The 110132-nt window shown below is 37.1% G+C and overlaps 2 protein-coding genes across 3 annotated transcripts; one reads left to right on the forward strand and one right to left on the reverse strand.

The window, feature by feature from the left end:
• Positions 1–30752: 30752 nt before the first annotated feature.
• Positions 30753–48032, reverse strand: LOC100888336. Its single transcript, XM_003726242.3, has 10 exons — positions 47842–48032; positions 43035–43076; positions 42256–42445; positions 38960–39192; positions 38041–38205; positions 37050–37213; positions 36466–36539; positions 35716–35870; positions 34905–34991; positions 30753–34465 (listed from the first exon to the last, which is right to left on the reverse strand). Exons 1-10 carry the CDS (start codon positions 47917–47919, stop codon positions 34355–34357), a joined length of 1299 nt encoding a protein of 432 aa, XP_003726290.3. The 5' UTR covers positions 47920–48032; the 3' UTR covers positions 30753–34354.
• Positions 48033–48242: 210 nt separating this feature from the next.
• On the forward strand, positions 48243–105127 carry LOC586843 (palmitoyltransferase ZDHHC5). Of its 2 annotated transcripts, none has more exons than XM_030991495.1 (8): positions 48243–48460; positions 62102–62229; positions 63762–63922; positions 71079–71251; positions 94246–94348; positions 95598–95689; positions 96305–96506; positions 98973–105127. In XM_030991495.1, exons 1-8 carry the CDS (start codon positions 48357–48359, stop codon positions 99783–99785), a joined length of 1776 nt encoding a protein of 591 aa, XP_030847355.1. In that variant the 5' UTR covers positions 48243–48356; the 3' UTR covers positions 99786–105127. The 2 variants fall into 2 exon arrangements, with proteins under 2 accessions (XP_030847355.1, XP_030847356.1); XM_030991496.1 differs by having other exon boundaries at positions 63768–63922.
• Positions 105128–110132: the final 5005 nt, after the last annotated feature.

Genomic DNA, 110132 nt, shown 5'->3' on the forward strand with positions numbered 1-110132 from the left:
TGAGTTTTGACTCCTGAAGTCATAGTTAATTAAAACGATGTATGAATGTAGCCAAGGCATGATCAAAGTTTCATAATGCAATTTTGTTCTCAAAATACAAAGTGGCCGCGTATCCATTTATCAGTAGGTAAAGAGTTGCACAATAGTAATAACAGTACAAGTCTGACCAACGTTAAGGTAATTCATGCCCAATCACGGTCGCCTTTTTTTAAAAACAGAATATTATTTTGTTAAAGATCACAGGAGTTGTGCATTTGCTTAAACATGGGCGGAAACATAACTACCCTCAAGTAGGGATTTTTACCCAATGCTTGCGCTCTTCTGCTTGCCACATGACTCCATCTTTTAACAAAATAGCCACTATGGTGTCGTCAAACCACAAAAAATAGTGCATAATGGAATTAGAAAAAACAAATGTAATCTTCACTTGTTTAACACATTTGAAATAAAAAAAAAATAAAAAAATTATTTTTATCAACGTCTACTTTTTGAATGTTTGATTGTTGCAAGTGAATGTTTGACTCGTAACATTATTAGCGTTTTTTTTATAGTTTGAGTTGGGCCTACATTCCCAGTTTACTCCAGAAATGTAACGCCTTCCCGTCAAAAATCGGATAAAATTGAAACTGATCCCTTTTCCAAAGGTATCTAGGTCGGGATTTACCAGGAAATGACGGGCGTTTTCTTCTTATGTAAAGTTCAAAATGATCCCAACCAACATGAACATGACAAGGAATATTCAATAAATTGCCTGCTAATTATTATACTCGTATCTCTGAACTTAGCTATATTTAGATACGGGGTTCCAAACGAGACTTTGTAGGAATTTAACTTCATTAGAAATTTAACTGAATAACCCCCTAAAGCCTGACATGATTATAAGAGCGCTAATATGTTGGCTTCAATACAACCATTCCATTCGTGTGCGCGTAGAGCCAATAATTTTATTGTTGGACCGTTAGTTTGGAATTAATCTCAACAACGGTTTTTACAAAGATTGAACTTTAGGTTTTAATGTATTTGCAATCGAGTTATTAGAACTTTTCCTTGTCCCTACACTGTTCCAGTGACGATCCGTTATGAGTGGTGTACAGAAAACCTGAGATATCATCTTTTCATCATAATCGATTGAAAGTAATCGTCTATTCCTCTATTTTCATAATATAGATAGACTTTTATGAAGGTAGGCTTGTAATCATTTTATGTATCTTTTTTTAAAGAACATTGGTTTAGGCGCCTCAAGACTCAAGACAAGGCGGTGTCGTGAAGAGGTGCGCAATAGAAGTTTGATTTGTAGATAAAAACGAGATAAAACGAAATCAAGATTTAAAGACAAAGGTTTCAAATCCCGCAATTATTCGCAAAAAAAATCATAGGAGTCCATTACCTGTGAACCCCTAGCAAAATGCCCCCAAGTGTTTTATTAGGATTTTCACTTCAACGAAGTGTCAAAGAAATATATAGAATCTACTGACAAGAAGTAAAGGCCCTCCGAGAAGGATGTAAGTCTAGTGCATCAGAGTTGTCACGCGCAAACAGCGTTGACGGAAAAGTGGTAAACACTGTTCTTCTTCGCTTTTCCAAAAATAGCATTTTCCCCGATCTTTCCCCAGCTTCTCCAAGTGAATTCCCTTTTAAATACTTGGCTATCCGCCACGTTACTCACACTCTGTCGTCTCAAAAAACGACTGCGGCTTCTATCTCTTATATCAATTGCTTTTAACTTGGAAGTCTTTCCATTATTCAACCTTTAAACGATGAAGAAGAGACATCAGAATCAACGTTTATTAACTGTACCAGTCTATTCTTACTCGGTGGTTTCCTGTGATAAATAGGACAACTCTTTCTGGGAGCATTGAGCAAACAAGGATGTTTTATTCACACCTCATGGAAACATTTCTTTTACTTTGAGTATGACTTTTAAACCTGAAATACAGTTGGAGAAAAGGGATTTGATTACCTCATCGCTTCTAAGATTTAGAAGTCTGAAGTCTGTATTACTCATTTTGTAATTCTATCAACAGACAATATCTACTGCTGAGTTCATTTATATGAAACAATCCGAAATATTACAAATGTTGACAATGTTCATAGCTTCTTATGAATGAGGAAGGGTGTCATTAGAGGGGGTTGAGGGGCACCCTCGTTCAAAATTCTATTAGCACAGTTTTACTTGTTTTCAATAATAATGATAATATGTATATATTCTAAACATGGATTACAACGCCATGAACCTCTGGTGGACCCTTTTATTCATCTTAGATTTCAGTCAAACAGAACTAAACAATCGAATTGCTACAAGCATAATCCATCTGACTTAGTAAGATATATCCTGCAGGCCTCCTTACAAATCACATTGTTTGAACTTAATAACAATCGAAGGAATTTAGTCTTCTTACACAAGAGAAGGTCCACTCGGGTGCCCAAGGATTTAAACAATCTTGTGATTAATAATAATTTTTCACAGAATGAAACAGAACTTACACTGAATGAATGATTATCTGCAAAATGACCATGATCGCACAGACGTTCACGAAATCAACTTAAGGCAATATAAATAGCATTGTGATTCATTTATTGATAATTATGATTGAGGAAACATTACAATGAGTCTTGTAATCCCACAGTATCTCTACAGGCAACATCATTTTGAAATATCGCTTGAGTTGATTTTTTTTTTGTGGTGGGGGGATGAAAGCTAGCTGAGTAACGTGCAGCAAATGCTATAAAAAAATCAAGCAAATAGTCGTGATCCAATTATTATGTTTAACACTTGGAATGTTATCCTTTTCAGTGAATGTGATTTACAGCAAGTTTTAGTTAGTATTATTACTGGTCCAAACAACACACAAACAATTCACACTATTAATCAGGCCAGTTTCTAAATGCAATTCGATTACCAGAACACAGGATAATCTATAAGATTTACCCGTGAATGTAAATGTAATCTAAACGTATTAAATCGAATAATCTTTAAAAGATGTGCACAGGGCCTGTGGATATTGTGTCTTTGCGAGAATAGGCTGTGATATAAGACCTTGCTTATGGAACAGTTTTAGGCTAAGGGGAAGAGATGGCTTCCTGTTGAATCATCATTGAGAAAGGAGGGCGAATGCATCGAAATCCTTACACACCCACCAGGGGCGTCGATCCCGAGGGCACGGGGGGACACGTCCCCCTCAATTTTGTTTAGGGGGATCGCCCCCCTCCCCCAAAAATGTGAAAAAGTGCACACAAAAAATGTTTAGCAAATACTGACTGAAGACTGCAACACACGTTTAGGCTCTGGAGAGTCCAAGAGTGCAGCGTTTAGATTAATACATATGCAAAAATCTTCTCGCTCGGTCACTACGTTCCCTCGCATAATATCTTCGGTCATCTTCGCCCCTCTCGTTCACTATACCCCCTCGTCCCTCTTATTTCGTCTCCTTCGGTCATGAAAAGACATCGCCACCCCTGACGCCCACATCAAAAACACTAGAAAGTGTTGTTCAGTGCATTTTCTACGAAAGTACGAAAAATATTCAAAGGTATTTTCTTTCAAAAACATTTCTTCAAAAGGCACATTTAATAGTTTGCCCGGTAAAGGTAATCATGAATCATTTATATGATTCTTTGAAAGTTGATGTTCGAGCCTAAATTTATATTTTCCAACAACCTTGATATAATCTTTAATTTCTATGGTTTCATGTATAGTTCCTTTTTAAAAACATTAAATAAAGATTAATCGGTGTTTTTCAGATTTGCGTAATCCGTGAAAGGAAAAAAGTATCAATTTCCAGGGATTTTGGAACAACCATACATGCGTTCACATTTTTATGGAGTGAATAAATAGGGCCCTTCGCGGTAAACCTATCCCATCCCAAATCAAAAGTTTCCTCTGATGTGCTAGATGTGAACAACACATCACCACCCCATGAAAGAAACCTGGCAAACAGCTTCCAAGTGTTGACTATTTCTAATCTTTATTACCACAATCGGGCTTTAAAATCTCAATTCCTCTCACCTCACTCGCACTTTCGGAATAGTAATATAATATACCGGCGTCGCGCAGTTCCAGCGCATACGATGGTAATAGATTTGATTTGCGTGGATTGTGGAGTGACGATTAATTGGGTAGGAGGGGATGAAGGAAATTAGTTAATGAAGAAAAATTGTCACCTCTAATGCTTACTCCATGAGATGCTCTTTGGCGATGATACACGGTCATGTGCAAAATACTATATGCACGTATGTGTTATTATTAATTGATTGACACGATTTTTGTTATTGTAAAACAGAAAGGATTACATCCATCTGTTTCTAAATTTCAAGGAGAAAAAGCTGACGGGTCACGTCGAGTAAATTGAACGATGTTTACTACAATGGATATAAAAATAGATCCATGTTTTGTGAATGTTGCTTGTAGGATTATGAGTGCGAAGTGATACACAGGGCCGCATAAACAGGGGCTTCTGGGGTTCCCGCGACCTACCCCCCCCCCCTCACCGCTATCCCAACAATGTATGCACAGAAAAATAGTACGTTTGGCAGATAATAATTGGAGTGGTACAGTACCCAATAAATGTAATGGTTTTAAAATAATTCTCATTCATTTGCACGTAGGACAATTTTGCAGTCAAAAAGTCAATGCTAAGTGTCTGGGGAACCCCCTCCCCTTAAAAATTTCATGTTACCCATAATTTTCAAGCATAAGCTACAAGTAATGATATAAATTGAGGCACTAAGTTTTTGTCCCGTAGTAAACTTCCAACAGGAAGGTCGTATTAAAGGAAGATAAATCTAGTGGTCATTAGGAATCAAACTGTATACCAAGGCATGGAATGATCGCATAATTTAAGATCATAGAATTTCCAATGGAATTTCCTACAGGCGTTGAATAATCTATAAATTTGAGTATTTCCTCCTAATTTCTCTTTCAAAACGAGGAACTTCGATCTTGTTGGAATTTTTAAAAGATAAAAATCGCAAATCCATCAAGCCTCGCTTCCGATAGGAGATTCGTTTCATGTCAACATCAGAAATTGGGTTTAACTGTCCTGAAATTGCTTACAAAAATAAGGAAATTGAAACATCTTCCTTATCATGTTCATCCGTATATGGTGATTGCCAAGTTTATATATAGACTCAATCCATGGCTAATGAGCCGTATTGAAAGATGTAGTAATATTAAGAGCTTTTATTCGAGATAATATTACATTTTGGTGAGGAAACTGCGTTTTGAAAGAAGCTGTCAAAAGTCATTCTCAATAATCATGACATCATAGTACAGTAAATAATTTGTATAGACTAACTAGAATAGGTGTAAACAGTCAACAACTCAACCATTGATAAAGTCCCTCACACTGAAACCGCGATCATAATTATATACGCATGTAGACCTGTAACTTTTGGTTTATGAAAACTGTTATTTGATTTTGTATTCTTTAATTTCATATTGTTTGAAAAATAAACTTTTCATCTTCATCACAACTCAAAATGAATATGGCCTTTAAAATGGTGCTATTTATAAATGAGAGCGGGATAGAAAATGGCGGAAACAAAAGCAATACTAATTAGCTAGGTCGGCCATTTTGTTGATTAGGATTGTCAGTTCATTATGGTATAACGGTAGACATTAATTTGTGCAAGGCCGTGGGCTTTCCACGTCATCCATATACTTTTCACTTCACACTTTGGAGAAAGCTCCTAAGATAAGACAAAAGTTTGCATAAAATGGTATCTCTGCCACTTTCCATTTTCATTAAATGAGATAGCGAAGAAAACAAGCACCAAGTTGTGTATTTCTGTTATACAATATTATTTGCAATAATATGTCATTTCGCGTTTTTCGTATCACAGGCGCTAAATCTGAGAAAAGGATGTATCTATAAACTTATATTTGAACATGACGTGTCTTAGTAATATAGTATTAGACATCATAATGATCTGAATGTGATAATTATTCACATTTGCATCGAGTTTAAAAGTTATTTATACTGCGTGGGAAGTTGGGAAGTCTTTTTTCCATCCTTGTCATGTAGTTATTTCCTATATACATTACTAATAGGACTAGCAAAGTACAAAGCTCTCTATTATCAGCGTATATTCGTTGGTCTACTTATTTTAAGTTATATGACGCATGTTTATCACCTCCCCTAAAGTTACCAGTGTTATCTCATAATAAATCAGATTACCTAACCAGTCACTCATTAATGCAATCAATCAATCAACTTACTAGTTCTGACCAGATATGATTAAGTAACGTGGAAACATGCTATACCTTGTATTAAGGTCCAACCTTCATAATTCCATAACATTTTTATTCTTTATTCTCACCTCTCTTCCTCCTCCTTCTTTTTCTTCTTCTTCTTCTTCTTCTTCTTCTTCTTTTTTGTTCGTCTTCTTCTTTTTCCTTCTTTTGTCATCTTCTTCTGCTTTTTCAACTACTTCTTCTTCGTTTTCTTCTTCCTCTTCAATCTTTTTTCTTTCTTCTTCTTCTTTAGTTTTCTCTTGTTTTATGCCGTCCGGAAAAATATTAAAATATTATTACACAACTTAAAACTTAACGAGCCTCTGTAATTAGGTACCAAATGATTACATTGACATGACAAAAAGATAACACCTATATTGCTGAGAGGGGAAGTGAGGGGATGGTTAATTAATCCCTTTTTGATACGCTGGGTCAATGCTGATGCTCAATAATATTAATGAGGTCAGAAATATGACCTCGGACTCATCATAAGGTGTCCTTCAAGTCCTTCAAAGTGACCCAACATTCAAGCCCAACTCAATCCCGCCTATGTTATTTACCCTTCAATCAAAATAATGGAAATACAAGTGATTAATCCTGTTTCGCGAGCATAATATTGTGTTTAAAGTTTGACAAAGAAATTCATATGGGAGGGGCGGGAGGGGGGCATCTTGGGGTGGAATGCTACTTGGATTTGAAAATGCAACATCATATGGTTTCATCAGTACGTCCACCTCCTTTTCATTTGACGATCTTTCTTCTATTTGTTAAGCGAAAATTTAAAGAAACAATAGCCCTCTACCCTAGATTACACATGGCATTGTCTTCTATAAGGCATGTCTGAAGGCGTCACGAGACCCATTACCTTAATCCTTTGGAGAGCTATCAGTCTGATGACGAAACCTCTGCTTCGTCTCGATGACTCCCCTTAATCGGGGAGGGGGAGGGGGTGAATACAAGGTAAACAGGGGGCGATTAAGAAAAGGAAACTGACAATAAGAGATGGGTAATTGGATACAGATAGGATGAAATGAGACAAATGAAATGATTCAGAGAAGTTTAGGGGTAATAAAAGTGAGATGAAAGTAATATCAAAATGATAGCCGATGGAACAGAAATAAAAGGACGCATCAATATTAAGAGATAGAGAGAGAGAGAGAGAGAGCTAGCGGACGGGGGTGTTGAAAAAAGAAGTTGGATTTTATCTTATGATAATAATACAAGAAATGTGAATGTGGGTAAACAGGAGAGGATGAAAAGCTGGAGAGGGATGTCACTTGATAGATACACAACGGATAACGGACAGAGAAAAGATAAGACAAAAGGAAAGACATTTAGCAACAGAAAGACAAAGACACATAAAAGGCAGAAGTAGACATACAGTCTGCAAAATTGAGAGCCATACAGACAGACGGATGATGGGAGGGATATAAAGTGCAGTCAATCTTTTTTTCGAACCCCCTCAAAATAGTAGGGACGAAGAGATCGAAGGAAATCACGCTACCTGACATATTTTCTAGGATAACCTTAATAACCAGTTTGATATAAACAGAATTTCTTGATGGCCACTTTGGTCAAATTTAGGGTGTTACGTCCACACCCCTTTCCGATCCAAGTACGTCTTAGCCTTGACCGTCGGAAAAAGTATACAGAGTTCCATCATTAGATTAATAATTTGACGTGTAGACATGCTGCTCTTCCGATCGGAGATATTTTGAAAACAAAAATGATGATTGAAATATTTTCCTTCTTGGTGATCGGTTGATAAAAAAAAAAATGAAAATACGATTGATTTTGATTGATGACTTCCGTAATTAGATGAATCCTAGATAAGATAAAGCAAAGAAACTTAATTTGTAGAGTCAAATTTGAAGATACTGTAATGTACGGAAGAATATTTACGTTAGGCAGCGTAAACTGAACAAGAGTATAAAATAGAAAAATGCCTCGCTCTTTAGGCAGCATTCCCTTCTTGTTGACAACAAAGAAGAACAAAAATACTTTCGAAAAATCCAATTTAAATCCCAGTCAGTAATAATTATAGCCCCTAATATAGGTAAGAATATGACCCCTCATTTTCTAGTGATCACGTGATTAAGATGAATCTAGACAGATTGTCTGTACCCTCGGGTATGTAAGCAGACGACATCGACATGTCATTGTTTTAATCCCACCATAGCTTAGGGTGGAAAAAGGGCGGACCCATCGAATTAACGTGATTAGGGTCATAGGGAGCTAGTTAAATATTATAATCTGTTTTTATGATCAAGAAATTAAACACAATCTTTCCTAATGTCATTTTTCTTTCTGACAAGTGACAACCTCGGTCGATTTTCGTAAATGATTAGCTACATATAATGCTCTATGTACATGTATAGGCCTACTCGGTCGCATAATATATCACTTGTATATAGGCCTTCGTTTATCATATCTATCGAAGATATTTTGTGGAAAAAATATAAAGAAACTTAGTACCAAAGATAGGTCACTGAATAAAAACAATGATCAAACACGGACTCAAACATCAACAGCCTCTGTTTAAACTCTAATTACAATGATTACATGACATCATTCTATTAAAACCCTTCAACTTTCATTAACAGTTTGCCAACAGTAGTATTGGCACAAATTAATCAATTAACTATCGTATTACGCAATTTGCTCAACTTCTACCGCCACACCCTAAAACAGTTTTGTGAAAATCTAAAATTAGCAAGAATGCAATATGAATCTCGGTTTTCGGATTTGCTATATCTGCCTGAGTTAACATGGACATGACGGCCTCCTTTGCTTATCACTATCAGTGACTGTAAAGAATTCGTTTTGTTAAAAGTTACTGATTGCCATGATATTATGCTCAAACGTTTTGGAAACGGTAACTGATCATTAATGCCATCTATTTTCCATGCATGCATTTACGAGTTAGATAGGGACAGATAACTTGAACCCAAAGCTTAAAAACTTTGAAATTATAGTAATTTGATTACACAAAACCTCCAATGTCAACTTCTCTCTCTCTCTCTCTCTCTCTCTCTCTCTCTCTCTCTTTCTTTCTTTTTTTCTCGCCCCCCCCCTTTTTTTTTTCTCTCTCTCTTTCTCTTTCTCACCCTCTCCGCCCATTCTCTGTTTCTTCGCAGAGAGATATAACTACGAAATGGAGGTCGATGTCATTGCCTTTGAAGAGTTGCTTAATTATTTTTTGTGTACCGCTCCAGAAAAGCTTACGTTCAATGACAATGTTCTTAGCTTGGTGGACGTTTGAACAAAAACAAATCCTGCGCTATTACCTTGAATGGGCGACTGTCGTACAAAAGGATCTTGGAGGTCTAAAAACAGCTTTAAAGCCGATTACTCTCTCAAGGGGAAAGCTAACGCAACAAAGACATGCATTTTGAATATCAATAATTATATAATTCATTTTTTTTCTTCCAGATTCATCCTTTCCCCAGGTCTACAGGTCACTCAAAGAGAAGAAGGACGGCGAAATTAAAAATCTTTCGCTGTCCCCGAATAAGATTACAGACATACACGGCCTTGCAGTTGGAAGACACGTAAACATAATAGTCATTATGACTAAATAATGTGATTTTTTTAAAATTATTCACATTCAGTTACGGATTAAAAGAATGTCTCTTGACCTTGCTAGGGTTTCTTTTTTAATTTGTATTGCTGTGTGCAGTGTGCAACTGTCACGATGATGAGTGTGCGACCTACACAGTAGCTAAACGGCACACATGGGTCACAACTGAGCAAGGAAATTTGATTACGAATATGAAGGCTTTGTCATTAATATGTCATCGCAAATTGACGGCTGCCATTTATTCCATGGTTTATATGTATCTAAAGTAGATGATATTTGATTTGATTTGATTTGATTTTGATTTATTGGTTTCTGCATCTTTTTTTCTTTTTTTCATCATACATTTTCATGAACAAAATATGGCTTGATACAATATTTCAAGTGTATATAATTTTATACAGATAATAAACGATATTAAACAAATATATTGAATTTAAACAAATATATTGAATGCATAATTAACATACATAAGTTGCATTATATTGCATGTACGAGAGGGTCTTGTGGTCGACTCTATTGTCTTACATTACAACGACCCGTTGTTCGAGTCCCGAGTCACGTCTTTCGACTGAACATGACGTCCAAGGTCTTTTTTTTCCCAATATTTTTTTTATTGATTCCAAACAATACAAATTAACTTTTGAAATAAAATACAGTTGTTTTTCCTTGACATGAATTCAAAACATTTTCATTACATAGATTGTACAATTAATGAAAACAAAAATGAAATCGATGTACGTCTGTATATAACAAAAAGAGAAAACTTTTCTCTCAGGACAACAGTATAAAAAGAAGTATAAGTTGCTACATTGTTAAAACAAAATTTTTGGATTATACAACTGCATATGTTTTCTTTGAAAATATGAATTTTTGTTTCAAATATGATGTATAGCAACTAACTATGTAAGTTTCTTTTGAAGCCGTTTGTAAGACAAAAATTTATACTGATTTATAATGTCATCACATTTGCAGTGAGAGTTACATATGATGATTGTAATTTGTACTATGATTATAATTTGTTTCAAGAGAGAAAAGAATAAAAACTGACCATAAAAAAAAAAATATAACCATCACACACACACACACGCACCACCAAACACGCGCTCGCGCACACGTTTGATGTCGTGAAGACTGACGTGTCTAAACCATGATGTGTCCTCAAATATAAGTACATAACATGACTTTAACCTATTTACAAATCATCATTGGATGACTTTATAATATAAGTACAGGCCTACTCTGTGAAAATAAAAATATTACTACTACGTTGAAAGGGGGTTATAAGTTCAGTATCTCACTAGATGAGATAGTAAAAACGTAGTGATTGAGATATTAAATTTGTTAAAAGAAAGCAAAACTGATAATGCGGTCGCGAAATTCTGAAACTCATATCTGTGCCAAAATATGAATGAGAACAGGAAAGGGGCCTGAACACCAAACTGATAGTGAAAGCCTAATTAAATAATGATCAGGTCTAAAACAATTCAAGTTATTCTGCAAGAACCAAACACATAAGCACCATGAATGAAGCTAATTATGCTTTAGAATTTCGGCTGCGAAAGTTATTGAGGAAGTCACGTGCTTTTGATTATTCTATCAAAACAATTTCAATTATGCAGACTATTTTGTTTTATCAATGCATTTGGCAAATTCAAGAAAAAATCTGTTGCCAATTTCCATTGGTTTATGACATTCTTATTTGTTCATGAATCATGGAAAGAACAGAAAATAGTCTGCGCTACTATTATGAGAACAAATAGTAAAGCTAAATAGAAACTCGAGAATGAATTCTTTTTCAAGGTGGAGAGACTGGAGGGTGGCAGAAGAAAGGTTGGAAAGAGACAGAGGCAGAGACAGTGATGATCATGATGACATGTCCAGGAGGGGAGAGTGAGAGGGGTATGGGCTCTGCATGCTGATCGTGCAGATTATGTAGAGAGGAAAGAAAGGGGAAAGAGCTCCATCAAAAGGGGGAATAATAATAAGAGGGAAAGGAACATCACATCAATGCCAAGAAGAAGAAAAAGAAGAAAAAGAAGAAGATGACGAAGAAAAAGAAAAAGAAGAAGAGGCAGAAGAAGAAGACGACGTAGAAAAAGAAGGGAAAAAAGAAAGTGGAGGAGGGGCAGAAGAAGGAGAAGACGAAGTATAACAAGAAGGAGGAGAGGGACAAATTCGACCTCTGTACTTATTTAACATGATTCCAGGAGGGTCACTATTATTCAATAATGTCAAAGAATAAGACATCAAGACATGGTCATAAGACTGTAACAGTCGGAAACTATGCAGGTCATATGAAAGAGTCGAAAACACGCGCGAGTTTTTCCGCAAAGGGGATATAATTAGAATCCACGAGTTCCTCAACCCCCCTGCGGAAATTTCGACTAATAAAATGCAGGAAATGATCGCTTATCCTCCATAAATCATAGAATTCACCTGATCTTAATCATCCAGAGATGAGTTTGATAATACCATGGAGATAGAAACTATAAAGTAGCTTGTGTGAAGTAGTGAAGGATGGAACAGTCCATTCCCTGGAAAGGGTGGGGGTCACATACATTGGATTATAGACCAAGCAGAAAAATTGAATTATAATTATATTATAGCAACTATTTTGTTCATATCGTCTTTCAATTAATTACTCATGAACTGATTACAGTACGTGAGAGTGTGTAATTACCCCCGTTCATGATATTCAATTGAAATTCTACACGATCAGTTCTCAATATTTTTTAACTATGATGCGAATCAATGCATCCAGAATCGAGTACATCTATTTAGCCTTTATCACACTAAACGATGAGCATTTAATTATCCATCTGTGGCTTATATGGCATAGGTTGGACTTGCCTTTAGGATAAATGAAAGGTCAGTCAGACTAGGAGTAGCATTTCAAATTATATCCATTGGTATCGTGGTTATTTCGATTCTTAAACTTTAGCCTCTTGGATAACTTATGCAGGAAATCTTGCTTAAACTCGCTTAGATTATCTTATCGTTTTAGTTCTTGATTGGTTCTTATTTACACACGATGTTTAAAAGATTAATTCATTGGGAAATATGTTTGTTTTTCCTGTTCAGAACAGCTTTATATATATTTTGGCATCGTTATAATCAAATTTCATGAAAACAAAAAGACAGGTATACTATCTCCATTTTCAAGACCTTTTAAACTTTCGTCCTCTTCTACCTTTTTTCCTTCTTTTTCTTCTTCTTCATCTTCTTCATCTTCTTCATCTTCTTCATCTTCTTATTCTTTTCCCCTTCTTCATCCTCTTCCTCTTCGTCTTTTTACTCTTCATTTTATTTAGTGTTTCCGTTCATGGATATTGGACAGTTCCGACCTCTTCCCGGTGGTCGAGGGCCTGAAAGATACATCCTTTCAACTCACTGTCACACCGTTCCTGAGGGGTCATTAACAGCAAGACCTGACCGAAATTTTTGCTTGTTTTTTCCGCGCCTATTTTTAGATCGTCTGCTCAAAATTAATATCATGACATATGGCTGTAGGTCAGTGATCGACATTTTGTTTTAAAATTTTTCCATCTTCATGAATATTGTCTAATTTCATCTTCTTTTTTTCTATAGTAATGATCTTATTCCTGGATTGGAGTTTATAAGTAGAACCCCAACACTTGAAGTGGCATTCGATCGATAATACTTTTTTTGGGCAGGGAAAACAATTTTTCACTTATATCTTATGGAGGCATACACGGAAGCGAAGTAGATCAATTTTATGAAGATTAAAGCTTTGTATACAATTTGAATGTAACATTAAAGCTAAACTTTAGTACTGGTAATGCGATTGCATTGTGAAAGAAAAGGTGTGAAAGGATCAGAAACAGTCGATCATGTAGCATGTAAGTATTGGTGTGCACTGCAAGGTTCTGGAGTCATCAAAATCATAATAAATTTGACCGAGTCTTGGTAAAGTAACAAACACTCACATAGAAAGCTATATATGGGACAACACACATCGTGTCGGGGATGGTACTACCTTGGTTTCCTTGTCTTTCTATGCTCATTACTCAGCCAGTATACATTTTCTTGCAAAATTGTTTGGCACATGTCATTTATTTGTAATCTTGAACATTCAGTGTAAGTTTCGTTTGATTCTGTGAGAATTAATTTTTTTTTTTTACCAGTACTGGAGTTTATCTTTAATTTACGATCACCCCACACCTAAAACAGGATTTCCAATCCCCATCGCCAACACCCCCCCCCCCCTACATCTAGACGAAGTTTTTGATATGCTTATCTGTAATGTGGTTCCCATGGGATTGTTATGTATCAATCACGCCCTTGAATCACACACAAGCTGCTGGATATCTTTCCATTGTCATTATATTTTTTATTTATCCTTTAATAATTTAGTAATATACTTGCTCAAGGAAAAAAGGCGCCTCGTCTTTTCAGATATGACCTTAATAGCGTTTCTCTTTCTGATAATACAATAGTATTAAAGTGGTCTGATGAACACAGCAGTACACTGAATTCTCAGCGATCACTGTTGCTATTTGAGTTGACAACTTGGCAACAATCTAAGTTGTAGACAATGACAGTTAAACTTCCAGATAAAAAAAAACAAGTCTGATGCACACTGTAGATGATATTAGAGTGAGAAAGAGGCATCGTGCGTTTTCTGAACCTCCTTGATTTGACAAAAATAGATGTTGCCTCTTTGAAATGTTTACACAGGGGCGTTTCTATTGGGCGTTCCATCGTAGCATCTTCCTGAAGCAATGTCACAGTACTTAATGGTAGAGGGCGCGGGGGTACCTAAAAGCATGACATTTTTGTTTTCCTGCAAAGTAACGTTGCGACGGGTTACATCCTCCTGACATAACATGAGCACTTATGGCTTCAGAGAAATATGCTTAGATATCGCAGCATTGAGTTGAAGTAAGTTTCAAGTAACCATGCATGGTCTCATCAATGTTGTACTTACAAAGGAAAAGATATTAAACACGACCGCCGTACGAAATTGACATATGAGAATATAAGCTCAATGTTTTAAATAAACTATGCTGTGAACTTGAACGAAATTGACAAAAAACGTTTGAAGCTAATGGTATGAATCTAAATCTGTTTTTCTTTTTACGTTCGTAGATATCTACAAAAATTCTCGAATTAAGAACCTCATATTTATGATGTACAATACATGTTTTTATAACTCTCACTCTAGTACGTGCGTTGAAGTAAGTTAGAATAGATAGAGTGGGGGAAGCAAGCGCAAATCTATAACATATTTTGACCGAAAGTAAAGCAATATGAAGGGGAAACCTCGAGAGAGAAGATGACGAAAATATAGGCCTTGCAACCGGAATGACCTCGGCCCAGTCCCTATAAATATCTTCGTTTTTGATAACCAGCCAATGATTGCAAAACAAGAAATTCGATCCAGATTTCATTGAAAATAATCACCAAGAGACTAAACTCAGGGATGTATTTGATACGATTGCTTTTGTTTTTATAACCTCTTTAACAGGTAGCTGATGATGGCTTGTAAAATAATGGTCACGAAAAATCGGTTACAGCAGTCCCCGATTAAAAATCTTGCCTGCATATAGGACAAACTATGAAATGTAACCGAAAGGGTAAATTTATTGATGTAATGTATATAATGATTAATGTTTCTTTTCGAACGATGATAATCTTTGTTAATCGGCGATAAAACAAAATATCGGAATAAAATCTTCTTTATTCATGAACGATTCCGACATTTTGGTGACGATTGTATTTTATGTGATTATCCTGTACCTGCGAGTTTTTGTTAGTATGTATCTAGGATTTCTATTTTTTTTTAAAAACACAGAAAATCATGCTCAACATAATAATAATAATAGTATAGAGTATTTATAATGCGCCAACTCCACATGACTAATGCGTTCGAGGCGCAATGGAGAAGAAAAACTACAAGTACACGAAAATACACCAAAATAAATGAACATCAACAACGGGTACATTGATTATTTTGTCCCCATCCTGAAACATTATTATAGCTGGATTGCAGGGGCCTACTGGCGATGAAGAGAAATGTTTTGTTTCCTAAACTAGATCCTAATTATTAGCAATTAAATTTACCCAGAATAACCATGGTATTAAAGGGTCGGTGAGTAAATTTTGTAATTGAATTGAAGAGCAGGGCCTATACAGCGCCTAAATTCATTTTGTTTCGTGTGGTTACTTTTGTTTTCTGTGTTAGTGAGTGCACCTGACAGAGGATAGGAGACGTGTACATACCTCTTGTACCCCAATATTACGTCCAGCACACATCTTGGGACAAGTTCATTTCATGAATGATTACAACATCTTTCATCTACATACCGGAAAGAAAGGGGCTAAAAGTTCTTTCTGGCAATGGTCCAGTCTGAGAAGTGTACATACATAGCCGACCGGGGGCACTTTACCTCCGGGGTGGGGCCTTTGTTGAGGTTCAGTGAGGGGGTAATCTTAACGATATATTGTACACAGTTTATGGGGTTTCCATCGTAAGAGAGTAGAGGCGCTGTAAATATTTCGTAGAGGGCGATAAAACCGTTTGGGGACGGGGAGGATACAGAGAGCGCATGAAGGGGAGGGGGGGGGGGGGTAGTGACGAGAGAGAAAATTGGAGAAGGGAGAGATAAACAGGGAGAGGGAAAGGGTAGAAAAGGGGGAGAAAGGGCAAACAGAATAGGGAAGGGGAGAGAGAATCATAAATATTCATAAGGACTGCGAGACAACCATATATAAAAATAATTATAAATTCAATAATTAGATTAATTCATATAATGCAGCTACTATATTAATATACATGTAGGTCTACTCTACTTCGATGTGATGAACACAAAACAAAAGGAAAAGATAGTGGGAGACAGTGAGAAACACTAGAGACAGCGATAGATAGCGAGAAAGGGAGAGAGAATCATTTCAAAGAGCAAATGAAGGGATATCCAAAGGGAAATGTACAGATGCCCAGGGCAAAACGGGGATTAAAAAAAAAAGGAAAGATAGAAAAACGAGGAAGAGACACGATTATCTTTGTGTTTTTTGTGTCGGGGGAGGGGGAAGTGACATAAACCCCTCAGGCTAGGGTGTCGTTCCAATTTCCAAATGGGGGCGAGAAGGGGAGGCTTAAAGGGCGCTAATGCAATACTCGTTATGACTCAGTCTGACTTTCTCCATTTGGCATGTCCATTTTGGCATGTTATTTTAAAAGCATTAATAATGACAGGGGGACCTAGAACATGACGTATATTACCCTGGAAGGGACTGGACACACTCCAAGTTGACGTCAATAAACAGTCAGCATCTCTTAAAATAGAATCTCCCCTTATATAGAATCAATTTGAAAGGGAACTGCTTCATAAAATAAAAAACATAAAAATGGTCTGGACATTGGAAATCAGAAACATACTAGTCAACATTAGGCTCGACATGAAAAATTAGAGCATTACATTTGTATAACTTGAGATCACTAATACCATCCCAATATATATTCAGTCATGATTCATGAAGTACATGTACAATCGTGTACTCTCATTAGTTCTGTACACTATTCAACAAATCATCATTTTTGTGAAGGAACTAACATAATCTTATTGGATTGATTACAATGGCAGGTAATGTATTTTCACATACTCTTAATTGTGAATGAGTATGTCTATTATGTTTCATGAGAACGAAAGTACATGTAATTGAGAAATAACCTACCCAGATTTCAACCAGCAATCTCTCAATACCTTTAAAAATATCCCAAAACTCACCTCTCCTGTTAATGACATAACTGCAAAGCGCATTTTAACATGTATGGCCTATATGGAAAATGCGCTTTATATAAATACATTATTATTATTATTTGGCATCCAATTTTGTATGGAAGAATGCATTTCCAAAGGGAGATTCCCATAGTGGTGATCCCTGCTTTAAAAATGTACCTTAATAATAAAGCCTTGGTGGATTTTCTTAAACATTCATGAATTGTGTGCTTGCCAACATTATTGGCGCTCTCGGGAATATGTTTTCTTATATCGAATGAAGAGCTAGCATGACTGTTGTCTTTTTTTTAAAAAACACGAACACTGCCTTATTTTAGGTTAACTATTCATTCTGTTTGTCATTGAAATTAATTCCCCATCGCAAGTGAGAGCAAAATGTCAATAGATAGGGTTTTGTTTGAAAGAAAGGAATGGCAATTTTAATGGGAATTTTAATTTGCTTGATCCATTCTCACTAGGCACCCCCTAAAACTATCTTGTTTTAATCCAAAGATGGCGCTCTTTCTTAAATACACTACCCTGGTTGTCTAATTCTACACTTCCTAGTAAACTTGGACCTGACATGCATACACACAGGCAAGAATGTTATTGTCTCAACTTCAGAATAATGTGCTCCCACCCCCTCTGGCAAGAAAGTAAGAGTCATGAAGAGATAATTTTACCCTGGAGTTGTCCCTTCCTGGAGATCCCTTAATAAAATAGCCTTGCTCCTCCACATGTTACCCCACCCCCCCCCCCCCCTTCCCCATGACTGTCTGGACCCTTGTTGGGCTCCTGTATGACATCACAATGATCATATTCATCCTTCCTCCCCACACCTATATCCCCTTCCTCCTCCCCTTCCCTCATTCATACTCATCTCATAACTCACTGAATGTACTTTAAATCCACTGTTTCTCCCATCTCGAACTCACACCTCTTTTCCACACATTACAAATATAGCTTCATAGTTCATAATAACACAAGTATAAATATATAACCCAATTCTATCACATCTGTTGATGGACAAATTTGTAAACACCCAATTTTAGAAATACTGGTAGAAAATAATAAAACCTCTCTTTGGAGCTACACAGGCATTAATTCAAATACTTTAACATAGAGTTAATTCCTTATAGGTCCAAACAGGTTAATTAATCCACTTGAGCAATTTGAGTTTCACATGATATATGAAGTTTGAAATTTCATTCCCAATAAAAATTGTTTTTAACAATTTCCTCAAAAGAAGTCCTGTAAGAAGAACACACACCCATACATGTACACAAAATAACAAATCAATGCTAAGGAAATTCTGTATGAGATACTGTTTAATCATAAATTGCACATTATAAGATATCTGAGTTGTCCAACAAACCTTTATTTCTTCAAACTGTATACTTTGACATAAAAGGAAATCATAAGTGTGACATAAAGGAAATCACAAGTGTAACATATAATCACTTAATAGTACCAACAAAAAGAAGAAACCAAAAGAAAGTTTAGACATCATCATGGATAAATTCTGTTTCAATAAAGTTGTTTTCATTATCATATATAAAGAGATGTCAGCTTACAATTTTTTGAGATAAAAACAAATATATTAGTGGGATCATATATACTTTATAGTTTATACATGCATGTACAAATACAGAGTACAAATACATACTGAACATATTGTAATACTGCATGAAGCCAAAATTTCTACTCTCAGTGTGGTCAGGAATTCTAGATGTGATGTATTTACAACATAGAATATAAAATACAAAAAATCCATTAATTTTGTTGATTTTTTTCTTCAAGAGCCAACAAGAAGTAAAACACATACCCATCATGAGATTATTGTGTCCGTATTGTCACAAAAAATATGCCACTGGTTTATCATTTTACCGATCAAAATTATTTTAAAAAAAAAGATAATTAACTGTAATTGCAGGTAAACAAGTGAAACAGACTCATGTTATGCATTCATTGCACCATAACTGTATCATTGATTTGTCTTTACAGGAATAGCTGTACAGCACTGAAGAAATAAATCTCCACGTAGCATGAAAAATAAAATCACAGACATTTTCACTGGATTGTGTTTCTTACAATCTCCCAAGGATTTCTTGTCTCTTGTTCAGAATAAATAACAGATAACAAACTTTCTAGGAATATATAACAAGACAACAACAAAAAAGCTAAACAAATATTTATACAATACCTCTACTCCACAAAGCAAGAAACACAATAATATATAAAAGGCACTTGGAATGTTGTCCTAGAGTACAAATCATACAATGATATACACTTTGAAGGCATACATATATATATATATATACATATGCATTATCATACCTAGTAACAGAGTAAATGCAAAGACTTTTTATTTCAGGTAATAAAGGAAAGGAATGTGGAATTAAAGTGTACCGAAACACCTAAAAAAACTTCCTTGGTATTGAATAAGTTCACAATTAAGTATGTAGAAAATAAAAGAAAGAGACATTTTGTATCTTGTAGTTGGTGACCGTGCAGATGCACTCATAGGTACAAAACCATGGGATAACCACGGGCAGTGGGGAGTCCTCACTCAAAGTTTGATGATTAGCGGAAGCAAATTAACTTTAAGTCATGCCTGCTTGAAGATATGATAGACCACTACAAACACATTGATTTTCCAGGGGGGGGGGGGGGGGGGCTTCACAAAACTTGTCATCAGTGACAAATGACCATGTGTTATAAGCTACTGAAATCCTTGCTTCTGATTGGTTATCAGCAGATTTGTCACTGATTTTTGTTATTTGTCATTAAAAAAAGGCTTTGTAAAACACCCCCTAGATTCAATTTTGTTTGAATGCATGTATGTTTGCGTTTGTTTGCAATTGTGCAAACAGCGCATGCTACTTCTTGATCTTGTCTTCATACGTAACGACTACCGATAATTCTTTTAACAAAATAAGTGTGCTATAACAACCACGGCTACCATGTCAAACACCGTGAGCAAAAGAGGCAGGCCCGTCAGGGTTGGACAAATGGAGAGGCAGGGGCCCTCATTTCTATATGGGCTTATCCTAAAAATAATAATAGTAAATTACGAGACAGAAGGTCTTATTCACTGAGGAACTGAAAGTCTCAAGTCTTCTCACAGCATTTCACAGCACAGAACCCAGGTAGGACTTGGGTTCCGTGAGGGCCCTATTGTATGCAAGGGCATACTGTCAACTAAGCTACACATAAGTCGCTTTTAAGTGTTTATTAAAAGTGTATATAGTTTGATATTTCTGTACAATTTTTTTTTATTAAAGCATCTTGGTAGTATTGTAAAGAAGTCAGTTTCTTCTCGCCTGATGAAGACGTTCGATCGTTCACAGAAGCATATAATGACAAACAGAAACAAAATAAGGAGTGCAGTCAATTTCAGGCTGGTCACCTAGGGTGCGTTTATCAAAACTTGCCACTCAGAATCAGCGTTTCTATATTGAACCACACTATACGAACGTAATTTGCGGGATGTCGCGTTTATCGTCTCTTTACGATTCAAAAAGGTCTCTGCACAGCTGCTATGTGCCGTTTGACCCGAAAAGCAGACAGTTTCTCGGAGGTCAACTAGAGCGAGCGCTTTTTTATTTTTGATCCAACTAGTACTAGGCTACTTCTACTTCTAGTAATATTGTCACTTTTAAAATTCAAGTTTAAAAAGCATGGCTTGTTTTTAATTCCGCTGTTGTCTGTGTGTGTTTGTAAACATGCCAGGAGTAAATGTTCGTGTTTGACACAGGTCTCTGGCGGTGATATGTGCTCAACGATGGGTACTTTTAAAACTGTTTGGAAAAATCTAAATTTAAGAAATAAGTTTTGCTCTGATCTGTAATGGAATATGCTTTGGATGGGGGGGGGGGGGGTGTTTATGCTTCTCTTATATGTTTTAGGTTTTATATGTATTCAAATTATATTATTTTATGTTGTATTGTATTGTAAGAGTTTAAATTAGACTAATTCCCTACTTGTATTTGTCACAATTACTATTTGTTTCTCTAGTCTCTTCTTTCTATACATATTCATTTCAAATCATTTGCTTATTCACTTACATTCACTTTAATCCAATTCCTTCCTCCATTCATCTTCTCTACATACCAAGTTGTCCATTTCACCTGGTATGTTCCTTTTGTTCTCTTCTCATTCTTTATTCATGAATCTTGTGTGTATGCTTTGCATATTTCCACTTCTTGCTTATCATTGGTTCTCTTCTCCTTTTCCTTAGGAATATTCAGTTTTATATTTAAATCCATTTTACTATTGGTTGATAATGTATTTCATTTGAATATACTTTGCATGATGCACATGGACAGCATGATGTAATAAAACACTTTCACTGAGTGAGTTGTGTTAATTTAGGACTCTGTTTTTATTATAAGTTGGAGACTTAGGAGAGAGGATTTGTGAGTTTGGCAGCGGTTTGCACGATTGGTGTTATTTGGTGAGAATTGGCGAGAGGTTATTAATTATTAAGTACGTTGCATAATAACTGTTAATATCTTAATTCCTGGACCCCAGGGAAGTACAGTGTTGTTATACTAACAAAGCTGAATGGGTTATCTAGCCATTCACTATACCATTGATTTTACTATTAACATGTATTTTCTTTGTATTGTTTTTAATATTGTGATATGGAAAATAAATACCAATACCTATACCAATAGATACTCATGCTGCTGCTAAATTACTGCACAAGAAATGACAAGAGCGCTAGCATGGACAGACGTAGACTGGGGAATACCCCGATGTCGCGGCGTACAAAGCTGCAAAGACATGCTGCTTGTACTCGACTACGCAAGAATCTGCTGCAGTTTTGCAGCAAAGTGAATGGAATGATCATCCTGATCCATTTAAATATTTCACTTGAGCGGGCTTAATATAGGACCTACTCGGCTCTTGTTTTCATGGGTTAAAGGAGAATGAAACGTCAGAATTTTATGAACGTTTACAGGAGCAGAAAAATCTTAGAAGCATATTAGTGAGTGTTTGAGGAAAAATAGACAACGAATAAAAAATAAAAAATTAGAAGATTTTAACCTAAAATCACTATATGTATATAAATCTAAAATTGGCAACATATTCATTGTGCTAAGGAGATGCTGTGATGTTTCTGAGCTGTACATTTATAGGTTAGAATAAAAATAATTTCAACTTTTAAACAAAACCAAAAAAATGGGATGCTCTCCCCAGTGTTCCGTCTTTTATAGGGTCAAAGATCATATTTTAGTGGATATCTTGTGTGCACTCTGCAGGTCACATTTCTTGACAGATTTCTTTCAAATTGTCTAGAGATGCATTATACTCTTATCAATGTTGTCAATAGTCTGGGCCACTGGTGGTGATGTCTATGTCATCCTTTTGTTTGAGGGAGGGGAGGTTCTTTGTCACTCTTTTGAACACAAGGATGACACAAAAATCGCTGCCACTTCCAGGGTATACATTCACATTGTGTGGCAATGCAGATTTCTAGTTATTATTATTGTTATCATTATTATTATTATTATTTATTATGTGCAAAATATGTATGCTATTCCTGTTTTTGTGTTTGCATTTTAGGAAGAGAAAGATGTAACTGATACAGAGACTGAGACAGAGGATAAGAATCCAGTGTACCCTCACATCACACTATCCAGTAATGGTCATTACAGGATCATGTGTGAAGGGATTCAAGTTGCTAAAGCAACAACCAGAAGCATGGTGTTTCCTTGTAATCGTTTATTTTGTGTACGATATGTTGTATCCGAAGGAGGCTAGAAATACCTTAACTTTTGTTGAGGTAAAGTTCTTTTCCCTGGACAGAAAGGTGAAAATGACACGACCAACCATGCGCCTACTTAACGAACTTACATAAGCAACACAAAATAATGGGCAAAATAATGGACACCAACCTTTGCAAGAAGTTGAGTGAAAGCAGAAAAATAAGAATAAGAATGTAATGATCATCCTGATCCATTCCACTATTTCACTTGAGCATGAACGGCGATCAATGATCGAGAGACAAGGAATCTGGTGGGAGCATGCCTACAGAACCTTCAGTGACTCACAGTGGAAGGAGAATTTTAGATTGAGAAGGCATTCATTCATGTTCCTAGACAAGGAACTACCGGATGATCTGGAGAGGCTGGACAAACCCAGGGCCGTTTCTGTGGAGAAGCGAGTTGCTTTGGCGATTGGCCGCTCAAAACGCTTACCTGTGCATCAGTCAACTATTCGGCGTTGGTAAGACAACTGCCGGGAAGATAACCCACCATGTTTGTGAAGCCATCGTGAAGCGACTACTACATCGCTTCATGGAATTCCCGCATGATAACTACTTACAACGAGTTAAAGAAGGATTCGAAGACATGGGGATGCCCCAGGCCATAGGGGCCATCGATGGCACCCACATCCCAATCAAGGCTCTGAAAAACAACCGAGGGGATTATTATAACCGTAAAGGTTTTTATTCCGTGGTACTCCAAGCCGTTGTTGATCATAAATGCAGGTGGTTTACCAAATACCTTCAATCTTCTTAACAATCTAACTTAGACATTTTTTATGGATATTTCAACATTATTCATGAGCAAAATGACAGAAAAAAAAAGAGAAATAAAAATTGCTGCATAAACACCTGCAGAACACTGGTCAGTGTTGTATTGTATGTTTGGTATAGTTGCATTGAAAATGTATTTTGTTAAGTAATTGTGTGCTTATTCTATGGCTTTGTATTTTTTCTCTCTTTGTCTATCAATGTTATTTTGTATACATGTAGTTTGGTGTGGTGAGAACAGTGTCGGGGGGAAAGAGGATTAGAACCCTTGAAAAGTCAGAGGGAGAATGGTCAGTAGAAATTTCTCTGTGGGAACAGTTTACGGAAGTACCGGTCGAAGTAAACAAGGGTGTGGAGGTGAATGGCCTTCAGGTTACCGAATGGAACAACAAGAAGTGTTTGGAGTCTACAATGTCCATGGAGGTCAAGTATATTATATTTGGTTGTGTGAATTATCTGTGAAAGTATATTTCTTGCATTGGCCTTATCCACCTTTCTGATAGGCAAATTTAAAGGTGGAACATAATATCTAATTACTGTTGTCTGTTGATTTTTTTTTTATAAAGGATCTTGTGTAGTAGTATTGTAAAGAAGCCGGTTTCTTCTCGCCTGATGAAGATGTTCGATCGTTCACAGAAGCATACAATGACAAACAGCAACACAACAAGGAGTGCAGTCCATTTCAGGCTGGTCACCTATTGAGGTCCAAAAAGAAAAAATGCAGCTTTGGATGTCAAGGGTGTATTTGCAGCTGTTTGCAAACATGGTTTTCCATTGGCAGCCATGAACATGTTCCATGGAGAAAGACTTGGCTATCCAGTTCGATTGATAACCCATCTCCTGGACCAATGAATAGGACCAGATGTCACAACAGACATCCATGTCATTTACAACATTATGCATAAACACTTGTAAAACACTGGTCAGTCAGATGTTTTATCAAATGCTTCAGCACCTCAATCAAGCTTAGATTCCTTCATTACTAACAATTTTTTTGTTTTGTTTTCTTCATCTTTTAGATTAAAAACTTGATTACTTCAATTTCTAATTAAAGTACAAGTCTGTACGATATGTATCTCTTGTCTATTTCTTGTGAAGATGTATACATATATATTATCAAGAGGAAATAAAGAAAACCAGAAATGGATATTTTACAACAACAATGTCATCACACACACACCACCCATTCCATAACAATGTATTCTGAAATGAGTATCACTAATATGCTTGTGGTACAGTTTTTCAGTCTATTTTTTCCATGGGTGATATATCTGATGATATTATTGTTGCTGTGTAGACAAATAAAAAATAATTGGTGACTAAACATTTTGAACTTGGGCAAGCCAGCAAGGATGACTTCCTAAGAGTCAAAATACGAAGAAGTGCCAAGATATTGGACAGATTCGAAAAGAAACACCACATCACAAGCAAGTGGGCAGTGGCCGACGTTCTCTATCAGACAAATCAGCTGCTGCAAAGAGGAAGCAAACTGAGGCTCTGGAGATCCTAAGAAGCTCTGTGGCCGAGCGTAGCTACGTAAAAGAGCTGCTCAAAATATACAGTGTCGACCAGGCATTTGCCACCAGACTTTCCAAGGAGATGTAGTCACGAACGAAAGCTGTGTATAAGGCGTTAAATGCCTACAATGCAATAGCCTCACCGATGCTCGAGTTTGAAGAAGCTGCAAACCCAGAGGCTGCAGTATACTCTTCAATTGTCCCTACCGCGCATACTGACATGCGAGTGCCCCATGGTGTGAGGCATTCAGCTGTAATGGTGCAGGTAAAGAGGAAACGAGCGATAGAAGTGGTGGACATCACAAGAAAGGAAATGAGGAGAGTGCTTGAGTGGAAGGAGTACCAGATAGATCTCCACAAGAAAGAGATAACCAGCATTTCGGCAAATGAACAGCAGTGAAGTTCAAGCATTTGTAGAGGATGACGGCGCTAAGCCGCTAACTGTCACCTACATCACGATACACCCACAATACCAGAACCAGCAACAGAAGGATAAACTCCTGGACCAGCTGGCCAAGGAACTCCACACAACCAGTAAGTACCCTCATTTTCCATGTGTTGCTGTGTACATTTTATTTGATAAACATAAGCCAATGTAGTAAGTGTGAAATGAAACAGTGTATTAAATGATGATATATCAGAATGTTGCATGGATTATCGGTGGATTACTAATGGCTTCTAAGAAGCCTGAGATCCATGTGAATGCAATTGCATTGTCTGCTGACAAGGTTAATTGATGTCATATGTATGTCGGTGCAATGACCCTAATTTTTGTATGCCTCTGCCACCGGAAGTGGTACCAGAGGCAATTTTTTATTTATGTATTTATTTATTTTTGTTTTGTTTTTTTGTTTGGGGGGGGGGGGGGGGGGGTTGTCCGTCCGCTTTTTAACCCGGCTTTCTGTCATATATTTCCTGTTGTAATTTCTATGTCCATTTCATACAGATCTCTGTGCAAGGGCCTAAAAGAAATGTTGGCAGATGAGGAGGTGTTTGGTGAGGACGAAGAGGGAGAGGAGATGGAGGTCACCTGCTCAGGACTGCACCATAAGATTACCTCGCCAGATACTGCGGCCAACACCAAGCTCTACATTGTAACCGGGAGCATGCTGCAGTATCTGGCTTAGCTGGCCATTCCAAAATGCAAGAAGTGCCACTTGAAGAACTCAGTATGTGTCACTGAAAGTGGCTCCTAGGCACATATTGTCTGGGTAATTATGTTTCATTGTTCATTTGATGCATGAACTGATGATTATCAGTGTGAAGCTGTTCAACGATTGATTTTTCATTCATTATTATCCCTTTCAGTTTCATGAGCTACTTCTTAAATTAGTAATTTTTTTAAATTTCAGTTATTATATTCATTCAGAAAATATTGTTTTGAGTACATCAGTCATGACATTACTAATAGCCATTGAATTACAAACACTAAATTTTACCAAGGCACTAACATTTAAAATTACTTATGCCTGTTATTTCCCCCTAATGATATAATGTCAGTGAAACATCATATGGGGTTGTCAGTTTAGGTGTTTTTTTCTATACTGCAATTCGATAAATTCAGTTCTAAGCAGCATCAAATTCAGTTCTGTTTTTTTCCTATTGCAGACCTGTGAAGGAGGGCATACAGTTCGCGTTTGCATGCAGGAAACACATAATGGCTCTCATGTTGGCAACATGAAAAGTGACTACGTTAATTCTCCTGTTGGGAAATAATTTCCTAAAGCTGAAGCGGGTAGCTGATTTTATGAAACTCCACATGTTTTCTTCCAGGTTGTTTAATGCTGTTCAGAACAACTATGTGTGCCCCGTCATCGAACGACAGTTCAAAAAGATGATGACAGAAAACGGAGACAGGCACCAAGAACAGGACAATGTTGTATGTGGTAAGTGGCAAATAGCCTGGGCATTGCATCAATAGGACAACACATTTTGAGATTCCATGATAATCCATAATTGCATGTCGTGGCAAAATCAAATCAAATTAAATCAAATATTTTGTGTGCATCTGTTTACAACACTTCACCATTCCCTAACATTCTGAATCTGCAGTCCATCAGGCTATGGGCTGGATCCTGCATATGTCTAATTCTATTGAAATATATTTTTGGACACTTAAAAGTAATAGTTGAATGAAAAAGTAGATGAGTGTTAATGTAAATGATATTTCCAAATGACTAATTATCTTATATCTTCCACAATCCTTCTGTCTCCCAGGCGATGCTTGTAATGACTCACCAGGCTTCAATGCACAATACTGCACGTATACCTCGATGGACCATAAATCAAAAGGTTTGTATGTGTGTGTGTGTGTGTGTGTGTGTATGTGTGGGTTTGGTGACTGAATTATATTTATAAGCAAATTTGCTTCTTTGTGGTCCTGATCATATATTTGCTTAGTATTTTGAATGTTTTATGTATTCTATTTTCTATTGTATGTTTTGCTTCTACATGTATACATATGTTTAATAAAATTCAATTCCATTCTATTCAAGATATTGTTGCAGCGGAATTTGTCGACAAGCGTGAGGTCGGGATAAGAGTGGCGCCATGGAGCCAGCTGCCGTACTCAATGCCCTCAACGCTCTGAAGAGCAACAAAATTAAGGTGGCAGAGTTGGTGACAGACGCCCACCCCACTATCTCATTCATCCTCAGTAAGTATATATTTCTTAGTTTTGGGGTTTTTGGAGACAGTGTATTTTCATTCATCTGACCATGGAATGTGTTTACATGTTATTTCTTATTTAATTCCTTAAACTTGAATTTTTATAAAATGTTTGAATGGTTCTAGATGCTTCTAAATTTCCCATAACTGTAACTGCAAGATAGTGAATGTAATGCTTGTCACAAGTCTTAACTTTGGTTTTTGTTGTACTTTACAGAGAGAGACTACCCAGAGGTGACCCACAGCTAGGATGTGTGGCACGGGACCAAGAATATTGGGAAAAAAATCTCAAAGGTGAGTTAACTGATCATAATTTGCTCTATTTTATTAATAATAGTAATATGACTGCCATCATGACCCATGACATGACCCATCGCAATCGTGTTTTGTCAGCATTCAAAGACAACTTTTTGCGTACACGCAGAGAAGCGGGTAAAGTATTAATTGGATTTTACATTTTATATTTCAAGACCTTAATTGGTTCTGTTCGTCTTCCCTATTGATTTTTTAATCCAGCCATGCATGCTCCGGAGTTTCCCATAACTGTAACTGCAAGATAGTGAATGTAATGCTTGTCACAAGTCTTAACTTTGGTTTTTGTTGTACTTTACAGAGAGAGACTACCCAGAGGTGACCCACAGCTAGGATGTGTGGCACGGGACCAAGAATATTGGGAAAAAAATCTCAAAGGTGAGTTAACTGATCATAATTTGCTCTATTTTATTAATAATAGTAATATGACTGCCATCATGACCCATGACATGACCCATCGCAATCGTGTTTTGTCAGCATTCAAAGACAACTTTTTGCGTACACGCAGAGAAGCGGGTAAAGTATTAATTGGATTTTACATTTTATATTTCAAGACCTTAATTGGTTCTGTTCGTCTTCCCTATTGATTTTTTAATCCAGCCATGCATGCTCCGGAGTTTCCCATAACTGTAACTGCAAGATAGTGAATGTAATGCTTGTCACAAGTCTTAACTTTGGTTTTTGTTGTACTTTACAGAGAGAGACTACCCAGAGGTGACCCACAGCTAGGATGTGTGGCACGGGACCAAGAATATTGGGAAAAAAATCTCAAAGGTGAGTTAACTGATCATAATTTGCTCTATTTTATTAATAATAGTAATATGACTGCCATCATGACCCATGACATGACCCATCGCAATCGTGTTTTGTCAGCATTCAAAGACAACTTTTTGCGTACACGCAGAGAAGCGGGTAAAGTATTAATTGGATTTTACATTTTATATTTCAAGACCTTAATTGGTTCTGTTCGTCTTCCCTATTGATTTTTTAATCCAGCCATGCATGCTCCGGAGTTTCGTCGACTGTCCCAACAACGACCCCATCCTGAAGCCATCAGATCCTGCCAGAGCCTTGGATAAAGCCAACCAGAGAAGCGGGACACCATGAGTTACGATACTACCTGAAGTAGTCCACACACAGGCTGTGGCGGCGGTCAAGCGGAAGAGAGGAAATGACCAGCACAAGGTCTGATGTTAGAGATATTGCTTCAAAATGCTAATAGGACAGGTGTCCTACAAACCATGACAGTAGGGGATGTATCGGGGGAATACTTTTGAATGGTTGATGGAGAATGCTCTTGGATACTGTGGTTACTTTGTAGCAGAACTTGACACTGAGCAACCGTCCCAGTCGCCCCTGTCCTGCAACAAGTACAGCTTCAAGAGGTACGTGGAGGCTTTCAAGGAGTGACTTGCAGCTGTTAGTGACAAGCGGAAGACGATGCAGGAGAAGAACAAGGACAAGACACCAGGCACAACTGCTCCAAGACCACGAGCCGTGCGGAACAAGAGTCCAACGGCCAGCCTGCCTGCAATTGCTAAACTACAACAAACTGTTAAATTGGAATAGTTTGCCAGATGACATAAAACAGTGCAATACATTGAAACGCTTCAAATAAATGTATAAGGGTTATCTAAGCAGAACAAAATTAAATTGTCATTTATTATGTAGAATGTAAAATTCAAGTTGTAACTTCCTTCTTCTTATCTTCCTGTAACTGTCTTTACCTTATGTTATCTTTATCTTTCCTCTGTTGTTGTAAATGTATGTACTATGTTTTTTTTATATAAAATAAGTTTGTATCTGGTTTATGCTAAGTATTTATTTAGGGATCATTCTCATCAAGCCAATTTTAGCTTTCATGATTCCCCAATTCCTTTTATTATTTGTTGATAATGAACAAACATGTATTATTTTGATGTTTTTTTAAAAAGAGAGTGAAAATAAATAAATGAAATAAATGAAATAAATGAAAATAAAGGTAGATGTGGTATTAAACTGAACTAATAACTTCCTTTCATTTTGTTTCAATTTGAATGATTCATTTTTAGAAATTATATAATTTCCACATGTCTCAAGCATACATGATAAGTCCAGACAAAACTAGTAAGACTATTCTTTCAGACAGTTGTACTGCATTTACTTTTTTCTTTCTTTTTCCTTTTTATTTTGGTACTTACATTTAATATTGTTTGTAGAAATGATATATGTAATGATGCCATTTAAAAAAAAAATATTGACAGCCACACCTCGTAAGGAATGGACTGCTGAGATCACTGATGATCAACTGCTTGCAACAATGGAAGATTTGGAATCTCGTAAGTTAAAGTGTACTTGCACACACCTATATATCTAAGTGGCACTTCACTAAAGCCAACATCAATTCTCTTGAAAAATAAGTTTGACGATTGCTTCTTTTTTGGTAACTAACAGAATGATTTGTCTCAAGAATTCTTTCCTTCAGCCAATAATTTACAAACTCAGCACACCATGAGGTGTAAAGAGTTTAGGAATGTTTGAGACAATGTTCCAGGCCCCGATGATCATCAGTCTCAGCCTCAGCTTCGGTGTACTCAATCTAATCAGTCGCGTGAAATTGTAACACAGAGACCTGCATGGATCAGGCAATTACAAATCCAAGAGGAGTTGCTGAGAATACAACAGGCTAAATTAATAATAGTTGAACAGAAACAAGTTCATATAAGCGAATCAATTTTGGAAGAGCTAAGGAGTATCAACAATATGCTAGCAAATAAACCCACAGCCATAGATTTCCTTAATTCAACTCAACAAGGGCGCTATTAATCATTTTCATAATTCCTGGTGAGTGACCTGCTATGTGATTGGCGAAGACAAAGAGAGCCTTTGTCTACATATTGTATGGAATCAGAGAAACAATGTGATGAGGGAGTTCCGTTGTTGTTGTTTGCTGTGCGAGATGCTGTACAAGAGTCACTTGGGTTCAGTTCTTTTGAGTTGGTGTACGGTCACTCAGTACTTGAACCATTGAAGTTGCTGAAAGAGAGAATGTTGTGTGATGATGCACAAGCAAATGTATGTGAGTACTTTCCATGAGAGAATGCATAAGGCGTGGGAGGTTGCCAGACAAAATTTGTTCGATTCTCAGGAGAGGATGAAGTCGTGGTATGACGGGAAGTCCAAAGAGAGAAATTTCGAGGTATTTGACACTACCCAACACTTCAGATTGCTCCTTGTATCTAATGTATTTATCAAATCCATATTTATTAGGAAGGATGTTCTTAACAGCTGTGTCTCAGACTGTTTAAAGTAATTGCGTGTACATGTGTTATACTTATTCCAAGATTTACAGTTTTATGAGGAAATGCATACTTTTTATTACTGTAAATATGTCCTTGTTTTTTTAAAGATGGACAACTTTAAATAAAAATTGAAGTGAGCTGAACTGAACTAAACTGAACTGAAGAGTCGTAGTCTACTCTACAGGAGCTTCAACATAATAATATAATTAATGCCAATTTGAGGAGGGAATAATGATTCATTTAGACCTTTGGGAAATGCTGTACTGCTATGGGTTAAAAATAATTTGTAATACTTATGCTTAATCATAATTAAATACTTAACTCATTTTATGATAGTTAATGTTAGTCAATAACTCTCTCTGAGATGGTGTGTGTGTGTGTGTGTACTGGTTCTATTTTTTTTTTTTAAATATATATCGTTATTTTTTTGTATACAATGTGTTTTCATCTGACATGTACACACAATGTAATAATCTGGAGGCTTCCTATTTTCAAGTGTATACTTTTTGTTGTCCTCCTTTTCGTGTTCAAACGTAATTATTTATGAATGTACAATCTGATGTTTTATCTGATGTTCAAGAATAAAATGAATTTGAATTGAATTGAATTGAAAGCAAGAGACTTGTTGATCTTTCAATTTCAAGTCACATATAGGGCCGTTCCTCAAGGCAACTTATTTATGGGATTCATGTGTACTAATCCCATGCTCACACTTTCCTTTTGACAGCTAGGAGTCTCTGTAGTTCTTCTGCAGACTCTGCTAGTAATACTGTGTCATCAGCAGATCTAATGTTTGTTATGTTGTCCCTACTAGATGTTAAATTTGTCAATTCTCTCATTTTTATCCTTTTTTTTCCTCATCATCCATGTATGTAAATTTGAATTTTTTTTCGTATGATGTGCAATACTTTGAAATTTCCATTATTATTATTTTTAATTTGTTCCTTGAACTAATTTTTGATTGTTTTCCATGTTGATGTATTTGTAATTTTTCTTTATATCTTTGAACTTTGTAATCTATGTTTGTATCAGCCTCCCGACTGTTTTAAAATGGAATTTTGACTCAATAAACCGAAATGAATCAATGAACGAATGAATTCCATTTAATTTTCTTCTAGTTATGGCAATGACCTATTCTACTGGGTGCCATGTACAAAACAACAAAGTATGCCCTGCCTCTCTTCTTCTTAGCTGTGAAGACCAATGTTGGATACAGTGTAGTGGCAGAGTTTGTGGTCCAATATGAGACGAAGGCTACTATTAAGCAAGGACTGGAGACAATACAAGATTGGATGAAGAGGGAGCAAATGAACTGGAAACCAAAACATTTCATGACTGATTTCCGTGAAAGAGAAATTGGAGCCATCAAAGAAACCTTCCCTGGTGAACGTTTTAATATTTTAGGCATTTTAGATCGTATACCCTTGTATTGTAATGTATAGTATTATCTCTTAATTTTCGGTATTCAGTTTTCATGTGCGTTTTCATGTTCAGTGGACTTGTGAGTAAATGCGTGCGACATGCAGCGACATACAGAGCTGTGTACGGAGGCTATGTGTAGATAGGCAGCATACGCTATAATGTACTTATTTATTGTTTCCCCTAACTTTTGGGTTGTTTACTGTAACGCCGTAACAAGCGCAATAAATCCAGAACAAATACGGCAAAACCATAACGGTTGGCATCTCTGAAGATGTAGCAACACATAAGGTCTCTTTTCATGGACAAGTTGTTTTGAGGACTTTACCTCTTCAAGGAAGAATAATAACTGATTCCTCGTCTTCACCCTCTCAAACAGTTTACAGTACCGGGGTAGTCCTTCTCAGGACAAAACAAGAAAGAATACCTCCCTCCCTCTCTCTACTTATCTATCCTCTTAACGACCTGAAAAGTCCTTCTGAGGTCATCGCATGCTTAACTGAAAACCTGACCAGTGCATGAACATCATCATGCAAACCCCTACCTTCAAAGTACATTTAATCTATTAATCTAGTAGTCACTATTGGCAAGTTCAATGCAGTATATAACTTTCAGATCAGAAAAAATAACGTACGGTACTGAAATTCCCCAGCTAAAAAATGAAAACAAATGAAAAAATCATTCTACAAGTTTCGCTTTAAGTACATTTATATCATTAAAGTAATGATTGATTGCTATCTGATCTACAAACATGTATAGTACTATAAAAACTTACTATAAAAAAGGCATACTAATGTATAAACTATCAGTACTAAATTACTAACACATGATAAAGAGCTCTGATAAATTAAACATAACTATAAAGGTGCAATATAAAAATAGTTTTACTTGACATCATAGTAGTCTTCATCCTCCGTAAAATACTTATCACTTGCACATTATCAGACGAAGATGAGTTGTAAACCTCTCATTGTACTGGCTGGCAGCTTCTAATACTGAAAGTACTTGGAACATCTGACCTCTGACCTTTGACCTGGGGTGTGACCTGGGGTCGTGACCTGCATCATGGTTGCTTCGTATCCTCCCTGTATGCTTCAGCGTAATCAGACCTGGTGGTGCCCCAATCCAGAAGAAGCCTGTCGGGATTGTCCTCCCACTGGCCAGGCAACTTGACCTGGGGGGGGGGGGGGGGGGGCAAAAGGACAGGAAAACAGATAAATTACAAACAGTTTCTATGCAAAACAACATTAAAATTGACATTGCGTCAACATTTTATTGATCTCAACAAAGGAAAATTTAATGTATCTTCGGCTATGATTTGTTGTAATGAGGGCAAACGACAATATTTTTTTTATGGCGACAAAGACGAATCTTTACGAGCCTTCAATGTTCTCTGTCGGAAGGAAAAGGTAAGCTCCACTTACAGTCACTGCTGGATGTTTGTATACCTTGGCTAGATGACAATGAATGATTCTAACTCTTACCTAAAGGGGGACTCAAGCTACTATCTGAGGGTAATGATGTTGTGGCTAAAAGAGGAATGGTTCAATATATACATTTTTTCTACATGAAATTAATCCCTTTTTTACTTCATGCGTAATAATAATAAATACCTTGGCATTTCTTTCGGTATCTTTGCGCTCAGTCTTCTTCTGTTTGGCTTGTTCTCGTTTCACATCTGAGCTGGCACAGCCCCATACCTTCAATCAAAAGTAATGTTTTGAGCATGATTAAAAAACAGTTCAGTTTCACTGACATTTCCACTTTTTGCCAAAGCAATTTTCCATATTTGCCATTGTTTTCAAATGCACTGATTAGTCTGAGAGATATATTGCAATTTGGTTGCTTTGCAAATTTTCTATGATTATTATCTACTCTTTAAAAACCCACATAATCACTCACAAATCACCTATTTGAATTGTATGTACACAACATCTATTTCCTTAGTCTGCCATGCTCTGTAGATATGTATCTTACAGGTGTGCAGGTCAACTGTAAGTTTTAATCATCTAGATGTATTTATTCTATCATCATTATGTCTGTGATAACTCTACGGCTTATTTTACAACAATGAATATCCATGTGTAGCTTGAACCTGCAGGTCACCTTTCAATACATGAACCTTGTGTATGTTGCTGTTCTTTGTTTTCTTTTGCAATACTGCTTACATTTTGTATTTCTATTAATAAAAAAAAAAAATGTGTTACGGGACTTGCGGGACGACACTGCTATGATCTTATATAAATTAACAATTCAGTTCAAGGTAAATAGCTGGGCATCATTAATTGAAACCGTCGCAGCTTCAAGTTCAACGACATCCCACTGAAGCACATGGTAAATTGAAAACATGTGTTTTATAAATGGGTTGTCTGCAAACTTGTACTTGGAATCAATGCTAATGGCAACATATGTTTTCTGACTGACCTCTGCATTGGTGATGTTGGCGGTCAATCCTTTATGGGTCATGGACTGAAGACCTTCTGTTATAGATAGTAGCCTCCTCTTGGGGTCTCGACCAATGAACAGTCCTTTTGGCAGGTTGCGGGATTTCTCGTTGAACAGAACCATGTACTCCCCCTCTAAAAAATGACAAGATATTATAATATGGACCAACATCCATCTGATTATTGCCAGCTGCAGTGTGCTATGAATTTCAATTTTCAATCCTTGCATATGCAATGTGTTAAACTCAAAATTATTAATTGATTGGCCAACTTGTACAAGCCCATTTCTCCATTCTAAAATATGTTTTTAAAACTGTATATCTTAAAGGCCGTCTGTACTAGCTCAGCCAGAAGGGATTAGACCACCCAGAGAGGTCACTGACAGGTTGCAATCTCATCAACTCAGCTCTCAATTAACATAAGAAAAAGAAGATCATGGGGGGACCAACAGGCACCAATTGGGGAAGTTTTCTATATAGAGGGAGCAAGTAGCTATAAGTAGTACAGTGGGGCTTAAAAACTCATTACTCTGATTTCATTTCAAATAAAGATACCGGTAGATATAATACGTTGCTAATTTGAAGATGTAAAGCTAATGCATTAAACTTTACTGCTGCTGAGAGCCAGAGAGTCACTAACTTCCATACTGGAATAAAACAGCAGGTGCATGTAAATTGAAGGAATTCTTTATCTTTTAAAACTAGAGGTGAAATGTACTTGGAGGATGTACCTTCAACAATACTGTAATCTGGAGCCAGTCGTATAGCAACACAGCTAGAACCTCCCCATGGTACTGTACCCTCTCTATGGCACAGGAAAAAATAGACACAAAAATACAGATATCAATTATTTTGGGGAATATTGCATTTACATTTATAAGCTGAAATCATCATGGACAATTCTTAGAGTGCCTGCTATATCATGGAGAAAACAAGATTTATGTGCCAGGATCACCGTTTCCCACATCCCACATCGCCTCCCCCCCCCCCCTCCCTACACCATCGACATTCAAAGTAAACATGGATATACAATTTCGCAAAACCTACACCATTTATTCTAAGCCTGTAGGTCTAAATGACATCAGTGAAACGGGACCACCACATGAACACAAAGGCGATCTATCTTTTGTCATATATATTATTGTTTTTGGAAATCACTCAAGCGCAAACTTGTGTAAAGAGTCTATGGGATGGGAAAGAAGATACTAATTCGTGTGACGAAATGAAGTGCTACTTCGCCGATCGAATGGTGGTTTCCTATATCACGATAATGCCATTTTGGCTTTTAATATCATGTACACAATCCCTCACTCACCTCCATTCAGTGTCCAAGCCCACAGCATACATGAACCCTCCTTCAAAGCTGATAACGAGTACTGTAGGTCCCTTGTAACCAAACACATGGTGCTGTAGTCTGTTCACACTCAGGCCATGTTCTCTACTGCTGTATAGCAGAGTCCAGGGCTGTTTGCCTGAAACCTGAAGGAGACCAATCGAAATAAGAGTATATTCTGAATTTATTCAAATCTTGTGTACACAATGAGCTGTATTTAATAGGTTATTTGAGGATGTTGCTAAATCTGATGAACTTTTTTCAGTGAATTGTATTGTAATTGTAATTATATTGTATCTACTTTAATATTCAAGTACTCATACTGTAAGTCTCTTGTTCATAAAATGTATGATGTTGAAGTCTGTTGACACTCAAGCCATGTTCTCTATTGCAGTACAGCAGAGTCCAGGGCATTTTGCCTGTAACCTTCATAGTAACAAGCAGATCAATCAAAATAGGGTATTTCAGTAACTGATTCAAATCTTGTTTACAGCGCTGTATAAGTAATAATAACAATAATTATTATATAATATTGGATGGCTTTGAGAGTGATACAAAAATATATTGCTCTCGCTGTGACAATAATTATAAAGTATCACACAAAAACAAAGCCATACAATATTATTATTATTATCTATATCAGGCTGACTAACAAAAAATAAAAAATATGACTCGATAATCAAGCAATATTGTATCGACAGTTGAAGTTCCTGGATGACTGAGCAATACGAAAACAATATTGATCTGTTATCCAGGTACTGCGCCAAAGATATCAAGTACACTGATTTATTGTACCACTTGGAAGCCTTATATACATAATAATAAGTTGTATTGGATAGATAAATTGGTGGTGTTGCTAGGTCTGATGAACCTCTCTCAGTGAATTGCATTGTAAGTGTAATTATATTGTATTTATCTACTTCAATACTAATAATATAAGTCTCTTGTACATAAATGTGTACATATTAATTACCTGACTTTTAGATGTTTCACTTGATGGTGTAGCTGAAGAGTTGGACTTGGGTTGGGTGTAGATGGACGGCAAACTACTGGACAGTGCCCACCACATACCGATAGAGAGTAGGGCGCCCTCATGGTCTGGTAAGGTGTATTCTGTTGCCGCTGCCGTTGCCTTTGCCTTGAATGAAGAATCAGAGACAATAAACCATGTAGATGCTATTCCCAGATTACATTTCATTTTTAACCTCTCGCCCAATTATGCAGGTTAAATTTCACACCAAAACCAATTACTATCTTTCTATAGTTTATCTATAAAAGCTGTTTTAAAGGCCGGCTGTACTAGTTTTGCTATGGTCACATTACCCAAAAGTTGCCTGCTCGGCGGCCGAGCGGCGAGTTTTTAACCAATTCTGCCCGGCGGCTGCTCGGCCACCGAGCGGCGGCCGCCCAGGCATCGCTCGTTTTTAGGGCATCGATCGGTCGCCGCTGAAGTTTTAGCGCGGAGTTAAAATTTGGGCGGCGCCTGCTCACTTTTCACTCGCCGCCCAAAATACGCTCGGTGCCTGGGCGGTCGCCGGTCGGCACCGACCTAATTGCTGGGCGATGCCTAAATTCCAGCAGCGACCGAGCAGGCTACTGATCGGTCGGTCGCTGCTCAGATTTGTGACCATAGCTTTAGGCTAGGAGGGATTAGACCAACCAGCAAGGTCATTTAAAGGTAGCTTCTCGCCAATTAATTTAAGAAACAGAAGATCATGGGGAACAATGTTCACCGATTAGGAATTGTTTTCTATATGGAGGGAGCAAGAAGCTACAAGAAGTACAGTGTGGCTTTAAAACTTAGTAGAACATGAGTGGGCAACATTGGATGCATATGCAACAATTTAAATACATGTCAACTATTCACTTGAAATGTCAGTAGTGATACTTACTGAATCTACATCATCAGAGGGGTTGACCTGGGCCACAAACCACTGGTGCATCCCCACCAGAAGCTCCTGACAATGACTCTCCATCCACTCTAGCCCTGCCCCACTGGTTTCCTTGGATACGATGGTTTGGACCAGGAGCCTCTGGGTCTCCTGGTCCAGGGGTGAAGCCTCCAGGGAAACCTCGCAGGAGACAAGGAAGAGGCTGAAGGCAGTAGACACAAGGAGCTCAACATCTGTAGATTTTTTTTTGAAGGGGAGGGGGGGGGGGGATGGAAAATGATGATACATGAAGATGGATAGTATTGTGCTATTACACTGATACAAACACAATTCACTTGAGTTCATGCATGTATAAAAATCACTCACAACTGTAACTAATAGCATTTTCAATCTTTGCTATAATTTACATATAACATTTACACATGAACCTGAATTACCTATGATGATGCCCAGTTAGTCTTAAGTCTTGTAGAGGGCCAAGGGCCATTCAACAGGCCTGTTCACGACTTCCTGATCATATAAAGCTCATCAAATTAAATTCTCACACAGGGTAAAAATTAATTCAAACTTATTACACTTCTGTTTCCAGTGGTCATTGAGTTTGGATTTTTCTTGAGAATAATGCACATCTGCAGCCATAGACAGTAAACTTGTCTTTTTAACAGTAAAGCACAGAAAGCAGCCAACGTATGTCAGTGCATGGTCAATAAAAGTAACGTGGCGTTTCACCTCATCATAGCAACCATTTGTAGAAATTAATAAACTTGTATATGATCCATCTTCAGTTGGATCTCATTGTCCCATTAAAAGTATTTTAACAATGGTGACATTGCATTAATAGGACCATACTGCAACAAACAGTCACACAATATGTACATGTATATACAGGAGGTTCAGGCCATGACATCCTTCTCCCACCACTGCCAAGATGGAAAAGAGTACTCTTTGCAGCAAATAAACCCAACCAACCCCCACCTGTTTATTACGGAGGTCATTTCAACACCCAGGGGATAAACAAGGATTCCTTTGTCCTTCACTGGACATTCCTAAAGCTACTTTTACGATGGGTTTGTTCACACTAAAATATTGAAGATTAAAGTTATTCTCGAAATTAAGTCCATAAATTTAATCAAAAACTCAAGCTTTAATATACATCTACATGTACATGTAAGCATTCATGTAGCTGTTTAGTCTACTTCCTGGACTGTTTCCATGTTGCGCACCCAATCAGCTGAGAAACTAACACACCCTCAAAGCTAAAATGGAAACAGTCCTTTCATTCTTACCCTTCCGACGGCTGGTGTATTTTCGGGGGTCATGCGCTATGTATGGGTTGCGAGTAAGGGAGGAGGATTGAATAAAAAAACAAATATACAAAAATGGACAGAATCTGGACTAGTAACTGTTTGGTTTCATGAGTTTTCTGCTTCCAACTTTTAAAGGTGCAAATCCACTCCTTTCTTCTTCAACAAATGATTCCACACATTAAAGGTAATACAAAGTTTTGGGAAATTTTAAAAATTGGGTGGATGGTGATTCTTTACAATTTTGATATATTTGGCTGCCCCTGTGGATGTATTATAAGCCCTAGAAATTTAGCCCCTAAAACATTTCTGCTTTCGAGAAATATTGAATATACAAATTTACCGGTGCTCCCGGTAAATCTTGATGAATTTCAAATAGCGCCTACGGCCGCACAATAGTAGCTGCGACCATGAAAATCTCAGAATGTGTAGTTGTGATATATATCTTCGAAATGGGAATAGCTAGTTGGTCGATTTTAGTCAAGAAACATTGTTTTATAGCTTAATTGATATCTTGACCTTGAGAGGGAGCTATACAACATAAATAGTTTATCATTTACAATTTCATAACTTTAGACCCGATTTCAATCCCGGCAACGATCACTGATGGTGGTAGGATCGCATTTGCTTCCAATATGTTCATTTGAACCAAATTCATGACCCATACCGAAAAACATTGTATTACCTTTAAGTAGGATTGTTGGCCAATATGTTCATTTGAACCAAATTCATGACCCATACTGAAAAACATTGTATTACCTTTAAGTAGGATTGTTGGCCAATATGTTCATTTGAACCAAATTCATGACCCATACCGAAAAACATTGTATTACCTTTAAGTAGGATTGTTGGTAACCCTGTAAACGATCATCGGATCGGCCGCCGATACCGATCCGATCAGGGGTGATCGGGGAAAAATTTCCGATCGCCGATCAATTAAAATGATCGGAAAAAAAATCGGCAATTTTTTTTTTTTTTTTTTTTTAATGACGAAAATTTTCAAGTTTTTGGCTGTCAAATGCTCAAAAAAAAGTTCATGGCTGGGATTATTTTGTCATTTGGAGTTGTTGTAGACAATGATTGTTGAGTGCCTTTTCATGACTTTGAAATTAATAATATTGGTCTAAAAGCAGAGGCAAAACATGCGGGCCGCCATCTTGGTCCTTGGATTATAATGCATACCTACATTATAATTCAAGATGGCGGCCTGCATGTTTTGCCTCGGCTCTTAGACCAATATTATTAATTTCAAAGTCATGAAAAGGCACTAAATATCAACAAACATGGTCTACAAGTTCAACTCCAAATGACAAAATAATCCTAGCCATGAACTTTTTTGGAGCATTTGATAGCCAAAAACTTGAAAGTTTTCGTCATTAAAAAAAAAAAAAAATACCTACATTATAATCCAAGATGGCGGCCCGCATGTTTTGCCTCTGCTCTTAGACCAATATTATTCATTTCAAAGTCATGAAAAGGCACAAAATATCAACAAACATGGTCTACAACAACTCCAAATGACAAAATAATTCCAGCCATGAACTTTTTTTGAGCATTTGATAGCCAAAAACTTGAAAATTTTCGTCATTAAAAAAAAAAAAAAAAAAAAAAAAAAAAAAAAATCAGCCGATTTTTTTTTGTCGCTCTTCCGATCCGATACCGATCAAAGGTGCGAGGGTGTCGCTCCGATCTTCCGATCTGATCAGAGCCCCAACTTACAGGGTTAATTGTTGGCCAATATGTTCATTAGAACCAAATTCATGACCCATACCAAAAAACATTGTATTACCTTTAAGTAGGATTGTTGGCCAATATGTTCATTTGAACCAAATTCATGACCCATACCGAAAAACATTGTATTACCTTTAAGTAGGATTGTTGGCCATGGTCCTAAAATTGTTTTTTTTTATACAGGGAGGGTACAGTGATAAATTCATCATCGGCACTTGTGTTGTAAAATCATGAGCAATGCTTTGAAATTGAGATACTAACCCTTCTCTTGTAAGGTGTCAGACCCACAGAATGATTCATAGTAAAACTTGGACAGAGAAACTGCTGATCTTGGTGCCAGAATCTTATCAACAACTTCCACAAACTGATCTTCAGATACTATTCCACAGGGTTCTTGGGACAAGCCAAAGATGCGTTCAATCAGGGGGCGACTGTATTCTGGAAAATAGTCCTAGATGAGAGAAGAGAATGATTAAGACGGAGCCTGGAGATGATGATTTGTATTCTTATCACAGTGCTTTAAATATATGTCTCAGTTACTTTGATAACATATAAACTAACTTTACATTTTGAAAATAAAATAAAATTTTCAAAAGTTAAAGTGATGAAATGCATCCCTGGAATTGGCTGGAAAGCAGTATAATCATGTTTGACTCTTTTTGTTCCTATACGATATAAACGCAATTGAATAATTATATCACCTGCAAATATGATATTATCAGAGGCCTACAATTTAGACTAAATAAGATAAGTTTTCATTATTTTGAATTTGATTACATGGGAACGTGCTACAAATTCCAAGGGCAATCAAAAGCTATTCAAAACATCCATCATCCAATTTTGTCATGCTTCATCCCCTCTGTTCCTCTAATCACTTTTCTTCCCATCAAAAAATAATTTGAATATTCCATGGTAAATTATAATATTCCATGATATCAAGACCGCATGTCTGATCAAAAATAGATTCTGTTCTATCGGAGAAGTGAAAGAACAAAAGACATTACCAAAGGAAAATAAAACAAATGCTTAAAAATACTCACCAGCAGCAGACCTGTAGTTAGTACTTGGCTGTTGCTTATTTTCTGAGCAAATGAGAGGGAGAAATTGAAAGTGTTTAAATCAAACTGAAAATAAAGTCACTGCTTCCCAGTAAAGAGTATTCTGCACATGTGAAACAGGCACAATGACAAAAAGATTGTTTGTCCTACAATGTACAGGTGTACATGTATGTCAATTAGAGGAGGCATGATAGCTCAGTTGGTAGAGCAGTGGTCTCGTAATCTGGTGACCCGGGTTTGAAACCAAGGCAATGCGCCAGTGCCCTTTGGTAAGGCATTAATCCTCATTACCAGGTCCCTCGGAGAGGACCTAAACCGTCGGTCCTCTGGTTGCTAACTTACAAGCATTTATGCTTTCTTAGCAGTCAGGTAAATCAACAACCACCACCACCAAATGTATTGAACAATAATAATAAGTTTTCCTTTTTTGCATGAAAGAGAAGAATTCAATTTTCTTTGAAATAACCTCAGCTTGACTAGAAGGGGAGAGAGACATAATTTATGGATACAAAATAACAAACACACAAAAACAAAAACCATTAAAAGGTTTTATTCATTACTATTCATATTTTCAAATGTTTTATTTCAGAACATCCTGTGGATTTGTGGTTGTAGTGTGGGTCTCGAGATTCCCTTCATCCAATACCCTAATCACCATTTGTTTAATTTTTTTTCGATCTTCCACCTTAGAGTCTGAGATAATGTGTAAAAGGCATTTGAAAATGCATCTGATTTTCTAAATAGGTTTCCCCTTGTGCTGTAGCCGAACCGCCGAACCGAACGCAAAGGCCTGGTTCAGATGTTCGGCAGAAAAATGAAAAATTCTTCACAAGCCAATTAACTTGTCACTTTGTACCTAATTTTCATGTCATACTCATTCTATATTTACGTTTTTCCCATTTTCCTTCTTTGTGATTTATGCCTCTCAACAGTGGTGGGTGCCACTTCACTGACGCCATTTAAATCCCAAATCATGACCTCTGCAATGGCGAGATCGAAAGCTATAAACAAGAATACATGTGTCTACTGTACTAGGCGCTGATCAAAACAAGTTGGCTTAGACCCAATCAATAAAAAAAATAATGTTCTTATAGTAACAATATCGCGCAAATTTTACAATATAAATAATGAAATAAATATATATTACGGTATTCTAATTCATTTATTCAGAAAAAATTAGGAATTTTTTATTTATCCTATTAGAAATAAACATTTATAAGAACAGTAATCAACGAGCCTGGGCTGCTTACTCTGTACATTGGTAAATTCAATATGGCAGCTTCCATGAATCGTTACATTAGACAACAACTGTCTCTGCATTGTCGGCAAATATTTCAAAAATATAATTTATTGCCAAATTGAAAACATGATTCTTGTAAAATTGCAAATAAAACATGATTAAAGACGGAAATATGAATGCAAGTACTACTTTTCTTCACAAATAGTAACCTTTAAAGCAGTTTTTATGTGAAATTCGTTGGAAGCAGTGATTTTCATCAGGAATGGTGGGCAGTAGTCCGCCGTGCTGGTCGGGCCCGCCCAGTGCCGACCTCCGTAGCTTTAACGCTGCTTGCTGTTATATTATTGAGCCCCGAACCGAACCGAACCAACTTCGTGTAAAAAATTGCCAAACTCTGCCGGACCGAACCAAACCCGAACATGGCGCCTGACTTACAGCACTAGTTTCCCCTTCTTCCTTCAGAAAAATTATAAGCTTCATCACAAATGAAGATTTTGATAATTTACATGAATACTATAAATGCTAGCGATCTTGAAAGACAATCAGGCCAAATTTCAAAAAAATATGTTTAGCGTCCTGCCTTTTAAAAAATAGAAAGGAGGAGGCCTTTTTTTTTTTTTCTTCTTCTTCAAAATGGCCATTCAAAATGGCCACTTGGTACATTTTTCCTGACAGTCGGGCTATTTTTCAAGATGGCCACCGGTATTTTATTTTATTTAAAAAAAAAAAAATCAGAAATAGATCATTTTAGCAGTGTTGTTTTTTTCTTTTGGACGAAAAACACCATTAACTCCACATCAACCAGCACATTCAGGAAGGCCATTGAGTATTGACAGAGCCTTCTATGTACAGTACATGTACTCCCGCGCCCTCTCTCTCTTCCGATGCGTTTATGCCCAGTAGGGCCCTGCATCGTACACATCCAGATCCAGAACTATTAAACAACACTAGTCCATGCAAAATTCACCAGAATGCACTCAAAATCAGCACTTTCGAATTGATGACATCTACATTTTGTATTAATTTATGTAAATATTGTTAAAATTCAATCGATTCAACTAATACTGGGGTTGCGACAACAACACAAAATCAATCAGAAATCAAAATGTACCGTCTCCTGTCTACTCTATGTGCCACTTTGATTTATTGGTCACAGCACTTTGGCACGTGCAAGCGCTCAAATCTCCCAGGTAACTCAACCGAGAAAAAAATTTGGCGACCTAAAAATTGGTACCTAGATCTAGAGCTACATGTATTTTGTACAAAAAAATGTCCAGACTTTATGTAAGCGTAATCCAGACCAATTTTGTTATTATTAGCGGAGTTTCCCGAAATTATTGTTGGCAAAAATATTAGCAGGATTTCTTCATACAATCATAGACTTCTAAATCTATTTGGACATGATTTTGACCTTGTAATATTATCAAAAGAAAATATCAGAAGTTCGTTCCTCCGCATTGGGCATGGTCACTCCAGCAAAGCATAGAGAGTCAATGCTAATGCGTATTGGGCTCTAGCACTGCATGCTTGCTGTGAGGCAGGTATCATTATACCCATTCACAAATGTACACACCACACAATATCGCATAGACTCTACACAATCATGCCGATGCAGCTGTAAGCAAAGTTTGACACTAGACTTACAATTCGAATTTTTTAATTATTCTTTTTAACATCAGTAAGTTAAAAAAAATGTATTTTACTGCACTTTAGGTGTCATCAATTGTCACTAAACCTAAAGTACCGATTTTGAGTGAAATCAGTTGAGTTTTGTACAGTGGTGTTTGAAATGTTGAGAATCAAAAGCACAGCTTTTACTACACAGCCAGTGATGCTCCTATGTGTGGGCAGCTGCAGCTGGCGCGTGCATAACTCCGGGAAGCTCCAACACCGGCGCCGCAGGCGTCGGAGCTTCGGGTGGTTTCGTTGTTTTCTCATGAGGGCTAGTAAAACAGCCGATTGGGTGATATTATTGTTAAATCTACAAAGGGAGTACTTACAATTTTTACATCATTGTGTGCAAGACTCCTCAGGGCTCAACTCCAATCACTTGAATGTATAATTTGATGAAGTCTTTGATGGGAAAAAAAAGGTTAATTCGGGGTACTACACCAACGATTCTTCCATGTCGCAGCGTTGATTCAAAATAGCGATGAGAAGGTACGCATGCGCGGCAGTGGCGAAGAAAATATGAATATTCATGCTATCGAGCGCCGATCGCTGGAAATCGCTGAATATGCACGACTCGAACAAACAGAGCTCTACACGTTCGTAATGGCGTTATCACAGTTTTTCCTTCATAATCATTTTTGCCTTCGGCGTAGACTAGAAGGGATGAGATTGACGGCAGCGAGAGTTTAACACGGCTTGCAAGATTTTCAACATGGATGTCCATTTTGACCCATAATTTCCTTAAAAGGGACCATTAAACGGATTATTTCAATCAAGTTAGTAAGTGGAACCGATGTATTATAGCCTAGGCCTAATGTAAAATTGGATATGCAAGAGGTAAAATGACATTTTGGGGGATTTTGGGGGCATAACAATACGGCCGTGGCAAGTTTGTTCATGTTTGTGGGAGGGGCCTAACGGCTAAAATCTAGCCGTGATATCTTCAACATAGGCTGGCATAGGCGATCGTTCAGTCTCTATAACCGGAGGTCTAGTGGAGCCAGACGTAGTCTCAGTGGAACAACCGACGGTATAGAGACTGAAGCTTTCGGTCTACTGCCGCGCATGCGTACCTTCTCATCGCTATTTTGAATCAACGCTGCGACATGGAAGAGTCGTTGGTGTAGTACCCCGAATTAACCTTTTTTTCCCATCAAAGACTTCTTCAAATTATACATTCAAGTGATTGGAGTTGAGCCCTGAGGAGTCTTGCACACAATGATGTAAAAATTGTAAGTACTCCCTTTGTAGATTTAACGATAATATCACCCAATCGGCTGTTTTACTAGCCCTCACGAGGAAACAACGAAACCACCCAAAGCTCCGACGCCCGCGGCGCCGGTGTTGGAGCTTCCCGGAGTTAGCGCGTGCACTTTGTTTTATTGTGAAGCGGTTTGCAGTGAAAGTTTTTTTTATGCAACAGATTAGATCTATATCATGCTTTGTGTGGTTTTGTATAAAATGAACTGAACTGAACTGAACTGAACTTAACTGTGTGAGTGTGAGAAAGCGTAAAGATTTAATGTCTTTTTAAGCGTAAAGATTTAATGTCTTCTTTGTTTTCAGGAAAAATGCTTGAAAGAAGATAAGAAAATCGCCACAAAACTGAAAAAAAGAAAGAATTTGAAATTATAGAATCTATGATCATTATTTCAACAATTGTTGAAGATTTAGTTAATTTTTGGTCCGTTATAATAGGGTGCTCTCAGGTCTCAACGCCCGAGTCACGGGTCCAAAGTATGGGCGCACTTGTGAAAAAGCGCCACATGGCCTCGGCCTGGGACTCCATTTTACTACACAAATACACACGAGTCGGACTGGTCTATTTTGGGTAAAAATAAAATCATTGGGGGTATGGACGTGGACAATAGTACTGACCTGATAAAAGCTTATAATTCTAATATCTTTGCTTTTACTTCCGCCAATCTGATCATCTTTACTGCTTTGTGCTCCCATTTTCCATGAGAAATCGGTAACAGGAACGTAAAAAGTATAATATTCCGGATCAATTATTCACGAAAATTGTGCAATGGGCGGCGCCATCTTTTCATGTCCCAGAATGCATCACGTTTCTCTTTTGCCCTTTCACAGTTAACAAAGTTTATATCCATGCCCGCTTTCAATAAACACCCATTATTATAAATGTTATTTTCATAAATGGTTTGTTCTTATTGAGTGATCATTATTTACAGAATTTATGTCGAAAAAATGACTAAATATTATTTGATCTTAATTTTATGCTGGAGTAAAGAACTATATGCATTCGCGTAGTGATCCCACTATGTGTGGTGATAAAACTACCATCAACAAGATGGGCGATCTATTCGATCTTGGCGATTGAGAAAATCTGAGGTCAATTTCCACCGCTAAATGTCTTGTGTATATCTATCAACATGGGTTGCTGTAAAGGAAAATGTAAACTTTCGACAAGATATATCCCTGTGACGATTGCTTACATCCTTGTCATTGGTACCTCTGGTCTATTTTTCGCGTTTCCGTGAGTATTTTACAATCTGATTATAAAATAATCGGCGACTGATTCGAGCCACTTCACTTTCAGCTGTTTGTTTTTCAATGTCAGTGTCACTGCCAAGTCTGATGTGTATTTACATGTAAACTGTGTCTGTTTGTGACTGAACCATTTCTAAATGTATGAATAGAGAAGATGTAAATCTTAGTGGGAGTAAGAGAATTGCAAAAACCATCTAATGTCTATGATCTGATACCTGAGTTGCAGACATATGAATGATGATGTAATCAGTGGGGGCGCTGGTCCGAGAATTAGGATTGTCTTAATAAACGAGGATATCCTCATAAACGGGCACAAATTATGTCCTCAAAAGTAACATTTGTCTGCAGACTTTTTTTTCATTGGGGCTCTGCAGGTTTCGGGTTGGTGATGCGAAAAACGGATCCTGCGTAAGAAAATAACTCCAGTTCACTGTGTTGTCCGTCTTATCGCTCATAATGTGGAAGTCTCTGTTCAAAGTCAATGGAAAATGCATCAAGAAAATCATCGCGGAATCCATTTTTCGCATCGCCAATGCGTGGATCGGAAATCTGAAATGTCTGCGAATATGCAGACGATCCTCACTTTGAGGACACATCTGTCCGCGTTTACGAAGTCGATCCTTAATCTCAGACGAGCGCCCGTATAATGTACCCTGAGGCCAGAACACAGAGGCAGTGGATTGAGAGTTCTCAAACTTCAAATTTTACTTTCACTTGTCAAAAGACAACAAATTTTTCACAAAGACTCACAGGGTAGGGTCTATGCGTACTTCATATTTGATTGTATAGACCTACACTGTGAATTTTTTTTTAAATCAGGATTTTCAACCAAATATTGAATTGAAATTTATAAGAATGGCTTTTAAAAGGGCTTTTACAAAAATATAAAAAATGTAAAAATTATCCAAATATAAGCTTTTAGAGATAAAATTACTTGTTTTAATTGTACAGTTTCCTTCCAAATTTGGTATTAGGACAAAAATCTGGATTATGATGGGTGTTGAGACATAAACAAAAGTAGATGATCATAAGATACTGTGAGAAAAAAAAGTGATCTAAAAAAGAACTTGGAAAAATATTTTACAGTGAAGGTTTATCTGGTTGACAAATGAATTCAGAACAGGGTTTGGGGTTCCAAGCTACAATTTTAAAGTAGTAATCTTCAGGCCAGGGTAAAATGATACCCTACAAAGTAACTGATAATGCATGTTCAAGTCTCTTTTGCTTCAAAGAATTCTTTTTTAAAAACTGTTCACTGTATGTTAAAGGTACTATGTCCCTTTTGCAGCCAACCTCAAATTCTGTAGAACTTTGCAGGAATTATGAATATGTCATGTATGTCCTATCTGTGAAATTTAAACGTTAGCAGTGTCCTAATATTCAAATTATGCAAGGAAACCCGTTTACTTGCTAGATTTAACTGTCAGACACTATTGAGTGACTGACTGGCTTTTTTTCTTCTTCGGTAATAACATACATAAAATGGGCTGTAAAGGGTACATGAGCATTTGTGTACATCAATAACCCTCTTCTTGTGATGGCCAAAATTAAACTGATTAAAGCTTTGCGCAGCATAAAACGTATGACCATTCGGTACAATGTTCTGAAAATCAAGACTACTACTTATTGGCTCTATAGCTCCTAAGTCGATTTGACAACTAATAGTCGTTATTTTCTCACTCGAAGACACTTTCAAGCCCCACCTTTTTAGGGAAGTTCTAAATTAGTATTATCTTTCAAATGCCATTGGAATTTAACCTTAATTTCATTTTTTTGGCCTGCAAACGGGACACAGTACCTTTAATGATGCATTCCTTCTCTATTTCTAAGCAAAGGGTTTGGTTTTGCTTTCTTTGTAAACCTTTATGCTGGTTGAGCATACAATGAATTCCAGGCTAGTCAGCAAGGTTTTCACATGGATACTGTAGTGGTGGTTAAAAGTCATTCACTGTGATAACATTTTACAAATGTACAATCTACACAAAATGAATGTGAAGTGATTGAAGGAAGATAAGATTGATACAAAATTCAACTTGGAAAGGGAGAGAACAGGTGTGCATAGGAACAATTATCTCTTATCAACTTTTATTCCGCAATGAATTCAAAAGCTCCACATTAGCTGAATTTGCACTGAATGCAAAAATAATTGAATTTAAAAAGAAATAAATTCTGTTGTTTCGTCCAAATTTGCTAAGCATCTACCGACTGCTTGTAATCACAAATTTATAAAAACCCAAATCGAAAAGAAAAAAACCTTGCCTCTTGATCTCTTGACTGTTGTTTTTTGAAACACCAGCAGGAATTTCACTGTTTTTTGTATTATAAATGCTCGCTCTCAAAACATTGATGAATGATTCTGGTTTGTGGTCATGTGACTCTTCTTGCTTCCTTGCTAATGCATACAGGGCATAACTCAGCCACAAAAAGCAATTATCAAACACCAACAGTTTTTCATGGGTTTTTCCAGTAGTGTAAATGACATTAGAAAAAAATCTATGGTTTTTCAAAATGTTTTTTGGTTGTGTTAATGGGCCTACTGTACATTTATTTACCATTTTGATATACACCGCGTATGTACATGTACATGTAGTCTTACTTCTTGCCATCTTTTGACCATATTTGCGACAAAAGTTTAAAACAGTATCTTTAAATATAATCATTATTACATTGTAAAGTGAAATGTTGATAATGTAAATGTATATGTCGGGTCTGATTTTAATTATTTTTTTTGGAATCACCAAGATATTTGAGGAGTGGTGCAAAGGCCCTTTGGGACTATCAATAAAATTGATCTTTAAAAAAAAAAGCCTTTTTTAAAATATAGAATACAAGTATGATAAGAGGGAATTACCATTTCTTCAGATCACCCTTGGCCATTGCATCTGTCAGCTGATTTGGGGCCTCAAATACAATTCCCTTCTTACCAATACATTTTCTTTTACCTGCAAGCTTTACACGTATGGTTGCTGCTTCTCTCATGATGTACAAAAACATCTGTTAAAGGGAGTGTAGCATGAGGAGACTGTGTGTCTTTCCTGTGGCCTGACTCGGGCCGATCAGGGATAATACGACTACAGACGACGCAACCGCAGCAGTCACGTGCGTGCAACATACCCAAAACCGAAGCGAAGCTTTGATCTGTTGCGCAAACGCTAGCGCGCGCTGACCATGTAAAGATTAAGTCGCTGACTACCGTTAATCAAGTCCATTTGTTTACGTGCAGTTGTCCAAAAAAAGGCCTAAATGGTGTTATCATTATTTGCTAAGCTACTCTCCCTATAAAGGGGCTGTAGCATGGGAAATACTGGTTGATGCCATCTAGGACTTCTTTTTTGACAACTGCATGTAAACTAATGGACTTGATTAACTGGGTCAGCATGCGCTAGCTTTTGCAAAACAGACCAAAGTTCTCCTCACGCTTCGGTTTCGCGTATGTTGCACACACGTGAATAAGTAGGCCTACTGCGGTCGCGTCGCGTACATATACACAAACACATTGATTATCCTGTACCAAATGTTGCTCATTTCCCTGAACATTTCAGGCATGTAGTATTGTTGTATCTTACATGTTTAACCATGACCAATTCAAGTACTCTCATGACTTGATCATAATATTTAATACTTCCTTTAACTTCTGAGCGTACATCTGGAAGAAAAGACAAAAATTGTAGCGCCTGGCTTTCTCATTAGTTTGCTATTTCCATAAAGTATAAGTAATGGCCCACATGCACTATGTTCGCACACAAGACCCAGCTCAGTGACAGTGACCCTACATGTAAACTCATCATTTGTAAATGTATCGACAGGAAAAGTAGCATACCACTCATGGTGCGTAATAGATTAAACGCATTAGCACTTGGTTCAGGAACAATGTAACTTATTCACACATTTGACATGGTACAACTGTATACATGTATGTGTGGGTCGTGACATGTCAACTTCGGCAATAAATTTTATAATATCATCATCAAAATGCATCAAGATGAGTTAACACCTTGCCTGTATGACATATTTTCACAATTCCACCATCATTGTTTTCACTCATATGTACATGTACATTATATCTCTTACTTGCCTTTCATAGACTCTTTTTGTTTTGCTGGTTAATCAATCATAAAGCCAATTTAATATAAGAGCCAAAAGGCATTCTCCATTGAACTGTGACATTTTCATACAGTAGCTGCATAATGTAGCTGTTTTGCTAGAACATTCTGGTTTAATATCTCGGTATACACAGTATCCAGGCCATGAATATTGTTTCCCAGATGTATCAGGCGTCGATCCAGGATTTTGTTGTGAAAGTAATAATGAAAATGGGTGAGGGGGAGGGGAGGTCTCAATTCAGGAAAAAGAAACTATCAACTCTTTTGTTGTGTACTGTACTTACATGTATGTACCGGTATTGCTTATTGGTTTCCAAAAGGGATAAAAGACTGACAGAGGTCAGTCAAAACCCCACTGTCCTACTTGTAGCTACTTGCTCCCTCTTTATAGAAAACTTCCCCAATTGGTGCCTGTAGGTCTCCCATGATCCTCTTTTTCTTATGTTAATTGAGAGCTGAGTTGATGAGATAGCCACTTGTCGGTGACCTCGCTGGGTGGTCTAATCCTTCTGGCCGAACTAATACAGACAGCCTTTAAATGCCCTGCCCTACTGTACATGTAGATCAGCCACCGGCTTACATGTAATGTACTACATGTACATGTACTTAGAATGTAATGCACAGTGTTGGTACAATGTTGTAAAAACAAAGAATCAAAAATAGATATCCTTATTTAAAAGAAGAAGAAATAAACAAATTGTTAGTATTAATGAGGGTACATGTAGAACACAACCCACCCCACACACTCTTCTACATCATACAGTGTAAATGGATTTACGAGAAAAAAATACATATATATAACTTTGCATTTTGGCTGATAAAGTAAGTTATGCTACATACATGTACATGTAAGCTGGTGCATATGCTTGATATGTTGATGTACGTACAACTAAAAGGCTATATGCACTTAAAGAGTCACTAATGAAATTGTGGCAATTAGTTGATAATAATAATGGGGGCTTTTTTAAAGCGCACCAGGCCCGTCAAGCATGACGCTCATGGTGCTATACATGCAAATATGAATACAAAAGAAGGTACAATATAAATGTACATGTACATGTATCTACACGTATGTAACATATTAAACCTACACACATGTATAGCATTAAACTAAGAGCATATCAAATACAAAATTATGAATATAACTATAATATTTAATGCACATGTAAATGTGATCCTTTTGTAACATCTGAGGATGGAATGGAGGATAGATCCAAAAATAAATGAACTTTTAAATATAAATGTGTACCGGTATATTATTTCTAACATGACTTTTTCATCATTTGGGGGAAATAAACGAGGTAATTTTTATATAGGAATTATATTTCAAATATATAATCAGAGATAAAAATATGATATGAAATAAAAGGGAAAATGTAAATATTTCCCCACATCCATAAACTCTCATTAAAAAGAAAAGAAAGAAAGGGGGGGGGGGGGAGATCGTTAAAAAGGAAATACTTTCGTTACTTAGAGAGACAGGAGAGGTTGTTTCCTGAGCTTGAAAGACAATAGTCCCATCATGCTCATGTTGCTTTAAGAATCCAAAGCTCTGTTCTTATGTATTGTACATCATAGAGCAAACACATAGTTCAGTTGTCCCCCTCCCCCCCCCCCCCCTTTTTTGTTACTGGCTCTAATTTTGAACAGCTTCTGTTCCCCAAACAGGCCTACATGTATGTATACACATGAAGAGATGATATATAAAGTGAAAAATATGAAAACAAAATGAGAAAGAAGTGGAGGGGTAAGATATTTTATAGAGAATAAAAGAGAGAAAGAGAGAGCAGGAGGTAGGGGGGGGGGTGATAAAGAGAGAAATGCTACAAAACTAACAGTGTATGTTGCGTAGACACGTTTTGTGTATGAACTGTATGTTCTGTTTTCCCATGACCTTGCAATGCTGTTATCCATCCGCTTTGAGGGAAGAGTGCTGTGTGGCGACTTTATTCCATCAACGTATCTCTAATGAAATGCAACTTGTGCATCGCTCCCAGCAACTTGCGTGGCGTCCCACCATAATTCATATATTCATGTCGAACCGTGGCAGCACAGAACGTGAGAGTGAGAGAGAGCGCCAGAGCTCCCAGTGATATATTGCATGTCTGGAGAGAGGGGGTGAGAGAGAGGGGGTGAGAGTGAGGGGTTAGGAAGAGAGTGGGGGAACAGAAAGAGGGGGAGGGGGAGAAAGAAGGAGAGGTAGGAACACTACATGTAGGTTGCATGTATGTAAGAGACTAAGATTTTGACGGACAGGGAGGGAGAGTGAGATGGAAGAGAGAGAGAGAGATAGAAAGTACAAGTTTTCTTTACAGGGAGGATATATAGAGAGGGACAAATAGAAAGGAGACTAGGGGCAGAGAAAGAGAATGAGGGGTACACTGAGAGATGAGACAGAGAGATTGAGACTGACAGAATAGGAAGATAAATGTACATGTACGGGGACATACAGAGAGAGAGAGGGGGGGGGGGGGGGGGAGTGAGTGAACGAGAGTGAAGGGCATACAGTGTGGAACATGGAGAGTAAGGGAGTGGTACTTTCGTGAGGGATAAAGAGAGAGAAGGAGAGAAAGAGAAAGAGAACAGACAGACAGAGATGCAGACAGAGACATATATGAATGGATGGACAGTTAGAGTAAGGATGGGGCGAGTGAGGGATACAGAGAGTGTGAGGGCCCTTGGCATCTAGAGTAGTTCCATTAAATCATTTTTTTTTATGCCATTCCTATGCATAGCAGCAGTGTGCGGTTAGCCTGATAAGCATTTAATTATGTAATATGAATCTCTGCTGGGAGAGCTGTGTGGTGTGCATGGCGGTGCGTGACAGTGGATGTGGGTGAATTATCTTCCTGTTTAATGGGCCTAGAGCTCTGCCCAGACTTCAGTCGGGTTAACACAATTTGGGTTCATAGGAAATGCTGTTAACAAAATCTTTTATTTTCAATATCTGTGAAGAATTTAGATTGCATCTAGTCTTTCCTCACTTTGAATGTTCTAAATAACACTCAAATTCCTACATTTCTACATGAGCATGTCTGGTGTAGGCCTACAGTGCATGTACATGCACACAAATAACCAGCACGTATTTTGGATGTTCAACGGGATAAGACTCCAAGCCCTTCTTCCAGCACATGTGTGTACTGCATTATCTTGTAGACAATGGTTATAATAGAATATTAATTAATTACCGGTAGAATACCTATGGCAATCCTATGCCCTATTCATGAATGTGTATACATGTACATGTAGCTTGATCTTGGGAGGAATCTGATAATTTTTTGTGGATGAAAAAATAATACTAGTTAAATATCCTCCTGTATGTTAACCAAATGAACCAAACAAACAAGGTAAATAACATAGTTTGATGGGCCTCATTTACAAACAAGTGCAAATGTACATCCTTTTTTCTTAGTTTACATCTCAATAAAACGGTGAAGAGCTAGTCTGAGTGATAAATCATCTGTTGCAGGCCAGATGATTATCTTGAGCTCTGGTATGGGCATTGTTTGTCAAGAGAACATGGCTATAATTCATTCTGGATTCTTTATCCTGCAGTAGATTGATTGTTTGAACCAGTCAAATAAAAACAACCTTGTAAAAACTTGCTGGAAATCATCTTCAATTAAAAACCACAACTCTCATTTGCACATAGTGACCTGTGTTTTAAATCACATGGTGTTGGGCCTACTTATATTGATTTCCATATCTATTTATGCTCATTACTCAGCCCCTATACATTTTCTACCAAAAATCGTTTGGCACATCTCATTAAGTTGTAATTAATTTTCTATCAATACCAGAACTCAAGCTTATCTTTTACACAGAGATAAGTGTATATTGCACCAATTGGCTAGTTGAGATGAACAAAAGATAATTTCTGATCAAATCTTTTGGCAGCAGTGAAACCCAACTCCAGTCAATCAATACCATCAATTTCGACAGTTAATTACTTTTTGGGGCACTATATCCTGCTGTGATTCCTCTCTATAAACCTGTCAAAGTTGTGAATTAGGTGGCCAATGGTTGTTTACAAAGTATTTTGGACACCCATCAATTGAATTGCAATTGGGTGAATGAGAAGTAAAAAATGATTTATGTACCAGTAGTTTAACATCAGATGAAGATAGCTGAGTGACTGTTATTATATGCAGATGGCTTATAGATAATATAAGTATGGGGTGTACATGTATATCTAGTATTTTAATATCTTCTGTAGATAAAAATGTACATATATAGTCCACATGTTTGTAGTGTGTGTGTGTATGTAAAATTACAGTACTAGATATAAGATTTGATTTTTGTTTTTACATTTACTGCTTAAAAATTTAATATCATTTTTTTTTAACAGAATGGAATTATTCCAGTGTTGTGATAGCAATATACACTAGATAACAAATGTGATGTAAAGAAATGTCTAACTTCTATTAAATGTAGCTAGAAATGCCAAAAAACAAACACAACAGCAGAAGAAAAAGAAAAAATCATCTTTTAAGCAGTTTTTTTTCTATTTGAAATTTTTGAACCTTCATCATATTTGCGTTACCTATATCATACATATAAATTCATGTGGAATGTGCATAAAGCATTACACAATATTCACCATGAAATCATCATATATTTATTAATATGTTTGTTTGTCTCATTTCTTTTCCTCTGTCTATTTTTAGCAACCTGTAGTAAAGTATAGACAAATTCTCATCATGGATGAGTTGAGTGCTCTCATACATACATGTACATACAATCCATTTTGCCTAAATTTTCTTTTGTTTAACTTTAAATCACAAATATGCCTTAATTTCCCAACAGGGGATTTATATCAGATTAAGTCTAAGAAAATTGACAACCATGTATTGACGGATGAAATGGTGAGAGAAAGATGGGTTAGGAAAGGGACAGACAGAAGAGATACATGCAGAGACAGTGGGAGAGAGAGTGAAGTTGAGAGAGATATAGAAGTAGTGTTTCAGGGTTGTGTAGTGTATCCAAGCCATCTAAAGATGCATATTGACGTCAGAGTTGCAGAGTCAGAAATATTTCACAATAGTAGATGTTTTTCCCTCTCATTACCTCCAGAGAATCTTGTGATTTTTTATCCTCCAGACTATTTTCCCATACTCTTTTGTATTGCGCAAGATTTGTTTAGTATTTACACATACTGTAAGTGAGGGAAAGAGTTGGATATTGAAGTATGAACCCCTTTCCCTCTATGTTCAACTAATGGAGCAAACAGCGGAACGCTACATACAGCTTTTAGCACACGTACAATATACAATTTCTCTGGTTTCAATTTGTACTGAATAGAGTTAAAGTCTTAGGTTTCATGGGATGTGAGATAATTTGCTACTTGTAGCCTTCTAAATTTGCTCATCTTTTTAAGCACTCTGCATGTACATGTAGATGAGCTTGGTGGTTTTGAGAAAAAAGAGATATATACATGTACATGTACATGCATGGACGATTTTTAATGGGAAATGGAAGCAGATAAAATCAGGACCCTCTTGATTGTTTCCATGTACATCCATCGCCATGACAACAAATGTGCATCGTCTTCCTACGCAAAGAGTCACTATTGAAAGAAAGAGAAGGAGTTGATGAAGAAGAGAGTGAGAAACTGAGAATAGAAAAATGTATTGATTTATTGTAGTACTTATACATTGTACATGTATGCTAAAAATACTGATAATGGGTGTGGTAAAGAGACGAGATGGATGAAAGATTATCCACTTCTTGTCTGCCAAAGGTTTACTTCATGTGTACATGTACATTAGGCCTGTCTTCATCAGCTCGAGTTTGCCAAATAACCCGCTATTTTCAGACTCCGGATGTTATCCCGCAGCTCGAAATTGTGTCTTCACCAGACCGATACGCTCATCACAAACTAGCTAGGACGGGCGCAAATTAAGTACAATGTCTTCAAATGATGTTGAATTTGTAAAATAAGGAAATGAGAGTTTAACCCTTTCCGAGACAAGATCAAGATTTTGGAGATATTTTCTCAACAAATTATCCTGCTAATTGCAACTGTGGGCTGATGAAGAGGCAAGTCAATTTGCGATCGGGATAGTTAAAATAGCGAGTTATTTGGCAAACTCCAGCTGATGAGGACAGGCCTAGAGTGTATAGGTGTCAAAAGCACACCTGGGACATGACATTTGTCTGTTGATGCATTCAGCAGTAGCTCCTTGTTCTGCTAGAGCCATTCATTGTCGTACAAAATTATATTTAAAGGTGCGTGAATGTTATTATTTGATGGACATTGTCACCTTCCTCTGTCTACATGTATGTAACATGGTCAGGCTAAGGCTGCGACGGGTAGTCGAATGCTCGAGTACCCGCACGGTTGAGAACTACTCAGGTACGATTTCTCGTTCCGGAATATTCGGCAAAAAAAAAAAAAAAAAAAAAACTGTCCGCGCGCCATGTGTGAGAGCCATTTTCAGACCCTCGAAATGCGTGATGTCACGCCTAATGCGTGACACTTGGTAGCTCTGTAAAAAAAAATTTGAATATGAAGACATTTACAACAAAGCCCTCTTGATAGGCTCGAAAGTAAAAGATACAATGTCAAATGTGGCAGTTAAACCCTCCTATATCTCTGAAAGGGTTAAACTATCGTTTCATTATTTTACAAATTGAACATCTTTTGAAGACATTATATGCTTCATATCACATATAGTGCCCATGATTGATTTTGATATCAGAATTCTAATAGGTGCATGAATGAACTAGATCATGCTATACAAGGAATGACATTCTAGAAAATTAATGATATCCCAATTATTTAAAAAGTTCAATTAAGATGCATGTTTGTCTGCTCGTCTATATGTAAACAGGAAATTGAATTAAGAATCGACTGCTTAAAATGGTGAATACTAAATTTTATGAAATGTCAAACAAACCACATGTATTTCTTTGATTACATACCGTACATGTAGATGCGCCTATTTTACGTGACTTGTATACACATGTTCTTGTGTGTGAAGATCAATCTGGTAATGTACTTGTATATTACAATTTGTAAGGTTTTTTTCACAATGTAATATCACAGATAAACTACTTCAGTTATTTTATTTTCATAGAACAGAAATTGTGAAAATGCTACGAATTTTTTTTGAAAAATTGAATTCAATGTAAGACAGTTTGCTTGTTGAGGACTCTGGGATGAGAATAGAGAGATTGACATGACTAAAGCAGCCAACTTGCGATAGGATTCATGAAATTGAGCTATTATTTGGTAACAACAAAATGGTTATACTGTATGTGAGCAGAACATGCATGCAGTTAAAGAGAAGGTCGAGTTCTGGGAAGAGGTGAAAAATAATTTGTGAGCGTTACTCATTCTTATTATGCAATTGTGGAAGAACATCAGATAAGACATGTCCCCTAAAAGCATGGCTCTTCAAATGCCTTCATATTCTAAATATGCATGTAACATCGTAAAAATCGGGTGGCCGGCTTTTTACGCCACATGTTCGTGTAGTCTTAAACATCTTTCTGTGTATAGTGTTTGTAACTTTACCAAGACTTGGCCAAATTTCGTATCATTTTGATGATTCCAGAACCTTGCAATACACACAAATTCTTATATGTTAGATGATCAACCTTTTCTGGTCGGTTCCACACCGTTTCTTTCACAATGCAATTGCATGACCAGAACTCAACTTCATCTTTAAAACTTCTCATTTCGAACATGTCCTATTGGGGATACATGTATATTTACATCTTGATATATCGTCTGCAATCTGAAAATACGACACGTGCAGCGCATCATGAACACTCGTGTAATTCCACCTCCTCACAATCTAAATGGCTTTGGAAGTGGTTTGATGAAACAAGACTGGATACAGTTGAAATAACGTCAGGTGTCAGTGACACTTGCGTGAGCTAGCGTGTCCTCTCTAAAATTAACCTTCCAAGAAAAGCAGGATACTGTTTGCGTGGGACGAGGGTTTTACCACCGGTCAAGAAGTATTGATTTGCCTTCGTTCCATCAAAAGGGGCAATTATGCTTTGGTCTGAAAGACTGCATGTACATGTACTGTACAATTCAGATGCTTATTGTAAATGTACATGCACCGGTACCTGAAGTAGGCCTACATGTACATACATGTATGATCAAGAGCCAATATGTTGACCTACAAAGTTTGCATTCAGAAATATGTACATACACTGTAGAGGAAGTTTAGAGAGGGATGGGAAAATGGCAGAGGATTCTTATACTTGAAAATTTAGTTCTGAGAGATGTCCATTATAAATCTTTTTCTCTCTCTAATATTTGCAGCATATGGCTAGGTAGGCCTATTGTTGATTGGTGAAAACATAAACATGAACATGTGCATAGTGTATGTTTCTACATTTATGATCTGAATTACTAATACACACATGAACAATTAGAACAGAATGCAAGTCACACATATTATATGTAGAAAATGCATAGTTAAATGTACATGTACTGTACATACTTCCTACAAGTGTTTACATACACGTACAGTACATGTATTTATGTAACCTCTACACTTTTAACTGCGCCCATTTAGCACACACACGCTCGCTCGTAATAATGTTCAATATTGAAGGACACAGGACTACCAGAAAAAGAAGATAAAGAATGTCTATTCCGTTGATGCACTTACACTGTACATCATTATGTCTGTCTTATACTTTTGCCCTCTTGACCCAGCTGCCATTCTGTTCGGTCAGTGGTGCTTGGGCAAGGAAATACACAGGGATAAGTGTATTTCCCCATTGCAGATTAGTGACAAATAATCACTTAAATAGAATTTGTGGTTTAGCACCCAATGGAATGGAAACGATGAGTTAACTGAGTATGGGAAGGAAGGTATTAGCCTGGCAAGACACAGGCGTGAACGGATAGCTGTATCGGATAAAAGTACCTAGAGTAGACAGACCAAGGACAGACACAACAAGAATGCACATGTATTTATCAATTTTTTGTTTGTAATTCACAAACATGTGTAAGCACAGATATAGGATGCAGTTTGTGCAATTAAGAGTAAACTAAGTATAGATGTCTACTACTCTATGTTTTCTTCATAGAGTTACCTCTAGATCTCCTTTCTACAATTCCATGATTATTGTCATAAATGTTAACAATTAAAGTACCTACACGTACATATATTTGTATAAATAAACAAAACATCTCTATTCAAACGTATGTTGTGTTCTGAATTGAATGTACTGTTTGAGATACATTTTGTTAAGATCCGTAATTCACATTATGGTAGTATGCATTTGTACTTTAAAAACAATTTTTTTTAAAGGTCTCTCTTTCTTTATGTGTATTTTACAGACTTTTTAAAATAATTTATATTCATGTTTTATTAATAGTGTTTTATCAGGGTTTTTTGTAGAGAAACCCTGTGGTCATGCAATTTCTGTATCTAAAGAAAACACCAAATGAATGAATAATTGAAAGTAAACGCCTTCAAAACTCTGATATTCCCTGAATATTTAAACAAATATGTATTGTATTTCTAACATTTCATTTCTTCTTTTGATTTCAGGTTAAGAGATCTGATTGTTAAATGTGAGTACCACCCGTCAATAGCTGCCTTTGATGGACTCCTATTCCTGGTTGCCCTCATCAACTTCCTACTAGCAACGTTTGTTGATCCTGGAGTATTCCCAAGAAGTAAGCATAGGCTTTCAGCCGGCCTCTTGATGGTTGTACGATGGTGTTCCCACATTTTCTCTGTTGACGCTTGCTCAGGGGCTTTTTTTCATCAAATTTTGTAGGGTTAGGGATAAGGTTTATATAGTGGGGCTTTAGGTTAGGGTTTGAGGTAGGAGTATTGTGTGTGGTATTGGGTTGAGTAAGGAATTTGGTAAGTATAGGACATTGACCGCAGAGCAATTATTAGCAGGGTATGCATGGTGGAACTATATGTATTGTATGATAGTACTCTGACATATCCTACCGCAACAATTGCTTTGAGCTTTATGTAGTGAGAGATATACAGGTGTAGGGTTACAGGTTGATGTTTTTGAGGCTAGGATTAGGGTAAGGGGGGGGGGGGTATGGTATAGTGGTGAAGTTGGGAATCAAGTTTATACTGTGATATCTTGATCTTGGAGCAATAGACCAGTTCACGGTTAGCACATGTACCAAATCAATGACCCCGAATATCCACAGATCTTCAAAATATGAAATAATCACTCCTACAGCGTTGGAGGTGCTACATTAAATAGCCTTTGTTTCTCCTTTTCAAAGAATACTTCCACCTGTGTGTCACGGAGTGCACTGCTTTTGCATAAATGAATAATGATTACATTACTTTCGTGAGCTCATATCCAGTATTTTGTCTCTGTGTATTTTGTGCAATGACCTTTATCTGCTCATGCTCAGACTGCAACCGTGAACTGGCTTATTGCAAACTGCAAGAACACGTGATCCAGCCATAATTCCTCTGTTGCCATTATCATACACTGGTCAAGCTTCTTACTTCAACCCCAGATTCACCTCTATGTCTTACCTTTACCCTAATTTCAAACCTGCATCTTTTTGCCATTTTTTTGCCCAAAGTAAATGTTTCTGGAGCAATTGTCATTTATCATTCATTCACCTGTTCATAGGTGATAAGGTCTTGAAGCCCCATTTACTTGCCCTTATTCAACTGAACACAATTTAATATTTCAGTTTCTTAATTTTAGAGCTTGAAATGTTAGCTAGTCCATGTTATTTCAGTGAAATTAGAGAATAATTATTTACCAACAAATGGAATGGCAATACCTTTTTAAGCATCTCTGAATGATGTTAAGATCAACATGGTGCCATATAAATGCTATGAAACATAATCATACTTATTTAAACTGTTGAATTTGATTTCCTTCTGTTATGCCTCAGTCACACCTTTGCATATATGGCTTGCGTATTTATGTAAATCCGTTTTAACATGTAATCCTATTTCTTGATATCAAGAAATGATTTTCTGTTGTAAAGCAATGGTAATTCTTGAAATCAAGAAATAGGAATAAATGTTAAAACGGATTTACATAAATACGCAGCAATGCGCAAGCCAAATACGCAAAGGTGTGACTGAGGCATTATAACTCACATTTTTCTAAAGACTCCAGTCTGAATTATCGCAGGCTTAATATAGCACCCAGCGGATGTACACTGTATGCTTGCCGCATGATGTTTATTCAAATTCTTATTTTTCATAGCTGCAGTTGGAGACGAAGACAGAGACGATGACTTGAGGGCACCCTTGTACAAAACAGTTCAAATCAGAGGTATCCAAGTCCGTATGAAATGGTGTTCAACGTGTCGCTTTTACAGACCACCAAGATGTTCACATTGTAGTGTCTGCAACAATTGTATTGAGGTAATTATATCTCTTTGTCTGACAGTTGTTCATTGGTGTTGTTTATGTTATTGTTGTTGTTTTGGTGAGGGAGGGGGTCGCGTGTGTCTCTGTTTGTTTTGTGTTTTGTTTGTTATTTTAACATGATAGGATCATAGGACATGTACTCAAATGATTTATTTGCATTATGAAAGATTCTGTATAATAAGTCAATTTCTGTAAAATTATTTTATGTTTCTCAATTTCTTCTACATTCTGTTGTTTTTAAAATAAGTTGCATTTTGAACAATAGATGAGATACATAGCACTTAGCATTTAACAACAATTTAAATATTTATGATACACAAGTGACCTGAAATAGTCACAGCATACACATTACTGTCAAGGTACCTCGTAGGGTTTTGTGACAACTTCCAAGACTTAGAAGTATGGAGTCTGCCTTCATGTTGACCAGCTCCTTTAATTAAATGCATTAAAAGTACACTTGTAATTCCATAAGCGGCATTAATATTGATATCTACATGTAGCGTGCAAAACAGTTGGACTTGTCACAAAAGCGTTAATCCGTCTTACCCCTCCCTGAAAGTTACTCAGCACCAACACGTCACCTCTTTGATTACGTGCTCCATTATCTCTGCCGATCTACTACTAGGTTGTGGCGTGTATGTGGAAAATGATAATTGATGTCCACATTTCCCATTGATTATGCACAGGAAGTTATCACACTACGCTATATCCTGTCTGAATGTTCCCTGAAGATTAGCCCATTCCCCTTCCCCCTCTCATCCCCCTTCACCCTTCTTTTCCCCTTCCTCCCCCTTCTTTCTCCCTTCCTCCCCCTTCTTTCTCCCTTCTTCCCCCTTCCTTCCCCCTTACCCATTCATTCCCCCTTACCCATTCCTTCCCCCCTCCCCTTCCCCCTTACCCCTTCCCCTTTACCCCTTCCCCTTTACCCTTTACCCCTTCCCCCCCCTCCCTCCTTCCCTCTTCCTTCCTTCCCCCACTCTTCCTTCCCCCACTCTTCCCACTTCCTTCTCCCGGCCTCCCCTTCCTTCCCCCTTCCTTCCCCCTTCCTTCCCCCTCCTCTCCATTCCCATTACTTTACCTCATTTTGTCGTCCCTAATTGCCCTCCGGCTTGTGTTAGCCATGCGCTTATAAGAATAGATGAACATTCAGAAATTAAATGTCATTGTTTGCATGCATTAAAAACAGGTCTTTATTTTTGTCCAAGGTTGATTTTTTTTTTCAACAATATTTCGTAATTCAATTTTTGAAAAACATATTATTTGCCTTTGTCCCGAAGGCAATATGACTGCTAATTTCTTTCTTCTAATTTCTAATACATGTACCGGTATTTGATTACTTTTCAGTTGTTGATGTAAAATGTTAATGATCAACTCGGCCTCTAAGCAATAGATCTATTAAAAAGTTTAATGATATTATTGTTTTTAAGCAATTGTCAAGTATGTCTTCATTTAGAATTTAAGTTTATATATAAATTCTAAATGAGTTGAAAGTAATACTGAGCAATGACTCAAAGGTATTACATTTCAGTTTTGTTATCAGTAATTTTTTGAGAATCAGAGGAGTGTGATACATGAAAGTACATTTAGTACCCTCAACCATGGAGGGATGCAGTATTTAGAAAGACGTTAGGAAATAAATGTATGCAACTGTTCATAAAGGCCTTGCTATGAAATGCACTTCAATTTACTGCCAAATAAATTTTAAGGGGCTAAAACCTGATTAATAATATCTTCAACATTCAATGAGTGATTTCAAGTGAGGGGTTTAAGGCTGGTGTTAGTGTTTAATAAACACTAACACAGCTCTAAACACCGAAATGGAAATCAGCTGGTGTTAAGGCTTTGACCTCTGAATATCGTCAACTTCCGGTAGCTACATTGTAGTGTTATCAATTTTGCAAAATTGTCGTCTGCTGAACCGACCTTTGTGGCTGGTGTTAATATTTTACGTACAAATGTCCTATTCAGTAACACTAGCCCGTGGGGATTAAGCAAATGTTGATTTCCAGTTCGGTGTTAGTGTTGTACCCGCACAACAGGCAACGCACGAACGACGCTATATATTGTCTAATGATCAAATACAAACATGTGAAACAGGTCCTTTACTATGTGATTCATATATTCTTTTGTATAGAATGAGTTATTTTATAAGACCAGAGAAATGAGTGTAAATTGATTCTGTGCTTCTCATGATATCTTTAGTTTTAATGTACCATTTTAAAATCATCGTCGTGTATCAAGTCTGTGTGGTGACGTCACAGTGGTGTTAAGCTATCGATATTGGTATCGTTATCGGGCTCTTAATTTTACCAGCAATTATTTAGCTCGATTTAAGAGCTCTCGACTGCTCTTAACACTAACACTAACACCCAACTTGAAATCACTCAGTGTGTGTACTATTAGATGAATTCATAGAGGGCTTGGGGATTAGGGTACGGGTAGGGGGGGGGGGGTGGTTGTCAGAATTGTATGTGACGTAAATGTACCAGTAGACATGCATAACACACATGAGCAAAACATTGGCCCTGCCTACAGACATTTATCAAGAGAGATTTTATGTCGGCTTTGACGTCACAAATATTGTTTTGACTTTAACTGCATTTAGGTCATTTACCGGTTGGCAACCTTTGCTTAAACTCTTGATTCTGCCATTTCTTATAATGCACCTCTGCCGATTCATACCCTCACCTCCCTCCCCCCCCCCCCCCCCCCCCCCCCCCCCCCCTCCCTCCCCTCATGATTGATATACAAAGTAGGAGTTTTATTGTAAATAGCAAAGGTATTATTTGTATTCATTACACCATACATGTCATCTACAGCCTTCTTAACAAACCTCAAAAGTCAGCTAATAAAAGTATTGATCTTATACATGTACATGTACATTTGCATGTATCTGTTTCTCTCAAATTATTTCTTTACTTGCACTCAAAGGCAAATTGCTCTGATAGTTGGATCGCCTTTTGATATTCAAACATGAACAGTCAAAATGAACTGCGGTTACAATTACTGGCAGCATTACCATTTGAAGAAAAAAATCAATCTCCTCCCTGTTTTATAGTGGATTTACATACACATTTACATTTTTATCTAATATCTATAGTCTTTTATTCCACATACCATCTGGTATTCTGTTGTTGTTGTTTTTTGCAATACCGGGATATGAATGTCTTGTTTATCCCATTGCAAAGTATGTCTCTTGCTTTCAGGCAGAGTACTGAAGTGGAAATTTGCCCTGCAATTCCCTTCAATTATAGCTCAATATTACTCTCAAAAGGTGATTACATTGTAGTACCATACAAAAGCACTGTAAAATGTAGCTATAGACCTTGTACCTGTACATGTATATGATGTGTGTTCTTGTGGTACATGTACACACATTTCTTTTGCAAAGAATTTAAAGTAAATACCGTATTTGCCGGCGCATAGGCCACAGTATTTTTGGAAGAGAAAATATCAAAAAGTCGGGGTGCGGCCTATGCGGCGAAAGAGTAAAAAAAGTTTGTTTTTTTGTTTTTGTTTTTTTTTAGTTTCGATTTATGGCGCTATGCCTGGCAATGTCTCCCAGCTCAGTAATCAGTGTGTTGACTCACCACTCGGAAACTACAACAACACTAAAATTTGACTGTCATCTTGGTTTGAAAGTAATCTTTCTAATAGATCTCAATATGTAGTTTATAATAATAGTTCCTCAAATTTTTCTCTATAACAAATGGTGTACCACAAGGTACACCACTGGTACCATAGGTACTTTATTGTTTTTAATTCACATTAATGATCTTACACATTCTTCTAAAAACGACATTGTTACTATTATTTGTGACAAGTTTACAAGCACAAATCAGCGCCTTTAACTGCACCTCGATGTTAAATGAAGGTCCTTCCACGCGTGGGTTTTCGGCAGCAAAACAACAAAACAAACAAGATTTTTTTTTTTTTTTTTTTTTTTTTTTTTTTTAAATGTCAAAATCGGGGGTGCGGCCTATACGGCGCTGCGGCCTTATCGCCGGCAAATACGGTACTGCAAATTACATATAAATCAATGAATACTCTAATATATTTAATTGTTACAGGCATTAGAACCATCTAAATTCCATGATGACTTTCAGATCGGTTTATTAAAAACTATTCAGATTGGGAATTAATCATCTGGACAATTCAATCTGAATTGTATTTTTCGCCTTCTGCAGATCTTATACATCTAGCACATACATTCTGTGATAGTCTTTTGAGTGCATGTTAATTAGGCTCTGAAAAATAAAATTGACAATGTTCATTAGAAAATAATATGCCACTTTGACTTGAAGGTTTAAATTTCCTTTATTCTAAATTTTCCTTTTAAGGATTCTAATTTTGGGTAGTAAAAAACAAAGGGAAATGTGTGTGTCCCCCATCCCCTCCCCTTTCCTCTCTCTCTCTCTCTCTCTCTCTCTCTCTCTCTCTCTCTCTTCAGAAGTAGTTTTGCTTTTAAATAAAATTGGAAGAACAAAATTGGTTAACTACAGTGTAACAAAACTCAAAATACCTCTTCTCGATGAGTACTTATCTCACCGCCCTTTCCTGAATTCAGAATCAAAGGCCAAATTAATTTTCAATAAAAAATCTTTTACTGAAACTTAATCATCCATTTTGGAGCCTCCTTAGGCCACCTCAGGTGTTCTGTTAGTATAAACTTACATGGTCGTCTTAGTAGCTATGTTCACATGGCACCATCGTAGTTGAATCTTTAAAGGGATTGTTGAGTTTTGTTGCAGAGGGCGCTACACAAAATATTTGTTTGTGAGATAATGAAAAACTGAGTGTCAAATTTGAAAGAACATACAATATAAATGACAAAATCATCTTTGTTTGATCAAAATCGGTTCAGAGACGGCTGAAATATCCATAAATAAAACTATTTCTAATATTTGTGTACCACCACAAATATTTGATAATTTGAAAAAACCATGCACTTCGAAGGCAATTGCTGTCTGAAAACAGAACTCAACTATCCCTTTAAGTTTTAAAACGACCAAGTAGCAACTACAAGGGTCCATACACATGTATGGGTCATTCCATCAAGTGCGTAGCCAGGATTTCCATTTAGGGGGGGGCGGTAGTGAGCACGCGAAGTGTACAAATCACTTACAGAGCAGGCATAGCACGCTCCCTAGGGGGGTGGGTGCAGGGAGGGGGGAAGCGCGGAAGCTTTGACGTTTCATTGCATTATTAGAAAAAGAAGACTATTCGTTGGACCGTTCTCGACTCTTAATCCTTATCTAAATTCAGTTTCTTTTGACGTTTTTAGAGAAAGAAGACGATTCGTTGTACCGTCCTCGACTCTTAATCCTTGTTTGAAACAAGTTCCCCTTCCTCCGCGCATAGCGCGGAAGCTCTGACGTTTCATTAGATTATTAATGAACGAAGACGATTCGTTGTACCATTCTCAGACGACTCTTAATCCTTGTCTGAATTCAGTTTCCCCACTCCTGCGCGAAGCGCGGAAGCTTTGACGTTTCATAAATTATTAGAGAAAGAAGACGATTCGTTGTACCGTTCTCGACTCTTAATCCTTTTTCTTCCTACGTCCTCTTCCTTTCTTCTTTTTTTTTTCTCTCTTTTTTGTTTTGGCCGGCGTTTTTTGGGGGGTGACCACCCCCACCGCCCCCCCCCCCCCCCCCTGGCTATGCGCCAGCATTCCATGAGGTTGGGGAAAAAAAAACATGAACATGTCCATGTCCATGTAACATTGGTATGAGATCTTATACTTACAGGAAGATGTCATTATCTGTTGATGATTTGTATGCAATGAATGAACATATAGTGCCCTGTCAGAATCTTTTCTGTTTCAGTTGCTTCTCTTCAAATATTTTCTAAATAACCATTTCTCTTTTCGCCAGCATTACATTGACATAACATTACATAAACTTTGGGATACAAATAACGATTCACCATGAAGCTCGAGTACCTTTTTACATAGTTGGCTATGCTTTTAATGCTAAACTGAATTTGAGCAAACATTGTTACAGTTGATAGGAGACATAATGTAGCTTCTCACTTCTGGTATGTCACAAAAATGCACCACACCCAATGGATTAACTGCATGGTATTAAAAGTACTACTTGAGGTTTTCAACCACAAGCCGGGTAAGCAATCGTTGTAGCGACAAGTTTATGAAACCTCAAAATTCCTTCCACCACACAGCACATGTATAGCTTTGAGTGAAGAACCCAATCTGCTCATAGTTTTTAAAACAATTTTTTGGGGGGGGAATAATTCTTTTTATAATGTACGATTTAAAAATGTGTACATTTGATTGTGTTGAAATTCAAAGGCAAATGTGAAACCATACACAACATCTCCTCAGTCATCATAAACATTCTCCTTAGGTATATTAAATATATGCACCCATTGTTCTGGTTTCTATAGATTATGAATATGCATTGCACACTGCAACTCAATTTGTATGTTCTCCAGGGCAGCGTTTCTCGAAACCGTCATAAGTACAAGTTCACCGACATCCCATTGACACGCGTGTATTAAGTTTAACACATGTTTCAATGGGATTGTGGTAAACTTTTAGTTATGACGGTTTCGAGAAATGCTACCCTGGCTGACTGTTATTTGATTCTGGACAAATGTCAGCTTCTGTTTTCATCACCGTATATTTCATGTACATTTGGGTATTTCAATTTGGAACCAGTTTGGTCTTTTCAATTGCTTAGAAGTATAGCATGAGCATACAAGTATTGTGGTAGACAGATGTGTAGATTGCCAAGTTTGAACAGAAACAAAATGTATAGTACATGTATGTACCTCCTTCCTTTTGTCTTGTTCTCCGTTTCTTTCCACTCTGTCTGTTGTTTTGTTTGTTTGTCTCTCCCTCCCTCCCTCCCTCCCTCCCTCCCTCCCTCCCTCCCTCCCTCCCTCCCTCCCTCCCTCCCTCCCTCCCTCCCTCCCTCCCTCCCTCCCTTCCTCCCTCCCTCCCTCCCTCCCTCCCTCCCTCCCTCCCTCCCTCCCTCCCTTTCTCAATGATAAACTAGGACACCATTAATTTTTTTTTTTTAACTTTTGATATTTCTTATTTAATGTCATCCTTTGTTAACTTTAATTATACTACCTTTTTTCAGTGATTAATAATCTTATTTCTGTTTTTTCTTTGCTTTTTATACAGAGGTTTGACCATCACTGTCCGTGGGTGAATAACTGTGTCGGGAGGAGAAACTACCGCTACTTCTTTCTCTTTCTGCTCTCGTTAACGATGCACATGGTGTCCGTCTTCGTACTCAGTCTAATCTACGTGCTGCAGGCCAAAGCTTCAATCTCAGACTACCAAAAAATTATTTCGTATCCTTTTCAGCAAAGAGAAAAAATTTGCCCAAGACAAGTTTACATAATAGTCTTGTACTAGTACCCTAAATGGTTAATATGATATGATTGTTATATATTCTATCATGACATAGATATATGTCATTACTTATTCCATGCCCATGGCACATGTTTACCATGACTAGTAGTGCTACATGTATGCATCACTATATGCATCACTATATGCATCATGTTTTTGTCAGTGGCACCACAGTCACACCAACAAGACCGACACCAGACCGACAAGAGACCAAACAAAATTATGCATTACCCTGAAGAAAGGGGCAAGGATTATTCGGTTTAGAGTCGGTTTGGAGGCGGTGTGAAGTGTGACTGAGGTATTACTTAACTACTTCTTGTTCCGCATTTCTCCCAATCCTCAAGGCTGTGAATTATGTACACCATTCAATGAATGAAGAGAAAAATATAATAAACATTCACATTCACTATTCAGGGGATAGTCAATTGTGGGCGTTGTACGAGAACCACAAGTATCGATGTAGACTGGGTGAGAATTTGCATTAGCATATTTTGCACATTATAATGCCAGTGGTTGTTTAATGTTGTGATTATCCCGGCATCCACACACATTTACTGACACGAGCCAGATACATTAGTGGTTTATCAAGCAGATAGACATCAATTCTCTGGTTATTTCAGCTCAGAAGAAACAGAGTTTTCATTCTATTTGCGGAGCACCACACAATACTTTTAAAAAAAGAATGGTTTATTGGAGTATAAACAACAGTTCCAACAAGAAAAAAGCATTCACATCAGCAGTCAAAAGACTGAATTAGTGAGAATTATCATACATTTATATTTGATGTATAATTCAATCATCCCATATATCAACTGTGCAGATGAATTGCGCAGCCAATAGACTCATGTATGGTTACAAAGCTGTACATATTCCATCTATCTTTCCCTTTTAATAGAATTAGTTCAAAAATGTTGATGACATCCATTTTACATTGTAATTAACAGAGATGAGGTGACTACAGATTAATTAGCTTTTTTTTTTGTCTATTTGTCCTTGCACCCTATGTGGGCTGCAAGCCTGCAAGAATTCAATGCATAAGGTCATGAAGTAATTAGCTGAATTTTTCAAATACCATTAACTTGAATTCACTCTCTATATTTATTTTTATTTTATTTTTTCATTTTGTTACTTAATTAGATATTTCCAACTTGTCCATCTCCTCTTTCAGTGTTTATCTATTTCTCTTATATCTTTATCTTCCTCTTTTTCTACCTTTTGTGGGATTTTTTTCCTCATTTTTTTTTTGTAGTGTTTCTTTGCCTAAAAATAGTAAGATTTTTTTTTTTTAATCTAATTTGCCCCTTTGACATTGATTTGTTTTGCAAGAAGTTACAAAAAAAGTTTTAAAGTTATAAAACAGTCCAATATCCTTTTTATTTTAAATCCACATGTTTTTCTCTATCTACTTGGTATTTGTATAGAAAATATGACCAGCCATTGGTCATTTCCAAAATAACTAAGTTGTCTTTTAAAATGTGAAGCCATTTTGCACTATTAATATTGTGTTCATATTAAACTGGACAGGTAGACAGACACATACATTGTACAAAGGTACTATACTTTGCATCTGGCCTTGGTTATAAAAGGCCTCATATTGTTCTAAACATACACACATTACATGCATCCGTCTATTAAAATCTAAACCTTTCTTAGAAATTAGTTCTTAGCCTCAGCATTGATGGTAAAGGAGACTGCAAATTAGACATCCATCTTCACTAAATCTTTAATTTGGCGAGTATGCCTTATTATCTTCAGTATACATGCTGCTTTCTTACTTTTATCTTCCCTTTTATTCTCCCTTGCTTTGGGTCGTGTGGTGAATGGTAAGGAAGAATGGCAATTTGGGGAATTTCCCCATGGACTAGGCAATGCCTCTTGATATGAAGATTTTTCTCCTGGAAAAGGGAATGCCTCTCAATGGGCATTTTGTGGTTCCGGGGAATATTAAGTGTTTGTTCTTGTTTTCTTGGTTGTATGTGGTGTTAAGAGAATTGAAGTATGATTACGTTTTCATGAAGATCGTTAGGTACCAGGGTTCGTACGGGTCAGGGAATTTCTGGAAAGTCAGGGAATTTAAAAATGTTTTTTCCAGAAGCAAAAAGTCAGGGAAAGTCCGGGAATTCGTCCATTTCTTCTGGAAAGTCAGAGAAAATCTTTTTTTCTCAAGATGTTTGTTAAATGGCATTTAATTTGTCCGGGGTTTTACCACAGAATATTCATAAAACAATAATTTAAATGTAAATAACTGTGCATCATGAGCCACTCGTGTTTTCTTAAGAACCCCTTTAAAAATCGTGTTGCTCTTTACTCGAATATCGCAACCCTGAATCGCATTTGATTCCACATTTGGCGTCCATTGTGCGAGCGCAAGCATACAGCCAGTTAGCAAGCCTAGCCTCGTGGTTGCTGCTTTCCCCAAGGTCCGCAATTAAGGCACACTTTTTTCCGTCAGCAAAATATCGAAAGTCGGGGTGCGCCTTATATAGTCAGGTACAGGATATTTGAGTCCTCAAATGCTACTTTTTGGTGGTTTTCAAAAATCTCTGTGTCTCAACATGAATTGCATAATGCAAATAAAGAATAGGATCTACTATTTGAAGTTAAACTACGTTCCTAATTTGAAAGGAAGAGAGTTTTTTTTCTTTCAGTCTCGATAAATTATGCCCTGTCACAAGGCACTTTGCCGGCCGAAGCTCTCCCGTGTCTTAAGCTCACTCACCTGTATGATGCAGCTCACTTACACAGGGGATAACGAATCATCACGCGAAAACTAGCTTGTCCACATTTCTGTTTGGACTCGGAGGAAACAAATTCTGTCATCTTTAGTATTAAAAACAACATTGTTACTGGGTCTAACTTAATTCACAAGCACTTCAACTGTGCCTCGTAATAAAATGAAAGTATTTTCGAACACTGTCACTGAAATAAGAGCTGATCTGATGTTAACAAAAAGACCAATGTTGGCTTTTTTTGGGGTGGCTTTTTGTTTAAACCAGATCAGATCGCGTCTTATTTCAGTGTTCGAAAAATACTTTCACTTTCATTATACGAGGCATAGTTGAAGGTGACACGACATTTGCTCCTGCGACAATTGCTCCGGGCTTTATTTCGTCTAAGATGTAGGGTTAGGGTTAGGGTTTCAATAGGGTTTTATGTTAGGTTTAGGGTTAGGTTTAGGGTAGGGTATAGTGTTGAATCCAGGGTTGAAGTTAGCCATTCGATTAGTGTATGAAATTTACAGCGGAGCAATTGTCGCCGGAGCAAATGTCATGGAATCTAGTTGAAGTGCTTGTGAACTAAGTTAGACCTAGGTCTAGTAACAATGTTGTTTTCAAACTAAAGATGACAGATTTTCTTTTTCCAGATTTTTTTTCAGATTTTTTTTTTTTTTTTTTTTTGGGGGGGGGGGGCTATCTTCGAAATAGGGGTGCGCCTTATAGTTTTGTGATTAGCTTCCAAGTATTGCGATGATGTATAGTAGTACGCTTTAAATTAGGACATGTTCATCATTGAAAATGGTCATGGAAATTTACATTATCCTGCTCTGGAAAGTCATGGAAAGTCATGGAATTTTAAAAATGTGTAAGTGTACGAACCCTGAAGTACATTCTTTGGTTTTCTTTGAGGCCTGTTGTTTACCTGTCACACTGATAATATATCTAGTGCTGCCTGTCTTTGCCTCTATATTCCTCTCCCCACTTCTACCCCCTTATTTCCTCTCTGTCTGTCTGTCTCTTTCTCTTTTTTCTCTCTTTCTCTCTCTCTCTCTCTCTCTCTCTCTTTCTTTTTTTCTCTCTCTTTTCTTCTTTCTTTCTGTTTCCCCTCTCTTCGTGTTTTCTTTCTCTTTGATCCCACTCTCTTCGTCCATAATTATCCTCTTGTGTACCTGCTTCCTCTTCTCCTGTCTCATGTATGATAGGAGACCTTCTTGTCATTCATCTCTCCATTGAAATATCAGTAGTTCATGGGGCTCAGGCAAGGGATCAGAAACCATGTGATAGATAGCTAGCTCGAAGTGAAGACACTCAACATCAATGTTATGATTTCTATTGATGCATAGTGAATGTGTTCCGGGTGTAACAACTTGGCATCCATTGTAGCTTGGGAGAAATGTTGTTGCAGACTGGTATCTCAACCCTAATGTATCCAGAATCATTTGAAAGGTCACAATGGGGTTCTGTTATTGGGTACGCTAGGTACATCACTATGCTTCTCTCTCTCTCTCTCTCTCTCTCTCTCTCTCTCTCTCCTCATGTCATGTCATTTTGTCTAGATATATATATGTGTTTGTCTGTCTGTCTGTCTAACTCTCTCTCTCTCTCTCTCGCTCTCTCTCTATCTGTTTTCCTCTCCCTCCACTCTCTGTCTCTCCCTCTCTCTTCCTCATTCCCTCCTTCCCAATTTTCGTCTCCATTCCTCATACTTTCCAACTTTCCATTTCTCTCTCCCTTTTCTGTCCCTCTCTTTCTTTCTTTTTTCCTCTTCCCTCTTCCCTTTCTCTATCCCACCCTCTTTTTCCCTCCCCCTAGCTCTCTGGCTTTCTGTCATTTGTTTTTAATATTAACTCTCGATACACATGTAAATCTCTTTATCTCCCCTTTAATATACTTTCACAAACTTTCTATATTTTTTATTTTACTGTTTCCCCCATTTTTTTCAGTCAATTTACGCTACCTTGTTCTGTATTATTTGAATCAAATTCTGTATCAAATTTTTACTGAAAATTATTTTGAAGTGCATTTTCTGTGCACTGACGTTGTGTGAAGGAAGTCTGATGCATTTGAGAAATGATGAACGAGCGAGAGTGGTTGCCGATAGATGCTCCCATGCTCCAAGGGCAACAAGTGTCTGGTGCTGATGGGTAATACTCATCATCATAGCTCAGCTTGGGTATCTTTCCCTGCATTTTGGGAAGCATTAAAAAGCTGAGTACATACATACACACAGCATTCTGTGTGTCATGTCATGTCTACATGTATGTCTGTGTCAATACATGTAGTAGAACATGAGTACAGCCATATTGCATGTGGTGATTGTACAGTCGTATGTGCGTTCATTCATGACTTATGAAAGGGTTTCATCTATATCTTCCTATGTATACATGATAATCTCACTTAGCTTTATTCTTGATATAGATTTACAAGAAAGAATTTGTCCTGTATCTATAGTCATGAAGATTTTTTTTTTAAATAGCAACATTTCTATTCTGCATTATAGGCCTATATACAGTACATGTATGTGTATATCCAGTTGTATATTGACTCTTTTTTTTTTAAACTTTTTTTATACTTGTATAGACTATAGGCATTCTCAATTATAAAGGAAAGATAGAAACTTTGCTAATAAAGTATTTTGTTAACTGTTGACAAATTGATAATGAGTAGATGCAAGATTAGCAGGGAGGATAAGGGCTCCTCTTTATATTTGTGACTTGGTTCATTTTTATTGTGAGATCGGAAGTTCTCTTTGACAATACATTTAGGCTACCAGAATTCATTTGTATTGCTATATGATAACTGTTTAGCTACACAATAAGTAATAATTGTTTGTACTTGTTTAACAAAACATCATATACATGTAGGGGAACACATGCTAGGACATCATTTTAGAGGAAAACTTGATAAAGAATATGGGTGCCACTCTTGTCTGAACGTTGTATGGTACGAAAACTGGCAAGGCTTACAATGAGCGCGTACTGATGATCGACCAGCTATCACATCAACTGAGCTCTTTAAAACTTTACATAATGTTTCTTTATACCCTTTTTCAAGCATGTACATGTATCCCCTTCTGCGATATAGTGGTTCTTTACGGCATATCTTTAAACAGAATTTCGTATAAATTTCCCCCGGTCTGATCAGGCGCTATGACAGTAGGTAGGGCTCAGGATATGAAGAGGATATGGGGGGAATTAGAGGAGCTTGGGTTTCAACTTGCCTATCATCTTGCAGGAATTTGAGTCACGTATGCCTCATAGTGTCTCAGCTCCCGTCACCAATGTCCGACGACAAGCGAGACGATTCCTTACCAGAAAGTAAGGAAATGGTCTGAGAGACTGGTAAATATAAAGGAGGGGATAGACAGTGGAGAGGGGGGGGGGAGGGGGTTGAGAGGAGAGGGAAAGGAGGGAGGAGAGAGAGAGAGATAGAGAAGGTCAGAGACAAGCGAAGAGAGCGAGAAGGAGGGAGAGTAGGTAGTCAAGTGATGGAGAAGGGGGACATGGGGGAGAGAGAGAGAGATATAGATAGACAGGTGAGACATGGCAGGGAAAGTGAGAGACCCCAACCCCCTGTGTGATTAACCTACAGTCTATATATAATTCTCAGACAAACATTTGGCAAGGGCAAGGATGATGTAGAGGGAGAGAGAGAGAGAGAGAGAGAGAGAGGAGAAGAGTGAAAGAGGGAGAGCACGAGCGCCCGTCCCCCTCCTCGATCATGAGAAGGATGCAAAGCTACATCCAATCAACCCCTTACAGAAGGGAACTTTACCTACTTGCAGTCCTCCAGCAAACTTAATCTATTCAGTTCCTCTTCCCCCAATAGATATAGACAGTTCCGCAGGAGAAGGGGAAAGTTTGTTAGTTTCTTTGTTTTACCTGACTGCTAAGAAAAACAAGTGTATGCTTGTAGGAAGCAACTAGGGGACTGATTGCTCAAAGTCCTCTCCAAGGGACTTGATAATGAGGATCAATGCCTTCCCAAAGGGCACCAGCACATCGACTTGGTTTCAAACCTGGTATCCTCCGGTTACGAGACTGCTCTACCACTGAGCCTTTGTAATGCTAATGAATTCTCAAAGTGTGATGTTCACATTTGCAACTTGATCAGTCTAGTTTTCCAACAAATACTTTTGGGTTCATACTCTTTCATACGTAGTGGAAGCTACTGGTTCATCCTTGTGGTGTTGGTTATTTTACCTGACTGCTAAGAAAGCATTGTAAAGCTTGTAAGTACGCAACCAGATGGCCGACGACTTTAGGTCGTCTCTGAGGGACCTGGTAATGAGGATTAATGCCTTACCAAAGGGCACTAGCGCATTGCCTTGGTTTTGATCCCGGGTCACCGGATTACGAGACCACTGCTCTACCGACTGAGCTATCGCGCCTCCTACTTGACAGGCATTACTAGATGGGGTTCAACAACTTCCACTTAAACTTTCCATTGGTAAATTTTGAAATTTAGGTGTTTGTTGGCAAGTCATAAATCTACAATGATTGATATATTTATATATTATTCATTCATTTATTCATTCATTGCTTGATTGATGGATAGAGTTTTAGATTTGTTACTATTTGTCAGCAAATTTGGTCTTCCCACCTCTTATACAATGTATTTAGCAACACCCCTGTCTGCAGCATACGGTATCTGCTCTGTTCTTTTGATGGAGAGAGAAAGAGATGAGGATCTTCCAAAGGGGGTTACGCCTTGGCAGTTGAAGCACGTCCGACCTTTCCGCTGTGCATATTCCCCTGTAGGCTTAGCTGCCCTGCATAGGGACCCCTCTAACCTCGCTGCAAAATAATACATCTGATTGATTCTCACTTGTCTTGTTTTTCAAGAATTAATCTGGACAGTAAGCTTCAATCACAGCATCCACTATTCTACACTCCAAGGCACCTTATTCATGTCATGGGAGATGTGCTATAAACACTATTAATATTGTTACTATATATAAAATTGAATAAAATGGGGGGGGGGATTTTTAGATATTTTTTTGTAGGTATTTATATTGTACTAGATGTTTTGCATATATTGACAAATAAATATTGGTAATTGTATTACAAGTCACACACAACAAATCTTTGTAGGAGAGGGGGACTATACCTACAACCCGATAACAAAACATCCCTCATTGCCCCTATACAAATTTCAGTACGCTAACACGCGAGCTCGTCAGCGTGCTCGCCCACGAGTTCGTCGACGAACTCGCAGACGAACTCGCCAGCGAGCTCGTTTCGTTCCAAATATGCAAATTAGCTACGAGCATGCATGCGAGCTCGTTGGCGAGCTCGTTGGCGTGCTCCAAATATGCAGCTCATCACTGGCCGATAAGCTCGTTGGCGAGCTCGTTGGCGTGCTCGTTGGCGAGTTCATACGAGCTCGTACGAGTTCGTCGACAAGCTCGTCAACGAGTTCGTACGAGTTCGTCAACGAGTTCGTCAACGAGTTCGTACGAGTTCGTCGACAAGCTCGTCAACGAGTTCGTCGACAATCTTGTGGAGAAAAAAATGGCTGCGAGCTTAATGGCGTGCTCAACAGCATGTTGGCATTAGGGACTTTTAGATTTGCGTGGACTGAAACCTGTGACGTCCATTGAAGGCAGTGCATAAAAAGGACGTCGACCGTAGCAATCCACATTGTCTTCGTGCAAATCTAAAAGTCCCTATTGAGAACTAATTTGTGTCTACATATAGAGGTGAACTTGATGATCCTGTTGAGCTATTGGTATGCATATATATTTATCTAACTTATCAACCTTCCAATATCCTGTTAACATCTGCAGGCTGGCTGTGCAGGGACAATTCAGTTGGCAAGCTGGTGAAGAATACAGTGATCCTCTTTAGAATAAGGGAAAGTTAAAAGCTCATTACTTCTGGGATATCAATCAATGAAAACACTAATATATCAAAGTACAGAAAGAAAAGATATAACATAAAATATAACTTAAAACAAGTATCTTTTTATTAGAGTCAATACAAACCCTGTAAAATACATGTTACCTGTATGCAGTGTTCACAACTTCACACAACGATATGAATGAATCAATGATTTCCAAATTATATAATTACATTGTATAATGAAATTAAATATGTGAGTAATTACACTGTATAATACTCTGCCTTTGAAGAAATATTATTATCCATTTTGGTAATTATTCCATCATTCTAATCACTCATAATATTACAAAGATCCAAATTAATAAAGCGGTATTCATACAATAACTATATAGCATCCCCCTTCTTGTCAGTGTATTCACCAACCCAGGGTACCAAGTAATGATACATGTACATATACTATAGGATCTCTAGAACAATCCCTTCTTTATATCCGCTAGCAAACTAGTTTTCAGTATTCAGACAAAATGCATTAATGTGCTCTCATGTTGCCTAAATGATAGGGTTTGTCAGTCAAGATACAGGAATATTTACATGAATATAACCTTATCACATAGATTATATCTAATGTTACTTTAATGAAGTGAATATACTATGTGCTATATAGATAGAGAAACAAACTTCCCAATATATGAAAAGATATCTCACTAGAAAGAGAATAAATACTTTATCTCATTAATCATTACTCTACACTTCTCTTTCATAAATGTATAAGAGAGGAAGGCCTAACTGTTGGCCTATAAATACACAAGTAGAACATTTAGTTATAAGGTGTGAGGAATTAGTTTTTCTCTTACCTAAAACAAAGGAGCTGCAATACCATTCAAAACCCATGTCTGCTCTCTACAAAAGCAAGATGGAGAAAGACTTGCCCAAAGTGGCCTATAACTATTAACACATCAATTCATTCTTATCAGGAATGCTACCAGTGGTAATTCCACAAGAGAGAGTAAACAAGAAAGTGAGAGTGGGGAAAAGAGAGGAATAGGGATTTGTGTCTTAGCAGTGGGGAATCCTATGTACATAAGGAGAGAGCAAGTTAGAAACAGGGAGTTGACCTCGAATCAAGGTCTGGGTGTGTGCTCTTATGTAATACCTGATAGTGACATTTCAAGGTGTTAAATATATGATACAGTCAGAATAAATGGCAACCCCCCCCCCCCCCCCCTTCCCAATCTGGTATGCTGCAAATAAATGTTTCAAAGTTTCAAAAGAATTTAATTAAATTTACAAGTAATTTGACAGGTTACTTCAGCATGAAAAAGCTATTGTTTCAATTTCAACACAAATTTTCTGAACTTTCAATGTAATTGCATATACAATTTACGTTCTAACAAAGAGGCTCAAAAATGTATCAAAATAATAAAGTATGCATTTGTTTACCTTAATTATTTCAGGTGAGAGATATCTTCAGATCAATATTTTTTATTTTAAAAAAAATTACATAAAAAGGATGCTGATGGAGACAAGAAACTAGGAAGTAGGAACTCATTTTCCTTGGCCCAAGACATTTTAAAAATACATGTACATATATTAATAGAATAAATAAAAGAAATTGGCCAGGGAATAATTTTCCTGGTATCGCATCGCAATTTGCTATGCATTTTTGCATGACTGCTATACAAAATATCTTTTGTGTAGCAGTTTTCTTCCATAGAAATGTACAGAATTTAATTTGAAATATTTATCCATCGGCTGAAATTGCTAATCAAAAAATTTGAGGAAAATTATTCCCTGTTGGCATCCTGAAGGGAACTTCAAAATACATATACATGTATACTGTGTGAGTCAAAAAAAAGTTTACAACTAGAAAAATGCTAATTATTCTAAAAATCATCTATGAACAGTAAATTATTATACATCTTATGAAAGAGTGTTTTATTCCAAATCGTTTGGTATCACTTTTGTGTGGTATGTGTTCACGCTTGGATGAACAGGAGGCATTGTTTGTGAAAGTGCAAAAATTGACTTGCGCCAAAGTGATGCCTACAGTATGTATTATGTTGGGATCAGCGGAGTGAGAGAATGAATTGAATGTATCAAATGAAATGCATTGCATATGTTTTTTGCAGAAGCAAAGTCACAAGCAAACACACGAACAATGTTCGTTGATATTTTATATTCAATTTTTGATATGTGTGGCATGATTAATTTTGTTTGGGATGTTATGTTGATCTGTAATGACTGAAATAATACCCATATCGCAATTGTTTTATTCAAACATCACATTAGCAACTTTGGCGCAAGTCGATTTTTGCACTCTCGCATACAATGCCTCCTCTTCATCCAAACATACCACACAAAAATGATACTAAATGATTCAAGATAAAACACTCTTTCATAGAATGTAAAATAATTTACTGTTCACAGATAATTTTTAAAATGATTAGCAATTTTCTAGGTGTAAATTTTTTTGGGACTCACACTGTATACCTAACTGTTTTCCTGGGAGCTGTTTAACCTCAGTTTAACCCCGAGCTCACCACGAACTCCACCTTTTACCCACGAGCTCGCCACGAGCTCCCCCTTTTACCCACGAGCTCCCCACGAGCTCCCGAGTTTACCCCCGAGCTCGCCACGAGCTCCCCAGTTTAACCCCGAGCTCGCCACGAACTCCCCCTTTTACCCACGAGCTCCCCACGAGCTCCCGAGTTTACCCCTGAGCTCGCCACGAGCTCCCCAGTTTAACCCCGAGCTCGCCACGAACTCCCCCTTTTACCCACGAGCTCGCCACGAGCTCCCCAGTTTACCCCCGAGCTCGCCCACGAGCTCCCAAGTTTACGCCCGAGCTCGCCACGAGCTCCCCCTTTTACCCACGAGCTCGCCACGAGCTCCCCCTTTTACCAACGAGCTCGCCATGAGCTCCCTCTTTTATCCACGAGCTCGCCATGAGCTCCCCAGTTTACCCGCGAGTTCGCCACGAGCTCGTGGCGAACTCGTGCACGAGCTCGCCAAGATTTTGTAAGATCGTTACAAGCGTCCTGGGAGCGTGTTACGAGCTTAAAGCCTAAAAAACGATCTTATTAAGCTTACCACGAGCATAATACGAGTTCGTGACGAACTTAAATTTGTATAGGGGTGATACCCAAGTCATGCCAGCTGACCATCACCAGGCCAAATAGATCAAACCAAAAATTACATCACGCCGAATCGTCTAGACATTATCAATTTTTAATCAAGTTTGGAGTAGGTTTGGTCTTTTGTATAAGGATGGTTCATTGGAGTGTTATGAGGAGATATGCTAATGATGGAGACTAGGTTGTTTGGATAAGAGGTAGACTCCCTGACGTCATGCACTGGAGGGGTGTCTATACAAATCAGCTCAGGGTATTCCCCCGATAAGGCTGTCATCTGTGATCACGACCGATCAAAGCATGCAAGATGGGAGCATTCTTCTTCTTTTTTAAGAGTATCAAGTCTGTCTTGATGCTTCTATAATTTAAGCAGTTGTTTGACCTTTGCACTTCTAAGTTTTTTTTGATAAATATGCAAATAGTGGAAGCCATCGCAGGAGCGGAGATTTGTTCTCATGAAGTTTCTCTTGTTTTTTCAATTACCGTAATTAACGTTGTATAAACCGCCCTCGTGTATTAACCGCACCCCTATTTTTCACCCTTAAAACGACTTAAAAAACAGTAGAGGACCTAGGATTGAACCTTGTGGTACGCCGTGTAATAGAAGAAAAATTGGAGGAATTTTTATTATCAACTACATATTGAAATCTATCAGAAAGATTACTTTCAAACCAAGATGACAGACAAAATTTGAGTGTTGTTCTAGTTTCCGAGTGGTGAGTCAACACACCGATTACTGAGCTGGGAGACATTGCCAGGCATAGCGCCAGGTGGAGGGGAATAAATCGAAACTGTATTTTTTTTTTCATTTATTTTTTTTTTTTAATTTAAAAAAAAAAAAATTTTGTGAACCGTGTATACACCGCACCCCTGACTTTGAATTTTTTTCGGCGGCAAAAAGGTGCGGTTAATACACCTTTAATTAAGGTAAAGGAAAATCAGTCAGATTTCACCAACTTTCTATTTGGATGATTTGATGCCTGAATTAATTTTTACTCACTTCCAATAGGGGATTTGTTAAAAGTTTATATTGTAAACAAAATAAAAATGATTACCATTTCATACTTTTCGTCCAATTTGAAATATTTGTTACATTCTTTGATAGATGTGAAGAAGGCATATGTACAGGTATTATTTATTCCACTAAAAACACATTTATGGTGAAATGATTTGAAAGAAACATAGAACATTTTAGCTGAATAGTTTAAATTGAACAAACAAAGGCAATAAAGTGACTCAATACATATTATTACATGGCAATAAATGAATGGTGCACTATACTATACAATGAAACAATTAAACCCCCATTGGAATAAATCGGCCATACAGTGTTTCCTTGTCAAACTGTCATACATATGGATAATAGCAGATTTAAGGATGATCTTGTTTGATATTCAGAGGATTTGTTGGGAAGTCCACAGTAATGCCCCTTTAGGAAACAACGGACTATTGTATTAACCCTGCCACTCCCATAGGCGGAGGTTCCATGAGTATAGTCAGTGGCTACTGTGGACTAACGATTTGTAGAGGGTTAATGCCTGTAATCTCTAAAGAGGAACATGAATAATGTCGGATTTGATGCCAAAATGCAGGGATCATTTCCATTGCCCTATACTATTGTAAGTGTCTGTGAGATGTTTTTTCTTGTTCAGTGAATGGTGGACAACGTACATGTACGTACGGGGGGAAACCTCAATAACACATTGTCCTGGCAATGAGAAAGTACCACTTTAAGACAGTAGTTCAACAGTACCACGGTTCCACCCTGAATAGTATTCTGGGAAATTTTACTTTACAAATTTTTGTAGTACACTGCACATTTTGTAGTTGAAATTGTACAGAGTCACTGTGAAACACAGACTGGTTGCCAACTGATTCATGAAATGGCAGAAAATTTCATTTTCAATGTCAAGGTTATCGAGTCGACACAGTGATTTGTGTTTTTCGAAATCAGACCAAATAAAATACATGTATTTTGTACTTGAACAAAGCGTTTAAAAAAACAAAGTAAACAAAATAATTGTAATTAATGATTAATTAATAATTATACATCATGTGAATATACAGTAGTGCTGTAGCCTGAAAACTTTTCATTTTCCCCCACCCACCCCCTGCACAAATAATAGAATAGAAATAGAAGAAAAATACAGTGTACACTTAACTTTATTGTGCTAAATGTCTGTTGTATGATAGTTACACTGAAATTTTTGGAAGTATCAGGTGTTTTCATTTCCTGCTAGTGGTCAGTCACCTTTAATTTTTACACAATGATCACAATAGATACAATCAGTGTAATCTAGTCAGCCTGTATTTAAAAAATTTAGGAAACTTCAATCATTTGTTTCTATATAACAATGAATATTTTTTGTTTAAATCATGTAAGAAAATAGTAAGGAAACACAGTTGCCTAGAAATAAATAACATGTTGAGATACTCAGGAATGAATAATTTTAGATTTGCAATGTAGTATCTCTTTACAATTTTATCTTTTTCTTTCTTTAAGATTATACCTAATCTGAACACCTACAGTGTAGTTACTTTTTATTGTTTCAAAATAGTTATGGATTGTCATATATAGGCCAATTGTTTCAGTGTAATTTTTTTTCGGAAGCATTAGATGTCAGTATTTCCTGTTGTTTTTATGCCTCCGCCACCGAAGGTGGTGCCGGAGGCATCATGTTTTCGGGTCGTCCGTCCGTACGTCCGTACGTCCGTCCGTCCGTACGTCCGTACGTCCGTCCGTACGTCCGTCCGTCCGTCCCGTTTGACCGTTATCACAATATCTCAAGAACCATTTAAGATTTAAACTTAAGACTCGGGAATAATATTTATCACCATAGGAAGACGATCTGATTAGATTTTGGAGTACGTAGGTCAAAGGTCACAGGTCACAGAGGTCAACTTATGAAATTCCTTGTATTGAGTTTGTTAGCGCGATATCTCAAGAACCATTTGAGATTTAAACTTCAAACTTGAGGATAGTATGTATCACCATAGGAAGACGATCTGATTAGATTTTGGAGCACGTATGTCAAAGGTCAAGGGTCACAGAGGTCAACTTATGAAATTCCATACATTGAGATTGTTATCATGATATCTCAAGAACCACTGGAGATTTAAACTTCAAACTTAGTGATAGTGTGTATCACTATAGGAAAACAATCTGATTAGATTTTGGAGCACGTATGTCAAAGGTCAAGGGTCACAGAGGTCAACTTATGAAATTCCATACATTGAGATTGTTATCATGATATCTCAAGAACCACTGGAGATTTAAACTTCAAACTTAGTGATAGTGCGTATCACCATAGGAAAACAATCTGATTAGATTTTGGAGCACGTAGGTCAAAGGTCAAGGGTCACAGAGCTCATTATGTATGCAAAAACAGCTTGTGATCGCGTTATCTGAACAACCGATTGATGGATTCCTGCCAAACTTTGGTCATGTATGTATCTTGCAGAGCTGATGAACTGATTAGATTTTGGGGTCACGAGGACAAAGGTCAAAGGTCACAGGGCTCATTATGTATGCAAAAACAGCTTGTGATCGCGTTATCTGAAGAACCGATCGATGGATTCCTGCCAAACTTTGGTCATGTATGTATCTTGCAAAGCCAATGAACTGATTAGATTTTGGGGTCACGAGGTCAAAGGTCACAGCGCACATTGTGTATGCAAAAACAGCTCGTGATCGCCTTATCTCAAGAACCGATTGATGGATTCCTGCCAAACTTAGGTCATGTATGTTACTTGCAGAGCTGATGAACTGTTAAGATTTTGGGGTCATGAGGTAAAGGTCAAGGTCATGCGGCTCATTATGTATGCAAAAATAGCTTGTGATCGTATTATCATTAGAACAGATTGATGGATTCCTGCCAAACTTAGATCATTTATGTATCTTGCAGAGCCAATGAATGGTTCATAAGATCAAAGGTCATTGGCTCATTATGTATGCAAAAATAGCTTGTGGACGCATTCTCATTAGAACTGACAGATGGATTACTATTTAACTCAGGAAATCTTGCAGAGCCAATGAACTGAGTAGATTTTAGGGTCATGAGGTCAAAGATCAAAGGGTCATATATGTATATGAGAAATTGCTTGTAATCACGATATTCTGAGAACATGTTAATGGATTACAATTGAACTTGAATTTGAAAAATTTCTTCCGTTTCGGTTTGTAAAATTGCTCTATGACGGAGGCATCATTTTCGACTGCGCGCAGTCGAATTCCATCTAGTTTATCATGTCTAGATCTCTCTAATGGAATGACAACAACATTGAAAAACAATTATGCCATTTCACACTAACCTAGAGACCTTTCCACTCGGTTGAGTTTATAAAGAGAACGAACTGCAACTTCATCGTCATGAATGAGAATCCATGTTGTCATAAGCCTATGGTGTCAGTAGGCCTGTCCTCATCAGCTTGAGTTTGCCAAATAACCTGCTATTTCAACTATCCTGATCGCAAATTAACCACTTAATTTGCGTCTTCATCAGCCTGCATTTGTAATTAGCGGGATATTTGGTCGAGAAAATATCCAGAGAAATCTTGGTCTTGTTACCAAAATATCCTGCTATTTAGGAACAAGCGGGCTAAGTTGCGACCGTCCGAGCTAGTTTGTGATGAGCGTATCGCTCTGGTGAAGATGCAATTTTGAGCTTCAGGATAATATCCTGAGTCTGAAAATAGCTGGTCATTTGGCAAACTAGAGCTGATGAATACAGGCCTAGTAATGTTTAGACTTGTACTAGGCTTTCCCTCTCCAGTGACTCATCCATTCTGGTTTTGCCTTCCATACGTGCAGTATGTAAGCCCCTGTGTGACCTAATGTCATATTACCTTGTGTATCCAATGCTACGATTAATTTGGAAATGCGTGACAGAAAGATTTTCCCTTTAATAATGAAGGAATGATGTGCTCCGTGTAAGTTTGTAAGAGGAATGCTTATTTTGCATCAGTACCCAAAAGCTGACCCTCAATCTTAGAGTTGTCAGGGACATTATGTTTGGGTACCTCAACAAATTGTGGTAATGGAGCCAAGTATTTTTATACCTTAGTATGGCAATGGCTGTTGGCCATACAAACATTATTCTTGAAGGCCTACACTTTGAATTCAAGTGTAGTTTATGTTATTCTGGGTCATATGTATACACCGTGCTTAGTAACTGATAGTGATTTGGGTTTATGGCTCTAAATGACATAGCCACTTTTGTTACCTCTCTCCAAAAAAGGAAAGTGTGTATACAATGTCGAACCTATCTAGAAAGGTCACTTTCGATTATGTTCTAGGGATCACAAGGTTTATGGACAGTAACGTATTTAGACAATAGAGAGGCTTATATTTTTGAGCGGAAGCTATTCAAAATGTGTAATGTTTTTGTCTATTTGCAGCATGTGAGAATAGTCTGATTGTATAAGAGATATACAAATGTTTTTGTTTGTTTTTACATGTATTCCCTCTCCCTTTCTCCCTTTTCATTTATATACACAGCCACATGTAGCTCTGTGATAAAGATCATAGGCCCATTTACTTACACAGCCCAAACACTTTTTTGAAAAATCATCAATTTTTTGGGCTACCACTTACACTACTGGAAGAAAAAAAACATCATACTGATTTCATTGTAGTTAGTGTGCAGGCGCCACTCAGAAGCGAGGAGAGTCACAAGAGCAAAAATCTGTATCTTTAATTAGCGAAGTTTGCATTAACACTGCAAAAACCTGTAAAACATGGCTTTTTCTATAACGATTATTTCTGGCAAAACACTGGAATGTGAGAAAATTCGCTGATTTTAAGTTGCAGCGTAAATGCAGCTCATGAGTGAGTATTCAACACTCAGAAAAATAAAGGTGTGTATTTCGGTGCAGCTAGATAAATGTATCATTTGAGACCACAAATGAGGGTTGGGTTACAGCAATGAAAAGTGACACCTCTGTCAATCATACTGAACAGAATCAGTAATAGTAATCTTTCCATCAGTAATTGGATTAGACGATATTCGTGACAGAATGAAGCAAATTTTGCAGTTGGACCTGTAAAGAGGATATCTCTGGTTGTCGTTGACTTCTGTGTAATTCAGTTTTGTTTGGTAGGATGTACTAAGTCTTACTCATGCCTGCTGTGTTACTAGTTCAATTGCGAGGCAATTAGACCTGCCGCTTGTAGTGTTGCTCCAACTCATAGCAAGTGTCATTTAGGCAGTTTCCTGTGATGTCATATTTTGATTACCGGCTTCACCCTACTTTCCAAATTTTTTGTTTAAGTGCAGAGCTTTCAGTAATATATTTGTACACCAATGCTGAAATAGCATGATAGACTGTCGACATCTCTAAGGAGTTTAGAAAATTTGTGATAATTTTTTAGGAAAGACCCCTTCAATTTTTAGACAATTATCTTTTGAATGCAGCAAGGTGGTACATGTATGCACTCACGGGCTCATCTTGACAAAGACGTAGAGTTATGGTTGGGATTAAGTTTTGGGTAAAGGTTAGGGTTAGTTCAATTCATGTTGAAGATTTATGTATCTTTTGTAGACTCAGTAATTTTGGAATAACGAAAACCATCAACCATCTTCATATTAATGTAAGTACGATAATTTCATGGCAGTAGTGAATTTCTCATCATAGTATTCAACCATTCTTGCAAAATTCACATCCCTTCTGTGATTGTAAAATTCAAATTCTTCCGTTCATGAAGCGCATATCACCCAAGTGACCCGACATGTTATTCAGTCATGTAATGAATATGGGACTGACAAAATGTTGACACATTTCTAATTTTGGTTTCCTACTCAATCCTCATAATTATGCAACATGAAACTTCACGCACGTAATGTTTGTAGGATAACCTACTTGCTGTATATAACTTCAATTAGCAGCCTACGTGTGTACACACTACAGTGCCGATTTAAATCCATTGAATGATATTATCGTCATACTGTGCCCACATCTAACTGTAAATTGTAGAAGGGTAATGCATACATGAATGCGTCACTCTGTGTTGATTTTCAACTACTCAATTACCTTTTGACTAAGCGATCGTGACCTACATGTATGCACAGTTTTCCAATAAGTCACCAGAATTTCTTTTCTTTTCGTGATATTTTTCTTTTTTTGTACTTTTGATATTTATAATTCCAAGCTTTCCAGTGATTTAATTAACCATTACTCCATTAAAAATCCCATCTTGTTAAACTAAGAGCAGTCTATAAAATATGTATTCTGAAAAATCACCCCCCCCCCCCTCCCCCGCCCTTGCTTTGTACTGTGTTGGACTTGTGTCTTGTTGGTGGTTTTGAGACATAACTCCTATCCTCTTGGTTCCTCATACAGATGTGTATTCCTTTGCCATTGATTTTCACTGTTGCAATACATGTGCTCGAGGGCAAGCCGTTCTGCATTTTAATACGATCATCGTCTGCTGACTAATTTTGAATGCAATCCTCCAAATGTCGTCACTTAGTGACTTCATGAGCGCTGTCTAAGCCCGTAAGCCTAGACGATGTACTTGGACAAGTTTATTTCTTCACTCTGACTTCATCGCTGTATATAGAGAGAGAGAGAGAGACCAGCGTGTATTCTTCTTCACGTATTTGTACATAAAGCATTAAAGATGAAGTTGAGTTCTGGTCATGCGATTGCATTGTGAAAGAAACGGTGTGGAACCGACCAGAAAAGGTTGATCATCTAGCATATAAGAGTTTGTGTGTATTGCAAGGTTCTGGAATCATCAAAATGATAAGAAATGTGGCCAAGTCTTGGTAAAGTTACAAACACTTGCACAGAAAGATGTATATGGGACTACACGAACACGTGGCGTAAAAAGCCGCCCCCCCCCCCCCCCCGATTTTTACGATGTTACATGCATATTTAGAATATGAAGGCATTTGAAGAGCCATGCTTTTCAGGGAACATGTCTTAACAATTTATTTTTCACCTCTTCCCAGAACTCAACCTTCTCTTTAACTTAACTTTGCAAATTGAAAATGTAAACATATGCTATTACTATCTCTTTTTTTTCTCTCTTCTTTTTACTTCAATTTGCAAAAGTTTGAATGAATCTTGGTATATCATCCTCATTCATCCATCATATCACAAAACAATTACTTGTAGCAAAGAAACAGCTCTTTAAGAATACTTATCATCTCTTTCATTTTCAAATTATTGCTGTTCATGCCCATATTTTTTATGTATAATCCATTTGTATTTATTTCATTCCATTTAATGGTATCATGGCAATATGTAAATGTATCAGTCATTTAAATGACATGTTTCAAATACAGTTCCTGCACAATTTTTGTAGAGTATCAAATACTTATCATGCTCTACATATCTATGTTCCAGCGGTAGCTCCAGGCTTGATTTTGTCTACAGTCTTGGGTAGGGTTATGGTTGCAATTAGATTTTAGGTTAGTGTTAGGGTCAGAGAGTACATATTTGGTTCAGAGTTGAAGTTGAGCATTCGGATCGTGTAGGTTATTGAACTTGGAGCAATAATTGCCTTGGCATATGTCGTACAACCTACTTATCAAGAAGTGTTAAAGCCATACTGTACTAGAGGCACTACATCAAAAACCCCTCTAGCGCCATCTCAGGTCAGCTGTAGCAGTTTGGTCCCGTAACTCGCTGCTTCCCTAGATGCACTGATGGTTCTCTCATCAAGTGCTCTGTTTGCGAAGTGGAAATTAGGTATTGGGTGACACACTGTTGGCAAGTTGACCATGAGATGGCGCTGTGCAATAAACTACGCTAGAGCAGAAAGTTCATCAGTTCATTATCGCTTTAAATTGTATGGAATATGTTTTTTTTAAAGATTTTAACATCCATGTTGGTGGAGGTAAATGCTCAGTTCATATTAACTCATCCATTGCTTGTTTTCATCCTAACAAACTGTGTGCAAACATGACTTAACTCATACCCTCAGTGTTGTCATCATGTGTATAGTAGGAATCACCTTCCTGCCTGTGTTTGGTCTAACAGGCTTCCACGTCTCGCTCTCCTCCAGAGGAAGAACCACTTACGAGCAGGTACCATGGCAACTAAACAACCCCGCCCTGCCCCACCCTGCACCCTCCCCCCTCATCCGTTGATGTATTAAGATCTGCCAATTTTCATGCTTTATTTGCACTTGTCTCCTGTTGATTGCAATGCAAAATTCATGTGTTTTATGGAGCTGTGAAGATGTTCTCTAAAATTCAGTGCTCTCAGTCACCATTTTTTGAAAGTTGTTTAGATTTGTGTTTATTCATCTTTTTCATCATTTGTTATGACAAAGATTAAGCTACACATGCCATCTACAGTTGTATGCATCCCACCTCATGCTGATCTGTGAATTATTTATTTGCAATTTCTTCTTATGAGAACAGAGGGCAATCTTCGTAGTGATCATTCTTTCCCTTGTTTGCAATTAGCCTGTAGATACTTTTGATGTTGTCAGTGTCATTTTATTGAATGATCTATTTTGCTATTGTTGCAAGATGACTTAGTTAGATCCCTATTACTGCCACTACCTGACATTATAATAAGTACCACATTGTTATCCTCATCATCACCATCACCATCACCACCTTCAACACCATCCCAACCACCACCACCACCACCCACCACCACCACCACCACCACCACCACCCACCACCACCACCATATCTCCACTATTTTCTTCTTCTTCTCAATCATTACCCGTACTTCAATTCTGTATCCAAAGTACATTGGAGCACCAGATTTTGTTTTTTCTCCCAGGAGCTTTGAAATAGCCTCCATTACCCTCTAAGCAGCCCCTGTATTTATACATGTTTTTCATCGCCAAAAAGAGGGGCTCCAGAAGAGATTTATTACCATAATCATCTTTGTAATATCAAGCTTCATACCTTCATATCCATACCATTCCTCCCCCAACATTATCATCTCGGTCAGATGTCACATCAACATCAGCATCCTCATCCTAATCTCAATCAATGGCACCTTTATCATCTAGGTTATCATTTTATCAATATCGTACCGGTAATCTTCAACATCAACACCATCCACCATCACCACCATTACTGCCACCATCTCAGCAATATCAATACCATTATCATCATCATCATCTATCATCGTCATCATCATCATCATCATCATCATCATCATCATCATCATCATCAATATCATCATAATCACCATCATTATCATTATTATTATTATCATCATTATCCTCACCATCATCATCATAATCACCATCATTATCATCAACATCATAATCACCATCATTATCATCATCATGATAACCACCACCATCATCATCATCATCATCATCAACATCATCATCTTCAAATTCATGTCGCTGACACCAATATTCTCATCAACTTCTCCATTCATAATTGCTTCACTCCACCATTAATTTCTGAGTCGGCTCATCTCATCAACATAAAAAATCCCCTCGTTCACTATCTCTGCCATTATCATTATCTCATCAACCTCGAGATCCGCATCCCCATCACCATAACTACATGCACTTTCACTATCATCAGCAATGTCCTCTTTCTCTCAACGGCACTATCACATACTACTCCTTAATAAGTAAGGGTAAATAACACAGGAAGTCGGCACATCACTTTTGCATGAAGCCAGCCGACAAATTTGCAAAGACAGTAACCCGACGAGAGCTGTATTTCCTTTCATTGTCGGCAACATTGGAAATGAACCTACTCAATTCTTTGTAGCTCTTTCCCCAGTTATTGACTGTCTCATCCTCAAGTTTCTTTTATTTCTTTACAATTGTCACTTTATAATGTGTAAGTAGTGCTCAATGGAATATCAGTGACAAATGCCTTCTTCTGTTTGATATGATTTCTTGAATGTTCTTCTCTTCTGTTCAGTCTGGTAACAACATTACATGTACATTGTGAAAATACTTTTTGTAATCATTGTTCTTATTTTCTTCTTTTTTTCTTCTTTCTATTTGATGAATTTGTTCATCTTTATATGAAATCCTACAGATTTTCCATGTGTAATTGATGTATGGAAATTTAGAGAATTGCTTCTCAATGAACAAATACCATTCTGCATGTTTGTGTTCGTCTTCAATTTATTCAATTTTATCATATTTTTTTCACGAAAACAATTCTGCAAATCTGCACCCAAGTGATAAATGTCTGTGGCATTTAAATGAAGCTTATAATGTCGTTGTTTTGTTGTAAGAAAAACAGTATGATTCCTTGACCTGCTACCCACCAATGTGCCCACCATGTCAATCTATCAGTATTGTAGTGATGAGCGTAGATGCCTTGTGCTTCATACCAGTAATAGTGCTTACCGTGTTCCATATGTCCCTCATCTGTAAGGGCCGCACCACCAACGAGCAGGTAAGTTCAATCCTTTCCCCAGCAGCAAGCACGCAGGATCAGGGAAGTCATGATTTCCTTGTATTTTTGTTGCACTTATCCAGCCTTTCCCTTTCGGTGCCTTTTCTTTACCCTTTATACAGGGTGGAAGTTTTCTACAGCTGCATGACGAAACTGTGAACACCCCTTTCCCATCTTTCTCTATCTTCTATTTCTGTCGTTTATCCCTTATTTTATCTCCTGACCTTCCTTGTCCCCTTTTTTTTTCTTTTGTATTTAATCAGATTCTATTTCTTTCCATTTTCTATTCCACTATGATTACTTCCTTCCCATTTGACCTTTTTTTCCATTTTTTCCTCGAAAATGTGATTGTTTTACTTTCTCATCTACCTCTCTGACGTGTATTCTTTGCACCCTTTCCTGTTGTCTCTGTGTGCTTAATTAGGGTTGACACTTTTTGTAGCATCTGTAGGAATTTCAAGGTTTTCCCCCACTTTTTTAAAAGCTATTTTTGTTCACTTTTGTATTCTGAATAAGAGGACACCTCTTATTTGGCACACACGCACACACTGCACAAAAAGTTATTGTCACTTTTGTCAGGCAATCTGGATGTATTTCATCAAAGTTATTTTGATTTATTTACCCCCCCCCCCCCCCCAAAAAAAAAAAAAAAATGAATGGAATTTAAAAAATGAATAAAAGAAATATTATGAATGATATGATGATACCAATGACAATGTTATTATGATAAATTCCTTTTTCTTCTTATTTTTCGGCAAGTACAATTGAAGGAATTGCAAGGCAATGTTGTTTTGAAATGCTCACTTTTGTGCTGTTATACTTCCTAGTGTATTTGTTTGACTTACCATATGTTCATACCCTTGTGTAAGATGAATGTCTGCTGCCATCTGGAGTCGACAAACATGTAATTGTATATTGGCTGATTCTGTATTATGAGGGCAGCAAACAATGTATTTCTGTAACATCTTTATTAATTCATTGCCCCACTTCCTTATCACCATTCAACACTCCAAAAAAATATGCTATTAAAAAGTGATATGTTTTTATTACAAATTTGATCCCGGACAAGGGATTTAGTTTTTATTAGTTTTTAAATGTTAAAGCTTATTTTTGTGTTACAGCTTAGTTTGAATGAAATAGCTGATGTATACATAGACTGATATTTAATGATATTTTTATAAGTAACTGTATTTATTATCTCTGGAGAGTAGATATTCAAACGGTTTTTACTTTTATTTTTCTATCACAGGTAACAGGTAAATTCCAGAGTGGTCATAATCCTTTTGACAAGGGATGCTTTAAGAATTGCATGGAAGTCTTCTGTGGTCCACAGCCAGCAAGGTAATTCAAAGAAATGAGCACAGTCTTCATCACAAACTGTGGAGAAATTCATTTAATTACTTCTAGCAGTATTGATGTTAATATTCATAAATATCGCAGGCATGATTTTAAAGCAACTTGTGAAGATTACCAAGTGTATACTTAATGAGGGACTACAATATAAAAGGGAAATGTAATTTGTCACATAGACTTCATTCATAAACTATTTAAAAATCTGTTTATGGGGCTGTCTGTTTTAAACCCATTTGAAAATTAGTTATTTTCAAGCAATGTGGTAAATATAACTAGATTGGGTGTTCAAATTATAGACAAAAGATGATATTTGGTTGGAGGTCTTCATAAATTCCAAGTTGTCTTAATTGAAAAGGAAATTTATTCTAAAAAAGAAAAACACTTTCACATCTCTAGGGCTGAATTTCAGTAGAATTTATTGTTCAAATACATGGTATAAGGTCTGATGGTATTGATTTGAAAACAAGAAGATACAGCAATATAAAATAATTGTTATTGAACATTAGTTTAATCCAAAGTTTGATCTTGCATGGTTGAGAATATGAAGTTTGACTTTCATTGATAACCCTCTTGCTTTCATCTTGGTAACCTTATATTCTACAGGTATGTGGGTTTCAAAAGCAAACCAGTCTCGCTTGCTGCCATGTACATGCCGGTGCACACCACCTCCACGACAGGCAACGGCGTCACCGACAACCAGATCCACGTCCGGGTGGAGAGTGGGAGAACGACGGTCACGCCGCAACACACGATGACGCCGCAGCAGCACACGATGGCACCAGCCGTCAATAACAAACAACATCAGGTGAGGTCTGTGTATCTTTGCTTTCTTCATTTCATCACCTAGAAGTGAACATCACCGCCTAACACCACCGACATCACTGGCCCTCACTGGGAGGAAGAGGAAGATGAAGGAACACATCACCGGTTGTAGTGGTTACTAACAATATCCATCAAGCAGTGTTATATATAACAACATGTGCCTACAAGTGGGAATCATGCACTTACCTTTTTGAAGCAAATAAGACATTTTTTAGAGCACACAATATTTTATCTTTTCACATGTGTTCAGAGCACATTTTCCAACTCGGTGAAAATAGCTGGTTTTTTTATTTCGGGGGCTACTTTTTCATCTTTTGGGGGGCTCCTTTTTCCATTTTGTGTGCTACTCTTTCCATTTCGTGTGCTTCTCTTTTCAGGGGCTACATTTTCATTAATTCATAAAAGGGGACAATTGCGGCGACTAAGAAATGCACACAATGAATACAAAGTTTAAGGCATTGTTTAACAATGCCAAATCTGAGATGCAAAGCCCTACGCATTATCAGCCTCTGTGATATGGTGTTATATTGAAGCCCTAAAAAAAAATTGCACTTCAAAATGATCATGAAGTGTCTCAAAAAAGTAAAAATCTTTGAGTGACCCATTTTACTCATTTTCCCCAATAAACTGTAATGCTATAAAAACCATTAGGGAAAAGGGTTTTGAAAGAAATTTCGAATTCTAATCATAAATGTCTTGATAATCAGACGGGTGATCAGCTTGTATACGTCATGGTGTTCCTGACTGACCTAAAGGTTTATAATTATGATTGTAGCATGAGCTAAATCAAGGATTTTGTTTAAAATCTGAGACAAAGATACCTTATCCCTTTAAGAAAGAGGGGCTGCTCGTAGTCGTGCGGCAATTGTTAAAGGGCGATTGTGGATCATTTCTTTTTTGAAGTTTTGGCCTATTTTGAGGACTCTTTTCGGTATTTCCAGGGCAAATTTGCCTGCTGCCTCATGTATTTTTTTCCCTGTTCCAACTTCAACTGTTTACTAAAATAATGTGTCATCTTAACTGGTTGATCGCCTCTCAATTTACTTACTCTACATACAAATATATCTCGGGCCAGATGAACCCTTCTTTCCTTGATGTTAAGTATACATGCACGGGATTCCGATCACATAAGTTTGCATTTTGCTGTCCATACGGTGTGTAATACATGTATGTGGCATGGTCAGAGCCACACCACGATGTCTGACATACGAGGGAAAGCACGATTCCCATGTCACTATCTATGCTTAACTTAAAATCTTGCACGGGAAGAATTACAGAACGCTGCAATTGGCACTCCTAGTCAATCTACAGTAAATCATGAAACATGGATCATTCATTTAGCCATATGATCAACTTTGCGCCAGTCATCAGATTGGATTACATATACAATTATGTTAATTTATTCATCACTCCAATTTAATAAGGGTGGCCTATTTAGAAGACCTGGTTTTCAATTGGGTCCTTTGCGTGAGCACATAGAAATTGCACCCAAAACAAATATATACTTTAGATATCACAAGAATTATTATTAATTCGGACATTGAAATGATAAACATTTATAGTATTGTAGCTCTCATACAAAATGTCTACTGCTTATGGCACCTTCTCCTTCTATATTCCCCAAAAAGATACATGTATGTAAATACATACTATCAAACATCAGGGAAAGATTAATTTCCTGTGAGTACACTCAGGTATTGTATATTTGGTACATACTATGATTGCTTGGGATTTTCATTCTTTAGGACTAACCATGTATGCTGTTATAAATAAGCATACTGAAAACATTATATACAAAATATTAAAAAATAATTAAAATATCTTAAACAACATGAAATACAATTTCAAAGTCTCAATGAATAAGAGAAATTTGCCTCTTTGTATTTGTTCATTCAGTATATTAGTGTGGTACAGTATGTCACTGAAACAGCTCCCGTAGGACTGTTGTGCCAAAGTTATTTTTTTTTTTTGCATTTTTGGATTCATTGGGGTCCAAGCTATCAAAAATTGATGGGGTTCAAATTTTCCTGAAGACACCAAATTTCCCTATTGCGCTTTATATAAGCCATTTTGGTGCCCAAAATGGACCCCAAAATGGACCCCACAGGAAGTGAAGGAGGGGTCTGAAAAAGTGAAGAAGGGGTCTGAAAATTTGAACCCCATCATTTTGGGCCGATTGGGACCCTTTTGAAGCCAAAACAGCAACAACAAAAAATGAACTTTGGCAAAAAAAATCCTACGGGATTACATACCATACTGCTGTTTGATACACCTTTTAAACATGTCCCATCCCAGCCCCCCCCCCCCCCCTGTTAAATTGCCTTTTTGTCGGACATTGATTAACTTATCTTGTCCTGTTTCGCCAAACTAACCTCAGATATTTGATCCGCTGTCAGCTGTAGGGATGATTGATAGTTTATGCCATTCTATTTGTGTTCATGACCCTCAGGTACACTCTTCTGTAGGCAACAACCACACAGCACCTTATTTCTCAGACATCAGGAGAGAGGGTTTAGGGGATGAGAGTCAGGGAGACGACTGCGAGGCCGAGCCACCACCACCACCACCATCATCGGTCAACCCCTACAACCAGGTCCACCTGTACCAACACCAGGACGTAGCTAGCTCATCCCCTCAGACCGACAACAGGATACGCTACTCAAGAAGGGACCCTCCTAGCTTCAGCAATGAGAGCAAGTCAGCCACACCCTCGCACGGGAGCAGCGAACTGATAAACAGTCCTGCATCGCGGCGTAACAACCACCGCGAATGGGACATGAGCAGCACGCCTTCATCAGGCAGTGTGCACAGTCCGCACAGGCAAAGCCCACGCAGCAGCTCAAAGGGCAACAATGCGCACCACGCCATGAAAACAAATAATGTGAACCACCAAGAGAACAACATCCATGCACAACACAACAATCATAAAGCAAACAATGCCCCCAACCATGTTAAACCCGAAATGCAGCATGTAGCCATGCGGAATCGGGAGGGGTCACGGCTCAGGCGTCCCATCTCGTTCGTCACGGCGCTTAAGATGAGCGAGGAGTCAGAGTCGATGATGCGCAGCCAGGAGAAACCAACGAACAGTGCCCCTGTGAGAAGTAAATCAACCAAGGCAGACGTTGGACGCAACAACCACACAGCACCCACTGTCAAACGCTCCAATACAAGTTTCAACTCTAGCCATAATGCCAGTCACATAGTGCAAGTCAACGGAGAAGATAGGACTCAAATGATGACTTACGAAGTGTCCGTTTGAGACACACCATTTATTACTGAAATCTTCTCTCGCTTTTTCTCTGTTTTGTAGATAAATCATTCTAACAATGGTTAGGAAATTCAAGTAAATCAACTTCTTTCACATACTGAGAAACACTTCACTTCCAGGGAGTTATGCCTCCATTACACATTCTGATCCAGCTAGCATTAGAAATAATATCAACTTCTTAATTCTTCATTGCTGTTTTCAATCAGTCATGCAAGATTTACTAATCTCTCTCTCAACAACTCTTATTTTTATAGTAGAGACAGACAACAAATTGAAAAGAAAAATGTGATATTTAACATATTTAGAGGAAGGCATAAAGCTAACAGAATTACTAGAGCGATATAATTGTATATACCAGGAGCTGTTTTATTTTTCTTGTGGAATTGTTCATTGCCGCTTACCTACCTGCTGAAAACCTCCACCTCGTCAAAACTTATGCGGTCAAATAATCCCTTAGCTAGATATCAAGAAATCTTACAAAATGTGCAAGCCATGTATAAGAACAGGATCCTATCAAGAATAAGAGGTTATGATCTTGCTCCATTCAGTTCTTTACAGGTGCATCAGGAGATGTGGTCATAGTGAATTACACTCATATATGCGTCATACATACTACAGTGAGAGCTGGGAAATCCGGTGGCCAGCGATCGGTCATTTTGTGTCAGAAATAAGACGGGAGGAGGGCAAAATTTCCCACCCTGTAATTTTTGTGCAGTGCTATTTTTTTTAAATGATATAAATCCGAATTCCTATGTCTATCAATCTATTGCATGAAATAGATATGAAGATGGATGGAGCCGTCAAGTTATGAGGTTTGGTTTGTGGTATTTTGGTTTCTGAATCACAGTTTTCGGTATCCTTTTTTTCCAATTTTCGAAGGATAGTTTGGAAACATCCTGAAAAATAACATATTTTGAATTGTTGGAATTCGAAAAATGAAACATTGGCTATTGTATCGTTTTGATTCAAATGATGTGTCTTTGAATTAAAGAAAAGCTAAGTGCATTGAGAAGCCAATCACTAATTCAGCCTCAATATACAAGAGGGGCAGGAATGATTGAGATTTTAAAAGTTCTATAAAAAGCACGATAAAGGAGATTGTAAAAAGACCAAAATCATTATCTGGGATCTTTCAAATAATTAAGTATTTTCAGAAACAATTTTCTTTTATTTAAGAATTTTAACAAGAAGAGCAATGATTTCTATCAAAAATATGATGAACTTTTAATATCCAAGGGTTGAAATAATAGTTCTTAAATATAAAAAGTGTGTTAAAAGTTGCAGCCAAACAGCAAGCCAAAAACGGCCCCTTGAAATTTCCATATCAATTTTCAAAAGAGCTACTATGAAAAAGTAATAAAGTTTCGCACTGTATTGGAATGACATAAAAAATCACCACTGCCCTGCTGATACAATGTGGAAAAACTCACAAAATTGCTGTGTGTGACATAGACTTCTCAATCAAAGTAAACAGAGGGGCGATTCCAGGCAATGTGTCTGGTATGACATTTCTTTTTTTACACATAGTTCATCCATAAATGAACGAGTATTGTGGTGTGGCCAATGAAACATCATGCTTTCTGCTACCATTACATAGACATAGTTGTATCTAGAGATTCTTTTTTTCATGGATGAAATACGTGGATATATGGCATATGTCCCACAAGATGCATTGTATGGAATCGCCCAGAGATATGATAACTAAAGGATTCGTTGTTGTTTATGTAGACCTTATTTTTGCTAAAAGACATTCTAAAGCTTATACATGGAATTAAAACAGAGTAAGTCAAGTGTTATGCTACATGTCTGCACCCTTTATGTCTGTTCTGTAACTTCACCAAAATCAGTGTTTGGGTGTATTTTCCTGTGGAGAAGTTGTATTTTGTTGGAGGAAAATGTCCAAGAATTTGTCAATTTGTGTACAGGTAGTGCTGAGTTGGATGTACAAAAGGAAATGCTTTCAGGAGATCGGGGTGTTGGTGACGGTCAGAAAATCACTGTGTTTCATCATCTCATTACCTACATTGCATCTTCACACCGATATGATCTTACTACTGTTTCTTTTGTGCCCTCATTGAGCTGTTCGTCTTTGGAAATCTGAAGTTTGTAGTCTTGAAGAGAATACAAACTTTACTGATGTTGTTCCAATAGTCTTTGTAAAGAAATGAGAAGAAATAAAGTGGTATATATCAGTTGTCTGGATAAATACAAAGAATCTTGTAATTGGATAGTTTAAACTTAATGCAAATGAGTATACTGTGAAAATGAGCCTCCCTTATGTTGTCATGAATCTGCAGACATTTTTTTAATTGCCTTTCCATTTCAGGTACATACTCTTCATGTATATTCTTAAATATATAGATTGAGAGAGCAGAATTTTTCCTCTCGAGCAATGTCGTTATTATTGCAGTTACATCTCAACTGTGAACTGCTCACAGAGCTAGGAATTCAAAACATTATCGTAAATTAACAGTCCTTTCGAAGTCTTTCATTAGGTTCACCTGGGGCCCGTTTCACAAAGCCTTTTTTAATGACAAATGACAAAAATCAGTGAAAAATCTGTTGATAACCTATCAGAAGCAAGGATTTCAGTAGCTTATAACAAAAACTGTCATATGTCACTGATGACAAGTTTTGTGCAACGCCCCCCAGGTTGTCCAGTATTGATTGAAGAGGTTGAGATGTCATTTTTAGTTGTAATTCTCCATAATTTATAAAGAATGGTAATATTTATTGAACTAGACTCATATTAACACAGGGTGTAAATTATTCTAATGAACCAATCAAGATCTTATCTCTTGACAAGAAACACAAGAGTTCCTACTTTTACGTCGTATTTATGTTCTGGTTGAGATGTCATTTTTAGTTGTAATTCTCCATAATTTATAAAGAATGGTAATATTTATTGAACTAGACTCATATTAACACAGGGTGTAAATTATTCTAATGAACCAATCAAGATCTTATCTCTTGACAAGAAACACAAGAGTTCCTACTTTTACGTCGTATTTATGTTCTGGTACATTTGTATATTTTCTGCCTTTCTTTTGTATTTATTGTAAAGTATGATATTTTCTGAAGAAATGAAAAATGAGTGATTTTTCTGCTTCCCTGTATTTATGTGTCGTATGTCATGTATTTTTTACTCGGTGTGTCGAGTTGTAGGTTCTTGGTCGAGACAGGTGCGTCTCGTCAGCACTGGACAGCTTTGGTCAAATGCAATGGGTTTAGAGTTACATGTATTATGGTAACAATGTAGTGATTAGTGAATTTTATTATGCTGTTATTAAAGAACATATAGATTGTTGTCGTAAAAATATAGAAATATATACAAATTCTGCGTTTTAATTGTCTGTTAGTAGCCAGAAGGGTGTTAACTCCTATATACTTTAACACAGATTAAACATCCTTTTGACTACAAACAATCGAAATAGAGTCTCAAGAAATGTCATTCAGATTGAACTAGTATATATGCAATTTTGAATTAAATTTTGTTTTGATTGATCAGGTAGATGTCTTTTTATTTAAACTTTTTTTGTATGAGAATTTTTTGGAAAAGGTTCACGGTGATTGGTACCATCAAATATACTCATTTTGAATTAATATTTGTAGGAATAGTCCCTATTCAAAATTTGAAATGATCAATAATACTCAAATTACAATTCATTTTTACGTTTGAAATGCAATCTGCATTTCTCTAGCCAAAGTAAACCATTGAAATTTATCAAGAGACTGTTCCCAGTGCAGAGCCTTTTTCAGACATGATACAGTGAACTGCCTCAGAAAAAAACTACTGCAACACAATAAAAATGTTTAATGTGTAAACGAATGACAAATGGTGAAAACAAAGAAAATAAGAACATGAAACATAGGCCCCCATGTCTACTGTAATCATCTCTCTGTGGTAATATATCGTCTGTTTGGAGCCAGAAGGGCTTTGACTGATATACTTTACAGCGTTAACAACCTCTTAGCTCACAAGTTAACACACTTCAGGATCCAAACACATGATATCTATATTTCAACCTCGGCAGTTCTGTCTATCAAATTTGAACCGACAAGTTCTTCATATTGGGTGAATATATGAGAACGATGATATGCATGCAATATTTCCTCTGTTTAGAGCCACAAGGGTGTTAAATCGCACTCTTTATCACAGAGTTAACACCCTTCCAACTCTGATCAAATGATTTGTTTCATCAAATTCAGGTATTTGTAATCTCATGGCCTGCTTCTTCTCTATTCATCCCTGTTACATTCAGGGGGCGTTTCATGAAACAATTAGTCAGTGGTTTCACCGACAATTTTATCGCACCGAATATTTTCCAGGCCTCTGATTGGTCAAATTTAGTCAGCGCTGACAATTGTCGGCAGCCCGCGGACAAATGTTGATGAAACGCCCCCTGGTTGCCATCCATGCCATATGTTTTCAGCTAAGATAATACATGTACCGGCAATGGAAGTGCAGGAAATGTGTAGGAAAGCATGCATGTCCTGTACGTAATGATATTCTAATGTACCTATACCATATGCTGTGCAAAAAAAAAGGCTCATGTGCAGGTAACAAAGTGTGTACAACACGGCTCAAATGACCCCAAATATTCACAGATCTGTTAAACACGGAGAAGTCAGACTTTGTGCAATTTAGAAAAATCACTGCCAAAGTCATGGAGGTGTTTCATGAAAAACCTTTGTTTGCCCTCCTGAGAAAAAAACTTCCACCTGTGTTCCATAGAATGTATCGTGAGCCATAAATGAATAGATTACATAACTTTCATGAGCACATATCCAGTATATTTGTCCTGGTGGATTTACAATTTTGTACAAATGACCATTATTTGCCCAAGCCCAGATTGTATCTACAAACTGGATTATTGGAAGCTCTCTAGAATTGTACAGGTTTGACACATGCTACACTATTCTTCTTTTTTTCTTTTCCTTTTTTTTCCCCATTTTTTTCTTTGTTGCTGCATCAGTTAGGTTAGGCAGATCATTGCACCATGACTGTGAGCAAGGCTTAAAAGTGTAAATGTTTTATGTTTTATGTCATTGAAGAGAATGGATGCAAATGGGACACAGAATTATGTATATGTACTTGTATCTGAATAAAAGATAAGAAATATAAGTTGTGTTGGTGGATTTACATCTCTATTGAAGAACTATGTGGGGCTTTTTTTTTTCCTCCTTTTTTCTGGTAAAGAAAGTAAGATAAATAAAGAATTCATTCTTACAAAGCTGTACAAACATTTATCAAATGGTTATAATTCATGAGATGAGAAAAAAGAGTTCTTTTGTTTTTGTAATAAACTGTCTAAGTGATATAAAGAAATGAATGAACTGATTGTATTTGTATTTATTCTGACTTTGTGTTATGAGTTTTTAATTTATATTTCTTCCTGTGAACCAGAATAAGAATTGCAGTTGTGCGCTACCCCCCCCCCCCCCCCCCCCAAAGAATGCTGGGTCTTCTGATGCAATTCATACAACACTGCCTTTCTTCTGCAAATGAGCTCCATTCCCCACCCTCTACCTCTCTCTCTACCTTTTTCTATTTTGCTCTCTCTCTCTCTTTCCTTCTTCTCTTAATATCTATACATGTATGTGTGTATTGCCCTCCCTCCAAGTTTCATTCTTTCCTTCGCCTACTATTCTTTCGTCCATCTCTTATTCTCTCCTCCGCCTATTATTCTTTCCTCCATCTCTTATTCTTTCCTCTACCTACTATTCTTTCGTTCATCTCTTATTCTTTCCTTCACCTACTATTCTTTCGTCCATCTCTTATTCTTTCCTTCACCTACTATTCTTTCGTCCATCTCTTATTCTTTCCTCCGCCTACTATTCTTTCGTTCATCTCTTATTCTTTCCTCCACCTACTATTCTTTCGTCCATCTCTTATTCTTTCCTTCACCTACTATTCTTTCGTCCATCTCTTATTCTTTCCTTCACCTACTATTCTTTCGTCCATCTCTTATTCTTTCCTTCACCTACTATTCTTTCGTCCATCTCTTATTCTTTCCTCTGCCTACTATTCTTTCCTCCATCTCTTATTCTTTCGTCCATCTCTTATTCTTTCCTCCACCTACTATTCTTTCGTCCATCTCTTATTCTTTCCTTCACCTACTATTCTTTCGTCCATCTCTTATTCTTTCCTTCACCTACTATTCTTTCGTCCATCTCTTATTCTTTCCTTCACCTACTATTCTTTCGTCCATCTCTTATTCACTCCTCCACCTACTATTCTTTCGTCCATCTCTTATTCTTTCCTTCACCTACTATTCTTTCGTCCATCTCTTATTCTTTCCTCCGCCTACTATTCTTTCCTCCATCTCTTATTCTTTCGTCCATCTCTTATTCTTTCCTCCACCTACTATTCTTTCGTCCATCTCTTATTCTTTCCTTCACCTACTATTCTTTTGTCCATCTTTTATTCTTTCCTCCACCTACTATTCTTTCGTCCATCTCTTATTCTTTCCTCCGCCTACTATTCTTTCGTCCATCTCTTATTCTTTCCTCCGCCTACTATTCTTTTGTCCATCTTTTATTCTTTCCTCCACCTACTATTCTTTCGTCCATCTCTTATTCTTTCCTCCACCTACTATTCTTTCGTCCATCTCTTATTCTTTCCTCCGCCTACTATTCTTTTGTCCATCTTTTATTCTTTCCTCCACCTACTATTCTTTTGTCCATCTTTTATTCTTTCCTCCACCTACTATTCTTTCGTCCATCTCTTATTCTTTCCTCCGCCTACTATTCTTTTGTCCATCTCTTATTCTCTCCTCCACCTACTATTCTTTCGTTCATCTCTTATTCTCTCCTCCACCTACTATTCTTTCGTTCATCTCTTATTCTTTCCTCCACCTACTGTTCTCTTGTCCATCTCTTATTCTCTCCTCCACCTACTATTCTTTTGTCCATCTCTTATTCTTTCCTCCACCTACTATTCTTTCGTCCATCTCTTATTCTTTCCTCCGCCTACTATTCTTTCGTCCATCTCTTATTCTTTCCTTCACCTACTATTCTTTTGTCCATCTCTTATTCTTTCCTTCACCTACTATTCTTTTGTCCATCTCTTATTCTTTCCTCCGCCTACTATTCTTTTGTCCATCTCTTATTCTCTCCTCCACCTACTATTCTTTTGTCCATCTCTTATTCTCTCCTCCACCTACTATTCTTTTGTCCATCTCTTATTCTTTCCTCCGCCTACTATTCTTTTGTCCATCTCTTATTCTTTTATCCGCCTATTATTCTTTCGTCCATCTCTTATTCTTTCATTCACCTGTAAAATACGTCAGTGCAGTACAAGAGCTATGATGATAGTCTGTTTTATAATCAAAGATGATTACATGGGCAAATGATCTTAAAAGGTACCTTATTTTTTTGTTCAGAGTGGGCTCACTCATATTTATATTATTTACATCTATTACATTTATCATTATTTTGATCCCTTAAACTTTTGTTTCTCTCTTTAATTGCCCTCAAAACTCATTTGGTAAATATTGCTTTCCAGTCTAGCTTTTTAGATAGAAGTTGTTTTATGTGTGTGTGGGGTGTGTCTTCTCAAGCTCTTACTTTTCTTCTCTTTTTTGAGCACTTTAGCCATGTGGAGTTGGCACATCATAATTACTAATTCATGTATAGATTTTAGCTTATTCATTTAGGGTCCCATCTATAAAATATCAGATGGCAGAGTAACTGTTCTAGTGCAAGCCACGAACGGAGGTTCGGTAAGGAAAAGAATACACTCAGTGACTGATCTTAAGAGAATATGAAAATATTGTCATGTAAAGCGTAAACAGGTAAATGCTGAGTTAATATACATTTATGCTCATATCAGTAGACTATCACTCAATGTAGTGAAACCATATTCAGCTGTTGAGAAATAATGCGAATACCATGTATTAGTCATAATATCCGTTTGTACTACCGATACATTCTATTATATTGCAGACTTTTCCGTTTTTTGTTTTTGATAGGATATAGTTTAAGGTACTATGTTGTGTACTTGTATTTTATGTAATAGGCAGAATTCTACAACTTGTGATAATTGCTCTCTTTGCAATCGAAGCTCAAGAGAGTATAAATCTTTAGCTACTACATTTAATGAAGAACTTCTTCCGGATAACAAAGTTTATACTCCTGATGAATTTTATGAATCTACTAAAAATTTCGATACTTGTTCTACAGTGACTTTATTTCATTTTAACCGATCGGACGTAGTTTAAAGCGCAATTTCGATAATTTCTTACAATTTGTCCGAACATTTATTCTTTCCTCCGCCTATTATTCTTTCGTCCATCTCTTATTCTTTCGGTAAGGAAAAGAATACACTCAGTGACTGATCTTAAGAAAATATGAAAATATTGTCATGTAAAGCGTAAACAGGTAAATGCTGAGTTAATATACATTTATGCTCATATCAGTAGACTATATCACTCAATGTAGTGAAACCATGTTCAGCTGATGAGAAATAATGCGAAAACCATGTATTAGTCATAATATCCGTTTGTACTACCGATACATTCTATTATATTGCAGACTTTTCCGTTTTTTTGTTTTTGATAGGATATAGTTTAAGGTACTATGTTGTGTACTTGTATTTTATGTAATAGGCAGAATTCTACAACTTGTGATAATTGCTCTCTTTGCAATCGAAGCTCAAGAGAGTATAAATCTTTAGCTACTACATTTAATGAAGAACTTCTTCCGGATAACAAAGTTTATACTCCTGATGAATTTTATGAATCTACTAAAAATTTCGATACTTGTTCTACAGTGACTTTATTTCATTTTAACCGATCGGACGTAGTTTAAAGCGCAATTTCGATAATTTCTTACAATTTGTCCGAACATTTATTCTTTCCTCCGCCTATTATTCTTTCGTCCATCTCTTATTCTTTCGGTAAGGAAAAGAATACACTCAGTGACTGATCTTAAGAAAATATGAAAATATTGTCATGTAAAGCGTAAACAGGTAAATGCTGAGTTAATATACATTTATGCTCATATCAGTAGACTATATCACTCAATGTAGTGAAACCATGTTCAGCTGATGAGAAATAATGCGAAAACCATGTATTAGTCATAATATCCGTTTGTACTACCGATACATTCTATTATATTGCAGACTTTTCCGTTTTTTGTTTTTGATAGGATATAGTTTAAGGTACTATGTTGTGTACTTGTATTTTATGTAATAGGCAGAATTCTACAACTTGTGATAATTGCTCTCTTTGCAATCGAAGCTCAAGAGAGTATAAATCTTTAGCTACTACATTTAATGAAGAACTTCTTCCGGATAACAAAGTTTATACTCCTGATGAATTTTATGAATCTACTAAAAATTTCGATACTTGTTCTACAGTGACTTTATTTCATTTTAACTGCCGTAGTTTAAAGCGCAATTTTGATAATTTCTTACAATGTGTCCAAACAATAATTGGGGTCACTGAAACATGGCTTAAGAGTGATGATGATGATAGCTAGTTTCTCTTCCCCAATATTCCTTCCTAAGTAATCCTGGACAAGGAAAAAGAGGGGGAGGCGTGGGAGTATTTATTCATGACAAAATAAGATTTAAAAGAAGACCAGATTTAGATGTGTTTACTAATGCTGTTGAGAGTATTTCCATTGAGGTATATAATAAAGTACAGAATTATATAGTTCTTGTTATGTATAGACCACCACACCAAGGAGTACAATCTTTTATAAATGATACACAAGCACCGCTGAATGTTATTATGAATGAGAAAAAGGAGAGCATCATTATGGGTGATTTTAATGTTGATCTATTGAAACTTGATGTTATTTCATATGTTAATGAATTCATTGATAACTTTATTTCACTTTCTTACTTACCACAAATAATCAAGCCAACCCGAATAACCTCACATTCTGCGACTACTTTGGATAATTTCTTCTGTAATAATCCAGAAAAGGTTAAGCTGAGTGGAATAATTTTAACAGATGTCAGTGATCATCTTACTCCTTTTATCATGATTTTATCTCAACCTGATACAGATGATCCTCAAATAATTTACTCAAAACGTGACTTCAGTGATGTTCACATCAATACATTTTGTTCAAAGTTACAGTCTGTGAAGTGGGAATTTTCAGATCGTCTTGATGATGTTAATCAGAAGTATGAAAGTTTTCTTGAAATATATGTGAAATTGTATAACGAATGTTTCCAAAAGGTAGAGATGAAAAGAAAGAAACATGCAAATGTTAAACCTTGGATTACAATAGAAATTAAGAAAATGAGTAAATATAGATATATTTTATACAAAAAATATCTTAAAAATCCTACGACATATCGCAGAACGACTTATGTAAATTTTA

The sequence above is a fragment of the Strongylocentrotus purpuratus genome, unplaced genomic scaffold (genome assembly GCF_000002235.5).
Source record: "Strongylocentrotus purpuratus isolate Spur 01 unplaced genomic scaffold, Spur_5.0 spur5_scaffold_2, whole genome shotgun sequence".
Classification (NCBI taxonomy): domain Eukaryota; kingdom Metazoa; phylum Echinodermata; class Echinoidea; order Camarodonta; family Strongylocentrotidae; genus Strongylocentrotus; species Strongylocentrotus purpuratus.

Coding starts and splice junctions, on each gene's coding strand:
- LOC586843 (XM_030991495.1), top strand. CDS start 48,357: ATGGGTTGCTGTAAAGGAAAATGTAAACTTTCGACAAGATATATCCCT. Junction 63,923..71,078: donor TCTGCAACAATTGTATTGAG/GTAATTATATCT, acceptor CTTTTTATACAG/AGGTTTGACCATCACTGTCC. Junction 71,252..94,245: donor GACTACCAAAAAATTATTTC/GTATCCTTTTCA, acceptor TCAATCTATCAG/TATTGTAGTGATGAGCGTAG.
- LOC100888336 (XM_003726242.3), bottom strand. CDS start 47,919: ATGGGAGCACAAAGCAGTAAAGATGATCAGATTGGCGGAAGTAAAAGC. Junction 39,193..42,255: donor TGACACCTTACAAGAGAAGG/GTTAGTATCTCA, acceptor AAAAATCTACAG/ATGTTGAGCTCCTTGTGTCT. Junction 37,214..38,040: donor GTGAAACATCTAAAAGTCAG/GTAATTAATATG, acceptor GGTCTCCTTCAG/GTTTCAGGCAAACAGCCCTG.